Source organism: Thamnophis sirtalis, unplaced genomic scaffold (assembly GCF_051295495.1).
Source record: "Thamnophis sirtalis isolate CommonGarterSnake01/CBP01778 unplaced genomic scaffold, rThaSir2_p1.2 scaffold_3, whole genome shotgun sequence".
Taxonomy (NCBI): domain Eukaryota; kingdom Metazoa; phylum Chordata; class Lepidosauria; order Squamata; family Natricidae; genus Thamnophis; species Thamnophis sirtalis.
Window position 1 is genome coordinate 101,548,549 of NW_028261383.1, and position 144,179 is coordinate 101,692,727.

Sequence of the window (144,179 nt, forward strand, 5' to 3'; positions counted from 1 at the left end):
ACCTTTGGATGAAAAAGTTTCCAAAATTACATTTTGCTAAGTCAGAATCCGCATACATAATGAAGTAGCTTATCAATAAATCACACATATGTTGTATGGAATCATCCTTGTTCTAACTTTACAGCTGGAGATACTTTACTGTTATATTCTGTATCAAATACATTATTTCATGATGTAGCTTTCCTGTGCATACCTCATTTAATTTTAAAGAAATGACTATTTATTTAATACACTTGTACATTATTTGTAATTTTAAAATCTCTGAGTAGTCTAAAATTCAGGTTAATAAAAGGCTAACAAAATTATAAAACCTGTTCAAAAAACTGAAAAAAAATACAAAATAAATTACATAGCAAAGCATACAGTAATGGAGAGTAAAAGCAGCAATTAAAAGTTAAAAATATCACCACAATATTTGCACATTAAGAAGCTTGAGAAATTTTTAAAAAAATATTCTTTTGTCAAATTAAGCAAGGCAATGGCAGTTGACAACAGAAATGTTCTCTATCCACTCTGTGATCAAGGCTTTTCTATTTTAAATCTCAGGCATTCTAGCTGGAAAAGCGCATTTGGAATGAGCAAATCCCCAGGCAGCTGATTGCGAATCTAACATCAAGGATCAGGCCAGAAGCAACTCTGCAAGCCAACTGCTCCACACTGATTCTCTTTGTTTCTCTCTCTCTAATCCCTTGCCAGTTGGAAGCATGGAAAGTACAGCCAAAATATTGCCTTTCTGGGGAGAGAATTCCAAAGCTGAAGGGCTACCACTGAACAACCTTCCCGCTAGTTACCCACTCTACCCACTTAATAATGAGGGAGGGCAGCTAAAGCAGGTCATTTGACATGGCTTTAGAATATAGGTAAGGGATATACAGGAAGCAGCATTCTTCCAGATACTATAGTTCCAAGACAGGCAGGGCTTTATTGCTCAAATATATTAAATTAGGACTGGAAATGAACAACATATCAGGGAAGATCATTAAAAATATATTCATATCATTCACTTCTTATCAACACTCTTGTCCTCATACTTAGGAATTCTAACAACAGGAATTCTAAACCATCATCTTTGCATTAGAGTACAGTAAATTAAAATAAGAAGCTTTGTCCTACCTTGGATGGTCAAAGGTTGCTGAGAATTCTTTGCAACATCTACTTGGATAACAAATAATTAGATGTTATACCATTAATGTGGGCACAATTCAATGATCTTGGCTGATTGTGAGAACAAAAGCTAAACAAAATTAATTCTGATCAGAGCTGTTGGGTTGATTGGGAAATTAGGTAACCTCCTTGAAGTAGATGGCAAATAACTTATGTTATTATTATTATTAATTATTATTAAATGTATATACTGTCCAGCTCCTAGCGATTGTGGGCAGTTTGCTGCAAGAAGTACAATTACCAGGACAAATCAATAAAGAAACAAACAAATCAAATTATTTATTTTGAAATGCATCTCATTCATCCTTAAGGCATGCAATAATGAATGCCACTGTTATGAATTAAAAAAAAACACTTAAAGAGAACACTTAACTGCCACATGTCAAATCACACAAGAGTTATACTAGTTCTAACCAAGGAAGATTTGCATAAATATGCAGGAATAAATTGCCTATACTCTTGTTAATCAGGCAAAAAAATGTTGTCAGAATTAATTCTATTCAGAATTGCTACTCCATATAATTAAAAAAAAAGGTGAGAGAAAAATTAGTGATGAGTCTATGTTCCATCCATCTCACTGGAGTAAAATGCTTAAATTATTGGGCTTGAACCTGAAAAACCCAGATACATAACTGTTGTGACTCAGCAGCAGTCTTCTGTGAGTCTTTGCAGGATGCAAGATTAATTATGCAGCTGGGGCTCGTTAGGGGCATATTCTGGGGATAAAAGGATGGATGGTGCCATGCCCTAGTCAACGGAGGAGTCAACGTTCCTTGGTTCGTTCAACATTGATTGATCATCAGTCGTGGTTTATGTAAGATACACTTGGAAAAGTGCTTGGTTTTCTGTAACCCTGATTCGTAGAGACTTTGGAAGAAGTGCTTTGCTTTCATTTTGTTCAACTTGTGTTGCTGTAAGAAAGATTTGTTTTTCATTCTGTTATCTGGTCAGAGACTATATTTAGGTTGTTTTTGGGCTTGCAGCCAGTTTGAGCCGAGAACTGATAAAGAGAATTCCCTTTCAGTTGCTTGCCTGTCGTCTGTTTAACGAGCGGAGAAGGGGGGACAGAACAGATTGACTCCTGCCTGACAAGCCTCCATTTCATTAATTATGGAGCAATTATATGCTGCAAATACGCAACTCGTGCAACAAATGGCCGTTCTGACAGACCAAATGGCTCAAATGCAGAGGTTGGTTCACCCACAGCAGACACGGAGGAAGTGCCCAGTAGCTATGCCAGATAAATTTGACGGCAACCAGGACATGTTTGCAGCATTCTTGGGATAATGCCAGATGTTTATTAGCCTGAGAGCAGAGGACTTTCCCACTGACCGGACGAAGGTGGGATTTCTGATTAGTTTGCTCTCAGACACAGCTGCCCGGTGGGCCACACCCTTGCTCAGTCAGTCTAGCCCCTTGTTGGATGACTTCCAAGGTTTCTGTCAACATTTTCGGATGATGTTTGAGGATCCCATCAAGGGGGAAACAGCAACTAGGCGACTGAAGGCATTAAGGCAGGGTCGTGGATCTTTGCAGGAGTACGTAAGCGAATTCCGGCTGCTGAGTCAGGACTCAGCATGAAATGAACCAGCTCTAATGGACACATTCCAGGATGGATTGTCTGAGGCCTTGCAGGATGAACTGGAGAGGGTGGACAGGCCACCGACGTTTGACACATTGGTCCACCTGTGCCTCCGGATAGACGCCCGGCTGCAGAGGCGAAGGCCTCGCCGTGTATTCCAGGAGACCACCAACATGCCGGTTCAGCAAGGGACTGCAGTGGACTGGGAAGAGCCCGTGGAGTTGGGTGCTGTCAGACCTCAAGTGTCACGGACAGAGATGGACAGACGATGTGCTGAGGGATTGTGCTTCTACTGTGGGGATCTTGGACACCTGGCAGGGAGCTGCCCCAAGAAGAGCAGAAGGGTTGGGCGGACTGCAGCCATCCCTCAGCAACGCACTATCATGTCGGACAACCAGCACGTTGGTGCGGCCATGATACCCCATTCGCACAAGATAGTGTGCGTTCGGGGGGGGTGGAGTCCCAGGGCAGATGCCCTGCCGAGTAAAGTAGAGAACTCTGGCCTTGCAAACTTGCTACCACCTCGGACTGTTCTACCCGTTGCATCCTGCGCTGCCGTTTGTCATCCCGTGAGCATGCAGTCTCTGATACGGGATGCGCAGCGGGATGACAACTGGGTGGAGTGACAAAAGGCGGAAGTGGGGCCGGTGTCCCCATGGACTTTGGAAGGGGATCTTTTGAAGTGTCGGGGCCAGCTCTATGTTCCCGCAGGGCACATCCGTCGACGGGTGCTCGCACAGATTCATTGTGCATCTGCAGCAAGACATTGGGGGTTTGTTCGGATGTTGCGCCTGGCCTCCCGTCAATTTTGGTGGCCCCATCTGAAAAATGACGTCCGGAGGTGCGTGAAGTCATGTGGCCAGTGTCATTGGGCCAGGTCTACAAGGAGAACTCCGCTGAGATTCCAGCCTGTGTCGACTCCGATCCCCGCAACACTGGACTTTGTCTCTAGGTTCCCAGTGGGCTACCAGTGTCTTGGACAGTGTTCTGGGGAAGCCGTCACCAACCCTTCTGGGCTGCACCCCGATCATCGAAACCAGGGGAAGGGTTCTGCGGGAGGGGATTGTGTGGTGGCTCGGCAGGAGTCGGTAGAGCTGCTGTCAACCTCCGACGGAAGGAGGGTTGGTGGATTGGACTTGCAGAGGGTGGAGGACCCTGGACAGGGTGTTAAGGCTCGGCTGAAGCTGGTAGAGGTTCCATCAACCTCCGATGGTAGGGGGGCTGGTGGGTCGGCCTTGCAGAGAGTGGAGGACCCTGGACAGGGTGTTAAGGCTCGGCCGAAGCTGGTAGAGCTGCCATCAACCTCTGACAGTAGGGGGGCTGGTGGGTCGGCCTTGCGGAGGGTGGATGACCCTGGAAGGGGTATTGACACCGTGAAGGGCGGAAGGAAACATGGTGGCCACCGGATACTTAAGGAGTTCCGATTCAAGGGGGCTATGCCTCCAGAGATTTGGGATTCATGAAAAAGGCACCAAGGGAAATGGGTGCGGGTCATCTTGTGGACACGTCATTCCAACCGCATCCAGACCATCAGAACCCGGGGAAAGAGCCCTGCGGTGGGGGATAGTGTTGTGACTCAGCCGCAGTCTTCTGGATGGATGGTGCCACGCCCTAGTTGCAGGAGTCAACGTTCCTTGGTTCGTTCAACATTGATTGATCATCAGTCATGGTTTATGTAAGATACACTTGGAAAAGTGCTTGGTTTTCTGTAACCCTGATTCGTAGAGACTTTGGAAGAAGTGCTTTGCTTTCATTTTGTTCAACTTGTGTTGCCGTAAGAAATATTTGTTTTTCATTCTGTTATCTGGTCAGAGACTGTATTTAGGTTATTTTTGGGCTCGCAGCCAGCTTGAGCCGAGAACTGATAAAGAGAATTCCCTTTCAGTTGCTTGCCTGTCGTCTGTTTAACGAGCGGAAAAGGGGGGACAGAAAACGTAACTATTCTTAGCAACTGAAGTTCCAAGAGATGATTTTGGGCCAGTAATTATTTCCTAGCCCCACAATTCCCCACAAGGTATGGGGGAAAAATGGAGAGAGCTCTAAGTACGTAACTTTCAGCTTCAGAGAAAAGGCAGATTATCAGTTAAAAAAATAAAATAGGCATTTATTCTCCGAAGGGATAATTTCTAGGGAGAAGACTGCTCTGTTGGCTTCCTGAGCAACTAGAACCAGTGTTCTAGAAAGCATGGGAAACCTACTTTAAAAAAGAAATCCATAGGATTCTGTATCAAGTGCACTGTAGCATTGGGAATACATAATGGAATAATTCAGATTAATACACAACCCACCTAAATTTCTCTATAGGTTGGCTTCCACTTAAATAAATGAAAGTTAATTTGACCTGTTCACTTTTATGCGCACTAAATGGTTATCACATAAAAATATCAAGGCTTGTTTCTACTGTTTCAGAATGCAGGATACAGAATTGTGCTAAAAAAGCTTCATTCAAGTCAAATGCAAATGCTAATAACTTCATAGATTGCTTTCATGTTGTTTTTTACTTCTCAGCCTCATATACCCATTCCTCCACTTCAGTTTGGGATTCCCCAATCTTCCATGCTTAGCCTTTGAATCCAGTTAAGATAAGACAATTGCTTTCCCTTCCTGAGGTTACCTTATTTACAAATATGAATGTTAGAAAACCCTCAAAATGAAAAAAATGAAATTCAAGATTCAAACAGTTTGTACAATAGCAGATGGATGGCTATCTATTGAGTATGCTTTAATTTGGATTCCTGCAAAGATTCAAATCATTACCAGTACATAATCTCAGAAGCTTTAACTGTACTGTAATTAGATGGACTGGACCACAGCTTTTTGGTCTAAAGGAGGAAAAATGGGTCTTTGTTTTCGGTTTGTAAGATAAAAATTAATTTAAAAGTCCCGTTTTAACAAATGCATTTTGTAAAAATTATGCTCAATTATCCAGCAATTTGTCCTTGTGAAAATAGTTCACTTGTTACTTACCTTCAACTGAAAAATGAAAATTAGACACCAATCTGTTCCTAAAGTATCTATTTTCTTCTACCATTTTAGAAATTACTTCAAATACTTCAAGCCACACTGCAGACTAGGAAAAAAAGATATGTGAGAAACATGGACAGAACCATACTGCTTCATGTATCAAGAATTTTCTCCCTTTCATTTTCCCTACTCCAGTTCTAAATCATTTTCTGTTAGCTACCATCTCTGAATCCCTTTTGGCCAGCCTTAGCCAATTCAAAAAAATATGTATACTTGGCAAAGAAACCTAAAGTATGTCTATGCTTATCTCAAAAAGTTTGTTTCCCTCATAAGGAAATTTTTTAAATGCAATTTGGGTCTGTGTTAACAATATAACTCAAAAATCATTCCTCAGCATTTTAATTTAACTATGATTTTGATAATGAAGGCATTATCCTGCTTGTTCTTTGATCCCACATAAGCTTTTAAAATACTCTTTTAAAGTTATTAATTGTTCTTATTTCAAAATAAGTATTTGTGACATTTGACTATATGAAATTTGAGTTAATTTGTTTATAATAACATAAATAAAAAGTTTGTGCAAATTTATTAAACTTTCTGAGAACTTGAAAAACAGTTACAAAACAAAATTATATATGTTCCTATTATTAAAATTTTGTTAGAGAGAAGTTATTGTTTAATTATGTTAAACTTAGTCAGGACTTACTCCACAATTTATGTGTATAACCTGCCTCCAAATGTTTGAAATGTGTGCTTCAAATTATAAAAATGAGGCTGGGAGACACATGTAGATCTATAACCTCAGATTCCCCTAGATTGGAGGAAGGAACTTAACTCTGAAATCAGCACTTCCATCGTAAGCAGCATTTTAAATTTGTCACAACGAGATTGTCATTCCTTTAACATGTTATTTCCATACTGAAGCAGCATACAATGAACAAATATGATTCTGCACAGAAAACCCTTTTCAACCATTACTAAGCCCCAGTGTACTAGCCAAAGCATTTTTCAATGTATTGCTATTGCTATTATTCTGATGTTCTACCTTTTTCTTTTGTTCCCTGATCATTTCATTAGCATTTTCTTTGGATGTAGAGAATTCATACACATCTGCTCCACTCTCTTCAAAGCCACCTATTGAAGTAATTTAATTGTATTTATTTTGTGATTCAATTTAAGCTACTGTGATTGTGTGGGTGTAAAATATATGTTTTCTTCTTTCATTATAACTGAGGTGTATGTTTAGATGTTGATCTTAACAAACTATTTTGAAAAATCAATGCTTCATATCATTTGAAAGCAGAATTATAGGCTTTCCAGAAGATATAATGTTTTCATATATCGTTCATCTTTTCTTTCATATAGCAGCTGAAACTAAAATCAAAAATCAAAATGAGGTAAAATGGAGAGAGGGATTCACTATGTTGTCTGTTGCTAAGGCAGTGACTTTTTGACTTTCTAGAGCAAGTTAGTTTTTAAAAGTTCATTTGTATTTTTAGATATGATAAAATTGTTCTTTATGTCTGCATCCTAGATTATAACTAGTGATTGACATGAAAGCTTATATAATGTTAGGTTGTACATTTTTGTTATTTAGTTTATTAGAAGTTAATTTGGAAAGCAAAAACTTATTCAGTTTTTAAAGTATTAATATTTTTTACTTTCATGAAGCATTGTTTCATGAACATTGTATTCCATTCTGAATAAGTAATTTATGCATTATTTCCTCCTTCTATTGTCCAAAGCTCATAACCAATAGTAATTGACATCATTCTTAAAATAAATTTTGAATATGTAAAGTTATGCTGTGTGTTTGGCTAAATTTTAGAACCTCTAGGGTATTAATAATATTAATATTGTTTCTCTTGCTAGTTGCATTGTTATCTGTCATCTGTAGCCTGAGGCTACTAGATGTATAAGCTTTACCCATCAAAATAGAAATTCAACATATCTGGAAAATGTTAGGTGAGAATGTCTATTGTACATAAGACAGAAGTTCATCTAATATCATCTGACTTTCTTTATGGTTTATTCTTTTTAAGCTGGCACATATCCTTATAAAACTTCCTAGAAAAAGAACATTTGGAAAAAAATGGAAAAATGAAATAATTCCATAAATAATTTTGTTTAAATTATTATTTCATTTTATTTTTCCAAAGTATCTACTTTTCCATAGGCTTAAGGAAAATCAGCATTTCCTTATTTTTTTTACCAGATTATTTTTTAAAAAAATGGAGGGAAAAATAGCTATTGCATGTGGAGGGAAAGAATAATAGTTCTATTTTTAAAAACTGCTAGGAATTTTCTATTTTAAAAAGTGCTTTAATCATAATGTTATAACAGCATTCCTAATAAAGGTATTTTAGAAAATATTACAGATAGCCAAGGCCATTTAAAAAGTATTTTTACTTTAGAGCTGGTTGTTGTGCTACATGGGAATGCATTTTGCTGTTATGTTTATGTATATAAATTCAATTTAATCTTGTGGGTATATAGACATAAACACAGATATTTATCTATGAAATATATGAGTTTAGTAAAACTCACAGGAAGGTAAGTTGCTGGCAATTGCTTTATTGGAACATAAAGCTGTGAGGGAAAAGCAAGAGGGGAATTGTGCAGTTGTTGCAGCATGGACTGGATTATTATACAATCTGTTGCCAAAGTATCTCAGTCTGGACAGGATTTTCTTAAATCAGTTTAGAGTCAAATTGGCAGGAGCCATTTAAGGGTGTGAAGAGGATAGGCCCTTCGTGATAAAGTAGGCTATATTTTCTATGTCAGAATTTCTCAACCTTAACAACTTTAAGAAGTTACTAGGGAATTCTGGGAGTTGAAGTCCAGACATCTTAAAGTTGCCCAAATTGAGAAACACTTATTGCGGCCTCAGTAGCGACCACGAAGGAAGAGAAAAACCTTTTTCTTAATACAAAATTCATAGTGAGCTATCGCCACTTATGTAAAATTACCGAACTGAACACCCAGACATACTGTAGGTAGAGATATAAATAACCCCACAAAAAAAGTGCCAGGCTTTGAATTACCATGCCAGCAATGGACAATCCTGAATAAGATTTACACCTCACATGACAACTGCTGGGACCCTCTGTATAAATGGGGCATAGAATCATGTGATTGCGGGGTCCCATGTCAAATTGTAGACCACATCGTGACCGGCTGTAAGCTGAAGGCATATACCAGTCCAGTATCTGATTTATTTTTTAAATATAAACAGTGGTTAGATGACCTAGACTGTGGTATTTGAACATAGATTTTTTTTAACATTTATATTTTATTGTGTTTTAATAATCTAGGTGAGATGTTAATACATAGTGTTGTTGCTCCATGCATGATATGTTATACGCTAAATAAATAAATAAGTGGATTGGCTGGCCACCATGAGACTGACCTGTTTGGGGGGGGGGGGAATATGTATATTTTAAATTAATGGTTCTTATTCACAGAAAGAACACGGTATTTAAGCTTTAATCTGTCAGTCCTCCATTGCATTGGCTTCTGCTGCCTAAGAGCCATTTGCATCTGGAAAGCAGCAGTTTGGGGAAATGTGTTATATCAGATAAATGCTGGGTTGTGCTGATAACCCGTACATTTCTGACTACCAGAGATTGTAGAATTTGCTGTTCTTCTTTTGCTTCCTCGGCCTTTCTTCCTTGAAGGGGCTAGCTTAGAAGCTTCTCGGCCTGGGGGCTTGGCCATACTGATTTTCCAGCCTTCACTCTGTGGTTCTCGACGTCCAGTTTGGCTTCCTCGGACCTGCACTGTCCCAGGTCCCAAACCTGGGTGCCTCCTTTGTCTCTGAGGAACAACACCCACTGGACCTGTTTTGTCCAAAGTGGCAGAAGAAGCTTTATCAGAAAGGCAGGATTGGAGGCCTTCCTGGGCTGCTTTTTTAAGAGGACTTTTGCCACCAGAACGAATCTTTGTGCCACAGGGGTGTTTCCCAAAACGGGTGACATAAACAACTGGAAAATGCTGCCGGTCAAAGCGAGGCCCAGAACTAGGCTTCATACTGATAAGAGACTAGCAAGCTCTGAGGCACATCACTCACAAGGTGAACCAGGAGAGTCTGGACTGAACCAATAAACCAGGAGAGGGGTGGAGAGAGAGACTCAGGGTGAGCCCATGAAGGGAGCAGGGAGAGCAAAAGTTGTAATGCCTGCAGCATGAAGGGAGAGGAGAAATAATACGCTCATTCAATAACAGGAAGCCTGAATGACTCATACTGCAGTAGCAATGAGTAAGCAACTTACAGTATCTGAAAAAAATGAGAGGGAGAGCATTTTAACATCCACATTTTTTAGCTGACATTTAGAATATGGTCCAGGAGTCAGGGTTTCAAACAGAAGAAATCTGAACCCCTTCGCTCATCTAATAAATTCTATTGGAAATTAAAACATTTATGCCTTAATAATAGCCTTAGTAGCATGTCTATATTTAGCTCAGGGAATAAAGTGCATTACAGGGCCCAATAATTGTTATGGAATGAGAAACACAGGAATATTAGGCTGCTTATGATATTCAGGGAGAACCTCGGCTGCCAAAAAGCAATCACGGAAAAACAGATGCTTTACACTTTTATTCTGCTGCCAATTGATATGAACTTAGAAGGGGCAACAAATTCTCAATTGTTTTAAATGTTTCTTAAAGCTTCACAATGTTGTACACTAAGATGTCCAAGTTTATAAAAGGATGTTAATGAAAGAGCAGAATAAAAGGGCTGAACATGATTACTCCCTATGCAAGTAGGGCTTAAGAAAAGCATAGTGAAACTGCCAGCTCCCATTTAAGTTAGTCTTTCTCAACCTTGACATGCTAGCTAGGGAATTCTGGGAATTGAGGTCCACACAATTAAAGTTGCAAAATTGAGAAACACTGCTGAAGCATGAAGACCACATGTGTCACCATGTCAACTATTGAGTGGCATAAGATCACAGCTGCCAATATTCCCAACCAACAAGACTTTGAGGAGGAGACCGATTTATAATCCAGTAGACAGGTTTTTGCTCAAATAGAGTTTCTAGCTTTACAAATTATGCTGTGTGAAAACTAAAGTGAATCAGGTTTGGGCCAAAACAAGGAGAAACTCCCAGATAATATCTGTCCATATGGGGAACTGTCTGCCTTTTGGGGTTTTGGGATTCTTCTCTGCTATACTGATTTAAGCAGAGAATAGATAGTCATCTATCAAGCATGCAAAACAGTGTGGTAGACCTAAGCAAACCTTTTTTTCCCAACCATCTTCCTAACATATGTTTGCTGCTTTTTCCCCCCTTAATGTAAATTATTCAGTTCCATGATTTATTTTGGTAATAAAAGTCAATAGTGGATATTTATTACATATTGATTTATGCATTCTGTGTTAACCAATGTATTCATTTGTCTATGGGAATATTTAAAGCCTGCATGCGTTTTGTTTTGTTTTTCTAAAGTTCCCTAAAATAGAATGTACTATTTTTAGAGTTACAAAAATAAATAAAAAAGCATAACTAAAAGGATACAAACTGTTGTTCAAGAACAAACCATGAGATGGCACTCTTAACTGTGAAACCAGAGAGAATTGAAACAAGAGATCTCAATGCAGTCTTGCAATTTGAGAGAAATCATTGTAACAAACCCATCCCAAAGGGATTCCTGGATGGCAAATCTATTGCAGGTAAAATGGTTTGCTGGCATGAACTCAGCTTGTTAAAACATGGCAGGATGGTTTGCTATGAGTGATAGGGATTTGTTTTTTGCAACACAGAAGAAATTCATTCCATTAAAATGAGATCATGTAGCACAGAAGTATGCAACCTTTTTTTAGACTGAAGACCATACTTGGATTTTGAAGGGCATTCCAGGGGTCATATTCCAACAAACAGGAGAGTCCATGAGAAATTTAAAAAACTACATTTGATTTAATTTATATTGTAAATGTCAATTAAGAAGATTAAATATAAAGTAACTATTGTTCATTATTCAATAACATTGCCCTTCTGTCATTTTAACTCTACCCAAGGCATTTGCAGCCAGGAGCCTCATCTTATGGAGAGATGACCAAGGGAAGAAAAAAGAATATGATTTTAATAATGTGTAAATTAGCAGAAGACAACCTTTTCCCTCCAGGAAAAGGGAGTGGGGTGAAACAAGTAGGTAGGGCAGGCTTGCTATCTGTCTTCTAATATGTTGACAAACAGGTAATTCTGCTCAAGGAACCAGGTGCTCATATTTTCCCCTTATGAAATGCAAACTTGTCATTCTGGTAAGAAAACACTAGCAATTACATTGTTTAACTGATTGCTATTTGGAAAAAAAAGGTAGAATGTTATAAATTGTCTGAATCCAATCCGGGAATTTAAATATTTGAAATCACTTTATATTTGTCACTGGAAATTTTGCATCTGTTTCTGCATAGCAACACACAGAGAGAGGGTGGGGGAAAGGGTGACTAAAAGCTGGCCCAGACAAAACTATATGTTCGGGTACATACAGTATAGTTTATCACATTTCTCCCTTTAAGCACTAAAATAGAATAATGATGTTTTTATTATGATAGATAGATGATAGATAGATAGATAGATAGATAGATAGATAGATAGATAGATAGATAGATAGGTGGGTGGGTGGGTGGGTGGGTGGGTGGGTGGGTGGGTGGGTGGATGGATGGAAGGTAGGTAGGTAGGTAGGTAGTATATGTGTGTGTGTGTGTGTGTGTGTGTGTGTGTGTGTGTGTGTGTAGGGATGCGGTGACTCAGTGGCTAAGACACAGCTTGTCAATCAGAAAGGTCGGCAGTTTGGTGGTTTGAGTCCCTAGCACTATGTAACAAAGTGAGCTCACCATTACTTGTCCCAGCTTCTCTCAACCTAGCAGTTTGAAAGCATGTAAAAATGTAATTAGGAAAATAGGAACCACCTTTGGTGGAAAGGTAATAGCATTCCATGCACCTTCAGCATTTAATCATTCCAGTCACATAACCACGAGTCATCTTCGGACAGCACTGGCTCTTTGGTTTTGTAACAAAGATGAGCACCAGCCCCTAGAGTTGGGAATGGCTAGCACATATGTATGAGGGGAGCCTTTACCGTATATATGTATGCATGTATGTGTATGTATGTATATATGCTGGTCTTGTTGTATTCGGGTCTTTTCCTGTGTAAGATTGAGATTGCCTTGGCAACGTTTTGACGAGGTCCCACTCGCCATCTTCAGGCTGGTGTTTTCGGCTTCATGCTTGTGTGAGTAAAGCGTGGTCAGAGCAGCCTTCTCTCTATAAATCTTGGTGTGTGTGTGTGTGTAGAGTGCTGGCTTTGTTGCTGTAAGTGGGTTAATTGGCTGTGTAGTTGCATCCTGATTGGTAGATGGAGTTGGTGTTTGTAGATTGGTCAGCTGTTTCATATCATCCTGTGTGGCTGAGGTGCTGGCTGTGTGTCCGTTGTTCTTTTGTGTTGTAACGACCTGGGTGGTGGGTGGGGCTCGTTTGTTGACTAGGTCTGGTTTCCAGATGTCTGGTAAGTAGGAGGTATCATCACGTTTATTCATGTTGTGGGGGTCTTTTTCTATTTTGATGGCTTCCATAATTATTCTCTTGTTGAAGAGAATAATTTCTCACATACATACACATACACACACATATATCTATACATACATACATACATACATACATACATACATACATACATACATATACACACACACACACATATATATCACAGGTAATACACACACACACAAACATTTATATTAGTCAAACAAAAATTATTTCATGCCTTCCCCTAGTGATCCTTCAATTTACTTTCATAAGAATCCCATGAAGTACAGTATGTTTATCTCGTCAGAAAACAAACAAATCACTTTAGTGCCTGACTGTTTTTTCCCCTCCCTGTTTCACAAATATTCTCTGTCTCTTCCTCTCTCTCCTCTCTCTCTCTTCCTCTATTTTAATTTTAACTAAAAAAAAAAACCCTGGCATGTTAGGTGTAGATTAACTGGTCTCCAACATTATAGAGATGTGTTCATGTGAATGACACAAGTATGGCTTAGAAAAATAAAATATGTTGTTCGCTCTTTTGGAGTGAGATGTATAGAGTTCATCTGAGGGAAGTGCAAAGAATGACAGTCACATTTCTGAGGAATTAGTGCCTGTGACTAGCTTCTTCAATAATCATAGCCATGTTGTTGTTGTTTGAATGAGTAAACTGCTTCCCAAAGTAGCCACTTTCTGCCAATGCATACAACATTGTGTATCATGTATTTTTAATATTATGGGCATAAAGCTAACAGCAGTTTGTTTACTGGTTTGGTATAAGTAGAATATCTGGGACAAGGAAACTACTTACAAACAATCAGTGGATTGGGTAGGACGCAAAATTAGATCTGCAGTAGACATATGAGAAAGGTGAGGCTTGAATAACTCAGTGAAAACTTTGCTAGTATTGCAAAAATACAGCAGAAGGAGAGATAAAGAAAAAGAAAGCTGAAGTTAGTTTCTACAATGTTGTAACTGAAAAAGATACAGAAATGAAAATTATGAACATGGGTGGTAGTACAGGTAGTCCTTGACTTACAACAGTTTGGTTAATGACAGTACAAAGTTACAACACTATTGAAAAATGTGATTTATCATCATTTTTCATAGTTACGACCTTTGCAGCATTCCCATGATCATGTGATGAAAATTCAGGTGCTTGGCAGCTGACTTGTATTTATAACCTTTGGTATGTCCCAAGATCATGTGATTCCCTTTTGCGGTTGTTACTAATTTAACAACTGCAGTTATTCGCTTAACAACTGTGGCAAGAAAAGTCGTAAAGTGAGGCAAAACTCACTTAAATGTCTCACTTAACAGAAATTTTGGGCTCAATTGTGGTCATAAGACAAGGACTACCTGTATATGACTTGTATAAACAGATAGGATGAAGTTGGAGGCAAAGGGATTGCTACAAATTTAACATAAATAGAAAGGCTGAGCAAAACCTAATGATTTTGAAGATGTTATCCATTATAGATGTGGTCCTGTTTGCATATTTTGTAATTAAATCACAGTCCCTTACATCTTACAGGAAAATTAAGAATTATTTTAATTAATTTTAATTAATTAATGCAGCAGCCTTGGAATGAGCACATATGCCTCGTCTAGTTTACAGTAATAGAATACTAGCAATATAGAGAATTTAAGCAGCTTGTAGAGGCCAAACTGATTGTATCAATTACATTTCCTTCATAGGGGGTTTTAAAGCTTTGTGCTACTGGGGTAGAGTAATCACTGAACAACACAATCGCCTTCTGGCTTTCTCTTTGGTCACCTTTGCAAAAGGAGGTCTCTACTGGGTTCTAATGTTTTCAGAGGTTAAGTTCCACCAAGGTTTACCCACAGATTCTGATTTCTTTATATTGAATTGGTTCATTGCAAAAAAAAAAAAACAGCCTATGTGAAGGACTAGGCTGAGCTATGAGTTTCCTTTGTCTTGTAATGCTATTTTGGGGAGAAGAAGCTGCTTGTTCAGCAGGTGGGGACATCTTCATGCATCAGGAACAAGGACAGGACAAGCTGAGCTTGATTTTGATCAAATATTTCCACTCCACACTGCAGTAGAAATAATTTTATGATATCTATCTACAAGAGAACAGTGGCAAGCAATGTTTGGTGGGGAGACCTTTGCCCTGACTCTATCCCATATAATCAGGTACAATTGGTAAATGATAAAGTTGATAGGCTGTCCTTTTCATGGTGGCCCCTTCGCTACAATGTGAAGCCATAATTAAAATGTGTTGTTCTTACAACCAGATCCCAATCATGTGCCTCAAGATTATATTCACTTCATCTAATGTTGAATCATATCAAAGTTCAAGTTAATGGTTGAAAGATTCCAGTCTAATTCTTCTTCCATTCTTTTGAATGGAATGTAGAGAAGATAAACAAGCATCTCTTATCCAAAATAAGGATAAATCCAACTTTCCTTTTCTGAGAGGGAACATGAAGGTTTGAAAGCTGGCAAGGATAAAATCTGAATTATCTTTTTGCTCACTTAGAAATGTGTGTCTTACATGGCTATCGTTTCCTGTAATATAATAAAGATATTCTAGCCACATTTATTTATTTTTCTCAATGTGAATCTGACAACCTGGCAATATGTCCCTTAGTTCCTTACACGTGAGAACTATTCAATCACACATGCAATGATTAGGAAAATCTGAATCCATGACTTTATCCTCGATGCTGCAACTATCAATCAGCCTTGCTACATCAATAAGAAGAGACAACATAGATAGATCTCCTGACTGTACATCTAATTTAGGACAAAATCCTCCACCTATGCTGTTTGACCCAACATCATTGTGGAGGATCTCACCTGGTTTTCCACCAGGTTTCTCCCTTTAAGTTGTCGCCTAAGAAGCAACTACAATATTTATTGGTCCTTTTAACTACCATCAATCTGATACCTTCCATTTCAAATTCATACCACATTAAATATATATTTTTCCCCATTATTCATTTTAAAGCAACTGCCCAGCTCCTTGTATATCTCTGGTCTATCACCTACCGTATATACTCGAGTATAGGCCGACCCGAATATAAGCCGAGGCACCTAATTTTACCACAAAAAACTGGAAAAGTTATTGACTCGAGTATAAGCCTAGGGTGGGAAATGCAGCAGCTACTGATAAATTTCAAAAATAAAAATAGATACCAATAATGCCATTGCCCATTGAATAACATATACAGCCTGCCTGTGCCCATTAAATATACAGTAGCCATTGTAAAAATTTGCTCTGCATAACAAATTATTATCACACAATACCGGTGTATTCAATGAAATACTTCACTCACCTCATGATGCTGATGTCCCGCTGTGATGATGATGTCCTGCCTCCTATGACACACGGCACAGTGATTCCTATCATTGGATCACTGTACCAGAGGAGGTGGGACATCGCTATGTGGCTGCTTGCCATAACAAGGAGGAGGTGGGACATCGTTGCAGAGTGGCAGGAGGGGGAGGAAGAGGAATCGTAAGACAGCCCTGCATTACATTAGAACGTGAGGAGGGGGGATGGTGCGGTGCACGCTGCGCGGCAAACTGACACAGAGGGAGGGGAAACTCAGGGGCGCTGGGCCATTCACGAGCGTCACCCAGCGGCATGGCCCCGCCCCTTTTTCTCCTCCATTTCGGGCAAATTTTTCACTGACTCGAGTATAAGCCGAGGCGGCTTTTTTCAGCTCAAAAAGTGGGCTGAAAAACTAGGCTTATACTTGAGTATATACAGTACTTCCATCTCAGTAAATAGTGAGTAGGAATTTGAAGCAAAATACATTTCGAATTCTCAGCATTGGGTGATTGTATTTAATTCACTGATGGGCATTCCAAACTAACTGCTTCCTGAAACACTCAATGAATATGCCTGCCTTCACCCACTCTGTAGTTTCCATTTTCAGAATTTGTGTTATGTTCTTATGTGATGACATCGTATGAGTCAAATTCATTGGCTAACTTAGCTAACTGATTTGTCTATTTTTAGGTGAGTGACAGTGAGTGAATCAATTATATTTGAGCTTCAGACTCAATATTAATTTCATCATATACAGGGGAGGGGCACCATAATTTCTTACAAATTATATCCTTTGTACGCCCTCCCCCCATTGCTGTCCTAACCTCAACTTTGGTATGAGTGTTTTCCAATTACAGGGATTATTATCATTTCAAATTTTATTACATTCTAATCCAGAGGAACAAAGTTAGGGGCATTTTTTTTAATAAAAAGGGAAGTTGGATTTAATGGGAAGAGATGAAAACGTCATACATCAGTTCGATTAACGTGCCTCATTCCTTCTTTAAGTTTAACCTGGTTGAAAATTAAACCTCAGTGAATTCTTTGCAAAAAAATTAAAAGAAAGAAAGAAAACAAGAAAATACCCCATAAATTGAAATTAAGGAACAAAACTCTAAAACTGCCTTCTTGGCTTCACACTTTTTTTGTATTATTTCACATTCCCTTAGAAATCAATATTTAATCAATATTCAGAAAGGATACTATTTTCAGATTCAAAAACATGAAATTTAATCCCACTTTAACATATGTCTGGAGAAAAAAAATATAATAGTGGAATTGTATAGTAAGCCCAGCAGAGGGAGTATAATGCCAGTAATTCCATATACTCAGATGGGTTGGTTTCCTTTGAATATAAAAAAAAACCAGTAGATTAAAAAAAACACCTCTCCCCTTAAAAGCAATAACACCTTGATTATGCAGAGATCCATTATATCACATTGTGAAAATACATGATGAATTTCCTTAATCCATTTATATGCTGGGATTCCTTAATGTCATTTTATGCCTTTAAAGGCAGCTGAATACACAGCCTCATCCCAGGCCCTCTTTTTCATAAAGACAAACTGAATTGGCTTATTTTTCTCTGAAGAAAAGAAGGCAATGTTTTCTGGTTGGCTCTCTTTTTCTGCGGCCATTATTTGTCTCAGATTTCCTGTAGGCAGGCAATGGGCCTTTGGGACTGTTGTCAGAGATGGCTTTCAGGATGCTGAATAAAGAGCAGCTAAGGAATTGCTTCATAAGTATTTACTGGCCAGCAATTCCTTCTGAGCAATCTGGACTAAAACAATGAGAAGAGATACTATTTTGTGGAGATCTACTCCCATTTCACTTCCAAAAGGAGATGTCTGTGTGTGTTTGTGTATGTGTTTGCACTGACATGAATGAGAAGAAAAATCAAAGAAAATGGATGGTTTTCGTGTACTGTAACAACTGGTACAAAATGGCATTTTAAAGGGGAAGGCTCCATTTGGGGGGGGAGTACAAATAATCTAACCTAATAGAAAATGTTATAATAATAATACACATGAACTTAAAAAGTTTAGCTAGTGCAGTATCCCTTGCAAATAATATTCACTGCATTTTCAGACACTTCTCATCAAAGCAGTAACCAAGGAATGCAGATCTGGTAGCTCTGTAGATGTTATTGAACTACACTTCCCAGCATTCCTTGCCAATGACCATGCTGATCTCTTATACCTGCACCAATCAGAGCAAGCCTATTTCAATTCAATATAATGACTACATCCGCTACCTTGGGTCTGTACCACAGAAATCATACCTTGTCTTTGACAATTTCCAAATAGCTGATCTAATTCATATTTGCATTATTTGCATATTACAGCATTTGCATCATGTGTTATTATCTCTGAAAAGTTGAGTTACAGACATGGTTACTATAATTTTGGGGTAAAAATAAAGAAGAAACCTAAAAAAGGGACAAATCTGAAAGAGGTTCATAGATTTAAAAAAAGTGTTTAACTTTGCTTTACAAAATAAAATTTAAGAACAAAACCAAGATAAACTTTACAAAGTAAATATTTTAATAATATTATATATATATATGTGTGTGTGTGTGTGTGTGTGTGTGTGTGTGTGATAGAAAGGTAACTGAAACAGTATTGAATAGAGTGCTATGCTGATATAGCTCAGGTGCGATGGGACTTCACACCACACTGTGAAACAGCTGCTGCAGATAATGGCACCAACCCTATAACAAAATAGTGGTACAAAAATGGCACCATTGTGACATGCAAAGGTAATTTTTGGAGGGATATTCCACTTGCGCAGAAATGTATAAGTGATCAAGGATCTCACCATTTGAAATTCCCACTGCGAACTTGACTATATAAGCTTACCTGTAGTGCATTCACCTGAGAACATTAGTTAATGGGTCCTTGTATATTTAACAAAGACTCTGTAAACTCTTAATAAGGTTTTGGAAATTTTTATGTTTAAAATTAAATCTGGGTCAGGACTGAATAGTAGACTTGAACTTTCCCACCTTCCTAGAGGGAAGAGAATACTGAGCCCCACAACCATCATCCCATGTACTTTTGAACAAGAATAAATATTCTAAATCTTAAAATGAGTTCCTGTCCAGGACTTGAATCACTGTGTTGACAGAATATATTTACTAAAATTATAAAATAAGAACGAGCTGCAATGGATGTCTATGAAATTAATTTGAAAAGTGATCTAAATGTAATACAAATCGATTTGATGGATGATTTATTCTCTAAAGGAGATGAACAGATATTAAAATAGGAAATTGATTTGGATATTTTTGTCTTTTTCTCTATATACAAAAGAGTTCTGCTAAAAATTTGGAAGGACTTTTTTAGAAGGATAAAAGGGTAATTTTTTAATTGATACTAAAAGAAATCCATTTAAATTCTGATGAATTTTCGCTTTGGAACACAGATAATTAACAATCTATCTCTGAGACCATTTTTGAAGGGGTTAAATAATGATTTTAAAAACTCAGAGGATGTTTATTAAATTGGCTTCTTCAACCAGGGGTAAAAGAAGAAAATAATTATATTTGGTTGCCTAGGCTTTTGCTAACAAAAAATGGGTTGACGTAGCATTTGGACTTTGTTTTCTTTACCTAAGACAGGAGCTATGCGGGGGGAAAAGAGATGTTTTATTTAGAGATAGTAATAAACTAAACTTATTTTTAACCTTCTGGAATTGAAGGGGGAAATTACTTCTGTTTTCTTCCTTGTTTCCCCCCCCCCTTTTTCCACTACTCCCTTCCCTTTTTTTATTTTTCAATTTGCATTTTTTGTAGTTTGTATTGACTTTTATTCTTTTTATTTAAAATTCTAATAAAAATATGTCAAAAATGAATGTTTTAATTATTCTAAGCTGATTAATTTTAAAAAAATAAATCCTATATGTAGATCTATACTATTTCAGCATGTAAGTTCATAGTAACAAAAGAGGAGAGGATTTGTTAAAGTACTACAAAATAAAAGTATTTTGTTCAAACATATTACAGGTAGTCCTTGACTTACAACCACAACTGAGCCCAAAATTTATGTTGTTAAGTGAGATAGTTTTATGTGAATTTTGTCCCATTTTACTACCTTTCTTGCCACAGTTGTTAAGTAAATCAATGCAGTTCATGAACTAGTAACCCAGTTGTTAAGTGAATCTGGCTTCCCCATTGACTTTCCTTGTCAGAACTTTACAAAAGGTGATCACATGACCTTGAGACATAGTAATGGTCATAAATTTGAACTAGTTGCCAAGCATGTGAATTTTGATCAGATCAGATGATCATGGGGTTGCTGCAAAGGTCTTAACTGTGAAAAACAGTCATGTCACATTTTTCAGTGCCATGGTAACTTTGAACAGTCACTAAATGGACTGATGTAAGTTGAGGATTACCTGTATTCAGCTAGACTGGCACATTTCTCACAGAGCCAAGAAGCAATGAGATCAGATGAAATGACCTCTATATTGTCACATCAGCTTCCAGCCATCTGAATCTTTTAGGAAATTAAACAACGACCTGGAGATCTCTATTAAGTCTTAAAAGATGCATGCTAACGTTTGATGTAAACAGCCCCACAAATCAATGACACCTTTAAACTACTGGTATTTTCAAAGTCAAAGTGAACTTTGGCCATGATCGTTTTCCCCAGATGTTTTATTATTGGAATACACTACCTGTGCTTTCAAAACTAACTAAACTTATTTTATAGAGACATTAACAGAAAAAATATCAAGGCTTTTATATCTAATAAATGGTGTATACAAATTATGTGTTGCATACTTTAGATAGCATCTCTAGATTGGCTTTCTAAAAACCACTTTTGTTATAAATCTGTCAAGAAAGTTAAAAAAATTACCAGAACACCTGTAATCTTTCTATCTCCTGCATTTATTTAAAATCATCTTACAAAAGAAATGCAGGGGTGTATAGAAAAAGCTGCAACTACTTTCTATTCAGGCCTGTTATTATTCAATTGCATAATAATAAGTTGTAATATTTATTTGTATTTTATTAAGAAACTTTTTACAGCTACTCAACTAACTCACATTGACTGTGGGCGGCTTACAGAAGTTATTCTTTGAAAACACCTATGTGCTTAATGAAAGCATACCTAAAATCCAATGTGATAACAAATAAAATATCAGCTAAAAATCCAAGAATATTTAAAGTAGCAAAAAAACTAAAGGTCTGATGAGAAAAGGTAAACTTCAACATTAGAAGATAGCCTGACTTCCTACAGAGATTTTTTTTTTTGTCTTTGTTTCCAAGATTTCTTTTTTTATATGACCAGTTGTATCTCCAAAGGCCTTAGGATATACAGAAAGATCTCATCTGATACTTTAAGCCAGGGGTCTTCAAACCTCATGCCGTGGTAATGGTCCACAGCGCACCAGAAACCTGGTCGTGCTAATGAGCAAAGCCCCCATCCATGCATGTGCGGGATGCAGGCAGCATGTGAAACCACACCCCCTCCTGTCCACAGAAAAGCCTTTCTCCACAGAACCAGTCCCTGGCACTCAAAAGATTGGAGTCCGCTGCTTTAAGGCCAGCTTAAACTGGAAAAGCAGCTTTTCCCGAGGAGTGTTTTTTCTTATCTGCTATATAGCCCTCTGTTTGGTGTAGCAAAACTTACAAGCCTGAGAATAAAACCGGGAGAAATGTCAGTGTCTTATTCTTTTTCCCCACATTAAACACATGTCTGATATTCAGGTGCCACAAATTACTTTCTGACTAAAATGTGAGATCTGGGTAATTGAGTAGACTGAATATCATGAGATGGCAATCTATTCATTCTGTAGGAAGCTGTAGGAAGCTAGGTTGGCATTACAAGTTTTTGAGAGGTAAGCAAAATGTCAAGTGTCTCCCCGGACCGCTTTTCATCTTAATTATATTTACAAAATGGAAAGAGTGGGATATATCTTAAAAGAATAATAGGTTGGTGAAATATAAAAATTGACCCCTTCATTTACAGAATATAGACCATGTTACTTTTATAGTTTTATGCAGAACTCATAGAAATGTGTATACGTGAAGCAAATGCTTTTGTCATACTTAAGTTGTTATTTGGGAAAAGAGAGACATGAAAAAATGAAGAGAGGAAATTTCGGTGCCAATATAGATTTGCATTATTTAAACTGTATGTCTGCAGGTAAAATTCAACACATTGTTTGGGTGGAATATTCTTACTGACAGAACAGTGCTGAAATAGATCCCACTGAGTAGCTCAAGGTCCCAGCTGTGAGCATTCCATGAAAGCTTTTCAATTTCCCCCAGAGTGTTTTCCCAGAGTGCTACAGCGATGGAGATATCCATAAGAATCCCGGTGTGGGGCTGGCAGGCCTGGCAAAGCCTTTACTCCACTCTGCCAAACAGTTCAGTTTCCCAATGCTTTGCATTCTTTCCCCCAGATGCACTGCCACCTCAATAGTCTTATTCCTTTCCCAACATACCATTATTTGAGCATCTCATACTGGGCTTCTTTTGACCCAAACAATTAAGCAGCAGAAGAACATTAAGTGGAAGCAGGTGACTGAACACTTGGCTCCTTGTTGTTGACCCAGTTGACATACTCAGGGTTGTACGTTTAAAAATAAATGCTAGGATGCTGAGCTTGCTGAATATTCATGCCAAAGTCACGAGATTCCAGCCAGAGACATCAATGTATATCTGAATACCACATTTACAAAATATAAATAGCATTTGGCTCTCCTCCCCTCCTCTCCCCCCCCCACTTCAGTTGACATGTGAGCAGACAGCTGAAGGCTTATCCTCATTGCACTGATGTCTACTTTAGGACTTTCTCCTATTGTTGGGCCTGTGATATCAACCCTTGGACTGATTTTACAAGGGTTCCAACATGACTGAAGTTGCTAGGGCTTAGTATAAATTGATGTCTGTTCCCCGCAGGTTACAAGTCAGTCAAAGAGTCAGAGGCAAATAGCTAAACATTACAGACTAGAACAATGAAATGAACACATGACACTGAAAAACTGGTGTTTAATATGTTGGTCTTTAACTGGAACTCCTAAAGAAGTCATAACATTTAAACACATTGACCAGACCAAACATCTCTCAGGTTTGGTTTCATTATTCATTCTTCCCATACTATTTTTTTACAACCAAAACTACGATCTTTTGTATGTCAGTATTCCAGTTTAAATACAGAAGTCCAAAAGTCCATAAAATTACTTCCCTCATTATTTTTACAGGATCTTTAAAGATAGCTCTAATACACTGATCCTTCAAATAACAGCAGTATTAAACAGGTGAATCATACTGAACAATGATTATACTAAAGTATTGCATTTAAGGGATGAACAGGGATTAAAATCTGAGACTGCAATGCTTATGTACTTATTGTAATTATTTCTACTCCAACCTACCAATCATTCATAAATTATGAACTTGGGATCATGGACAGTGATGTAATATCACCAGAGAGGGAGTGGTGGTGGGGAGAGGTAAAATAGGTGCATTTTTCTCTTCAGGTGGGAAAAATCCTCCAGGGTATTTTCACTTTTTAATGGTCCTTTTAACCTTTGCAAGTTTTAAGTATCCATTTTGTCACTTAAACTAATGAGCCTTAAACAAAATGCCCCCCTCCCCAGTAACAGTTTTGGTTTGTACAATCTAGAAGCCATGGAGGGCATAAATGGAGTACCTAATGGATAGATTATTCCATTCAGAGGGGCACCAGTTATAACTTGGCCCTGAAGAGTTCAAAATAACAGACCAAGCAATTATTGAGTTAAAAGTTTTATTCATTCAACATCTCACATTACAAATATTTAAAAATTATATGCATACTGCTATAAATAGTCATTTGCAAACTATTTAATAACATTAATTTTCCACTAGCACTTCAACAAATGAACTCTCTTAAAAAAAGAAACTTGTGTTATAACTTAGAGTAGAACATACAAAAATATGAACTTAAATTGTGAAAATGACTTTAATAAAAAATGAATTACCCTTATTTAAAATGCTATAATAAATACTACAACCTCCCCATACACAGTAAAAACTATATGGAAATTCAGCCAAGTAGTACAAGTAACTGACATACTTAAATAACTTTTCCTTCTGATAATATGAGCATTACATTGGGGAAAACATATTAGGGATTAGTAAAAACTAGACACCCACTTGCTAAAAGTTTCACTTCCAAAAAATATAACAAAAGAATCTGATGAAAATTATAAAAACTAATTATACTTTAAATTTTAAAAATATAAAAAATAAAACAGTTGAATACAATATTGTCCCAATTCTTACAATGCTATCAATCACAGTAGCTTTAAAATAAGATAATAAAATAAAGCAAATGACCAAAACCTCTTTTATTCCTTTTTTTAAAAAATAATCTCAAATTTACATTAGTAGAAAGATTGATTTCTGATTCTTTTCTTTAGAAACACCAGCAAGAAAGAGGATTTACTAGAACAGTAGAAAATGACATTTTTAAATGTCTGCAATTAAAAACAAAGAATTACACTGCAAAGATCTTCCAGAAGTCTGAAATAAGTATTGCACATAACTTGAAGTTAACTTGCCACAATTCATCACATTCAAGTTTTAAATCACCTTTTAAAACAGAAGGCTTTAACTCTTCAAGAAACAAAAAGGGGTGAATTATCAAGTCTTTCCAACAGCATCCTTATAAAACACTAAAGTCATTCACTGCAAGTTTTAGATTTGCGTTCTGCAGAGGTCTGTGTATGGAGAAGTAGATACTATATACCAAAAAAGCACGGGGCAGTGGGGTTCTTTTACATATAAAATAAATCAGAAACACTTTATTTTACATTGCAAAAATAACCATGTAATTACTCTGTAACTACATTGTAAATACATGGCCAGTGCCATGCTTCTGAAAGAAAATGACATGCTTGTTTACACCCCTTTAAAATAAAGTGATACCCTAGGATTTTTAAACTAATTACATGTTAGTTATGCTTGGAGTGACATGGCAACTCCACTTTCCATGTAATCTGAAGGACATATTATATTAGCACTATTTCGAGTACAGAGTAATAGAGATAATCATTTATGCCCTGTAAATTGAAGTGTAACCAAATAATCTGTAAACACGCTTTTCACACAATCACCACAAGTGAATATTAGTAGAATAACATTTTTTTTAATATTAGTCATGCATACTAACATTACATGCCCACCATTGGGCAGGCTTGAGTTTATTTCCTTAAATATGATTTAAAAGCGCAGACACATCTCTGCAAACACCTAACATCAATTTGTTAAGATTAAAAATGGCTAAACATTCACCAAAAAACATCTGCATTTGTGTATTATTTTTAAAAATCTATTAAGAAGCAGTAGACAATTTGGGATGTTACTGTTAAACTTCTACTCTATGTTTATGCATTAAATTTCAAGAGTCTAAAGACAAATTCTCATTTGTCACTTTCATGCTTTTTTAAAAATTTCTTTTTTTTAAGTCTCAACTTTACATATAAGTATTTCTTAAATTATATGTACACCAAATACCTGGTGCTGGGCTAAAGATGTTTAAGCAACATGCTTTCTTTTCTCTGCAAATTCTAAAATAGCATTGCCAGTGCACAACATCCATAATTCAAAATGTATGCAGAGCACTGAAATGTATAAAAAGCAGAATATAAGAAAATAAAATTTATTAAAATTATTTATATTAAAAAATGAAGTATATGAAGATCTCTCAGTAATAAAAGTACAAAAAGCTACTCTTTGCAATATGAAAAATTGAGGTATTGCATAAAGAGATATCCCGTCAGTGAAAAGTGTGCCTAAAAATGCTCACTGTTGGAAAAACAAGATATACAAAAGTAGTGCATAACAAATATACATTATGTGCATGACAAAATAAGTTAGCTACAAAAACACTGTACCGAAATTCAGCAGGTCATGTACAAAGGGAAAAAATTATTATTCAAAGCTACTTCTCAAACAGTGTTATTTCTTGTAATGGTAACCCATCTCACCTGTTCACTGGATAGGATCGGCACAATAAGACACCCCAAGCCACCTACAAGCATTTTTTTAAAAAATTAAAAGGAATATTCCAACTATAATTATGTACTTCAGAGAAAAAGGTCCCTGACAGTCTACAAAAGAGCACTCTCCATTTGCATTTCCTGTTGTCAATATTTGCAGGGATTCATTAAAAGGAGCTCCCTTTCTCTACTTGACAAGTAGACAGCAAATGTCTCCATTTTGACCTTTGGAAAATAACAAGGGTATGTATCATGTACTGAAAACCAAACTGCCTCTGATAGGTAACTGGCAATGGAGGAAAGGGATGGGGAGGAAGTGAGCTTACAAAAGGGATGCCTTTTCTCTGTAGCTGTGCTTAAGCAAGTCTTTGGTTTAAGAGCCTATGTTGGTATCATGCCAGTTTCAGATTCCAACTGGCTTTTTCTACACACTGCTACAACCCCGTTACTGTGGTTAAGAGATGGATACATTCCCTCCTATCGATTTTCTCAAGATTTACAAAGCATCAAGTGTATTTCAATCTAATCAACACCACCCTGTGCCTTAGCTTTAACATATGCTGTGTTCCCCACTTACATGTTTATAACACTTCATGCATTACTCAGCAAGTTGGAGTCCTACGACGGTTTATGTTCTATGCTAAGTCCCAAACAAAATTTTTGTCAGGATTCCTTTACTCACATGCTCTCTGTTGAAAGACAAGCATATCCTTTGCAGACATGCAGGCCTATTCATTCAGCCAACAGTGCAAAACATCCCTGGAAACAAACTTTACTTTGCCCTCTGATAAATTGCTAGGTTACAGCTTTGTTAGGAAGTTAGAACTGGTTTCACATCCCAGAGTAAGCCCAAGAAGCAGACAAAATTTGATATGTACTGGAAGGGTGGATTAATAGAATGGGGATGGGTGGGAAGGGGAGGGGGGAATTAAAATGTACTCTTGAGGTATATCTTTAGGTTCTTGTATTTCATGTCAAAATGGAGAGCAAAGGCTGGCCTCTGATTTACATTAGTAAATTAGGATATAGAGTTCTATATAGCCATCAAAAATAAAATCTATACATTTGTTCTTCAGGAGAGGACATGCCAGTTCACTAGTTGTCATTACTTTAGCTTTGGTAGGATTTGTAGGGCTGTATTCTGATAATGAAGTTTCTTTCAAAACAACAACAACAACCACAATAATAAAGAATAAGTGCACTCCCCACCCACCCCCCAGTTATAAACTGACCCAGGATTTACATTCGGGAACTTTAAAAATGTGATTGCTTGGATGAAGAACACAGATCTAAGCTCTGCCTACTCAATTAGTAAAAATTTGAATGTGGTGGGAAGTTGGAGGCACGGTGAGACACAATACTGTGCTAAAGATTTAGCTTCAGAACCCTTACATCAAACAAAAAAGAAAAAGAAACGTAATGCTGCTTTAAACCTTGCTCATGCATTTTTGTTGCTTTAAACATGCTCTTTTCTGTTACTAATTTGACAGCTAACTGTTTCCATTGCTATAAAATCATGGCAAGAAAACAGGCTTCCCAGAGGCTTGGCTAGGGAAGGGGGCAAGGAGAAGGAAAGGGCGGGTCGGTTGGACAAAGTGTCAGATAAGATTCATAGTGTTCCTATCTCATGGTTACTTTAATAAAAGTAGTCTATTGATTTTGTTATTAGCAATAATTTAATTAAAAAACAAAACACTCTATTGTTTCATTTCTCTTAATATTGTTCTTTCTTCCTTCCTTCAAGAAAAGATAGCAGGAAAGCAGTGTCCTCTGGGGAACCAGGAAGGTAAGAGAACCTGGCTTCCATGCACTGTGTTATCCATAGGAAAAGGAGTTTCCCCATAAAGTTTAATGAAAAGATCCTACAAAATACCTATAGGATTATAGGCCATTCTTTTGTTACACTATTTTTAAGTTACAGACTACAACAGCAGGACATGCTATCTTGAGTAAGAGGGAATAGGAAGGGAGGGCAAAGGAATCAGGAGAACAGAAGAGTGCACTTATTTCGAGGGCCTGCATATGAACACACTGCAGTAATCACTTAGTTCCAGCGGAATGAAATATGTCTTGGGCGATCTCCTCCCTCTTTCACCAGGGGCTTGTGGAATTCCCTGCCAGCGCGTGAATGGATAGCAGCCCAGCAATATTCACAGTAATACTGCAGACAGGTCACATTAGCACAGAAAAATGGAGCAAACTTTCCACCACAACGGGCCCCCTGACATTCATCACACAGCTGATCATCCAAGACATATGGCTTAACTTCCACCTGTGATGAAAGAAGGAGAGAAAATGTACACATTTCTTAAGTTTGGCCTCGTTAGACAAAAGTGTAGTCCAGGTGTGGTGTGGTGTGGTGTGTGTGTGTGTGTTTTCTCTTCATGTATTTCTACCATCCAACTATAGATACTACAGATACCTCAGTGAACACTCTCCATCGCAGTAAAAAGAGCTTTGTTGGATCAGACTGGAAAAGGAACTAGCTCAGGATTTTTTCCCACCTAGGATTGGCTGAACAAGCAAAACAGAAAAGCAGTAATTTTCCTCTGTTGTATGGTCTCCATCAAAAGATGTAGTAAATACTGCACTAAGGTCCTGACAGTCTGGCTTCACCTTTCAGCTGGGTCCAACTCACTGGACAATCATATACCAGTGTGATTATTACTCAAGTGTGAAAAAAATAAGATTGTGGTCTAGAATATATATCATGTTCTGAGTTTGTATGGAGAACGCAAGTGGAAAAAAAACCCCCAGGTAATTACATTTCTTTTAGTAAGTTACATTTCATAGAGCTACTCTCTCTACCAATTTACCTAACCCTCTTTTAAAACCATCCCAGCTTGTGGCCATTACCACATCCTGTACAAGATGGCATCATATCTAACTACAGAAGACACTTCCCTATTATTTAAGATATCAAATTAACTTTGGGTTTCACAATCTATACTTTCTACTAAGGCAGGTGCTTAACTGATAAAACAGCTAAAGACCTTTCTCAAATTTGTTGAGTTTTACTCTGATCATGCCCATTATTTAAACACTGCACTAGGTGAATCTGATTAAATTAGTAATTGTACTAAATTGACATTATTTCAATTCTGATCATGTTGAATCACTCTGAAATACAATGAGAAATTCTCTGAAAATTAGAGATTTAGAATGTTTTGGTGAAATTAAGGGGTAAAGATTTACCCCTTTCCTTGATTTAAAATTCATTAATAGAAATTTTCTATATAAACAACTTCACAATTTGGAGGATCTACAAATGTCTTTCCTTGAAATTTTTTTTAAAGATAAAAGCTGAATAGTTATATAAGGACCTTACCACTGTTTTGTAACTTTGGCAATAACCAGATATGGGGATTCAATTTCCAGAATTCTCAAACCGTCATAGCTATTGCTGAGAATTCCAGGTATGAAAGTCCAACTACCTCAACATTGCCAAGGTAGGAAATACTGAATTATAGTGTGGTGGGGGGATTCCTTTCAATGTGCAACTCTGTTGAGTCACATTCCCTTTTCTATCTATCATCTATCTATCTATCTATCTATCTATCTATCTATCTATCTATCTATCTATCTATCTATCTATCTATCATCTATCTATCTATCTATCTATCTATCTATCTATCTATCATCTATCTATCTATCTATCTATCTATCTATCTATCTATCTATCTACCTACCTACCTACCTTCCTTCCTTCTACAGAACGAAACATGCAGGTAGGAAAAGGTAGGAAAATTGAACCAATTTCATTTGCTATTTAAAATAAATTTCAAAAGATATTTTGTATCAAATAGTTAAAATTTAACTGCCAATGCAAAAATAAACCAGTTAATTAATCTGACTCCATTTACACACCATGTGAATAAATGTTTTGGGTATAAATGTGATTTAACAAGTATGTATGTATGTATGTATGTATGTATGTATATATGTACATATGTATGTATACATGTCTATAGATGTAAAATATCTGTAACTGTAGTATGGATGTCCACAGATAAATTCTGAATTTTAACAAAATGTATTTAAGGAAGTCCTTGATCATATTATGTCAAAATTTAAAAAGCAGGAACAGGAGGGCTGCTCTTTATAAATTTCTCTACATGTATATGTGCCAAACAAAGCTGCCACAGCTTTAACAATAGCAAGATTTACCTACTGGTATAAATCAATTCACCTTACTAAAAACTATGGCAGAAATGTTTTAATCTCTTGCTTAGATGTTTAGATTCTGTTAGCATCAGTGATATATTACGTATGCAGAAGTAGAACATTAAGTGCCTTCCAGACGGGAGAACAAGCCACACAAATCAATATTCATTTTATTTTATTTTCCTATCTGAGAATGGCATCATTTTAAATTGCTGAGTTAGAACAATTTAGTTGCCAGGTTGACAGAAAAGAGAAAAACACTGTAGCAAAAATTGAAACAGTTCATAGCTTCTTACATCAGCTTTTCCTAACCTGACTGTAACTCTAGGAAAGCCTTTAGCTTGGAATTCTGGGAGTTAAAAATCTCAGCACATCTGAAGGGCACAAGGTTGGGGAATGCTGTCTTATACAGTGTCAAAACAAACATGTTTCTTTCCAGTGTATCTGTCAATGTGATAAAATGAGAAGTGAACTTCTGTTGCAAAGATATTCTTAGTGCTGCTGACTTGGGCTGTGAAAATATGCTGAACATTAACAGAGATGGATGTTTAAGTAATGGACTATTGTTACTGTACAGATTATACTGAATTAAAATAGAATGTGTGCAAGGAAACTTAGAAATCCAGCAGAAACATACTGGAGCTGCATGCCTTTAGCTTTGATAAAGCAGCTGCCCGTTCTACTACAAAGCATTCAGGCAGGGTGAAAGAAAGGCTAATAGTAAGCAAGTCATGCAGATGTAAAAGGATAACACTAAAAGCACAGGCTTATTTTCTGTGCCGCTGAAAATGGCTCTAAAGGGAACAACTGGTTTTAGAGTCAAAAGGCAGTAAAAAAAATCAATTATTTGATATTTTGGATGACTGCAAGGGGAGGGGGGGGAAGCACTGCATTTAACAATTGTTTTTGTTGTTCCTGTCATGAACTGGCACTTATATGGACATAAGCCAACAAAAGAATGCTGGGTAATAAATAGAATATGCTCTAGTACTTACCCGTTTATCTATCTCTCCATGTTGCAGCTGAACAAAGCGGGCACTGATAGCAGCTATATAACTCTGTTGATTGGAAAATGCAACACGCCCAGCTCCTTTTGGGTACTTCAGTTCAGGGTCAGTATCAATTCCAGCATAGCAAACTCCTCCATACAGCCGATCCATTATCATTGCAAGCTCCACTAAAATATAGTAACAACAAATATGCATATAAATTCCCTTTTTTTTCTAGCTCTGGGCAATGGAGTTTCTACTTTTCTATCTAAATTTCTGTTCTATCTGAAAATAATGAGAATGTCAGCAAAAGTTAATAAGCATATTTCCATATCAGAAATTCCCAACAGCAAGGTCACTTGGACAAAGTCAACAAGCCATTTTTCTATACCTGCTCGTAAGGGTCGTGGAACTCCGCCTACAAAAATGGTTTTCCGTGGATCCAGAGGTTGTGAGCCATCCATCACAAAATCACTGTCACTAAGGTTCCAAGGTCGGATCTGAACCTGCAAGTAGAAAACAAGACTTTATATACAGTTCTAAGAGTCAGAATGGATTTTTTTTCATAGCACATTATTATTTTGTTTCTGAGCATGTATATCAATTCAAAGCAATGAACATATCTAATACAGTACTCCTGCCTCTATTTTCCCTGCAAAATAAATCCTGTGAAGTCACCCAGCTGATTTTTATGTGTAAGTGAGGCCTAGAATTCACAGTAATAGAGTCACATCCCAGTAATATAGAGAACAGAGTGATTCCACATTCCATTATTTATCCATTTGCTTCAGCCAACCCATTAATGGAAGTGTCATCTGTGCATGCACATGCTTGGTGAAATGATAGGAAATCCTCAAAGAGGCTTTGCCAGCTTCCAAGAGAAGATAGCACCTCAACATTACAATCAAGACATTCAGAGGGGACTTCAGTTGCTTGACAAAGCTTCCCATTGAATGAATGAATCCTAGTACCATGAAGGTACTGAAAGGAATTGCTGAGAAGAGGAATTGATTTAAGGGACTGCTCACAAGTCCTGGTCATGTTTCTATTGCATCATTTTCCCTTCAGATTCAAAGAGCTGCAGAGCCCTAGTATTTAGTCTGCAAGCTGAAGATGCACGACACCTGCTTGACCATCAAAATGACCATGTAAGTGTTATAAAAAGCCTCTATAGCAACTATAATAGAATCTATATCTTTCGTTTATCATGACTGCATTACAGTCAAAAATCAACTCTCCCTCCTAACCAATTAACTTCTATAGATAGAATTAACACTCCCTCCCAAAAAGGATTCTCCCAAAATTCTTCCCTTTATGCTTCTTCCTTTCATTTGTCCAGGTTTTGGCTTGAAGTGAGGACCAAATATGCATGGAAGAACTTGAAAAATAATCCACACTGAGGGAGAGGGCAGTTTCTCATCTTGAGACCCAATAGTAAATTATAGCGCAGGGAGAAATTAGGACCCTGAACTTGCAGTTTGATAAGCAACAATTAGCCATTAGATGTGTAGTGCCTGAGACTCAATAGTCCAAGGAGAAAGGAAAAACACATCCTGTGCCTCCTGAGTGAAAAACCATGCACATACGTGCTTCTCTAGTATATGAATAACACTTATACGCATAATTTGTAATTCATTTTGTAATATGTATGTATGTATGTATGTGTGTGTGTATGTGTATATGTATATAGTTAGTATGTATGTATGTATGTATGTATGTATGTATGTATGTATGTATGTATGTATGTATGTATCAAAGCCACGTACTGGTTTATCTTTAATCGTGGGGCTGGAAACACACAGGTAGAGTTTTCCATCCTCTTCAATGCATGCATCAATCAAAGCCTGTACAGAACTTTCATCTTGGAACAACAAAAAGGCATATCCTAGACAGAGAAGAAACAAACATGGTTTATTCTCTATGTACTGTATATGAGGTATTGAAATTTTCTATTTTGTATGTACTTAGATGTGATAACTATGAAAAAAAGAAAATCATGGAGGCATACATTAAAGGGGGGGCATTTTTCAAAATAGCAGGAATAGCTATTGTCTAACCAAAATGTTATTATTAAAGAGATAAAAAATAAATTACAAAACTTCATCCATTTCTTCTTTAGAATGAAATTTAATCTGAATGTCACTGCTTTACAGAGAAAAACTAGAAGGGGATTAAAGAAACTAAAAAATTACAGGGGGGAATGGAAAGGAAAGCATGTTGAACAGTAGATAAAAAGTTAAAAGTTAAAAAAAGTTAAAAAAATAAACAAAAAGTGCCAACTGGAAGATCAGAAGTAAAATGGAGTCAAAACAGCAATGACAAAACACTTCAAATAAGAGAAAGGTGTACTAATGAACACTTCATATTATTTTATGTTTAGCAGTATTGAAATATGCTTTTGTGATTGTGGTATGTAATAGAAAATGTATTGAAGAGACATGCATGTTAAAATCTCAAATGATAAAATTCACTCCATGAATCATAGAATTGCAAAGTTCATACTATCACAACCAATTCTATGCTCCATGCAGGAATCCAGAATTAAAGCATCTGTGGCAGATGGCTATCCAGCCCCTATTTGAACAGATCCAATGATAAACCCACTGCTCTTCCTATTAAGAAAATGTCCTAGCACTAAGAAAATCTTTTCATGTCGAGGGATAATACCATCTTTCAACTAACATAGCTTTTATAGAAACTGTTACTTGTTCTGAATAATTTTAGAGAAGAACAGAATGCATGAAAATGTTACCTTTAGGAGGAAAATATGATTTGCTTTCAGCTTTATGAGGCCAATCTACAATCAATGGGCCAAAACGACGAAAGCTGGCTGTGATCTCATCTGCAAGTTGGTGAACCAAAGAGAGAGAAAAATCTTCACTTTTTTTTTAAGGGGAAATGTCTCAAATAAAACAATTTAAGCAATTTGATGATAATACTCGGGTAATACTAGGCAACCCAAATATGTAGAGACAGCAGGTATTTTCAAAAGGAAAACAAATATGTGAGTCCAAGTACCGTATATATTTAATAAAAAAGAAACAGTTTAAATATCAAAGCTGTGGCTTTAAGGTTACAAATAAAGATTTGCAGCCACCCACTTAAAGTAATTAAATGACTGAATTTGAGCAGTTTTTACTGCTTAGCTCCAGGCATTCTCCCACAGCTAACATGCAGAGCTTGCATCAAAAGCAAGTTGCTCAGCAGGGACCTGCAAAAGGTGGGGAGAAAGGAAAAAGAATGTAGCAGAGCCTAGCCACGCCTACTGCTTATGTCATAGGTTTAAACTGTATCTGTGCACATCATCTGAGCTTGACCTCAGACTATCTTCAGCAGCACTTGCAGAATGCAGTTATATAACCACTGCAGGGACGAGAATGCAGAGCTTCTTAGCAGAAAGCAAATGCTTCAAAGCCTTTCTTCAATTTCTAAATTCAGCTCAGGTGATCTGCACACTGGTTAATATTACCCACATGCACAATTCTTTTTATAAAGTGCACCATGGAATTCTTTCACTCAGTTTAATTTTAAAATAAGCTGGGGATCTAAAGCTATTTTGGGAACAGACTGAAATGCTATTTATACACAACACAGAACCTGAAAAATTATTTGATCTGCCCTCCCCATGTGCATTTTTTCTTTTACTTAAATTCTTCCCAAGACATTGATGTGTATGTTTCATATGCTTATGTCAGAGTTTATTTCTTCATAATCTGATGTTTTTATCATGATGAAAGTAACAGAAATATTTATCTTGGGGAAAAGTAAATGTCATAGATATTTTTTTAATGTATACATCTTAAATTTATACAGTTATTACCTAAAATTACAGGATTAAAAAATAGAGCTAGAAATCCCTAAAGTATTTATTTACATTTCTTTTTTTCTTTTGAAAAAAGCAGCAGTCTGTTATTCTAATTAGCCTAAAAAAATAAAATAAAATAAGGAGATTCCCTTTGTCTAGTAGATTTTTAAATCAAGGCAAATATTTCCATCAGTTACAGTTAATGTTCATATGCCCAGCATGTTTCTTATACTTAAATGGGATTTTTTTTTCAGCAGTAATTCATCCCTCTGGTGAAATATATGATGATAGCAAAGAAATAATGCATTATATATTGTTCCCTTAAACAGATGAAGCACTGCACTGTATTTTAAATCAGATACTGACTAAAATGGGTGCCTATTATAATCATCTTCAAAATAAAAGACCTTCATAAAGAGTTTTATGATGTCATAATATCTAACTAAATGAAGCAAATGTATAAAACATCTCATAAACTGTGCAACCCACGCCTCCTTATCATTGCAATTCATAACCTAAAAGCTTGGATATTTGACAGCTCATAGTTTTACACAATTTACATTGTCTGAAAAACTGCCCGAAGTGAACGCATGAGAATGCTACAATCTGGCATGATTATCCTCTTTTCCATAGGGCTGCACTTGGTCATGGGTATGTATTTTGGCAATACTAATATCCAAATATACCTTCATCGATATCAGGTGGCAGGCCACCCACAAACACCTTGCGAGAGTACCGTTCAACTCGCTCGCCATTCTGGTGAGAGAAGCAGTGTGGTGATCCTAAGCCACTATGGAGAGTCTGATCCCCACGTCCATCATCCAGAAACCCATCTTCCATCGGGAACAGGGAGGACTGACCTATAGTTGAAAAGACAAAATGTGTTTGTGTATGTGCATGCATAATATACATATATGTATGTCTCAAAACACACCAGCAGAATAATAGCTGCCTATTTTCTTATTCTTTCTCCTGTCACAAAGACCCATTGTTAATTATATAGATACACAATATTATCTGAATGACATTGTACAGAAAAGCTGCATCTTGGTAGCATTAAATGGTGCACTATGCCAAGCATGTCATAGACAAATGTCACTAGTTCTATTCCAAATACAGAGACTATTTCCCCCCCAAGTATATGCTTCAGAAATATTCTACACCAAGTTATTATTGATCATGCCCAATGACCTTGGGACATTGCAAGTACAAGATTTTAGTCACATTCATACAATCATATAGTTCAAGAAAAATATTCCACATCTATCTTATATTTAGATCCCACACCTCTTTGTCTTTATTGACAAAAACAATAATAAAAAGCCAAAGGAAAATGGAGGAGAAAGATGGGATTCTCCTATCATTTTACCTATATTCTCACTGAGGTGGCATACTAATAGTGTCACCGTACTTATATTTGTGGGAAGAATAAGTATGGCAAGTCTAATAAAACTAGACAGTTCAGAAGAACAATTAAAAGGTTATTAGTGCTGAGGAGAACCAGGTTCCATCCCTCTTGACCATGAAACTTGGTCAATGTCCTCATATTGGTCACTATTTATTTATTTCATGTATACTCTAAATTCTGTAGAAAATAGCTAGGAAAGAAATGTAATATATGTTTCAATGGTAAAAAATGCAGTATTATAAGTCCCTGGTCCACAAGTATCTGCAGGTAAATTATTTACCTAAGTCTATTAAATGTGACCAGAATACTGTGTGGATTTTTTTTTTTAAAGGAGAACTGGAGAAAGGCTTCACCACTGAAACTCTGGCAGGAAAAAAAAAAGCTGGTTTAAGATTCAGAATTCAAAAGTGGGGCACTAACTTCTCATTTTATAACCTGCCAAAACTATAAATAGGACTTGAAGGCTGAAGACGGTTCTTAAGAAAGATGGTTCTAGTTAGAATCGCATGTTACCATCACTCAAAATCATCTCAGGAGAGCTGGACCTTAATGACATTTTTTCTTGGCAGATTATATTAGACTAGTTAGTGCCTCATCCAGGAACATTACACCATTATTTTTGCTATTCATTTTTACTATTGTAGTTACTGTCTTAGTGTTAAGTATTGTTCCCACAACATACCTTAGAATAAAAGTGATTCCATTACAACTGGTCTTGTGTTTCTCTCTAGTTTTTTAGTTCATATAGGATTAACTTTTATATGAAATGAATACAGACATATATTACCACCCATCCCTTTATCTTTTACCTCCCCACAGGATGCCATGTTGTTTAGTATACAGTACATCATATCTGTTGAAATTATAGCAATATAAAAGCTGTAGAAGTCATTCCTTTTATATGTATTATAAAATGCTAAACATACACCACTGGTCAATAGTGAAATCCAGATGCACCAAATGGAATTGTGACGTCTCCATCTTCCAAATGCCAGTGTGCATGCACACCAAGAGCATTGAACAAGTGCAGTGCAGGGAAAGTGGCAGTTCCAGGGAACCAGTCCTGGAGCCACTGTCCTTAGTTGAAGGGCAAACAAGTAAAAATCTCCATCTCCCCTCCCCATCTCTTTATGTCTTTGATAAAGTAGCTCTGACATTGGCTTCAGGAAAAGGTTGAGGCATAGAAACCATAAACATGCACACGGTGACAACATTTTGATCACTAATGAAGTCATAACAGTTTACCAGTTTGCCATAACCTACCAAAACTGAAAAAAACAAACAAATAAGCTCCATTTAGAAAAAAAACACTGTGCCAATCAATTTTCATGATCTACATTCTTCTGAAAAACTGAATCCTCTCAAATTAATGATTTGAATTCAATAGTGCGCAGAGCCTCTTTTTAGCATTAATTCTCCAACCGTTGACCCTTTTTGGGGAGAGATTTCTTACAGTGATTTCCACATCAATACCTCAGTCCAGGCAGCACTGAGGAGTGCTGCCTCAGTGCATCTGGCTAAGATTGTTAGGTCAGCATGCCCGGTTCAAAGATGCGGTTGTAGCACCATGGTTCTCATCCCACAAATTTTTTAAAAGCACCTATGTGACTTAATTGCCAGGCTTCCTTTTCACAAGTGATATTAAATCTCCCCAAACTATACACTCTGGTCCTGCTAGTGCCTGCAAGGGAGTTTCATTGCTATTGAAGAACCCTCAAAAACAAAGTCATTGCTCAGATACAGAGAATTTCAGCTTGATCACAGAAGTGAGATAAGAGAAAGGCAGTGTGAAACTACCTCTATTGCAGTGCTCAACATCTTGAGGGACATGCAAATCGTTACCTACCGGTAAGTATTAAAAATGTTTGGAAGAATGCCAGTGCTAACAGCCACAATAAATTATGATGACAATTAATGTTGCCTGGGGAGAGACCTGGAAATTCAAGTCATTTAGGTGCTTCCAGAAGTAAGAAACCCTCTTTTCCTACCAGCACCCAGCTAAAGCTAGAATTTATGTGTATTTTAATTTTGGAAGTTCTTGCTAAAAATCCTATTTGATAACTGCTAACTCTGTATTTAATATATTATGTTAATTCTGCCTTGACCATCATGTTCTGGGATATGCTACTTTCAGTAAGTAAAGTTACCACAGCATGCACATTGAAGACGCCTGCCCCATCCACACAGCCCCTTTAAAAACTTCTGATCTTTCAGAAACAGCTAGTGCATTAGTGATGCTGTAAGACATTTTAAACATCAGAAAATTAAAGAGGAATGTTGTTACCTCGCCTTCTCCCATATGTCCTTGCTGCATGTCAAATGAGAAGAAAAACAGCCTTTCAAACATTGTTAAATAAAAATTAAATAGAGATAGAGAAAAAGGATATGCTATTTCACCTCCATATAACCTCAGTGGTTCTCAAGCATTAGTGCAGTGCAGACCACATAAAATATATTTTTTAATCTCAAACACATCAGAACAGCTAACAAAGAGATCTAATTTTAAAAATGCTACCTTTAGCTGCTTTACTCTTACTAGAGCATCCAGTGGATTGCAACTTGATTAGCATATCTGGTATTTCTAAGAGGCTGCAACCTTGGATTTTGATCAGTCTATCAGTTCCTTAACAATCATATTTTGTTTTCAGTGAGCCAATATCTCCAATTAAGATTTACAAGGGAAGCAAGTGACCATGTGATTACCATGAATCCAGAGTTAAGAATGTTAATGTCTGTGAAACATTAACATATTTATCCCACCCTTTAGTAAGCTGGTTTTAAAGAATGTTAGCCATTGGGCTAAATAACTGAAATGCTCTGCAGACTAGAAAACAAACATTACAATGGATTGCTTTCTATGGACAACACTGAGACTCCTTCTACAGTACTTGATTGTTCTTTAGCTTTGCCTGTGTAAAAATAGTATCAATGCTTGAGGTCAGAGGTGGGAAAGATTTTTTTTTTTAATTTAGCAACTGCATTGAACATTTGGGAGAAAGTAGCTGGGGCAATGATACAAAGTAGTCACAGAAATTTTATTTATGCATGTGGCCAAAGCCAAATAGAGCTAAAATGGGGGGAAAGGGCTTGTGGAACGTATTCAGGTTTTAACTGCTAACTATGTTCAGCTTACTTTTAATGCTCCCACTGTTCTTGGATTTCACAGCATGGCAGGAAAAAAGGGGTTTTTTTTATAACTAAAGCCTGAAATGCCTGGGGAGGGTGAGGTTAAAAGAATTAAGGGAGACGTACAACCTTAAATTTTATGTTTCTCACCCCTATTCTAGCTTCCAATGCTTACTGACAGCCAGATCCTAATGATATTGATCAGAAAATAAAAAAAACAAATCTTACAATCTGGTTATATCCGTCCAAGTATCAATTGATATATCATGCTAAAAGCAACAATGAGTTCTTTTCAATGTATGAAATCCTCAGAGCTTTTTTAAAAGTACTTTTCAGAATTCTCAAGGACCAAGATAGTCTATACATCATAATGTCCTTAACAGAGTTATTGAGCTGTAAAAATATAATCTCAATTCTCTATTTAAAAACCGCTTGCATTAACTCTCAGAGGAGGAGGAGGAAGAGAAGAAGAAAAAAAATCATTCTTCCTAAACATCTGCTGACTTTCTTTTTAACATACCCAGCTCAATCATATTTATTGTCCCCCGCCTTACTAAATTTGGCGTCAGTTCTCTCTTTCTTTCATCTCTTAAAGTCCTTAGACAAATTAGAATACCCTTCAGAAAGAGCCAAAGCCCAATGAAAGAAAAATAACAGCTTGTACAGAGAAGTGGAACTAAGGAAAACTGTTAACTGTTTGGCTGATAGAAGTTTAAATCTCAGCACAGACATTTTTGGACAGTGGGTCTTGACAATTATTTCTATTTCACATCAAGCATTCCATTGTTTACAGATGCAGAAAGGCCTACAGTGGTTCTTAACATAAAGACATACAATAGCTACAATAGGCCACCTTATGTGTGCTTAGAGAAGCTCAAGTGTCTTCATAGTGTTCTCTACCTAAAAAAGCCATAAAATCATGTTTGTGGTTTATAGCTGACAACAAAACTAAATGTACAATACAGTTTTCCTTGCTTGGTACACTAACAGGCTGGTCAACATAGCTGCAATTCCTACTGAGGCCCATAATGCCAGACTGTTCTGTCACTTGCATGCCGTAAAAACATTGCGACAGTAACCACACCCAAAAATCTGAGAGAGGGTTGCAGGAAGTTTTGCTACTACGGATTCCAAAACTTCCTGAATCAAAGTACAACTTCATTTGTACAACTTCATTAATCATTTGTATCTATTTTTTTTAATTTACTGATTAATCTACCCTGATATCTCTATCATCTATATGATGTTAGAAGCAATACTTCAAACACATGTCTGGGATTAGGGTAAACATGCTATTCCTATTAGAAATGTTCCATAAATTTCAAGCTTCCCCAACTAAAGTATAGATTTAAGTTTCAGTTATTTGGTGGGTTCAAACACTCTGATTCAGAGGAAGTTCGGGAAAGTTCACAGGATATTTTTGACAAAGTAAAATATCTGTTTTATTTAATGAAACATATACCTCTCTCAGTTTTTGGTTAATCAAGAAAAGTGCCACCATACAGATTACATTAAAAATACTTTCACCAAGCAAAAAGTAGATATATCTAGACTTTAAAATCTAATTTTAGAATTTGGGTATATAATATAATGCTGGAACAAAAAATGATCCTAGTAATAAATGTATTTTGGGGATTTCACTTTAAAATGTTCAGAGAAAAGCAACAAGCATAATAATCAGAACACTAGAAATGAAGTCCTATGTAGAGAAATTAAAAGAACTGGGAATGGTTAGCATTGAGGAAAAAAATACTGATGGAGATTATGACAGCACTCTTCAAATTCCTGTTCTCCATTGACTCCAGAATGCAAGACATAATCATGGATTCCAACTGAACGTCAGGAGAAACTTAAAGACATAAAAGCATGCATACATATAATATGTATGAGTGTATACATGCTGTTATGCCATCTTAACACTGAAAAATATTTTTATACAATCCAATTTTTCAAATAAGTCTTCCAATCCATTGTTCAAAATACTGCGTAAATATGTCCATAAATGCAAGCTAAGGTAGTTATTATTCCCAAAGAAAAATGTCTTATGCACACATAAACAAACAAGCACACACACAAGAAACTAGAATGATTTGATATAGAAATCTAATTTAGAATCAAAACAGGGAGGCCATTCAAATGGCACTGAACTACCAATGATAAGTTAAGGTATTGGCTGAGTTTAAAGATTAATATGATTTTTACAGGACATATTATCCAATTTATCTTGCAGTTTACCTACCTATTTAGGCCAACAATTATATATTGTAGAAAGAAAAGTTTGCAGGACTTATAGTTTGAGTAGCAATTAAAATAGATACAAAAGAATGTAATTGATAATTGAAGATAGATGAAGAAATGTTATGAGGCAGTCAATACAAGAGAAATCATAGTATAATCTTTATTGTCATTGTACAAAATAAATACAACAAAATTGGTTTATAATCGTAATAGTTTCTGTAGAGTGTTTACAACAGAAATCTATATGGAGGAGCAGAAGAGGGGTTTTTTACAGCAACTCATAAACTGTGAATGACAGAAATGGATTATGAAATATCTTCTGCCAAAAAGATAAACTTCTGCCAAAAAGGCTGAAATAAGATCACTATTCCCACTGCTGCATATTTTGCATCCTGAAATTTTAAGTTTAGACCCTAGCATACCCAATTAAAGAATCTCAGATAGCAGATATGCATACTTTTTTTTTTTCTGGCACTCAGGCAAGTGCTATCGTGGTAACATGTAGCAAACCAGATTATTCTGCATATACAGTATGTAGGGGATTGGAGACTAAAACATATGAAGAACAGTTACAGTAACTGAGTATGTCTAGTTTAATGAAAAGAAGTACTAGGGGAGACATGATAGCAGTATTCCAATATCTCAGGGGTTGCCACAAAGAAGAGGGAATCAAACTATTCTCCAAGGCACCTGAGTGTAGAACAAAAAGCAATGGGTGGAAACTAATCAAGGAGAGAAGCAACTTAGAACTGAGGAGAAATTTCCTGACAGTTAGAACAGTTAATCAGTGGAACAGCTTGCCTCCAGAAGTTGTGAATGCCCCAACACTGGAAGTCTTTAAGAAGATGTTGGATAGCCATTTGTCTGAAACGGTATAGGGTTTCCTGCCTAGGCAGGGGGTTGGACTAGAAGACTTCCAAGGTCCCTTCCAACTCTATTGTATTATTGTATGTACATGTCTTCTGTATTTTCTACAGATTTTTTGTATTAATGACATAGTTAATTTTCAGATTATCATATAGTTCTAAAACAAAAATCCTTGAACATGTAAAGATTGTAATTCCTTGCTTATGAAACTTGTGGAAGCAAACCTGTTGCAATGCATGTTAACTGGATAATTGTATCTAACCAGAAATCCATCAAACTAAGACTAAGGGAAATTCGCAAAGAGGAAATGATGAAGGCTACCCTTTTAAGGAAGTGTGCATTCATCAAATAAATGGCAATTAATTAAATTGGATATAGGCAGTGGTGGGTTTCTAACCAGTTTACTACCTGTTGCCTTGTGCTTGCGCGCTTGCTTGCACCGCTTCTGCACATACGCAGAAGCATCCGGGCAGGTAGGCGTGCTCCCGCCACTGTTACTACCGGTTCGCACAATCTGGGCTGAACCGGGAGCAACCCACTTCTGGATATAGGTATTCTAACACTGAAGTTTGTAAAGTATGGTGCTTGAGAGTTTGAATTATGAATCAAAATGCCTCTAATTTTTATTTCAATCTTACCAACATTCAATAGATAACCTAAAATAAATAAACCTGACTCTTAAAGCCAAATGAACAATGAACACATTAGGATATCATATTAAAGTTTGATTTGCAATGTATTATGTGTAAACCAGTAACTCTGACTCCCTTCTCTTCTAACAAGCCATAATCAAGTTCAAAACCCATTGGAAGAGGAGCCAGACAGCTCAGTCAGCAAGCAAGAGCACACTGTTTGTTCACCCAAAAGTGATATTAAATGCACTAATATGATTACAAAATATAATGTGACCATAAATGTATCTTATTTTTCTTCCATGGAAAGTCAAGAAACTATTCATTACATTGGAAAATCTGGAAGATTCGGAGGAGGGGAGAAAGGAAGAGGAGGTGCAGCAGCATTAAGTGCAGGCATTTATTGTTCAGTTTGCCTCTTAGATTTAATTAAGTCCAGGACTTATCTTCAGTCAGAGGATAATATCCATATATTTTATCAGATTATCTTTTTACTAAAACATGTATATTTAGCCAGGTGATTCAAAAACACAGTAGGCAGTAGCGCACAATAAGTTTAACTTTTTAAGGAGTATCAAACGAAAATACAACTTAAAATATATTTTTTTTAAAAAGTTCCATCAAATGCAGAGAGCACAAAAATGGCTAACAGGCACAATCTAGCAAACAGAAGGAAGTGTGTAATGCCATTTTTATCCTGCTTTTTCCAGTTACACTCTTAACACATCTGTGATCAGGAGCCGATCTTATGAAAAGGTCTTAAAATACAAGAAGCATCTTCTTCTTCATTACTGAAGAAGGAAGCAGTAAAAATATCCCAGATTCTGACAGTTTAGGTTTTTAATTATTAACGCCAGCACTTTTAATTAGTTCTCAAAGTTACTGAAAATCCCCGTATGTTTTAAAACTGGCATTCTCTATTCCTTCTTGCTGGTTTTGTCTTTTTCTCACAGCATGGTATATTGAACTGACATTTTCAATAACCATCTATTGAAGAAAGCTCTTATTATCAGGCTATTCAACATAAACATCTTATTATTAGAATCTATTGCAAATACTGGGGGGGAGGGGGACTGATTACTGTAAACTAAACCAGTATCTGGATTATTTTTTTTGTCTATTTGCAAAATATCTGTTATTAAAGTTAATGAATATTAACCCCAGCAATGAGTTGCATGTTGTTAGCACCATTATTCTTTTCTCATCAATCTGTTAATTGTAAGAGAAACAAAGCACTGTCTTAAGAAATAGGAAGGATTCCAATTTTGCCTCGGCTACAGCACACATTGGAAAATTTGAAAACATGTTGTGAATGCTCTTGCAGAATGACTGCTTTTGGTAGCTTTGCAAAATGGCTACCATAGAGAAGATTGCCAGTTATAACACCAGCATTGACCTGAATGTTCTGCCATCTTCACCTGCACCATTATCGACTCTTCTTATACTTTTCTTCCATTTTCTAAAACAGCCCTAAGATGGTGCCATCCATTATTTTTATTTTCCAATATAGGTAAATAAATAGAGCTCTATCTGCAGCTCAAAAATATTCTTGAAAACTAACTATGAGTCTGGAGGCTTTGAAGCATGCCAGCTTTCTATTTTTTTATTTATTTTTGTTTGAAAATCAAAGAACATTTTAAAAAGGTAAAAATTTGGGTGGGATAGAAAATCTTGCAAGTACTTTGGCACCACACTGAGGCCCCAAACAATGAAGTATTTGCTCCAACTTTAAATAACAGTTATAAAATCCCTACCTTACAAACACACAAACACACTCGAGTCCATTTTTTTTATTACCAGAAATAGAATACAAGAAGAAAATTACATACATACAATAATTATAAATAAGGAATTATTTTTCCAGTGTAAAAAAGAAGTTACCAAAAGAATTTGTTTAATATAATAGAGGTCATTTTTTTCTAGAGAAAACTGTTTCTCTTTTAATCATGTTCTGTCTTTCTACATATGTAAGGAGGACTTGTGAGCAGATATTTATAAGGCCCTCATAAAGCATATGGAGAAGCAATGAATGCAAATTAATAAGGAGGCTCCTAATTTAAAATGAGCCATTTTACTAAGCATACCACTTCTTTAAAAGTTGCACACAAATGCAACCTCCCTTATTAGTATCACAGCTTTTTAGGGCACCATTTTGATATTACTATGTTTGGATTAATAAAGGTTTCTCAGATTTAAACTTTTCTTTGGAAGCTGCTTTAGCCTGCAACAAAACCAGCCAATTACGGTAGTCAGTAATATTTTGACTACATCAAGCAAGGAATTTTCTTTATCAGATAAAGCTAAAGATAAAGGTAATAAATAAATGGTTGAATTAATTGGGCACCTTAGTTTTATGTATTTTGCTGCTTTTATCATTTGTCTTGCACAAGCCCTTAATTAGCTGCCATATTACAGCAGCCGATAATCTTTAGGGAAGACTTGTGAGGTGGAGGCACAAGATCACTTGCAAAACTTTTAACAGGGCTGTCAGAAAGTTGTTTTCCTTCACCTGCAGGGAATGTTATAGTTCAGATGGGTAACAGGGGTTTTTCAAATCTCTCATTGGTGCAGCTTGTTATTATGATTCAGTGTCACTCTTTTTAGTAAAACTGTTTCTCCCATAAAGTTGGTTTGCTTCCCAGTATTCTCTGTCACTTTTGCAATCCAATCTTCAACCAAGCTCTGTCAACACAGGGAGGGGAGGATAGGCAGAGGAATCAAAAACCTGGTAACGCCCTGTCAGTGCTGCAACAAAGCCAAGAAGAATGTGGTACTACAGCTGCCCCAATCCATGATCCTGAGAAGATCTATTCCTTCCCAGTACTTTCCAATAGACAAACTTCAACTACTTCATTTCACTGGGCCATGTACTCTGTGAACTGATTTATTGTGTAACATAAATCTCGTACCTGCCTTTTATTGGTCCTAGCATCTCCATTTTAAAATCTTTTCCCATTCACCATACCGATTTTCAATTGGTTTCTTTGTGATTTTGGTTTATTGAGCCATGATATGATCAGACAAGCAATTTTCATACTTGGGGAGAACAGTGTGAAATGCTCCCTAAAATAACTGCATATTTTATAATTTGCATTTAAGAGCTATGTTTTTTTAAAAAAAAATCTACCCGGCTCATCATTAGTCTTTATTATTAGTCTTTCTTATCAAAGCATTTGTTTCATCTTCACAAATTAAAATTCATATGTTGTAAACCAGTTATGGAAATAGGCTTTAATTTCCACTCAATGCTGTATGTATTACTAACAAATATATCTATTTGCTCCAATTGGACAAAATTATCCTTTATACCAGTGCTGGCAAGTTTCAGGAGTAAAATAAATATATGTATCTTCTCTAGCATGTGACTCATTTCATAAATAACATGCCTCTTCATTTAATTAGAGAAACCAAGAATTCTATGCTGATTTTGCAAATATTGCAGAATATTACAATTCTGTAACTTTTTAAAAAGAGTATCCTAACATTTACTTATTTTTTTCCTCAGATTTGCCTTTTTTTAAAAGTTGGAACACTAAGTTTTTTTAATTACAAAATTGGTTGGAAATGGTGTTGTATAATATGTATTTTAATCCATTGCTCTGTGACAGTACAATCAGAGAAAATGTATATACATGTCTACTTAAAAAGAATATTCATCATTCTCCTAGATAAGCATGCCTATGATTATAATGTAAGAATGCAAGGGCTTGGAACCAAAGCTATTATATGTAAATTACAAGCAGAACTCCAAACTGTGTTGCATCCCTTTTCCACTGTAGATACCCCCATGCTCCATCCCAGCCTGGTTGAAGAAGCAGAAGGTACTGCAGCATGAAGATGCCAGTGTGGGAAAACCAAGCTGTATGAGCAGAGTTACATTTGGATTGTTCTGCATCAAATAATATGACTTTTCTGAAAAGGAATTGATGGATGGGGTCTCAAAACCACTGACTGTTATCTTTGAGGACCTCTAGATTGGGCAGGGGAAAGTGCCAGAAGAGTTAACCTTGTTCTAATCTTTGTAAAAGGGGGGGAGGAGTTCACACAAGAAACAGAAAAATCAGCTTATTGGGAATATTTGGGAAAATCCTAGAAAAGACCATCAAGCATCAGTCTGCAACCCTTTAGAAACAAATAATATGTTACTAGAAGCCAGCATCAGTTTGTTAAAAATAGGTCATGCCAGAAATTATTTTTTGGAAGAAGAGAGGGTCAAAGTGATTAGATCAGTGGATCAAAGGAATATTGCAGACGTAGCATCCTTAAGAGTTCAGTAAGGCCTTTAACACACATAGATAAAGTAGACAGCAACTGGCTCAGCAGTAATATTTGAGAAAGGGGTTGGTACACTGATAGACAACAAATTAAGCAAGAACCAGTAGTATGTGCAGCTGACAAAAGAGCCAAAGCAATCTTGAACAGTAGATGAATAGTATGGAGACCACAAGAAAGAACAGCACCCATTCCATACTGCACTGGACAGATCACATCTAGAATATTTTATCCAATTCCCCTCAACCACAGTACAAAAGGGACACAGGTGAACCAGAAAGAAGGCAAAAAATAGCAATAATGACAATGAGGCTCTTGGAGACTAACTCCTATACAGAAAGGTTGAAAGAATTGGGTATAGAAAAGAAGCCTGAAGGAGAGACACATTGTAATAGCAGTCTTCCAACACGTGAAGAGCAGTCACAGGAAAAAGATATAGATTTATCCTCAGTAGCATATCAGTATCCAAGAGTAAAAGAAAAACTAATGGGTGGAAGTTTTTCCAGAAAGAAGCATGAAATAATGAAGAATTTCTTGGTCTGAAGATATCCAAGAACTTTTCCTACACTTTTTTGGGGAAGGGGGAGTTGCTGTGTTGTTGCTGCATTTGCACCCTGCGGCTCTGATTGCTGATCCCTTTGTCAGCAACCTGCAAGGGGTCCCCCGAAGGAGCATAGTGTTCTGCAAAACTGGTAATTGCTGTTCATTCACCTGTGCTTTATCTGCTGGCTTTGGAGAATCCGATGAAGGTTTGGATGAAATTTTTCTCTATTTCTGCTCAGAAGTCTGAGAGAAGAATTAGACACGTCTCTTTGGGCTAGACTTAGTTAAGAAACTGAAAGCAGTCAAGCCAAGGAGGTGTGTCCAAAGATTTCAAACTCAGTCTCTGGGCAGATAGACAGAAGTTATACCCACACTTGGATTCTCCAAGCAGTGCACAGGAGAATGACTGGTCCAAGATTATCCAGTTAGCCTCATGCATAAGGCAGGCCCAGAATTCAGAGTCACCTGTGAATTCTAGGCCTGCCTTATGCATGAGGCTAACTGTTTTCTAGCCTGGTGCCTTCACCACTACACCAACCCGATTATGTTTTTACAAAAATCCCTCTTAAAAATGGATAATATATTTTCTGTCTAATCAGGTCAGAAAGTATCAAGGATATTTAGCATAATCATAAGAACTAAACATTATATTTTTAAAAAGGAAATATTTGCAAAATTAATATCTAAATTTTACAGCCATATTCAAAGTCAATCTCTCCCCCCTTCTTTTGGCCTGATCAAACTTATGATTTCTCTCAATCTCTCTTTCTTAGAGTCTTTTTCTAAAACACACAGCACATACTGAAGTCAAATTTACTGCTTATATTACATGTTGCTGTAATTGTGCATTTTGTATCCTCCTCTCATTAGATTGTTACATGCATATCAACATAATGAACAGAGTCTAAAAACCTCAGTTTCTTTGATCAATACATGGGTTTGTATGCGGTTCTTAGGCAATCAGATTCTGCAATTCAGCTTTCAAATATTCTTACTGAATGTTATGAATGAATTACTGAATTTAACTGAGTACTACTTTTACTTATTATTGTAATCTTCATATAGATTCTTGATGTGTGTGTGTGCGTGTGCGTGTGCGTGTGCGCGTGTGCGTGTGTGTATTGTACACTGAGAGCATATACACCAAAGACAAATTCCTTGTGTGTCCAATCACACTTGGCCAATAAAGAATTCTATTTAGTTTGCTAAGGAAAATACGTAGATGAGGACTATTTAAATATATGAGTAATTTTAACAACTAATTTCATATAATATAAATAATTTATATTTCTTCTCTCCTACCAGCATATTGCTATATGTAAGCAAGCCCATAAGTCATTCTGGCACAAGAGAAACAGTCAATGTACAATATCAGGGATATTCTTAAATGAAAGATATTGCTACATTCATTTTTATTTCAAGTAGAACATTTCTTCAAACTTCTTTATGAAAAGACAATATAAACCCAAATTATCATCAATCATTGATGCTTACGTACACTATGTATGTCAAAATAGGCAGGATGGCAGACATGGCACCGCAGTACAAGTCTCGACACTTGTGTATGCACACACAACAATAACACAAGCACAAAAGGGATGCAGCTTGCTGTCTGGCTCATTTTTACCTTCCCTATAGATGATTATGTCATTCTAATTATTAAAATATTACTCTGTTATTACTCTGGAATTATCTGAGAGAAAGGAATAATAATTAACTATTACTGTTTCTACAGTATGGAATAAGGAATTAAGAAATAAGGTGAAAATATATCATAATTAGAGATACAGAAAGATCAACATCAATACATTATTACATTATCAATACATTAATACATTATTAACATTTGAATATACCTAGGAAAGGTTTGGACTGTAGACAAAGACTTCCATATTTGACTTAAGGAGGCCCTGGCAGAAGCCCCTCCTCAAAAGATTAATGATCCCCTGTCCTTTTTCTTGTGCAGGAAGAATGATGAAGGAAGAAGAAATCGTTCTTCTCCTTCTGTACATGGAAAAAAATAGTTCCTTTCTGTTTATACTGGATATGATGGATAACACTCACTCCCTCAGTGGCAATGCTAAGAACAGGGTGGAGTTCCGCAGATAGGACTTTTAGAGAGAGCAATTATGCCCACTGATGTCAGCCAGGAGTTGGGAGGTGGGACAGATTAACTTATCTACTGGTATACACTAAGATGTTAATTGGGTGAAGAGTTTAGATAATAATCCATAGGCAGTGATCCCATCAGCTAATACACTGCCTTAAATAGTTGGCCATGGATTGGAATTCTACATTACTATAGAATTTGAGTGTGAAACAGATATTCAGTCCATTGGTATTATAATACCAAGATAATAACATTGAGTTTTAGAGATCTGCTGTACTATTAAATCAGTGCTTGGACTTAAGGGTATTAAAATCTGACAATTCACTAGTAAAGTTTTACCTTTTATCCCCACATTCCAAATTGATTACTACTGTTCAATGATATCTTGATCAGATGTTAGAAAATGTTAAGGGTTTAATTCATGGTGAGAAAGTGATAATTCTAAATGACCCTTAAAAATTAATTTTGACTTGGATTTGTGCCTGAATTTAGGGAATTTTATTTAATTTTGAATTAGATCCTGTTTGATACCTAATCTGTGAAATTATCATTCCACTGAACTCAAATGACTTCTAGTAGAGACTGCGTTCATCAAAAATTTAGCTTATAAAAAAATGCTAGACCAACCAAGAGCTCTCAATATTACTGGTTGCTGTAGTGAGCACAACAATTATATTTGTTATTTTAACTTTTCAATAAATTAATTTTTTTAATTCTTTTTCATGAAACTGGAAGATTTAATTTTTTAATCACTGAATGCAACTCCTTTTCTAATGGTTAGGATTTTTTTTCTTCCTAGCATTTTCTCCCCCCCCCCCCTTTATTAATCAAGTGTTGATCCATTGATTGTAACAGAAATTGACTGATGAGATTGTTGGCTGAGTCTGATGTCATGGGCTGAGAAAGAGAGAGAGACCCAAAGTCACCAAGGAAGTTTTAATACTTAAAATGGAACTAGATCTAGCCCGATGCCTTAACAATAGACTATATTGGCTCTCTTACTGTTAGGAATGCACTTACATATTTCTACATAATAATACATAAATACAATAATTCATATAGATCTCGTTAAATTGTGTGTGTGTGTTTTGTGTGTGTGTTGTGTATATATACTAAAGATTGAATATATAGATACTAATATATGGCCCTTATAGATGGGCCTTAAGGGTATTTATAACTTTGGAATGTCAATAAACCCAGCATTTCTGGTTCCACCACAAAAGCGCGTAGGACAAAATCGCGCTCGACAAAAGCGCGCTGTGACGTCATCACAGCGCGACGAAAAAGATCGAAAAATGTAAAAATAAAGCGAAAACCTTACCCTAAGCCCCCCAAACCTAACCCTAAACCTAACCCTAAACCTAACTCTTAACCTAACCCTAAACCTAACCGTTAAAGTAACGAAAAACCTAACGCTAACCCTTATCCTAACCCTAACGCTAACGCTAACGCTCTAAAGCTAACCCTAACCCTTAACCTAACCCTAACCCTAACCCTAACCCTAACCCTTACCTTTATGTGAATCGGCTTGCTTTAATTTAATTTTTATTAATTTTTATTTGAATTTTTCGATCTTTTTCGTCGCGCTGTGATGACGTCAAAGGCGCGATTTTGTCGATCGCGCTTTTGCCGTCCGCGCTTTTGACGGGTCACGGCATTTCTAAATCTGACATTTAGCTTTAGAAGGAATAGCTGAGATTACATTAACATTTCAATTTTGGTTTTCCAGTTCTGAACATCCAAATATAGTATCAAAGAATATTATTTAAAAATATAGTACATTTGTCAACTGCTTATCGATTTAATTAAAAAAGAACAATGAACTTTCTCCCAAACTGTCTTCCAATTCATACATTCATTTAAAGAAGATAAGAAAACAAAAACATTCAAATTATCAAAAATAACTACTGAAAAACTTTTTATATCTCGTGATATAAAGACTAACCTAGACTAACATCAAGCAAAAGGGCCTTTGTTGCTTTCCTAAATTGATTGTTCAGCTTTACTACAATTCTTGAAGATAGAAATTCAAAGGATATAAATAGAAACAAGATAGACATATATTTCAGAATGACCAGCAATTGGATTTATTGTCATCAAGGTAAGCAAATCAGAAATAAATTATCCAAATATACTATTGGTATTTTTCGGAGTATAAGATGCTTCTTTTTCCCTCAAAAAAGAGGCTGAAAATCTGGGTGCGTCTTATACACTGAATACAGCAAACCTTGCCTTCCGAAACCCCGCCCCCTTCAAGAAAATGGCTGTGCAGGGCATGGATAGCCTCTTGGAAACTTTTAGAGAGCTCCTGGGGGCTGGGGAGGGCAGAAATGAGCAAAAAATGGCCCATTTCTTTTGCTCAATTTTACCCAGCCCCCAGGAACACTCTATAAGCTTCCTAAAGGCTATCCATGCCCTTTTTTTAACAAAAAACAAGCCACTTTTGGGCTTTAGGGGTTTTTTTGTGAAAAATGGGCCGTTTTGGGGAGTTTGCAGAGTGCAAAAACTTTTTTTTTATTTGCCTCTTCAAAACCTGGATGCATCTTATACTCCGGTGCATCTTATACTCCGAAATACAGTAAATAGGTCTAATTTAAACGTCCCAGACCAATATAGAACATGGATGTCCTTCAGATGTCACAGTTTCAAGAAGCATTTTCCTGCAAAATCATAAAGTCACTGGGGAAGGTACAATTTAAAAGCAAAATGTGAAATTACCATTAAAAAAATGGAATGGAACAGATGTAACTAAACACATCAACATTGACATTAGCTAGAAAAACTGATCCATCCTAACAATGAGAACTGGCATTTCCAAGAATACTTGACAAGTTGAAAGCTACTGCAGAAAAGAGTCACCTGTTCATTTTACATAACAAAAGTGAATATTTGTATTTTTATAATTAAACCAGATTACATCCCACCGTGCCAGGGGTTGGGGGGGAGGAGGAAGCTCCTCTGGTGGATGATTGAATGAATGATTACCTTTTCAACTGCTTACAAAAGGTACTGTAACTTTATTACAGACATTTCTGGAAAAAGTTCCTTGTGTTAGTAGTTAACATGTAGTAGTAACATGCACACTTGCATGTTAGCATTTATTATGTCCAATATTTTCTAAACAGTGTTTCCTGAAAATAGGTTATAACAATTTTAGCAAAAATTCTAACCCCATAAAATATATTCTCATTTTAAAAAAAATCTTGCAGAGCTTTACTTTACTATAATTCATCAACAGCAGAGATATAACGGTATTTAATAATGGACAAATTATATGGAAGATTTCTGGAGAGGAATTTTACTGCATTCAAATAATCTGCTACTAAACTCATTTAGCTGCACATTTTGCCTAGTTTTTCAGTGAAACCTGCTCTTCCAAAAGTTGCACTAGAATGACCAGGACTGTGAGGATTAAGTTGCTTTCACATGAGCTAAACAAATTATGCTAAACAAATGACAGAGCCGAGGTGGCGCAGTGGTTAAATGCAGCACTGCAGGCTACTTCAGCTGACTGCAGTTCTGCAGTTCGGCTGTTCAAATCTCACTGGCTCAGGGTTGATTCAGCCTTCCATCCTTCCGAGGTGGGTAAAATGAGGATCCGGATTGTTGTTGGGGGCAATATGCTGACTCTGTAAACCGCTTAGAGAGGGCTGAAAGCCCTATGAAGCAGTATGTAAGTATAACTGCTATTGCTATTGCTAGTACACTTCGCTTCATGCTTAATACCCTACTTGAGTATTGGACAGGAGTAATATGCCCTAATATAATGTATAGAGTAATCTGGAAAGGGAGAATAATAAATGTAATAATTGCTTATTTTTAAAACATTACCCTGACACAAATTTACCAAATCTAAACTGTAAAAATCTAGAAAGCTAGTAAGTGGCAGCAAAAATAATTGTAGCTATCTGTTCTAGGAGTTGGATTCATTGTCCTAATTGGCATCTTCCAACTTTACAATTTTATTTCCCTGGACTTAATACAAAACATATTAAATCATTCAATTTTTTTTTAAAAAACTAGCATTATATAGTGCCATATTGTATTACTTTTACTACTAGTTTAGAACACATCAACATCAGATGAAAAACTTGTGTTTAAGACAAACAATGCTTGCTCCTGGGGAGGAAAGCTATGGCAAATCTAGACAACATACTAAAAAGCAGAGACATCACCCTGCTGGAAAAGACTCCTGTGAGTCCCTTAGACTGCAAGGCGATCAAACCAATCAGTCCTAGAGGAGACCAACCCTGACTGCTCTTTAAAAAGCCAGATCCTGAAGATGAAACTCAAATACTTTGGCCGCCTAATGAGAAGGAAGGACTCACTGGAGAAGAACCTAATGTTGGGAACAATTGAGGGCAAAAGAAGAAGGGGATGACAGAGAATGAGGTGGATGGATGGAGTCACCAAAGCAGTTGGAGTGAGCTTAAATGGACTTCAGAGGATAGTAGAGGGCAGGAAGGCATGAAGGAATGTTGCCCATGGGGTAATTATGGGTCCAGCACGACTTCGCAACTAACAACAACAAACAAATTTGTGAATAATTGCACAATTGTGATGATATTTGTGAAAAAAATTGAAAAAACAAATTCCTTGTGTGTTCACTCACACGGACAATAAAAATATTTAGTCTATTCTAGGCTAAACTATTCATTTTGCAGTTATAATAATGAATTAACAAATAAAATCAAGATGTGCATTTTCCTATCACATTATTTCTTTAGTCTCTGAAGCTCTTGAAATATAATCCAAGATCCCTTTGCCAATCTAGTTTCAAGACTCTACATGCTAGCCATCTTTATATTTCACATTTTATTTAGACCATGTCTTGTTCACCACTGCATTGCTCTTCTACAGGTTAATTCAGAATGGGGTGACATTACTAAAACAAAGATTTTGACACAATAAGAACAATTGGTAGTCAACTGCAACTGGGATCTTCAACTTTTTAAAAATGTTCAAAGTTAGTAATTACCACTTTTACTGTGCCAAAATTGAATTTTAAGCTATTTCAAATGCTCAATGTATTGCTCAATGTTCTTGATGTATCTCATTTTCTAAGATGCAAAATATCTTTAGAATAGTAAATTCAAGGGCAGGGTAGGTATTCAAGATTTTTTTATTTCAAACAATTGGATATCTTTTATGAATATTCTAATTAAGCAGTTTGACAAATGATGCTGTCTCCGATAGTAGAAATCACAATACTATTATGCTTCTGATCAAAAGTTTAATGTGTTTTATATTTGTAACTGTTGAAAGAAAGTCAGGCATCATTCTTTATTTTCTTTTCCCCATGTTCCCCTTTATCCTTTGTCCTTCACTATTTTTCCCCTAATTTTATTTTTTAATATTTTATTTTTTTATAAATTTAATAAAGTACAAATAAAAAAGAATGGCATAAGGTGCTACATCTTGCTATACATAGCACTTGATATCATTCAGCTAATCTTCTAGTCAGCATTTTACAGTTTCAAACACAAAAGTTCGTAAGCCCAAAATACCCTGGGATTCTCACAAACTTCATTATCATGCCACCATCAAAGCAGATCTTCTCTATGCAGCAGAGAGCTTCTGAGGAAACCCAGCACTGCTATCTCAATATGTTGCCAGATGCTTCAAGGGAGATACCATGTCATTTAAGGTATATTGAAAGGCAGCAAATATATCTAGTGCTCTTTTCTCCTACTATAGTATTTTCTTCCCAACAACAATCTATAAGGTAGGAGAGACTGAGGGAGTGACTGGCCTAAAATCACCAAGCTGGCTTTCATGCCAAAGGCAGGCCTAGAATTTGCAGTCTTCTGTTTTCTAACTGCTATACTAAACTGGCTCTCATATACACATTACTTACCTTAATAGTTAAATATGTGATATGGCATGGATAATAATTGTACCAAGCTTACCCCAGCTGTCTAATCATCCACCTTTATTATCTTTGCTACCGTATAAATATTCTCTTCCACAAAAAAGACAAAGCAACCACCAGCTATACATTTCATTTAATCTAAAAGGAAATGTTAATATTCTGTTATTTGACAGCATTAATCTGGATATTTTGTCATTTTAGAGACAATTTGCATTATAACTTTAATTTTGGTTGTTTAGCCCTTTCAAGGTAGTCCAAACAAGAAGCCCAACCATCCACATCAGCATTATCTTTACTTTAAGATTACATTAATAGAATCTTAAGAGCCAAGTAAGAGCCAAGGTGGCGCAGTGGTTAAATGCAGCACTGCAGGCTACTGCTAGATCAGCAGGTCAGCGGTTCAAATCTCACCGGCTCAGGGTTGACTCAGCCTTCCATCCTTCCGAGGTGGGTAAAATGAGGACCCAGATTGTTGGGGGCAATATGCTGACTCTCTGTAAACCGCTTAGAGAGGCCTGAAAGGCCTATGAAGCGGTATATAAGTCTACTGCTATTGCTATTGCTAAATCTTGCAAGACTGTAAGCATTTCTCTCCTAATCTCTTTTTAATTCCACCAAAACTAGGTGGGTCCCTTATGAAATGCTTCCCATGCTTTCCCCCCAACTGAGGATTGAACTACCTCTTATCCGACCAATGTCTTGGAACTGATGCCTGGGCTGTGGTCTTCCTCTTGTCTCCCAAGGTCATTCCCATATACCTTTGTCTCCTGCTTGTCAATATCAAAGATTTCTAAAGCTGAAAGCTTAATCCCAAATGCATAGCTACAGTAAAGGATATTGGATTGTGCAAATCAAGTGGAAATATCAATTCACTACCACATGATATGGGTCTGGCTAATAGCTTAGGTAACTTTAAATAAACATGACACAGAATCTTATTGTATTTGTTGGCAAGTATGATTGGGGTGGTGGTGGTCATATTCCCAGACTGTACAGCACCTAACATCAGTCAGAAAGGGGAAACGTAACATGTATATTTCAGGGGTGGGTTCTGGAAAGCACTACTACTGGTTTGCTTGTGTGCACGCTTTGCGCGCGCTGCTTGATGAGCGCTGCATGTGCATGTGCAGTGCAATTAAAATTGTGCAGAACTGAAAAACAAGATGGCTGTGCCGCCTAGGGAACTAGTTTGGGGGTATGGCAGGTCTGGGTTGCTGCCGGTTTCCCAGACCCAGGCCACCAAACCACTACCCGTTCGGTCAAACCGGTCCAAACTGGTAGGAACCCACCACTGCTACATTGTCTTATCTGACGGTTTTCTGGAGGAATGTAAGTGGCCATTAAGGAAAACTTAGGATGGTATAGGCAAGATAAATTATTGGTAGAAATTAATGACCTATCTTTCATATTATCTTATGTTTCCCTTGATATTTCTTCTTAAATGTTTTATGCTATCATATCTTCCTCAAATTAATTCATTTTTCCCCTTATGTTCCATTCATGTAACTAATTTCAAAGACATTATACAAAGAACGTTGTATAACACAGAAACAAGAAAGCCAGGGTTGGTTTATCATGATGATAATGTTCAAATTGTCATGTCAAATAAGCTGAATTTGGAGGAGGTAAAGCAGATCTCTCCCTGTCAGGTTCAATCTTTGAAAGTCAAATATCTCAGAAAGGAAATGCAATCAAGTTTCTAGAGGAAGATTCTGCACTCTTGTAGATATAAATACCCGTACTGAAAATGACAGCTGCTCAAGACAAACATGAGACAGTAGTCAGAAAGATGATAAACAAAAATACAATTATAACAATTGGCAAGGGTTGGTGGACAACTATTTGAAAACAGCAGTATTTAACGAAGTAGACCACATAATATATAAAAAAAGAAAAAACCCAAGAAACTGGCTCATTTACAATACTCAGAATATTTAAAATCGTTCATGCAATCTATATAAATTATCCTGAATTGAAATCTGTCTAGGAAGATCAACAGATTTCTGGCATTCTGAGTTTATGATACTAAAAATACTAGGTCTTATATCATATGAATATTAAACTGAAGGCCTTATTATTTTTTAAAAGCTACCATAAAATACCATAAGAACTCATAGAGCCAGTCTAACATTTCTGATCAAAAATGAGATCAGAACAAGACCCTATGTTTCCTGTCAAGCCCTCAATTTTATTTTTTCCATCCTCCAAGTCTGGGTTATTACCATTCTGTTACCATGATTACAGACTAGGAGGGTTGCCATGATTACAGACTCGGAAGGTTTGAACCAATTCCCCAAATTTACTATCTTTAAAGCCAAGGCTAGAACAATATGCAAAAATTCAACACTATTCCATAATTCATGTAGTCCTTAGGGTAAGTATTAGAATATACTCATCTATTCCCATCAATTCTTCATGTACAGATGACAGATAGCAACTATGCTGATAACAAAATTCATCAATAAAGTCAACAGAAAGTAGCAGATATTTTAAAGGCATTTTTGGGTCTTATTATACCACTACCACCATTCACTTCCCGTCTTTCAGGAATCTAATAAATCCTGAAACAGTAAAGATTATTTGCCATTGAAAATTATTCCCCTTGAGGATTTCTTGTATCTTTCATCTAAAAGAGACAGAAAAATAGGGTTTCCTTAATTTTGAGAACCAAATATGGCCACGTGATTGTTTAATGACTGTTCAAAGTTACAACAGCACTGAAAAATATGACATATAACCATTTTTCACAATTACAACTGTTGCGGCATCCCTATGGTCACATGGTCAAAATTTGGACACTTCACAGCAGGCTCATATTTATGCCGATTGCAGTGTTCTGGGGTCTTGTAATCCCTTTTACAAGGGTCGGTAAAATGAGGACTCAGATTGTTGGGGACAATATGCTTACTCTCTAAACCGCTTAAAAAGGGCTGTAAAGTACTGTGAAGCTGTGCATAAGTCTAAATCAGTGGTGGGCTGCTTCCGGTTTGGGCGAACCGATAGTTGCGACCTGTGGGTGTGGGTGTGCGTGTAGGTGTGGGTGATGCTATGCTAGCCTTTAGCCTTGTTTTTGATGTCGCACACATGTGCAAAAGGCATGCCTGTGAGTGAAGCACATGCGCAGAAGGCACACGTTCACAACCAGCAAACCGATTGTTAAGGTAAGTACAGCCCACTTCTGGTCTAAATGCTATTGCTATTACTAACTTAACAACTGCAGTGTTTCATTTAACAACTATGGCAAGAAAGGTCCTAAAATGAAGTAAAACTCACTTAACTCATTGCCTCACTTAGCAATGGAAATTTGAGGCTCAATTATGGTCATAAGTCAAGAACTACCTGAATTTTAATGCAGATTTCAAGGCAGTAATGTTTATATATTATGACTGAAATTACTAACATTCTATTATTTAGAAAGCTTAAAAGTATAGGAAATGAAAAGGAAAAAACAATCTAGCAGTATTAACTGCCATTTAGGATGTCAGTGTTCCATGCATAATATTATTTATCTTCTCATCCAGACTGCAGTGTAAGATGAAAGAAAAACACTGCAATTCACATAAAAGTATTAATTATATGATAATGGTTTCAGCCTTAAGCTAATTGCTTAATATTAATATCTTCAATGTATTCTTGCTTAAGCATTGAATGTATTTCTGAAATTCCTCTAGAGGCCAGATTGCCTCTTGAAACAGCTTTTCTGTGAACAAAATGTCAGAGACCAGGTTCCCTCCTCATAGTCTTCATCATGTTCCAAAGATTCAATAGCTGACATAAATCATTCTAGGCTTTGCTGAATACACAAAGATAGGCTCTATTTCGTCAGGCATAGACAAGCATATATCAATCTGCCTGGATAGTTTCATGTGTTAAGAAGGATTAAAAAGGCTCAGAAGGAAGACTATCAGGGAGTATCAGTGCTAAAGATATCTCAAAAGAAAAAAAAATGTACTGATGCCAAGAAAGCTGCACATTTGTGTTCATGAAGTCATCAAGAGCCAACCTTAATTGAAGCATGCTTCTAACTTTTTTTTTTTTAACCTGTCTGTCTTTGTGCAAGAAAAGGAATCACAATCCATTTCTCTGTACATGGTCTCTGCCTCTCTGAAATGAGGCAGAATAAAGGATGGGTGAGAGATGGGAGCGCTCTGGACATCTAATTCCATTCATCCATTGTTTATGTCTATTTATTTAGTTCTTGTTTAGCTCTTAATGATGTTCCATCCTCTTTTATCCTAAAAGACAACAGCTATTATAAGAAAGCTAAAATAAATTAAGATGGTCATGCTTCTCTCTTGTCTCCACAATCCATCAATATTTATTATAGAATTTTTGATGGATAACATGTGTCAGCCACTAAGAATATTGTGAATATAATACATAACAAGGTGCTCACAGATGCTAACTCTGGTATCTTTATTTGCTATGCCAATTCTGTCTTATGACGTTTAGAATGTTTTGGAAGTTTAGATTAAGATCTTTCTAAAATTCACAAACAACAAAGCTCTCATTTAGTTCACTGATATTACTTTAAAGAGGGCATAACCCAGTGGTGGGTGGCAGGCGGTACACCCCGGTACGGGCGTATTGGATCCTGCCCAGAGCACTGGGTACCGTTCCGGTACGGTACTCCATAGGGCCCACCTGCTCGCCCAAGCTCCTTACATGGCTCGTACAGCACCTGCATGACGCTTTGCTGAGCAGCTGAAGCATTGTGGAGGTTTGCGGAAGCGTCATTTGACATTATAACACATGCCCGTGCATCGCACGAGTGCATGTAGGTGACACCGGGGCCATTCAAACCATACCAGTTGGAACGGAATCCGGAACCCACCACTGGCATAACCATCAATACATTATAATATGGGGGAAAGCAGTACTTATATTTCTGTTTGCCCAAATCTAATTAATAAATAAATACTGGGCTATTTCTCTATATCTATTTGGGATATATTTTTTTCAAAACCCTATATCTATAAATTGTAAGAACTTCTCAACGTTTGGAATGGCCAAATAGCAAATCATAGCTAACTTTAATAAACATTTCAAACTAAATACCTAATATACAGTACCTGTATAAGATCCTTTACAGCAATTACTTCTGCAGTATTTGAGTTATTAACTAAGATTCCTTGTTTATGGATAGAAAAATGCTGATTTTCTCCAGCTCTTACTTGAAACACCTAACCTAAAAAGCATAGCCAATTAGATCTACAAGCTAGCTCCCTTCAGACTAATGAAAACAATCTCTTTTATTTACCTTCCCCATCCCATATAAATATGCCTTAGGGAAGTCACTGTGGCTTCCCTTCTTCTCAGTATCAGAATGGAAAATATCAGCAGTAAAGCACCTCCCTGCCTTATTTGCTTCTTTTAATCCACAGTAACAACAGCTTGACTTGCCTTCATTTTCATTCTAGAGAGCAGTAAGTAAAAGCTCATATTTTCAGTTTCATCTTAACCCTCTTCCTTGATCTTAGGATCTTTTCCTTTCCAGGATTTCTGCCCATTCAGCAATATATGTGCATTGCTGCTTGTGTGAGCCAATGCATGAACATACTACTTGAATGAGGCTATAATATTTAAATATAGTTGTTTTATTATTACGGTGGAATTTTTTTTTACTTTGCTTACCACTAGTTAGAATAGCCGGTTTGTGAAAAAAAAAATAACATATTTTGTATTACTTTCTCTTTCCATTGATACCTTCCTAAAATACCAGCTTCAACTAGCCATATCTTCCTTTTTCTCGTTCTACTGCTATCCTTGGATAGAGTCTCTACTTTAATTTTATTTCAGTGTAAATGTATGGACTAAACTCTGGTTTTGTTGTAATTAAAACTTATTTGCCAAATTAATTATATCTGTGAACAATTCTTTTCTGCAATTAAGGATGATGAGAGCAGTACCTGCTAGTAGGAAAAGTAAATATAAAAAATCTACATTCGGTACAAATGAGTTTAGACTCCTCCATATTCAAAGTTCACAAGTAATCAATCAGATTAATGTAAATGAAAGGTCTTTCTCCCTGAATCAACAGAATACAGACAATTAATGGCAAAGGCATCACATCTAAATATGATACATTCCAGGAGGGCTTTCAAGAGACCTTTGTTTGTGAGATAAAGTTAAAATGGGCATAATTAAAATGTGTATTGTTCTTTTTTTTTTCTTCTGCATTATTGTGCTCGGTAAATTAAGTTGGAAAAATTATATGATTTGTGCTATGCCCTCTACAGTTCTTGACAGTAAATTAGCTATGGCACCTTACATTTTCTATCTTTGTCTCTGTGATCAACATTCTCAATGTGAACCTTTCTCATTGTTTAACTGTCCACTGACATAACATATTAGAGAAAAACAACTAATATATGCATACTTTCACAGTGACCAAAGTTTGAAACTTGCTATTTTCTCCCAAGTATTTATCAAAGACTGTAGAGATTCTCAGTCATCCAACTCATGGTTGTCCCAAAGGTGCTTTTTCAGGAGACATTGGACTTTCTGGACTATATATCAAAGAATATGATTAAATTTTAGAATGCAAAACCATAGACTCCTGAAGAAATATCATGGTTCATAACTGATTTCAGAAGTGAAAATCAGTTCTAACATCTGACATGGATATCAGTGTTATATTTTGATTACAACCAGACACTGAAGATATATTTAATTCTTTTAAAATATGACTCTCATTTAGGACTGTGGGAAGCATTCAAAAGAAGTGATTTGCAAAAGTCTTTTAGTATAAAATGAATAAAGCACTCTTCCCAAAGGATTACACATAAACCACACACATAAAGATCACCAGGAAGAGAATTCACAGCAGTTGTCTATACCTTCCAGGGGAAGCAACTGCTAGACTACTTCAAGGATGGAATCTTCACTTGCTTTAAGATGCTTTGGGAGTCTCTGTTTTCAAATGCTTCCCCATAATCCTACTTTGTCCCTGTTTATACAGCCTTGGACCTAGAATTATAATATTTTTTTCTGAACAGTTAAAGTACTGATTCATTTTACTTTTAACATTAAATATGTCATGAATTTTCAATCAAATGATAGACAAACCCTTCACTGTTGACGTATCAATGGATGTTTTATGTTAAATGTTATTCTAGTTGCCTTTAATGTTTGTGTGTATATGTGTCAATTCCTAGAAGAGATGGCTTAACAGCTATGCCTACATACGCTACGATTCCATCTACCAAGCCCCCCCCCCCATACACACACACAGATATTGGCCTGGAATTAATTCCATTTTATCCCACATACAAGCTGTAGATCCTCAATAGATAATGTATAGCTTCAGAAATACCATTCTCCAGAAAGATAGTATGGAACATATAGTTTTCAATTAAACATTACAAGGGCAAATAAAATAATTTTCCTAAAGATGTTGGATTCCACATCAAATGATACCCAGCTGAAATTAAACCACAACATGCCTAGTGTTCAAGCAATAGAAGTTGCCTAGTTACAAGACACCACTTAGTAAATTAGATCTATGCTGAATTGAACCAGCTTTTAGACAAGACAAAGGGATTTCAATTCATTCTAGAAATAGTAATACAGGAAAAAGTATCAAAGGTCATGGAAGAGAAGGCCAACCAATCCTGGAACAGTTTTTTTTTCCCGTGGAAAGGAAAGGCCAGTTAATCAGGTCTTGCCAGATTCTCTCACTATCTGTTTTACTTGAGTACTTGATTTCATATCTTAAAACATTATATTGGCTTGGAGATTAATACCAATCATTACTTTTCACCTCCAGAAGTGGGTAGTACCAATCTGCCAATCAGTGAAGCATTTAGGACTCTTTGAGTCAAGAGTAACTTTAAAAAGTTAATTCCATTAACAACAACTGTGAAAACAGAAAACATATACTTTTAAGGAAGATCATAAATCTGCCTTAGCACTCCTCAAAAATAACCTACTAATTAGAGCAAAAGTCCTGATAAACTAAGCAAATGCAGCCTCAGACACATAAAACCCAGAAACATGTAAGTAAAGATTACTTTAAGCATTAACTCCATACTAAGCAAGTGACTTTCATACCATTCTGTTCTGAAGGAACTTTACATTAAAACAGAAATATTGAGTTACTTAAATGGCCTCTTTTCTTCCTGATGCTGTAAATTTTTAGACATATTTTCATTCAGATACACCTTGGTGAGAAGAATGGGATGGGATGGGATGGGATGGGATGGGATGGGATGGGATGGGAGAGAAGAAAAGAGATTAGATTAGATGAGATGAGATTTTTTATTGACCAAGTGTGACTGGACACACGAGGAATTTGTCTCCAGTGCAGAAGCTCTCAGTGTACATGCAAAGCAACAGAGTAAAAATAATCTTAATAATGATACTAATAAGACAGAGTAGTGCAGGAGATGAGAAGGATAGTAATAATAGTACAGCCATAAAACATGGGTGAATAAGACATAAGACAGTACTGTGAGGATTAGGTATTCAACAGATTGATGGTACAAGGCGGGGAAACTATCCTTGTGTCTAGTTGGTTTGGCATGCAATGCCCTATTGTGGCATCCCAAGAAATAGTTAATGTCCAGGATAAGAGGGGTCTGTGATTATTTTCTCAGACATCCTTCTAACAGCATAGTATTAGTTATTCAAGTCTCAGGCCACTCAGAGATTTGGGTGCTGCCTGAAAGAGTTGGAGCACTTAACATGACCAGTAATGTAAAATTTCATATACGTATTATAGCACATGAGGACTACACTTCTCAAAATGCCAGCAGGCATGGAAAACAAATTATTTAAAGAAAGGATCATGTGGGTTTTATGTATTCCTATTCCATTTAGTGACAGATTCTGCATCATGTTGTATTTCAGATGACTCCCAGAGAGGAGTCATAGTGTACAGTAATTTTACATGAGCCAAAACATTCATCCAAGCCTTGACTGCTTAATTTTAGACTGTGACTAACTCTTCTTTTTTCATAGTTCACCTGCCAATCCTTAATTACTCCCCATATAATCAAACAAATTTTCTTGCTTTCTCATAATAATCCTGTACCAGATGAGAGCAATTGCCCAATACTGTGTAATTATTACTATTGGAGAAAAATATGCCAACTGGTAGAATTTTCTTCAGTTTTAAATCTCTTGTCTTCATTGGAAATCCCAAACTTCATAATTGCATTTATTTCAAGGAAGGCATTAGGGATAAACACATGCTTAGCTTTCTCTTGAGATAAATGGAAGAAGAAGAAAAACTGCAGTAAGGACAAACTATCAAATAAAAAGAAAAAGCAATTGTTTTAAAATTACAAACTCTTATCCCATTAGTCCCTTTGAGATTAGCAGTATTATGCAAAGTGCAGAAAAGAACTTAAAACATATGAGATAAGAAAGAGAAAACATAGATAAATCTGGTTAACAGAAACATTAACACTACATATAATGACTCCCTATCTTTCTGTTCTTGTAAAACATCCTTGCTCCCACACATCCATACCTCTCTTCAAACATCGATTTGTGCTCTTCAAAGTTCCTGCCTCTCTTTTCTTAGGATCATATCAACTCACTCATATAACTAAGGATAACGTATCATGTAACAGGACATTTAACTCCTACATATCAACTGTATATAATTCCCCCCTTCTTTTACACAATCCCTCCTATCCTTTTTTCACGACAGACAGAGTTCATGAAAAGATTGAACAACTGTTTGTCTGGGATAATATAAGGACTCCTACCTTGAGCAGGGGGTTTGGACTAGAAGACGTTTGAGGCCTTTCCAGTCGTACACTTCTATATTCTATGTTCTAACTGCATCAAAGCATGGCTTTCTCAGTCTTCTCTCTCTCAAACTATTCAACCATTCTTTAGCTATCTCTTTTGCAACTTGATCCTCAGTCATTTTAATCAAGCCACCTCAACAGACTACTTTTGTACTGGCAATTTCCTTTTGGATTTAGTCATTCATCATGAATTCATCCCTGGCCCTGTCACTTTGGGTTTACCACATATACTGCTAAACTACTGCATTTTCACTGCATTTAACTTACTTTTTATGTTCCTATTGCAGTTCCTCTGCACTCAACTTTCTTTTACATTTCTCCTGAAATACCCAATGCTCATTTTCTTTACTTCTTTTGAAAAATGTTTATTCCTCGCAAAACAAACCACATATTATTTACCATCCTTCTACTAGCCTCTTAATGTCTTAACATTTCTCCAATCATTTGCCCATCTTTGCAAACTATTGTACCAAGTTATACAAATTCAGCTACCATGTTTCCCTGAAAATATTACATGTCCTGAAGATAAGGCCATGCCAGATTTTTGGAGTGGACAAAAATATACGCCCTCCCCCAAAAATAAACCCAGTGGACAACCCCTCCCCTCCAGTTGGGCAGAGCGCCACTCACTGACCCAGCGGTATCCCAAAGGTGCCAAGCTGTGCAAGCAGGGGGGAAGGGGGGACTGGCGCTTGCATGGCTTGGCTCCTTCGGGATACCGCTGAGTTGGTGAGCAACACTCTGCCCTGCTGGAGAGGGGCTTGCTGGGCAGCTGCTCTCCCGAAGAGGAGGCTCCCAAAGAGCCTGGCTCCAAAATAATAAGCCCCCTCCCCCGATAATAAGGCTAAGGCCATATTTCGGGGGTCAAAAGAAAATAAGATCCTGTTTTATTTTCGGGGAAACACAGTACATGCACTAATCTTTGGCCACTTAGATAAAATTTGATATAATTCTCTCTATTTTCTCTCTCAAATACAAATACTTTTGTCTTTAATACTTTAATTTCCAGATTCCTTCCAGCCTCATATGATATACCTATTATCTATTATTTGTTGCAATTTATTTGGTTTCTTGGGCAGCATAACAGCATAAGACTACCCACAAAGTTAGCTCCCCAACTAACATACCTTTAACCCTGTCAGTATCTTTACACATTTATTCATAAATAAATTAAACAATCAAGGGGATATCACACATCCTTTTTCGACATCCTGCTTAATATTGTACCATTTATTAAGTATCCAATTTATTCATATGCATTTTCCTTCCACTACCATTCTTATCAGTGATCAACCTTCAACCCTACATTCTCACAAGACACCCCATTATTCAAACCTATTCATCATACTTGCTTTCTCTATACAAGAATGTATGTTTTTCTCACTATCATGCCTTTCTCAATAACTGTTGAAAAGCAAATATCTAGTGTGTATGGTTCCAACCAGCATAAGATGTAATATCTCTCAAATTGTGGTTTGTTAGTCACCTCTTGTATCCTTTCAATCAAAGTTCTCCCAAGCAACTTCTTAGGCACTCTTAAGAAAGTAATCCCCTGCAAGGTTTTCTTAAAATTTTCTTTTGTTACCTATCCTTTTCTAGATGGAAACAATAACTATTCTTTCAAGCATTTCATACAGATGAAACTTTTAAGCTATTCAGTAAGTAAACTACATTCACATTTGAATATTACCTGAAGCCTTAATAATTATCCTAATATTTATATTAGGATATATATTTTCATAATTTTGGGGCACTAATGTTTATAGTATTATATTCAATCCTACCCTTTGAGATAGCTCTATAATAGCTATACAATCTGTATCTCCCTTATTTTAAGCACATTCATGGCTTTTAGACTTTTTCACTTCATTGTTTCAGCAAGTATGCTTTTTCAGACTTTCTCTTAGTATAGTTCCAAGCACTTTTATTGCACTGAAATTTAATAGTGGCTTCTATATTCTCTTTCCTTATGTCCACTTCCTGTTTATTCATTTGAGAGATTAATCTGTTTTCTAAACATTTTGTATGCAGAACTCATGTTTCTCACCCTGTACTTATGCCACTTTTAGTCTTATTTCTTTCACTTCTTTCATTGTTTTTCAATATTAATACCAATTAATGGCCTGACTAACATTCAGAACCTCTCATAATCCTTTAGAGAGCATGAACAGATAGGCGAGAATGAGATGAGAGCGTACAGGAAAAGTGACTGGGCCATTTGGGGACCCAACAGAGAATAAGCATAATGACTGTATGGTGAGTATGGTTAGAAAAGGGTCTGTTTGAAACAAATGGTTTAAACATAAGTCTATTCATGTACATACATGAAAAAGGGATTTTTCAATGGTAGCTTTGATTTAATTGCTTATGATGAAAGACTGAGAGAATTGGTGAAGGACACATGGGTGGTAAATGCTTTAACTGTAATATAAATTGAACTTTCTACAACTCTGTACAACTAGATTATTCTAATTATTTAATCCCAAAAAATAGTAATCCAAGGTTACCTTTCAGAGAATCACTTTCAGCTCTCATTATGTCGATTAATGAATTCTCCAGTGAATGCATGTCAAAAGTTCTTGTACGATCCTGCAAATAAACACAAAGAACAGTTTAGAGCAGGAGGTAAGCTAAGCAAAAGAGCATTTTCAGTTATTTTTTCAATGTACTAATCACTTCTAAATATAAGAACTTGAAGCAGAAATTAACTACAAAATTATTAATGGCTTAGTAAATGTCTAAAAATGCCACATTTTGCAGAATTTGCTAAAACTGTACATATACCTGAACAATCCTTTAGAACTCTAGCTCCTCCCATGTCAAAAAATTATTCAAAGTACCACACACAATATCAACAAAGTAAAATATAATTTCAAAACATAATGGCTTTTATGTTTTAAGTAATTATTATTCATATATTACAAAAAAAACCTCATCAGCCTACAACTTAGTCTGCCAGCAATAAAGTCAAATCAAGTGAAATAAAAAGTGACCTTATATTGGAATATTAGACATTGCTTCTGTTGACATGAACCTGGCATATCCTTATTTGGTATCTATTCAAAAGGATCCCATTCCATTGAGAAATAGATACAAAAGCACATTATGATTGTTTTCTATGATTCTTTCCAGCAACACTTCCTTGGCTGAATCATACAGTTTTAGATGCCAAGTGACAATTTATATTAGAAGGTATAATTCTTATGTTTTAATAAGTATGGTTCTGTTGTCAACATGCAGAATTCATAAATAGCTATTCTGAGATTTTCTGCTTTATATTTCATTATACTGCTGTAATACAAATGAAAATGAAAATGCAGATTGAAAGTGCTGTATACTAAATGTAATCAGTTTGATCCTCTACAATTTAACTAAAAGCCATGGACTTCAAACTTAAGTGAAAATTATTTTATAAGGAATTATAGTTAACACAATTATTAATATAGGACTATGTAATTAAAATTCATTCCCAAATCCTAATAAACATCAATAGAGCAGTAAAATGTCAAGATAAAAATCATTAAAACATAAGAAACATGTTTAAATATTATAACAAATTATCTGTGGATAGTAAGTAAAAAAGTGTTCTTTCATATCCAAAGTTCCCAAAATTTATTATTTCTAAAATAAATACTAATCCTGTAAGATAGCACTAGAGGACATTTACTACGTACTTTATAATTAGGTATTGTACTATACAATATCCTATAAACAGTAACTATCAATAATTTCAGTAAGCAATAATTACTGCACAAAAAAGTATAAGAATGCTATTTCTTAATAATATTGGTATTCCAGATTGCCTGGTATTTCAGGTAACAAGATTAATCTGCATTTAGATTAGTTAGAATTATAGTATAATTTACATTTCAGTCTAGTCTACAACTGTATAAAGCTGAAATTGATGCAGAACCATAAAGTTCAATGGATGGTTTTGATCCAGTCAAACATCTAATTATAATTTATTTCTCACTTGAGAGTAGGAAAACTTCTGAAGGAAAAAATGGAACATAAATGGATTAATTAATGTTATGTTCTTAATTAATATTAAGCTCTGGTATTGACCCACTTTTTGATTTCTAGCTTTACTTTGTTTCACTATATTTATTAATGCATAGCACTACTAATAAAAACTAGCACGAAGTAGTGGTTAAGGCATCAGGCTAGAAAAATTAGGAATCCATGAGTTCTAATCCTGCCTTAAGGCCAAGGCCAGCTGGGTGATCTTGGGCCAGTCACTTTCTTTCTGCCTTAGGAAGGAGGGAAACCATTTCTGAAAAACCTTGCCAAGTAAACTGCAAATAGTTTCCAAAAATTGGACACAATTAAATAGAAGGAGTAAAAAGTCCCTCAAAAATATACATTGCTTAAAGCAGGGCTGTCAAACTTCTGGCCCACGGGCCGGGTGAGTTATGCACTGGCCATGCCCACACCCGGTTTAGCAAAGGGGGGGAAAGTCCTGATATGTCACTTTACACCACCATTATGATGTGAGCTTGACACTCTTGGCTTTACGAATATCTGAAACAGAAATCTATGGACTTTGAAAAATCAAGATAAAATTTGCTGTGAAACATTTGAATACTGTCAGCTTCAGAATTATAGAACTTCTTTTGAAGATTTCAAACCATGTAATATCTATGCATATTACAATTCTGTGAAACAATACCAACATGGACGCAAACAAAATGTTATTTTCGATTTACTCATATAGTTCAGTTTGATAACTCTTCTATACCTAAAACATCATGCATTTCAAGTTCAAAGCCAGCTCATCTTCCATTCTCATTTCCAAAAGAATGATGAGTAGTAGGTAAAATTTAAAAATACAACAATTCTCTTTTCAGTTTTCTTTAAAAACTGAAATGTTGAAATGAATTTACTATATTTACTAAATAATTATCCTCATTTCAGTATCCAGTTATTTGACTTAACATCTACAATGAGAAAACAAAAAGTAAAATATAAAGCAAAGCTTTTCTATCATTGAACTTTATTAGTATGTTTAAGGTTGAAATATCAATTTTAATACTCTAAAGAGAGTATATTAACAAGTTAATTTCATATAGAGATGAAATTCCAGTATTGGAAAAGAAATCCATAACTGGAAAATAAGTCAGGAACAGTTCATTTATTTTTCTTAGCAAAATTGATAGAATTGAATTGTGATGAGTATACTCCAGTTTAAAAAGTGTTATGTCAAGGTTAAAACCCTCCTTCAAAATTTATAAAATAGTTGCGTTAGAAATACAATGAGCCTAATGCTGGGAAAGATTGAGGGCAAAGAAGAAGGGGCCAATAGAGAATGAGGTGGATGGATGGAGTCATCAAAGCAGTAGACGTGAGCTTAAATGGACTCCAGAGGATGGTATAGAACAGGAAGGCCTGGAGGAATGTTGTCCATACGGTCATGATGGGTCGGACACGACTTCACAACTAACAATAACAACAAACCTAATGTAACATGTTTTTTTAATGTGTACTTATTTTTATTAAGAATTCAGCTGATTCTTGCTAAGATATCATGCACTGGTGAAGAACTCATATTAATCTAATATTTGTATTTGTATTTGTATTTTATTATCTGTATGCCGCCCTTCTTCAGGAGGACTCAGGGCAGCGAACAATTCAAGGGGGGAAAAAAGGGGGAACATAAAAAGACAAAATACAAATAATAAAAGTAGACAACAGTCGCACAACCATACATGTCGAGAGGGGAGGGAACTCATCACCCCCAGGCCTGCCGGCAAAGCCAGGTTTTATGGTAATATGGCATCAGAACTCCATGCTGCTATGCAGCAGTGCAAGGATGCCAATTCTCTTCAGCCTTACAGCACTTTCTAGTCACTTCTTTGTCCTTTTGTAGAACATAATAAAACCCCCAGATATCATATATGTTTAAAAAAAATAGTTAAATTTTGGATGTAGGAGATCATTAAAGAAAAACTTGAAATGTTTTTGAATTAGTCATTCAGTCAGCATAATTACTTAAAGGCTGGCATCAACTCAGTGCAGTATCAGATTTTTCACCTTGATATAGCTTATAACAATGTCTGTGAAAGCATCCAGTATTGAAAAAGAAATCCATAACTGGAAAATAAGTCTGTAAATGTACCAGGAATGACTCCACAGTAATTCAACACATCTAAAGACATAAAAAAGCATGTACCACACACAAACTTTTTGTTTACATGTTCTTAAAATATACATTTCCTTAGGCATCAAGAGACTTGCTAACAACCAATTATTGTGAAAAAATATAGGTAACAGTAATTTTGAACAGAAACTCCCTTAACTGTCATTCTTAGAAGCTGAGAAGGTAGAGGTGCATTAGTTCACACTACCAGATTGACAAGTAGTTGAGCCCATAAATAATTTTAACTAATTTTCACCGTTACTCCATTTTTTATTTAAAAATAGTACATATTGATGGATATATTCCCATTCCTTATCTTTTGTATATATCCCTATCTCTGCATGTCAACATCTTTTATTCTACCATCCTCACTAAAGGAAATATAGAGTCTATTTTCTGTTGTTAATATAGGAAAACTGAAAAAAGTGACACAATTCTGCAATAACCTCTATACCTTTTCCATAAACTGAATATTTTTAGCAGATTTTTTCACATTTACCCAATATCCTGAAATTAAAACTTGGAAAATTTTATTATACTAAATGGCCAAATAATAATTGTGAAATAAACTAAAATCTTTCTTCAAAGAAAAAATATAATAAGGTACAGATAATAAGGAATCCACTACCCTTATTTTCTAAAAGCTTACAAGCAAAGGATTAGTCCATATACAGGTAATCCTCAATTTACAATCATAACTTAGCCCGCAATTTGTTAAGTAAGTTTTGCCCCATTTTACAATTTTTCTTGTCACATTTGTTAAGTGAATCACTGCAGTTGTTAAATTAATAAAATGGTTGTTTCCCCATTGACTTTGCTTGTCAGAAGATCGCAAAAGGCAATCACATGACTCCTGGACACTGCAACTATCATAAATGTAAGTCAGTTGTCAAACATCTGAATGGAAATCACGTGACCATGGGGATGCTACAACAGTTGTACGTGTGAAAAATGGTCATAAGTCACTTTTTTCAGTGAAATTGTAACTTTGAATGGTCACTAAATGAACTGTTGTAAATCGAGGATTAGCTGGATTTCTTTAGCAGTTCATCAAACTGTAAATGTAGATGTTCATGTAATAAAGATGTACCAATGATCCTAACCCAACTGCCACTCAAGAGTCCCATACACAGAATAGTATCAGGCAGCAAGTATCACAGAAAAGACACAGTGATAGAAACAAATGAACAAATAAGAAAATACTCCTGAAATATAAGAATCGAACTTCTAATTTTATTGCCTTGTGGTCTAAGCAAAATACATTTTAAAAATGACCAACTAAATACCATTGGTACACACTGGAAATGAAGATAAAGGAATTAGATCAACGTCTAAATAAAGTAGGTTTACTTTTTAGATAATGTGGTCTTGTATTTATAACATATCATTTTCATAAAACTGGGTATCCTTGAATAGCATTTGGTTAGTACATTACAGCATGTAATAAAAACAGGTATATTTTTTTCTACTTTCATTCCCTGCCTTAACATTTAAAAAGGGAAATTGGGGTTTTTTTTCCAATAAGAGAAGAACAAAAACACTATTTCACTCAGAAGACTCCTAATTCTGTTCATTTTAGTTCACGTCTAAATTTCAAAAAATGTTATGTAGCTCTGGATGAGATTTTGGAAGAGACACGAAACTGCCTTGATGGCTCGGAGATTTAACTCAACATAAGTTAGCGGCAAATGTTAAGTTCATTCTGGCATGATATGGTACAAAAAGGCTACCTTACATTATTTCAGAATTTATGGTTTGGCTCTCACATCTTTTTATCGGAAAGCACAGAATGGTCTCACACAAAGTTTTAACTTCTCCAAAAGCTGAAAGAAGCTGTTTTAATCTGTTACATTACAAGATGCTAGTTGTCTGATGTGGGTATCCCAAAAGAGGGAAACAAATCCACTGCCTGTCAATGTATGAAGAATGTTTGCATATTTGTTCATGAGCTTCTCCGTAAAATTTGCAGCAGTAGGTTTTCTCTAAAAATACGTATGTACAAATCCCTTTTGACATGCAGTAAATTTGCCAACTAACTCACATACCCCCTCCCAAACTCCCATGAGGCACAACAAGCTGAACAGACACTTCCATGGCCACGCATTACCTACATGAGTAAATCAATCCAGTTTGATGACTATGCTTATATAAGAACTGTGACCAGCTCCATAACAAAGTACTTCACATTTACCACAGCATGGTATAACAGTTTTTAAGTTAAAGGTTTTTTTAAAGAACTTGTACACAAGATCCTGAACTGTGAACTCTACAAAGAACACACAAATAATTGTGCTAATAACAGCCTGACTAATCAAGGTTACAGTACTAATTTAGTACTTTATTCCCTTGAAGATAGAAGAGTGTCAACAAATAAGGAAATATGGTAACAGCTGTTTCTTAAAGAGATCAGGATCTTAAACTATTTTCTTCATTTGATCAGGGCACAAAAAGCATATAAGACTTTAATTAAACCTTACAACTGTGTGGTAAAAAGGGGGCCAAATGGTACTGATAAACATTTGCTTTATATAAAGCAAAAAACTTCAGTGAATATTCTTTATTACCATAATTTACTCTGTTAAAAAAAGAAGAAAATTGGCTTTTTTTGCTTAAAGTTATTTTAAAATAATTCAGACATATGGAGAGGAAATAAAACATAATATGGCTGCAATTTGTTTTACATTCTTGCTTTAACCATAATGTATCAATTTAAATAAAAAATTTACTGTTTCATTGTGACATTCAAAATGGAAAGCCATCAGTTTGAAATCATAGTTCCAATTATATCTACAATCCCTTCAATAAAAATGAAAATAATCTCTGCGTACATCGCATTTACTACAATCCTTCTGAATTTACTACAAATGAACACAGCAATATATGTTTTTGAAAGCCAATGTAAATACTGGCTAAAACACCGAATTGTTTTTTCAGAAGTAGCCAAATCTCTTTATTTAATAGTATCCTTCCCCCAAGTTCAACATATGGAGGAGGAAGATGGGACAATTTGTTTGATGGGAGACAGATGGGAGATAGGAAGGGAACTCTTTAATTACCTCCCAATCATGTCCTGTAAACTTTTAAAAGAAAAGAATAAAAGATAGCATGGAGTCCTGAAATTCATGCATTAGTCCCATCTTCTGCTATAGAAGTATATAATGAGTTAATCAAGGCTATTAATATCGGATTTTGCAGTTACAAAAACTTTAGTACGATGCAAGAGGAACAAGAATACAAAATTAGGACATCAACCATTAATGTAACCTCTTGCACCACAATACCACAATGAGTTCCCATCTTTGTGGTTTTATATTTAGTTCCTACCTAAGTAAAGCATGCATACAGTTTAAAGCATCAAGATATGAGTCAGTTTGTGTTGCTATCATCTGAACAGTAACTGATGAAAGTTCCAATGTTTGCCAAGGTGAGGCAATCTCATCTGGAACACAACAACAAACGTTATAAAATTTTTAAAAAGCATGCTTGGGTGTGCCAAATTTGTTTGGAACAAAGGCCTGGGCTTTTAAATAGGTGCTTTTAAAGTAAGAAATCTTTGAAGATGAAGGACTCAGGAACATAAGTAGTGATGATACAATTTATCTGGGCCTTTCTTTATTCAGCAGGCATATATCCACCCACCATATATTATTCACTCTATCATATGATATTTAGTATAAAGTCCCCTTTGAGTCAAGCTCAACTGCTGATGAATCCATGGGCAGATGCATGTAGTTTTCATTGTTATCACCACCTTCTTCTAGGATTTCGTTTTTTAATTTCCCAATTCAACCTATAGTCCTAGAAGGTTTCAGTGATCTCCCATTCAAGTACTAACCAGATCCAAGCCTATATTTCATCAATGGAACATAGATAGATCAATACACGCCTACCCCTCCTCCACTCCACATTCCCAGTCCTTCTAGATTTCAACTTTCATAATTCCTAACCAGCTAACTTTCCTGAAGGATAACAAATTGGGGGAAATTGCTAATACTTCCAAATTAATACAGATGGAAAAATATGTATTATGTATCTTGGAAAAATAAGATATTAATCTTAATGATCCATTCCCTTTTTTCATCTATTGCACTTAATTAGAACATAACATAATCAGTAGGCTAAACATGCTTCAGGTTCAAAGGGAATAATGTACCTAGAAGGGTAGTCACATAATCCTGGGAAAAATGCAGCTGTTTTAAGGAGCTATTGATAGATACTAAATGATTATCTCCATATGCCCCCAAAAACACATTTTGCCTTCAATACTGTACTGTAAACACTAAGTTTCTATCTAAATGTCTTAGTCTTCAGCAATATCAGTAGTAACAGCACTTGGCTAACCTTGGCTGGGTTTATAACTAAACAGGGTTTGGCCTGGTTAATACTTGGAGGAACACCAGGGGTGAAAACTAGACAAAAAAAATCCAGAAGAAATATTTGGCAAATTTCTATTGTTTTATTGCCAAGAAAACAAAATGGACATGTCCATAAAATCACCTGGACTTGGTTGATTTGAGATAATCTTCAATTACTACCAAGTGGCTCCCAGCCTTTTATCATTTTGAGATTTTGCCCTACCTCAACTAGTCAATAGAAAAGACTGATACACTACAGTTTCTTTTTTTAGGAGGGCAACCCTAGTATTAGAACTTGCACAAACATATGTAATTGGAGACCAAACTGTAAACTGAACACCATGTTTAAAATAAATGGTGTATCTTTATATGTATTTTCATTTTTTTTTTACCTTTACAAGGGGGAAAATGAAAATCTACTGAAAGCGATTCGAAGTCTACAGGTTGTCAACTTCATGTTTCCCCATGGAAAATGCTATGGTGGGAAAAGACAGCCTAAAAATACTTCTTTGGAGTGCATCAAAATTGCCCCAGATGCTTTCTCAGTCATACATTTATGATCATTCTAGTCCATATTTCTTTCTTTCTTATGCAATTCCCAGAACAACATGACTATAAATAAAAGGTTCCAATGTACATTCCAGATTGTGGTTATGTAAAAAAAAAAAAAGGGGGGGGGGGGTTGTTGGAGAAAAATGGGACAAGCATGTATTGCCTTATATGAAGAACAGCCACTGTGAACCTAACAATACAAAATGCCGGGCTGGAGCTACAGGTTCATACAATGGATGATTCAACTTTAGCAACATCTGTCAGATGTACAGGCATGCTTTCTTTAAAACACTGAATCTCATTTCAACCTTCTTGAGCAATAAGTAAAACAAATACCGTCAAAGACAGGCCGCAGATCAGATAAATATTTAAAAACAGCCTTACTCCTTTTAATCCAGAACATCGCATTATTATCACATAGCTAATTTGGATGAATTTTTTTTTAAAAAAACAGAACAAAGTCTGCTGTTCTTAGTATGCTTGTCTTCATAACAATCAACCATTCCTTATAATTTATTTTTCTACTTTCCTTACCAGTCTTATAATTTTGCATATGAAGTAGTAACTCCATTTTGCCTTTCTTTGAACACATATTTAGGACAAATAAAAACAGATTTAGCAGAAGATAAATGTAGCGTATCCAATTAAAATATAATTACTTGGTGTATCAGAATCATTACAATTTCTTCAAGCAATTTATTGGAGCCAAGAATATACCACTAACCTAATTAACATCTTGCTTGCTATCAAGAAGCAAGTTAGGTTCACAAAACCTTGTTTGTTTCAATGAAGCTCTAGATTTTTTAAAAAGCATTAGTATTTTATTTTATTTTTGCTGGAATCATTTTTTTAACAGCTAAATGTGGGAGAATACTCAGTATGCAGCAGTTGCATGTTTCAACTTAATAAATTCCTTCAGGGCAAGTGAAATAAGCATACAGCTATTTATTTTAGAAACTGGACTTCTGCCTAGCAGCAAGGATAAGTTTTCCTGTTTCAACCTTAACTGTCTTTAGTGCAGAACAGTGTCCCTGTTCTACAAGGAAGTACACTAGCAGGGAAGACATGTTTGCATACGTGAAAGCCTATTTGAAACCTAACTATTACCGATAGGCCTCTACATTCTGTTACGAGTGCAGTGGGGAAAAAAGCTGCGGATGTTCTTTTTAAAACAAGACCAGTATACGTTTTACAGTAATATTGATACATTTGCTTCCAAATTGCATCATAATGATGAAGTATACATTTTTATTGTGAAAAATATGTGGGCTGCTTCTTCACTGCATTCTCACCAGAAGTTTGTGTCCCTATTTAAAACGAAAAATAAAGATAGCAAAGATTTTTTTCCCCTGCAAAGAAAATTCTTTAAGTAAATTGTATTCTTATTTGTATCTCTTTCCCTCTCCGCCCAGATTTAATCAGTGCTTTCAAATGTTCAGAGCACTCTGCAAAAAGCATTAATGCATGGATACCATGTACTGTATTATATTTTGAGAATGTTAAGCAGGTTGTATTCTAAAATACAAAAAGATCAGAAACACATTAATGTTTCAACAATAAGCAATCTTTCCTCTGGCACTCCCAGATCGAAATGTTTGAACCTGTCACATTAGATATAGCACATGCGCTGCTTGCATCTTTAAAGCGGACTGGCTCTTTAAATCAAAGAGAATATGAACCACGTGCACAATTCCATACTTCTGTGGTTGTGCTCCTGGTTGGGAGCTGCACTGCAGTTTTTACTCGCTCTGTATGCAGTTAGTTTTCTCATGCTAAAGTATTAAAGGGAAAAGGTGACATAGGGACGCAAACAAAGCTCACATTATACTGTATCCTATTTCCTGTCAGGGAACGCAAACTGGACAATTCAAATTGCCATACCTATCTTTAAAGAGCTGCCACTTTGGCAAACAAGCAAGAAAAACCAGCAAGCATTGTGTAATTGCTGTTTACCCTTTATCTGTGCACTAGGGGGCAACTGCTACTGACTAGCGCTGCTACAGCTACCATCGCTTCCCTCGTTATTAATGTAGCATTAAATCTGTGGATATCACTGAACATCTTTGTTAGAGGAAAATATTTTGATTTTAAAACTTCAAGGAGCCAAGGGTGCAAATAAATACAATACAGATGCAGCCCATTCTATTTTCTTCCTAACAACCCTGTAAAAGATCCCTCATGCAGCACTGCAACAACATCCCAACTGGGAAAAACAAGGACAACAATCATTATTAAAGGCAAAAATGGGTTCTCGCCTCATGCCAATATCCATTTTCAATTGTGTGGTCTTCTATATTGTCATAACAAAACTAAGGCGCTGGATGAATAGATTTTCTTATTTCGCCTTCCATTAAATCAGGCCTAGGCACTTACAAGCTTCTGGTCTGAATTTTAGTAAAGACGCATATTAGCATGAAATGACAATGCTTTTTTAAAACAATCATCCCAGTTCGTGCATCGTACAACAAAGTAAGTATTTGCATGAAAACCAGGCAATGGTCTTTAAAAAGAAAGCCAGGTCAGCAAAGGCCTTTTTGCATCAGAGTTAATCTTGGAAGGATATTCATGTCTGTATTTCCCGTGACACCAAGATAAGGCCAGCTCCTCTACTAGGGGAGTCTGTGATTATTACATTTGCATAAACATTGCAGAATTTACTGAATTTTCATTTACTGAAGAAAAGGGAACGTCTCTTTATATAGAAGCTATTTGTGTCTGTGTGGAACAAATAACGTTGGTCCAAATTAATGGTATTGTATTTGTTACTTCTAGCAAGATACCACATAGCAGTAATACTAAACATAACTAAAAGCAGGTCTTATAATTAAATGTATCAGAGGCAGAATTGAATTGTAGGTATTCCAAGAGCTTAATCCATGTAAAGCTTTGTAAACATATTTTTGCATGCACTTTCATTCGAAATAAATAGTTATCTTGCACAATCATTTGGGGAGGGAAAAAGAGAACCATTTCATGTGAAAAAGGAGGAAGAAAAAAAAAAGCACTATCTGCTTCATGCTGCAAAAAGTAAATGCCAAAGATTACTGGAGAATTTTCTAGATTTGCAATACTCAGCTGTTCTTTGAAGTCCTGCACTTGCCTTCTCAGCACTGAGCATAAGCATTTCAAATTAAAACGTACTTCATTAAAATATGTTCCTTTTGCTAGATACAAAGAGTGAGGATTCGGTCCTGATATGGCCAATTTGTTCTTCAGGGGGAAAAAAACCTGCTCACAATATATTGCCACAATATATTATTTCTATATATATATCTATATATATATATATAGAAATAATAATCCGAAGAATACAAATCACGTAATAATATTCCAGTATTTCAGGACAAAACATCCCACTTGCATCATGCCTAAGTCCGAGGCCTTAATTTATGAAGAGAAAGACAATGCTGTATCCTACCACAGTGTAGTTTCTTTATATAATCACAATTTGCAAAATGAACTACTAAAACAATGAACCAAATCTTGCTGCAGTGAGGCTCAACCATTACCCCTATAGTCCAGCTGATTCATATTATTAGTGGATTTATGATTCCTCATATTGCTTCCTGATTTATTATTTCATGATTTCTATTTCAGGTGCACGAACTAAAAGGAAAATACAAGACGTGTCCTCTGGGTAATCTAACCCAATTATAAAATAGTTTTCTATATTTAAAAAAAGTATGGCTTTTGTCTATCTACCAGTTTTCCAATTATGACAAAACTAGGTCACAGGACTCATCAGATTATATATACCATGTTGAGAAATAACAAATATTTTACAATTTTAGTTTTTCATCAATATTGCTATCTTTTGCTATAATTTTGCTATCTCAGTAAAACATTACAGAATATTCAGACTTAACCACAGCTAATAATGAAACACAATATATTGTCACTGCATTGTTTAAATGGCGATTTCTAGTGGTAATTGTTTATAAGTGGAGAAATAGGTACTACTGAAATTCTCAGCCTATTTCCTTATAGCAAATGGCTACCCTCCAATAGAAAAAGCTGTCTCAAATAGTCCACATCTATTTTTAGTAATGACTTATAATCTACTACTAAAATATATTGCCCTTCCTAGCAGAGACCAGATCAACATTTTAAGATTATTTGAGCTGCATTTAAAAACCTACATATTCCAAATTAAATCAAAATGAAAATAATGCTTGTTGTACAAAGTTGTAGATGTATTTTCTAGTTTTATAAATCGGTAATAATTAATTGCACTGAATTCTATTATATTTTAAAAGGTGCACACTTTCAACAGTTCTTGTGCTTTAGGATTTTGTTCAGTTACAAGGATGACTCCAATTATTGTTCTTGTAGTTGTTTTATTGATCAGATAATACTGATTTGACAGCAAACTAACTAGATAATAGATTTCCTATTTTGTTTTAGGTATTTCTCTGGCAAACACTATACAAAGCATCCATGATTCAGACATGAATAACCATGGCATGAAATGTCACAGGATCAACTACACATTTAGGTGCATTTTTAAAATCAATTTTATAATTGTGCATTTTTAATATTTGAAACAATGCCAAAAAGATAAAACATTACAATTCACACAGTCTTTTCTAGATCTCTTTATAAAGCATTCTGTCTTAATATTAATAAAATGATCTCACCTGAAAGGGAAAGATATTGTCAGCTCTGTTCAAACTGTCTTCCATCCAAGATTTCGGAGCAAAAACGGAACTGGGTCGTGCATATTTCTGCAACTGGATATGATTATTTGGAAAATTCTTCTTCAGGGGTGAGATGGAATTCAGGGGTGTTATTCCTCCATTCAGTCCCCTGCGGTGATCTCGCCCTTGGGACCCACCCCACCCACCACATCCACCACCAGGACTCCATGAGGAAGATGGTGTAGGTGATGGGCTTTGGTAGCTGCTCCATGGAGAGGGTGGTTTGTTAAGATTATTAGCAAGATGAGGCAGTTGATTAAAAGCAGCATTTCTATGTGTAAATGGAGGTGGATGAGGGCTTGCAGGAGACCTCCTCTGTTGTTGATGCTGATTGTGATGATGTTGAAAATGGGGGTGATGAGGGTGGTGCTGAGAGAGGGGTCCAATCTGAGGGGAAAAACTACCCCCAAAACCAGGACTGACATGATGTGGAAAATTCTGAAACAGCAGAGCACCATTATTTGCTGAAGCAGGAGGTACCCCTCCCTGGTGGAAGAAACTCGCATCTTCATTTATTATTGTTGAAGACGAAGGAGCTATAGCTGCTGCTGACCAGTTACTGAAACCAGTCAGAGAAGATGCAGTAGATGTCAGGGGCTGGCTTGAAGTACCTAGCCCGGTAGCCTCTTGATAATCAAATCCTGTTAACACTGGTGATTCTATTCTTATTTTTTCCTTCCCATTGCCATTTTCAGAAGAATTATCCCCCTGGCTTTCTTCAGATTTAGCTTTCTCAGAATCAGGCAGCATGCCTGCTTCCTGACTTTGACTAGGGGAAAGCTGCTGTTTTTCTAGGGAGTCTTGTTTTTCCTGTTGTTGACTTTTCGATTTTTCTGACCCCAGAATCTCATCCTGAATATTATGGGCAGCTGGAGCAGGAAAGAGCCAAGCTGACCCAGCACTACTGCCATTGGCAGCTGTGTTATTTATAAAAGCAGCAGGATTGGGGGCTGCATTTTGATGGTGATGTGGAGGCTGCAGATGTGGATGAAATCTGACTGGAAAAGCTGACTTATTCCCGGTGTTGTTCTGCACTAACACGCCAAACCCGTAATCCCCCATTTATTTTATTTTAGAATCTGAATTCCTCCTGGAAAGAGAAAAAAAAATCTTTAAATGGTTTTCTTCTACTAAAGCAACAGAATAGAAAATATCTTTTTATGACAAACTTTCTTCCTACCCACTTGAGATATCTGATTTGGATTTTTTTTCCTGGATTCTTGTAAGTGAGATCACTTAAAATATTGACATGGGTCAATTTGTGTTCACTTCCTTCTAATAGCCAGAAGGAATGGAAAGTAAATCTTTGGTTAACAAAATAAGAGCTTTCCTTTTTTAAAAAGGAAATACACAAGAATGAAGTGGGGATGAAAGAAAGTTCCAGGGATATTTTTAAAAAAAGATATATATAGATATATATAGATATAATATATATTAACTTTCTCGTCTTACCAACTGCCTCAACCTGCTCACGTACACATTAATGAAAAAAAGATATCATGACATCTGGTACTCCTCACTCCTTCACAGCTCCAAAAATATATTTAAATCTGGAATCATTTAATAAATTCTATATAATCTAATATATATCTGTGTTCTACTCTAACAGTCCTTGCTGTGGAAAATGTAAAGATTTTAGCTCAGGATCTCTTTAGGGAAGCAAATTCTAGAAGAGAAACTTCCCTCCCCCACAACCTGTGCTGCTACTGCCTTTGCCTGTAGGACTATGAATAATATGACTTATGCGGATGCCCTTCTGACAAGGCCTTTCTATCTCGAGAGGGAGGGTGTGAGGATTTGTTCCTTTTTCTGATCTCTAAATATTGGCATTCAGTGAGTGCTGGGTGTATGTGTACAGACTGAGTTGAGCAGGCGAAGGGTGGATTCTTGCTGCTGCTGCTGCTGGCTGGCTGGGTGGGTTCCTGCTTTTTGAAGCTCGCCTTCTATTATGATCCGATATTTACGTGTCCTTCAGATGAATCCTGGCTGCCTGCAGAGGAAAATTTTCACCTCAGAAAATCAGCAGTCAAGTGTCTGGAGGGGGAATGGAGGAAAAATACCCGGACAGCATAAGTTAAAACATTTTTTTTTAAAGTCATCAGCAGAATAATTTATTGGGCAAAAAAACCGAGAGAAGGGCTTAGGCTCAAATCCATATACCGAGAATATCTAAGGCATGGGAGGGGAAGGCTTCCTTCTGGTGAGATTTCTTCCGCGGGGGAAGGAAGGAAATACAGGTCTGATGCCGCCCTTGCTCTCGCTCTCTCTCTCTCTCTCTCAGAGGTAGGAGCTGGCACCAAAATGGGGATTTCACCATTCACTACCCGCGCAGAGAGGGGAGGACTTTACCTCTGGAGGGGAGCAGTCTCCGCCGGGGAGGGGACGACGCTGGCGGGGAGCCGGACTCCTCTCTCCCCCATGGGAGCCGGTTTCTCAAGGGAGGAGGGTCACGAGGATCACTTAGTGGCGAAAGCGCAGGGAAGGGCCGAATCAAGGCTGGCTCTTATGATGGTGGAGGAGGTGGAGGAGGAGGAGGAGGAGGGTGAGGAAAAGAGGGAAGCGTTGGTGGCGGCGATAGCGGTTCCCAGGGGTCCTGCCTTTCTTCCCACTGCCGATCCTCGGGGGCTGCGACTGCTTCTCCGCCTCGGCTCCTCCCGGCGTCGTTCTTTGCCCCTCATGTAAAACAATCGTCGATCGGGAGGGTGGAGGGAGGCTCCTATTAAATCGCGGAGACGCTGGGCTATTTCTGTCAAATACGCCGGTGCGTCAGCCCGGCCCGGCCGCCTCAGCCACCGCCGCCGTCTCCACAGGACCGAGCCTCCGATCGAAATGACAACCAGCTGGAGAGGGGCAGCGCGACACTTCCGGTACGGAGAAGCTCCGCCCCTCCTCTCTCTCTCTCGCTCTCTCGCTCTCTCTCTCCCTTCTCTGCATGAGCCACGCCTCTTCTCCCTTCACTCGCTAGGACGCCTTTTTCTAGCCAGAAGAGGGACTGCGAGAGTCGGCCTCCCTTTTACATAAGGGCAAATGGGGCGGCGCTGCGTCCGCCATTCTTGCTTCGGGCAGTTTTCTTTCCCTCAAGAGAAGTTGAGCCGCCATGTTGGGTTAGGTAATGAAGCCACAGAGTCTGTTAAATGTATAGTTTGGTCTAATCTAAGCAACCATTTTTGAATGTGGCAGGCGTGAGCTTTTCATTGGCTATGGTTTCTGAAAGTCAGTTTATTTGATGGGGTCAGTTTATTTTAAGCATCCTAAGAAGTTTCTGGATGTATCAAATTTTGTAGTCTGGCTTGAAATTATTCTTGATAAAACAGGCATATATTTTAAATCCCAGTCGTAGATCTTAGACAACAACTTAGTTGAATCCTTGATAATAATAATAAAAAATGTTTAACTAGAATATGACTATGGAGATTCTCAGTCATCCAGATCATGAAAAAGCATTTTTGGGTTAACTGGAATATGACATTTTCCTTTGTGATATTGGAGACTCTCTAAAGAGAGTCACAGCTCCCCTTAGGAATGTAATATTCACAGTTTCTTGTTTTAACCATTCAGTCTGACTGTTGGTGACTATAGGCACAGCAGTGGCTTCTTACTTCCTTAAGGTCTGTCTTAAGAAGTCATACACCCATTATTTCTAGTTGGTTCGCTTTCATCAAACTTCCCCAATCTGAAGATAAGGTATACCTTGCTTCTCAATGATGGGAACTGAAATCTTAGCAGGTTGGGAAGGCTTCCCGCTAGGGAGGACAGTCTTTCAATTATTGAACCAAACTTAAACAAAAAAAGGATATTGCTTTGTCCATTTTGAAGGCACTGGGTTTGTCACACCAGGATAAGGCTGGCAATCATGGTATTTACATACCAAGGACTAGCCTATTTGTGTGACATCACATATATTTATTTCCTCACCAAAACACGTGTCTGTTAAGATGCCAAGATGAAGAATCACCACAGCTAATTTAACCATTCTATAAGTATCACTCTCCTTTTTTCAAGCCATTCTCTCTTGTTATTAATACCTGCAGTCATCATACATTCAGAATTAACAGCTACATCTGTGAAGTCATTAATTTGGCTTTTGTAATGTAGTGTTGCTGAATATATGGCTTGGATGTTACATCTGCCGATGTTCATCACTTATATTTCAGCACAGGTTTTGCAGCAGGTTTAGTTATCCGGTTACAGAAGTTCTAGACTTTATTATCATTACATATAATTGTGATCTGGCACATCTTGTTTGCTCCTGTTTGCACAGGAAGTATTAGACCTTTTTAAGGACAAACTGTATATAAATATCCAAGATATGCTGATACATTTAGCTGCACAGATGACTATATCCCAAGACAGAAATTAGAAGGGTTTTTTTTTTGTTTATAGGAATTTAACTATCAACAAGTGAAGTGACATATTTGATATGAACAAAAATAAGAAAGCTTTTGGGAACAAAAGAGCTTTCAGATAAATACCCTAGTGCTTCTAATCAAGAGACAGTATACAGGTTTTTTCACCTTTTTCTTATCACCCTTTTGTAGATTTTATGGGAAAACATAGGAAGATTACAAATAGAAGAAGACTATGACAGGATCACCCGCACAATTTTGTATTGTGATTATACAAAAAAATTCTCACTTAGAAAAATACCTGGCATATTATTTTCCTCTAGGTACATGTATGTTGCACATATGATAATGCACACTCTGTATGGAGAAGATCTTAAGTGTAATCTCTATCATATCAATGAATAAGAAATAATGAGAAGAGTTTCTGTACAGTCTTTTACTCAAAGTAGCCTTTGAGGCAGCATGAGCAATGTATGAGGCAGCTTCCTACACAGTTATTTAGAATTCAATATCAAAGGACACATTCCTTAGCCTTTTCCACACAGTTCAGTTGAAGTGCCATTTTCTCAATCTTGGCCAGTAGAAAAAAAATTATTGGCATAAAATCTGCTGCCCAATAGCTGATCCCTATCCTACCTCAATTACTTCTGTTCACTTATTGTCAGTCAACTAATTTCCCTGCAAGACAAAGATGATATAAAGCAGGTTCTGACCAGTTTTGGAGAACCGGTAGCAGAAATTTTGAGTAGTTTTGAGAACCGGTAAATACCACCTCTGACTGGTCCTGCCACCATCTATTCTCTGCCTCCTGAATCCCAGTTGATCAGGAGGGAATGGGGATTTTGCAGAAACTGTCCCCTGGAGTGGGAAGGGAATGGAGATTTTACAGTATCCTTCCTCTGCCATCCCCACCAAGCCACACCAACCAAGCCATGTCACACCCACCAAGCCACACCCGCAGAACCGGTAGTAAAAAAAAATGAATCCCACCACTGTTCCAAGATAATAGATGAAAAATTCCCAACAGATTGACAAACCTTGAAGCTTCCCTTGAGTGGTTGTGGAAGAAAATTGTGCATTAACTTCAGTATAGCCAAGAGTAAATGTCTTAACCCTGTCTCCCTTATGGTCTGGGTATGAAAAAAAGGTTATCTTATGTTGGGGCGGGGGGGGGGGGGAGATTGCCAGGGCATATTTCTGCTGTGGTTCAGTGAAAGGGAGAAAGACCTTGCATGGGACCAAATGAAAAAAGTTACAAATTTGAGGATGGGGAGCGTTTATTAGACTCCTGGATTACGCCCAGAGTTGAATGATGTTATTGACTTAAACTCCACCCAAAAGTCATTTTCCAAATGCTGCTCCTCAGAATCAAATCACTGAGAACTTTCCTCTGCATGAAAATCTCAGAATTCTCCCTTTCTCCTTTTGCAGATCAGTCTAACTTTGACACAGTGAAGTTTGCAGAGTGGCCTTTTCATCTAGGCCACAAGAAGCTAAATCAAGAACCTTATATCCTACATCAAGCCTATACAGGAAGGAGGTTCCCTCAATTCTGCCTTAACTTTTTAGTGAATTGTGAAGATTTAAATACCACATGCGTATAAAAGATCATACCGAGCATTTGGTTTAAAGAGAGTTCTGAAAAAGTCCTCTTTAAAAAAAAAAAATCAAATACAACATTGTCCTGACACCAAATGTCACAATTAGCCTTAAGGCTACACTGGAAGACAGAGCTGTACTGATAAACAAAATGAACATTTGCTCAGCTTCAGCAGTTTATGGCATTGGTACTTTAAAAAAAACCCAATAATTAGGTATTAAGAAACTGGTAATATATTCAGATGCATTAAAATGCTTTATATGTAGCTTTATACATAAAGTAGTCAGATCAACGCACAAAAATCAGCTGGAAACAAACCTTTATCCTGTTGTAGTAGATAATTAAGTTTTAAACAATATGTCGATTTTTTAAAAGACACAATAAAAATATTGAACACTCCTCTAATCCAGTAAAACTCAACCAACGAATGTACTTTCTTCCCATGAAACAGTTTTGCCTTACAATGCAGTGTATGTTTACTTGGGAGTTACTGTTATTTACTTCCAAGAAAACATATAATTATGTGGGCTGCACATAATTGCCATCAATTATAGTTATCTGTAGTTGTCTTGCCTAAGTAACCCCCTGTACATCACATAATAGTACATGAAAGATATTATATGAAAAGTGCACTGTGACCACTTCTTTTATACATTTGAAATCCACCTTCCACTAAGCAATCTTACCCTAATGATCCTAAAAAAAGTTACCACTTTTTCTTCCTGTTATAATTTATGCATAACTTACTGCTCTCTCATTTTCTTGGAGGCCTTAACTTATATCGTAAGTACAGTATGCTCACTCCAAAAGACTTCAAAGCAAATCATACTTAGGACTGGTTTTTAAGTATTTCCCTAGACATAACAGCTGGAAAACAAGATGGTGGTTAGAATTTCCAATCTTCATGTATGCTGGCCTCATCAAGCCATCTATTTTCAAAGTAACTGTCATGTTAGTCTTTCACAGCAAAATCAAAACAAGTGTTTTGTGGCATGAGATACCAGTATATCTGATCAATAAGCTTGGCTTTGGAAAGCCAAGCAGTAATACATTTGTTAGTCTTTAAGGTAACCCTAACTCTTTATTATTACAATTTTATTCCTAACAGTTTTCAGATGTCTTTCTCTGCCAATCATATCAGAATATTTCTATATCCATTTATTGAATTCAGGATGATGATTTCCCCATTAACGATCTGTATTTTAAGAAAAATAAACTCTCATTATTTTGATATCTGTCACTATTGGATGATTGTTTCATTTTTTCAGTGATGATGTGCCATCATGTCAATGCTGACTCTTAATTCCTATCCAGGATGATCTGTCTCCAACCTGATCCTTTAATTCTTCCAACATTGTGATAATTTGAGTCTATCCACCTTGCTGATAGTTCTTCTTCACTTCTTCTCTTTCCTTCCATCTTTCCCACATTAGTCACCATTCTTCATACAAGCCAAATCTTCATATAATGTGTCCAAAATATGATAATTTGAACCTCAACATTTGTGCACCAGTTACAATTCTGAATTGATTTATGTGATGGTCAGTCTGTTTTCATGGTTATCTGTGGTATTCTCAGAAATCTTCTCCAGAACCAAAGTTTAAAAGTGTTGATATTCTTTCTAACCTACTTTTTCAAGTCCATCTTTTGCTTCCATAGAAGGGGGGGAGGGGAAACCACCGCCTATTCAGCTCTGATATTTGTAGATGTGTACACATGCCAGCATGTAAAAATTTTCCAAGGCCTTCATTGCTTCTCTAGCAAGTGCTAGTCTGTGGCATATTTCTTAACTGCTGGTTCCTTTGGTGTTCATCACTGAGGCTAAAAAACAAACACTAGCCACCATTTCTGTATCTTCACTGTCAATTCTGAGGCTGGTTGTCCATAATAGTCTTTATATTTAATCTTAATTGTATTTTTAACTTGGTTCTATGACTTTTCTTAACAGATCTTGCAGATTATTTGCATTTTCAGTTATCAAAATAGTTTTATCATTATGACAGAGGTATTGTTTGTTCCTCCAGCCTTAAAGTCATGCTCAACTTCTTCTAGCTTCTCTTAGTATATATTCAGCATATAGGGTGAATAAATAAGGAGGGAGTGTACAGCCTTGTCTCACTCCTATGCCAACCTGGAGCCAGTCTGTTTCACTATGGTCTTTCTGGACTGTGGCTTTCTAACATATATGTAGATTTTGTCAATAAGGTATTATGGGATTGATTTTTTTTCTGAACACTGTGGTGTTATCTAAAGTATCTAAATTGCAGTAGGTGAAGAAGTAGATGTTTTGGGCAGAATTAGCTAAATTGAAGTATTGAAGTAAGAGCTTGGTGATTGGTACAACAGCTTTTCTCTGGAAACCTGATGCAAAGGCTACAATATGTGCCTAGTGTTGGCGGAATAGACTTTTATTTACATTTATGTTTGTACATATATAAAGTAAATAGTATTAATGTGCCATTTTATCATCCAAACTGTACTTTGCAAAGGAAAATAAACTTTGTAGTATTGCTTTTAGAACTGCTCACTGTTAGAATATATTGGCAGCATGCACAGCATTATGCAAAACTCCATATATTTAAACTGGAATATATTAGGTACATCTGTAGAAATGTGGGTGTGCTTGTTGCAGAGTTGGGTTTTTTTTTTTTTGGCAAAGTCCACATTGATAAAAGCAAATACAAGATTTTAATATGGCAACTTTTAAACCAACCATTTAAAATAAATGCATAATTGATGAGAGTTTCATCATATTCCCCAAAGAACTAATAAGGAGTTATGGTCCCTATTCCTCAAGATAAATACCCATAATGACTAATAGCTACTGTTCCTGTAGTTATTCCATGGTAACTAGCTTTCCTAGCACATCATCATGTGAGGTATCTCCCTTGTGTCCTGAACACACATTTCTCCACTCTCTGGGAGATTAATGGCATTCATTATTTCAACACCTTTGGATTTCTTGCTGTTTTTATTCTCCATCTGAATAACATTTTCAGTGATATAAATATGAAGACAACTTGTGAAAACCATGGTGAATGTTTGTATAGAAGGACCATGAATTCAGTTCCTGTATGCAAAACAAATTTTGGGATTCATAAATCTTCAACGCTATTGGGAACCTGGTGTTGTCATTTATGCATAATGATTTGGCTCAGGAGTCTTCTGCTTTGAAGAGTTTTAACTTTTTGTGATCCACAGTTTGGCTCTGCCTCCCCCTGTCCTGCACCAAAAGTTTGTCTGTCTCTGAGCTATGGCTTCACATTACAACAATGTAAAAGCTAACAAAGTCTCAAAGAATGAGAAAATTGTTTGCTTGCTCCATTATACATGTTTCATTCATACTCTATTTTCTTAAGAAACCTAGTATAGTGTTTTGTTAAAAGACACATAGAGACACATATGCACACACACACACTTCATGAGACAGAATATGTCACAAAAGTATAAACTGCCCAAAGCTATTCAACAAGCTTAGCTGCATTTAAACCTAAATTTCACCAAATTCCTTCAGCATCACACATCTGCTAACATTCCTTCTCAAGTTAAATAATTCATTTGACAACTTGACTAGCCTGACCAGTTTTATATTATGTTGTTTTGTAGTTTTTTTAAAGGAAAAAATGGGGTGGAGGTGGGGAGAGAGATTCTGATTTTAAAAAATAGGGCATATTCTGAATCTCAGGTATCATTACTCTGTTTCAAGTATGTATTGTTGCTTAAGAATAAGAAAACAAGCTGTAAGACAGATGAAAAGAAAGTCATCTGGCTAATCAAGAAATTATCACCAATACTGTAGCTGTGGGAATATTGATTGGTTAGCAAATAGTAGTTACAGTTTATATTACAGATATGAAAAAAAACCTGGTGTAATCAGGACTAAAAAGACTATAAGTTCTGTTTAGCTTTTGTATTCAAAGCAAGTTCCTAGGCTTGGAATCTTCAAAGTTGGAAACAAGGATAGGTAGCATATAGATGTTTACAACTGTTCCTTTCATAAACCCTGACTCTTAATTATTCTGGCTGGAACAGTTGAAATCATTTTTATCATATATTTTTTTCATAATTTGCTCTTAATTTTCTTTGAATTTGTTTTAACCAGTTTAGATTTTCTTTCTAAGTATATATTAATATAGATTTTTTTCTTGCTAAATTGTTTATTATATAACAGTTATATAGTCTATACATTAGTTATCAGTTATTATTAATATATAATACCTTTTAAACAATTTAACTGTAATATTTTTAAAAAATCTATGTTTTGAAAAGAATTAAATTCCAAAATATTTGGTACTTTTCAATGCCAAAACTGTTGATTAATTTCAGGGTTTTAATAAAAATTATTTAAAAATATTTTTTCCAGCACATAAGAAAAAAGGATGCTTTTCTGCTGCTTTTAGACTCCAGTATTAATGTTAAAGTTGCTAGATTTTGTGGCATTGTTCATAATATTAGAAGACAGGTAGCTAAATCCACATGATTAATTTAGGGGGAAATGGGTCATTTATAAAGTAAAAGTTGTTTAAATGCTACATTCATCATGTTTTATTATTCTGTAATAATTCTCAGATACATTTTTCTTTATAAGCTGGTGATATAAATAAACAACTATATGATTATTTAACTAAAAAGTACAAACTAGATGTAATAAGCCTTGTCTACCAATAGCTTCTGAGTTCATCTGTGTGTGTAGTCCTCTTTTTTGAAAGGCTCTTCATTCATTGTTTTAAGCATTAGAATTTCTTAATGTATAATACTATTAGGCAAGTTTTGTAATTATACTCCATTGAAGTTTAATGTAGGAATTATTGAAAATTAATGGGTAACGCTGCAAAGCACATATCATCCTATCAAGAAGTTACTGTGAGTATAGTTCTGTGTGCAAAGAGTCTGTAAAGAGAACTCAGTGAATTCTAGCACGTTATTGTACAAAGTGTCCATCAAAATAGAATAATGGGCACAATTACCAAAATCCATCTGGAATTTATGTTGGCTTCCTAAACTTTTCCAACAGCTCCACTTGAATGAACTTATTTATCATTATCCTGTAGTCACTGACCATTTTCCAAGGTGAATGAAGATAGTTTCCCAGAAGGTGACTTTCTTTTGTGTCTGTCACAACTAGTGGCATATAATGTGTTCACAGCATCATCCAGCCTGGGTCGAAGTATTATAGAAACCTCATAACTATTATTTTGGCACCAATGGTGGGATGACTCTAGAACACAGGGTTAAATTATAGTGGGAAAATGATTTACAACAGTCAGATTATTATTTGGCTCCAGGAAACCATGAAGCTTCAACCATGAAGCTTCAGCTTTGCCAGTCAGTACAGCAGCATTTAAAAAAAACAACAACCCATGATTGCTGGTAATGGAGTAGGAAGGAAGAGAAAGAAATACCATGCTTGAGATACTGTCTTGTTAACATTGTTTGTTTGTTTGTTTTTTACCGTCTGATTTATCTAGTTTTTTTATTGTTATTTAAAAAGTGGTTTTGGATAGTTACGTTTTGCTTTGTGTTTTGATGTGATTGAATACTAATGGGGAGGCAGCTGCTTTTTAAGTGCAGTTTATTTCAATGGGACAGGCTGGCTAAGAATGCTGGGAGTTAAAATCTAACACTTCTATTATTAGGACTAGGTTACAGAAGGCTGATGTGGACAAATTTAAGAGTTACAATTTAACAAATACATACCTAAAACTGAGATATCCCTGTGTCACATGCTTTCTTCCGTAATCTTTTTTGCTCTGTAGCACATACTTAAAGAGTCCCTAAAAATTAATGACATGGACAAGAATGGGAGAGAGACAGCTATGGGACACAAGTCATCCAATGCAGCATTAACTAGGGTCATAGGGCCAGCCAAGCTCATTCCTGGTATCTCCAACATATGGGCAAGGATTTCCATACAGAATGTAGAAAACAAAACTGACAGAAAGAAATGTTCAATATATATTATCTGTCCTTCTCTGCAGATTCTGTACCAGCGTTATATCCAGGCAACCAAGAAGAAGCTGATATAGAACAGACCAAATTTAGAGAATGTCTTTGCTTCAAATACTGCACAAGAGGTGTTTTACAGAGCAATCCTATGCATATTTATTCATGAACAAATCCCACTGCTTAATGGGGTGTACACCCAGGCAAATATATAAAAAGGTAAGGCAGATTAGATCCTAGGAACATGATGTCAGCTCCTTTACATACAGACACCTTGTCTGAATCAAAATGCAATTGCAATTTGTTTTCCTCAATTTTCTTCCTCTATTCAGTTACTGCAGCGCCAATTACTTGTTCTATAAACCATCTACACTGTTCATAGAAACATTTATTTGTGTTAGGATCACTTAATAAAAATGCCTTTACTATTTTTATGAAATTGCATTAAAATATTATATAGTTACACACTCTCCTGTTAAATAAGCTTTTAATAAAATTCATTGCCTTGGAGCATGCTGTCTTCCCCTTCTTATTTTTCTCCTTTTTTTAAAGCTGCCAGTACCTAAAGAAGTATTTCAGATGAATGTACTGTAATTATGTAATATTAATGAATGGTATCACATGCAGTTCTATTTGCAAGTCCTTTAATGGATGTAAGAAATTCATTGTACACAAAGTGCTTCTTGAGAATGACCTGACTTTGCAAAATTGCCCCAGGTTTAACAGCTCGTGTAATATAAAAACAGATGCATAAATAATTGAGAAACAGAAATAGGCAATGTTTTAAGGATGATAATATTCATGCAGATACTTATTTTAAAAAATCTGCTAGTTAATTCTACAGAAGCTTCCCATTTTACCAGTAAGTGTGCTGCACCATCCATATAGCCTTCACTGTGCATATTCGTTCTGGATACAACACAATCTTGTATGTTTCCTCAGAAATAAGACTCGGTATTCAAACTTAATGTATAATAGTTAGTCTTTTTAATGCCATGTCCTGCCAAACGGCATTAAAATATTTCAGGTGTGCCTTGGAAAAAGACATACAACTGTATTGTTGCATATGATATGCGCATAATATAATGTGAATAACCATTCTTCACTTCACTTTGCAAGAACAAAATTTAAATTTGGGGATTCACAACATTACAGGGCTTACTTCAGGCAATAAAGCCTAGACTGAAAAGAGTTGTTGCATTTTTAATGCTCCATTTTTCCCCCCTTTCATTACAATGGGGGAAAAAAAGTTGTACAGTTTAGGCATCTGCTCGTAATAGAAAGAGCACATGGCTCATAGTTTTCCTCCATGTTAAGCAACCAGGTTTATCTCATTACTGATGACAGCACATATTGGTAGGTCATGGAGTAAGGGGACAGCCCTGCATGGAGCAGCTGGGGCCCAGAGCCAGCAATCTCATTAAAGTAAGCCGCTGCTGTTACTGCTGCTATTATCAGCCAATAATAGATCTTTGCAGCTTGGTTATATTCAGTGAAAGCAGGTCATTACAAATGGTGTGCTTTTTGCATATTATCTAAATTGAAAAAGTATAATTTCTTCTTTCATGTGCTATATTGATAACTTCCAGTTCAGGAATGAAACATGTTGACTAGTTAATTAAAAGGGGTTAGTTCAGTTTTATGCTTCCAACATTAGTTTTTGCTTAGTGCAAACAAATATAGTTTTGATAATAGGTTATTTCCTTTTCAGTGGAACACACAATCATCAAAATGATCCTGAGGAATAAGTTGAAATGCCACAGGATTCTCCCTTACCCAGCATTTGTTTTTTTACTATTTAACCTTAACTTAATTTTTAGAACTTAAAAAGCAAATCTACCATTGTATTTAAGTTCTCTATCCTTCATTCAATAGTATAATAATATGCAAAGGAAATTCATTGCAGTGTGCAAAGGTTCAAAATATGGTAATATGGCAAACAGAATCTCATAAAACATCTTTATACTAAACTGAAGAGAATGTATCCATGAGATTCTTTAGGTGGCAAACAATGTTTTCCTATACAGTAATTGCATCTTCCTTAATGAGCAGATAAACAGCCAGATTTACAGCCTTATCCAGATTTGCTATGCTAGTTTCTACACATTTAAACTAAGGCGTTCCTATTTTTGTATTAACTGTTGCAAAAGTTGTTGTGCAAGCAATTTTTTTCAGATTGCCAGCACCAGCACTAGTGAAGATTCAGAATTCTTGGGACTTTCCTAGTAAGATTAATTCTTGAATAGTGTTTTTTAATCTATAAAACATCAGATTGTATAGCTACCAGATACCCTGCCCTTGGTGGTGCTTGCTTAGATGCAAGCTGGCTTTCTAGTCACTGTGAGGCATTCTGAGATGCTAGATGCTGTGAGAATTAACCAGAATAGATACTCATAATAAAAAAATATCTTAATTACTTTGTAGAATATTAATAGTTGTATATGAAGTAAACCCAATATAATTATCCAGTGCATAAGGAAATAGGAACCATTGAAATTCTTCAAGTAAACTCTCCAAGTGAAAAAATATAAGGCTAGTCATATGGCTATATTTACAGCATTTGATTGTCTTCTGGTTCTAGTTAGTGGCTGAAAACCTGATGATTTGTCTGATCCTAATAGAAGTGGCCACTCCTTCATTCGTCACTCTGAAATATTTTCAAAGCTTCCAATGAGAAAAAAATCTGGTTTAAAACATTTATTTAACTCTCAGTAGTCATTAAGATTTAAATATATGCTTAAAGTCCAGTTTGTGTTTCCAATGTGCCATTAAAATTATGCTTTCCTAAAGCCTCGCCCTGTGTATGTTTACTCTAACCTAATTCTCACCTAAGTGTAGTGGAACTGACAATTATTTTCATCTCTTAAGTACCTGCAATCTTAAACACACAATAAGTCCCATTGCACATAATAGTTTTTTTATTTCCAAGGAAAAATGCTTAGCAATCTGCCATTAATTAGTTATATGGCAGTTTTCACTGCCAGTTTGTCCCCAGAGCAAAGCTATGTACTGTTGCCATAAAACATGCCTTTATGTAATGATTATTGGTAATTTCAGTTCTTTTATATATTGCTAGATGTGAGTACACAACATAAAGAAAATTGGAAGACCAGAGAAGTTTTTGTGATAAGGAAAAATAAATCATAATATACAAGTATAGATGAGTTCTACCTAGTTTCCACTCATAACTTTCTGGGTCATCACTGAGTTTCCTTAGTCACAGTGTCCCAATATAGTCACAGTCTCCCAATACCACTTTATAATGGTAAGGCCACACTTGGAATACTGCATTCAGTTTTGGTTGCCACAATGTAAAAAAGATGTGGAGCCTCTAGAAAGAGTGCAGAGAAGAGCAACAAAGATCATTAGGGGACTGGAGGCTAAAAGATATGAAGAACGGTTGCAGGAACTAGATGTTGGATAGCCATTTGTCTGAAATAGTATAGGGTTTCCTGCCTGCTATTGTATTGTAATATTTATTCCTAATAAGTTTTTTTTAAGTTGTCCAACGTGCTCTACATGGGGCTGCCCTTGAAGAGTATTCGGCGACTTCAGCTTGTCCAGAATGCAGCCGCGCGAGCGATCGTGGGTGCGCCTCGGTTCACCCACGTAACACCTATCCTCCGCGAGCTGCACTGGCTGCCTGTTGATCTCCGGGTACGCTTCAAGGTGCTAGTTGTCACCTACAAAGCCCTTCATGGTATTGGATCTGGGTACTTGAGAGACCGCCTACTGCCAATTACCTCCACTAGACCAATTAGATCCCACAGACTAGGCCTCCTCCGAATTCCATCAGCCGGCCAGTGTCGACTGGCGACTACCCGGAGGAGGGCCTTCTCTGTGGCTGCTCCGACCCTCTGGAACGAACTCCCCGTGGAGATTCGTACCCTCACCACCCTCCAGGCCTTCCGCATAGCCCTTAAAACCTGGCTGTTCCGACAGGCCTGGGGCTAAAGACTCGCCGCCCCACCCGAATGATATGATTGTTGTGTTTTTTAACAATGTATGGTTCTTCTATGTTTTTTTGTAATTTTCTTTGTTTTTTCCCTCCCTCTGAGTTGTGAGCCGCCCTGAGTCCCTTTCAGGGAAAAGGGTGGCATACAAATAAAATTAAAATCAAAAATTAATTGCAGTCCTTGAAATGATTTGGGCCTTTTCCCCCATTAGCCTCAGCCAGCAAAGAATACAGGAATTATTGACTATCTCTTTTTAAACTGTTGAACGTGTGCAATCAGACATGCCTTCTGGCATCAATATTAGAACATATCTTTTATTATTATAGAACTAGAGACTTATGAATAGAATTAGCTTAGGAGATAGTTTAGGGTTACTGAAATAAAACAGTGTGGCCCTACTTTAATCCTTTAGTTTGGAATAAAAAACACCCAATACACCCATGTCCTCATCATCACCATCATCATCAAATTATCAAAGCTTCAATCACCCTCATTAAAAAGCCTGGGAAAAGAGCCAGGTCTTCAGGGCCCTTCAAAACAATGGTAGGATGGGAGCTATTTGAAACTCAGGAGACTCATTCCGGAGAGCCAGCACTGCTACAGAGAAGGCGTGCTTCTGAAACCCCAGTTAATGGTATTGCTTTATTGAAGGAACTGGCTCATATCAGCCAGGCAGATATTTTTGCTATAGAAAGTGTGCAACATGTATATAATAATATTTATACATTGTAGTTATGAGTAGTTGCAGACATTTCCAAAAAATATTTTACACCTCACATGGAGAAAAAATATTTTTTTAGTTATTTAAGTACTAAATGTAACACAATTTCAATTCTTTTTGCTTCTGGTCTTTGAAAGATGAACAAGAACAAAAAGAATGTGAAAATCATAATGAAAGGCTGATTTCTCAGAAGTTAAAATTTTGTTGAAATGTTGTTGTTCACCATCACTACGTTGTACTTGCAGCTGCAATAATGGTGAGTTGCAACATACAGTATATTTAAAAGCCTTAGAGTCAGACCATGATGATTTGCTGCTCTTTTATCTCATTTTTCTTTCATATTGTTCATTTAAAAATTAGAGGTCAGTGCATTGATCTGTAAGTTCAAAATTGTTTGTGGTGATTGGCAGCAGTTCTGTAATTCTCAAATAGCAGGGTTTTTTAAAAAAAATCAATCCTACCTAGAGATATTAGGGATTAAGCTTGAAACATTTTGTGACCTTTTCTCCTAAAGTACAGTACTTTGTCTCTCTCTCTCTCTCTCTCTCCCTCTCTCTCTCTCTCTCTCTCTCTCTCTCTCCCCCCCTCCCTCCCTCCCTGTGTATGTATGTGTAAGAGATGGAATGAGAAAATATATATGTAGTGATACAATGTGTCTTTAAATAAAGAAATAGAGGTATATTACAACAAAATTCTGCTTCCATGTCTTGATTATCCTGTCCAAATTCAGTAAGTAAGATATCAAAGGTCTTAAGCAAAATTTAAAGTATTGAGTTTGAAACACTCAATATATACTGTGTTAGGAAATCAGTATGTTATTGTCAAACATTCAATAACCATACGAAATAACTTTGTTTAAAGCGCATGCAGTACACAGGTCAAATGTGGGAAGAAATCACCAGACCAGATGTACTTGAAAAGCAACATTATTTGTTACCACAGCTTTGTTGCCAGAAGCTAGAAACTAGTTTAGATCCTGTTTTATTACTGAAGTCAAGTGTAGTTGTTTTATAATTTCCATTATGCTCCTCCTACGTCTCTTATTCCAGCTTTCCAATCAACCATGCACAATATTATTATGCACTTCTTGCCTTGTAAGGAATAAAATATGTGTGGCATGTGCCTATGTGGCATATATAGAACTTGCTGTCATGTTCATTCGCTGCATTTCATTTGTCAGAAGGCCAAATAAATACTATGTCATAGCCGTCCAACAAGTTTGTATTGTAACTCAGCTCATGAAAGAACAGCACACAGACATTGTCATCCTCATCTGCATAAAATACAGAACATGTACATAGACATATGTTGAGCATTTGACTCAAATAAGGTTTGCCTATCTGCTATATCACAATTAAGCTTTACTTGCCTGTGGAATTATTAAGAAAATGTGTATGTGTCCATCTACAATGTGAAAATAAAACAGCTAGGTGTTAACTTCTCTTTGAATATATTGTTTAGCTCTTCTACTTACCATAATGTTCTGACTCTGCCTATGTTTTGCAAATTGCGTGTCTTCAAAATCTCTGATGGAGCAGATTTCAGATGGGCTATAATTGCCCATTTGTCAGGTTGCCAGGCCCAACAAGGCTCTGCGTTTGCTCAAATGACTATGAAGATATTATGTACTCTCCGTTTGTTATGAAGCACAATAAAGAAAAAATGCCAGGAATGTTGCTGGGCAAACATTGTGATGTCAACAGAGAAGGTTATAAAATCAGATATAAAAACTTTCTTCCAGTGTTTCCCCTCTAAATGACTTAAAGGTCAGGGTTTAGGTTGCTCTATTATAGACTGGGTGATTTGTCAGGTTGCTATAGTTCTGGAGAGGTGGGGGGGATGAAAAGAATAGCAATTAGGAAAGCATCTCAAACTTTGTACCTTTTAGTGCGCAAATGTGCATGTGTGCATGCAAGCGCATGCATACACACCCCTATCTTTTGAAGTTATAATCCTTCCCAATCTTCATATGCTTCAAATATCTTGACACTAAACTGTCTGTAAATTCCCATTCAATCTTTATGGCCAAATAATTTGGAAATTCTGGTCTCAACTCATTCAGAGGTAACAGATTGAAGATAGATTCTGTGCATGCTTCCCATATGGATTGTGATCTTATTCCTGATTGCCATATAACACATGTAAGTCAACATTGTTGCCTAAGAAGTCAAGCTGTGTGTGTGAGGGGGGGCGGAGTTTAGAAGAAAGAAGAGGAATAATATAGAAGTTAGCAGTGTGTCAAAAAGTATGCTTTTATTGTTGGGACTATACAAATACTTCCCATTTTTTTAAAATATAAATACTTAAATACAGTTGCTGTTGCCTTCAAAATCATGGAAACCATATGGTTTGGGAAGGACAATAGAGGTTTTAGTCAGTAATGTTGCCAAAACTTAGCATTCGCTCATGAGTTAAATTTATAGCATCTTCATGTATCCCAATCATATGAGTCCAGATGTCCATCCAATGAACTGTAATATTTTTGCAACTCAATGTAAGCTTGATTATACATTCATTTATACTTTCTGCATTTGTGCAGCTCATCTGCTGTAATTGTGCATGACCTACTGCTGAAATACGTAAGAAGAAAGTGCATTTGCATATGTGGAATGCTATTCATTTTAACCCTTTAGCTATTCTTTAGGAAAAGAACCAATAATTTTAAAATGCAATCATAGGGGATGACTTATGGGAACTGTCTTTGCCTTGACATCATCAGCAACACATTGAGTCTTGCAATAAACAGGTAAGTTTTGGTTGTGCAGTACTGTTTCTGCTCATTCTGTCCCATTGCCGCTATCCATTTTACTGGTTTTATATCTTGATCTACTATATTAAACAAAATGTGTAGAATTACAGTCACTCAAATATTGTGTATGGTATGCTGATGCAGTAGCATCTAACCTGTGCTATGTTACCAGGATACCTTTGATGTGCATTCACTGAAATTGTAAATTACATACAGGTAGTTCTCATTTAGCAACCGTTGAAAAAGTAACTTTGCAACCAATGACTGTATTTATGACCCTCACAGTTCTGTAAAACAAAGGAAAGGTGAGGAAAATTCATAAGCACAGTCATGGTTTCACTCAGCAATGACTTCACTTAACAACTAAGTTGCCCATCCTCATTGGGGTCACGCAAGGTCATTTTGAATCTGGTTTCTGCATTGACTTTGCTTGTCAGAAGGTCGCAAAAGGTGATCCTGGGTTCTTGCAACGCATCATAAGCGTGAGTCAGTTGTCAAGCATCTGAGTGTAAATTATATGACCATGGGGATGCTGCAATGGTCATAAATTGAAAAATGGTCATAACTCACTTTTTTCAGTGATATAACTTTTGACTGGTCACTGAATGAACTGTTGTAATCAAGGATTATGTGATTAGTATCTCATATGATACAGTTTTACTAAAATGCTATCCCCATGGAAGATATTTTTTTCTTTTATTATTAAAAATGTAGCATAGCAATCATTCAGTTGTTTAAGAAAGTCCAACACATCTGAGCAGCACCAGACTAAGGATTAGAACTTTGTCCTAATTTATTTCTTAACTGGTAAGGAACTTAACATTAAATGTTCAGATGAAACTTTTCTATGGCAAACAATTTCATGTATTGCCACATTTCAGTGAATGCACATTAAATGAATCCTGATAACATGGCATGTATTAGATGCTATTGCATCAGTATTTTCACGTATTATGGTGACTCTTTTTTGACTGGTTCTTACTATACATTTAACCTTATTTTTGCTGAGTTCTTGAGACTAGTTTGTTTGCCTTTGTTTTTTTGGTAAAACAAAGATAAAATCAAGCATGTTAGGGTTTTAAAAAAGACTGTTTTATTTTTAAAAAAACATTATTCAAAGGCGTGCATTTACAGTACACACACAACCCAGCGTTGTCCCCAACCATGCAAAACAAAAAACCCTATCAAATTTGCCTTTCCCCCAGGTTTATATTCTCCCAGTTACCAGCATATGTAAACAGTAATGCACATCTGTAATGAATACCATATGCAATTATCTGCAACACCACCTCCCTAAATGCCAGAAGTGGCTCTTTTAACAGTGCTCTAAATTTGCCATTTTCTGTTGCATTCATTAAGCTGTCCTTTTGTGCATATCAAGTAAGGCTTTCGATGCAAACTGATATTTTACGTGCTTTGTTGGCCTACAGGTAATTATCAGTGGGATTATTTTAATTCATTTGCTGCATGTGCTGCAGGATTTTTATTGTACCAAACAAAAAAAATAAATAAAGCTCCCACAATGAGATTTCTGCTAAGTAATACATTTATAGAGTTTGTAGCTAAAGGGAAAAGAGCTGGCAGGATGTTCTTGGTTCAGGATTGCAATTTAATCCAAGAATGCTTTCATATATAAAGTTAACACTGTGTCTACTCAGAAGACAATTTCAATGAGATGGACTACAAAGTAAGCAGAAGGATTGGAAACATTTGCACCTTCAGTTTTCACAACTCATGCTAACCCCATCCAGTATAGACAGTGACACAAAATATGGTATTTGTAGTACAGAAAGATGTGGAGGGCCCTTATTCCCACCCCAGCACTCAAGATATATGATTTGAGCTTCATTTACCCAAAGCTGCCTTGATCATGAGGTTATATGGAGTAATAATATCATAATAAGAAAGAATTTAATGTTTGTCTCAAATCCAACACATTTAATAAATTCTATCAGCAGACATCCTCTGCCGTAGTGAAATGTAATGGTGACTAATTAAATATTAAATGAGTCTGTGTGGTTAGATTTTGATGATCCTTGCAACTTACAAGCTGGCAAAAATTTGCTGAGTAATACCATAAGAAAGGCAAAAGGACACAAACTACTGAACATGGATTTTTTGTTTGTGTAAAATCATAGATCTTTCTCCAGAGGTGAGCGTAAAATCTGAAAGGATTTAAGCAACACTAAAAACAGTATAGCTGGATACACATATCTCAGTCATTATGTGATTTGCTTGGTCTTGGGTTTAACTCTCATTACTCTGTTATTTGGTCAGTATAACTTGTAAAACAAACAATGGCTTAAGCAGAGGAATACATAAACTTTTTGGAACAGTAAGCACAATTTTGAGAACATATACGGGCATTCTCACAAAATGGTTGCTGTGGTAGGTGTGATCACTCACAAAATACTCAGTTGTTGTTGCTTTGTTAGTTGCTGAGTATTTTTACAGTACCAAAAGGCAAGAATACTCAGTTACTGAGTATTTGTTGAGCAAACAAAACACTGGGTTGTAGCTGTGTACTATTTGATTTTCTTCTGAGTTCCAAATGTGATCCAAAAATATTGCTGGAAATATAGATATGCTTGAAGTTAGTTATATGCTTCACAGCATATCAGATTGTTTTGTTGTTGTTGTTTTAATTAAAAGAATTGAATATTAGGTTGAAAAGCTTAGTGGGCACCAAGGAATATGTTAGAGGCACATCATTGCTCAGACATTACTTTGAGGACTAGCAAAGATCCGGGTGCAGTTTGAAAAATGTGGTAAATGTAGTAAGATTCTGTTGTAGAATCTTACTACAATTTTCAGGTATCCCTAACAAGACTGAACAACAGTGCTCCTGACTTTTCCAATCATGAGAAAAGCCATCCCTTTTTGAAATGTTTTCTGACCTTCCTTATTAGACCACATTTTAAATCGGGGGTGGGGGTGAGGGGGGTGAGGAGTGGTCAAGTCTAAGATCAGCTATTTTTATCGAAATGAAATGCAGCTCCATGACAGAAAATTCCATAGATCAATTTCATACTGGCTGCATGGCTGGGCAAGATTCTGCCAGTGTTCAGTGCAGGATCTCCACACTGCTGGCTTTTAAGTTCAACTATCGGTGGGGAAAATGCTTTATACCAAGAGTCAGCAGAATCCGAATCACAGCCTTAAGTACATGGGCCTGCAGCACAGAGTAATAGCTGCATAAAGATCCAGGCTTTCCTGGAACACCATCCTATCGGTGCTATGATCATGCCTTTACTTGGGCTTCAGTATCTCTTTTCCTGGAAAAGCATTTCAATTATTAATCAGGGTTTTACTGCTGTCACCAGTGGACAATGGGTAGCTTTGACTTCCTTTTGTTTACTCCTCTTATTCAGCAAATTTCTCTCTTTCCCTTTTTCCCCCTTACAACACAGCAGATTCATCAGTGCAGAGGTATCAGCTGATAACACAACACATATACCACAAAGAGAAACAAAGGCAACAGGGATGTGTTCTCCAAAATACTGAAGGTAATGGCTGTTCTATAAAGTGTTCCATTTTCATCCTAGCAGGTACAGCCTTCCCTGTAATGATGGCAAACCTTGGGCAGGTTTTAAGGTTTTTCCTGAACAAGTCTTTGCAATTCAATTGGCTAGTTGGTGAACAATATGCTCTTCTTCTTGCAAATTTCTCTGCGTCCCAAACCAGTTAAATGAAGGGTGGCTCCTATAGGTGGTTGACAGTGGTTGACCTCCTGAGCTAAACTGCAGGTGACACAGGCCCCTAGCTAGAGTCAAACAAGGAGAGGAATGTGTGTATTAGTACTTGTTTACTGTTCAAATTGCAAAATGAAAGAGTTTCTCGCTGGGCCATTGAACTAGTCTATAGCTCTGTCAATAGAGGGTTGACGTTGCCATAGGGAGTCATAAGGGCACATGGTATTCACAGTGATCTTTGCATTGTGCCCTGAAAATAGCAACCCCACCATGCTTTCACTTGTCTTTTTGATAATTAGCAGCAAGCAAGTACAAATCATGCTGGCCCTTAGTGTTTTCAGACATTTGGAAAAAGCAGTATATTTGCCTTGTCCTTAACATGCAACTGTTCAGAAAGTAAAGCAGCATATGGTATGACAAGCCAGGCCTCTTTCACATTAAGGGCATCTCAGTAACACTTTTCCCCAGCCCATGACTTCACTCTAGAATTGTTGGTGCATTGTGTATTTGCTTAGTGGCAGTTGCGCATCCATTCCCAAACTAGCTTAATCTCTCACCATATCCATTCTCCCAAACTTACATGTACCTTTTGTTCAATCCTTCAGTTATCTTAAAGAAGCACATACTCTGATTCTTGGCATTTATCTTCACAACGAAATTGAAAGCATCCTAAATCTTCAAAGAATAACCAGGCTCTATCCAATATACTTCCAATATACTTTAGAGTTGAAGGAGATCTCTGTAATCTTACTCTAATGCTGTTTTCAAGCCCCCTTTTCAACTGAATTTCATCTTCTAGCCACTTTATATATCTCTCCTCCCAAATCCTGAAATATTTCCTATTTCCCGCAAGTTACTGGATCCAGGTCAGAGGCTCTGTTGCTAAGATTACAACCCTTTGCATGATTATTAGGAGTTCAACCCATTTTAACACAATAGCATTGGTCTCCAGGTTAACACACATAAGGCCAAGCTAGTTCAGATTTTAGTCTGTTGTCTTTTGTATACTCTTTTTCCAGGGCTGCATGTTTCACTTTTGCCCTAAAAACTCCTCAGCTGCTATTACCTCACTTTAATTGCCTAAGCAAAACCAAAAATAAAGAGAATCAAAGAAAAAGAAGCATAAAAGGATACATTGGTCAGGTAAAACTAGTTTTGCATATATTTTCATCTCTTGTTATACAACTGCATTAATAACATTTAAGTCAGTTTTATCAACAATAGGAGGGACTAGAATGTGCTGTATAAATTTCTAGATTAGTCTTCCAATAGGAACTTTTTCTCTTGTGTCTATGTTCATGTTTGTAGTAACCTATAAACTACTCAGGTGCCCCAACAAATATCTTGAACTGTGTGTCTTTTCCACATTTTGGGATAGCTGATAATTTTCTTTTTCTCCTCCTCCTTGTCATATCTTTGTTAACCAGTTGCTCTCTTTCTGGCATTTAAGCTACTTCTCAGTTATCAGACTGTGTCATGCTCAGCTCAGCTGTTCTGGAGGAAGGTCTTTTAATTGATGTTGCCATACTAATGTGTCTGTGTCCTTATATCTTCAGCAATATCTTCCACAAATGATCTCCTGGTAATCAGTGTGTCATCTTCATCACTTGTGTTCCATATCTTGTCCTGATTGTCTTTTTACATTCCACCCATAACTCATAGTTTGCCTATTCTCACCATTTGCTAGTGGTCATGAGCCACTTAGTTCATGGCCACTAGCAGGTCTGATTTGAATGTCAAAGCAATTTACCACCCAGGAGGTGGTAAATAATCAGAGAGGGAAGGGCACTATCCACAGAACATTTCCAGTGGCCAAAGTGTGAAGATCTGGGAATGAAAAGTACAATTGAATTGGGGTCTCTGCTATTTAAGCTCAACACCCTATGCATGCTATATCAACCTTCTCAGATTCTGTAATTTCTCCACAAAGGTTCCTATTTCTACCCTCCTATTTTTCTTGTCTCTCACTTCTATTGCTGCTAGATCCTCTCTGCTTGGTCTCCGGGTGTTAGAATTGAAATCAGCCATCACTGTACAATTATCATATTGGATACAATAACAGCATATTCATAAGTTTGAAAGTTGCAAATCAAAGAAAATGGAGAGGAGGTTGACTTTTAAAGGCAGACAAGTATGAGAACTGTTAAACTCTTCACCTACACCTAGCCCTCATGTTGGAGGTCAGTAACTTTCTTTAGAAAATCAAGTGAAGAAAATAGAATGTGTAGGCAAAAAGGTTTGGCTTTCCCTTTCTGCCATTTCTTTTAATAACAAAAATGGAGTGCCATCCTCTTTCTGATGTGATAACTATAAGTCTGAGCAAATGATATGAAATTGCTTAGCAGATTATATGTACCATTCTGATAGAAATTTACAAGATATGGAAATTTCTACCAGAATTGTATATACAATCCCCTAAGATCTCAAAGCAGAGAAATATAGATCATATAGTACATCATTATTATGTTCTGACCTAGGCTTCCCCAGCAGCACAAAGGCAGGGTCTCATCCCGATAAACCCCTTTTATTTAATTTACAGTGAATTCCTCTTCAGCAAAGTCCCTGCCCATAGTCTTTCAAGATAGTTCACAACTACCGACCTTTATCAGGCTTGAAGAGTGACCAGACTGATATCTTTCAGATGCCACAATACATGGCAAGAATGCAGGAATGAACTAATTGTCTCCTGCAAACTCCCTGCCCCTTTCGCTCCTCTTTTATTCCCTATGGAAGGGCCATTCACCATCCACCTGTGGCCTTACTACAAAGTTGAGCCTTGTTCCTTAGCTGTTCCCTTCATCTGGCAACTCTGCGCATGTGCACACTGGGAACAGGCTCCAACTGTTTGTCTGCCTCACTGATGTCTGACTCCGAAGGCAGCTGATAACTGTCAGATGGCCCTGGCCCCATCTCTGCCTTCGACGCAGAACACTTGTCAGAGCCTTCCCCAGACTCCAGGACTGGCTCATGTTCCTCCCCAACCTTCCCACTGTCTGAATCTGCTGCCAGCCCTGCTGGCAGGCCACAACACTTTATTATATTTTATACTAACTTTTTAAATAAATTGCCCATATATGCAATTTTGTATGGTATTCACATCCAGTGATGGGATTCAGCCAGTTCACACCTATTCGGGAGAACCAGTTCTTAACTTTCCAAGAGGTTCAGAGAACCGGTTGTTGGAAGAAATCTTCTTTTGGTTTTTTTCCGCTTTATAGGGCTAATCCTGTAAGGAAGGCAGGAAGGAAACATTCTGGTGTTGTTTCTAGCTTAATCTTTATTGCCCTGCTTACAGAAACTGCCTCTCCGGTTAACCCTTATTACATTGTAACAGCTAAGGCAAAGCGCCCATCAACCTGAGTAATGTTGAGTTAGCCACGCCCACATGGTCACATGACCACTAAGCCCCGCTTACCCACCTGGTCATTAGGACAGAGAACCGGTTGTTAAATTATTTGAATCCCACCACTGACATACACCCCATCCATATGACCAAAGGTAAATTTCTCTTATTTTTACACTGGGCTATTTTCATTGACCACCACATGACCAATTTCACCCTTATAGGAACTCCTCAGACAAGGGTAGCCAGTTGTTATCCCATGGGATTAAAATCCTCTACTGAAAATTTAATGTCTGAATCTTCCCATTGTAGATGACTATATATATATAAACAATGTGTTAGATTTAGGAGCTCTCCAGACCCTATGATCCAATGATTTATGGAAGAGATATCTATAACCTATCAGAATGGTATATGTAGTGTAAAGGTTTTATGCAATAGGTACATATATTTTTTAAAAAACATTAGGGGGACTTCATGGAAAAAACTATACACGAGGGCCTTGTGTAATATAGTGTCTGATTTCTCTTCTCTGAGAGCTCAAAAAAGGATGTATTGCACTGTTCCTAACATAACCTTATGGATGTCCCCATGAAGCCACACGGAGTTATGTAACCATTCAGTTTATTGCTCTCTGACCATGTAATAAAAAAAAATGGACTTCAAGAAAGATTCACTTTCACAGTCATGCTCCAAATATTATTTTAACGTCTATATCCACAATCACTGTTAAGTGCTACAAGTGCTATTTATCCAAACAGTGAGCCTGTGGATGGACGTATCCTTCTTGGTAATAATGGTGTGGGGGACTATTATACCTAGGCCAATCATAGGCCTGAATATGTAGCTGAACATGCTTAGCATTCTCCAATGTTAGCCATGAGGCTTCTGGAAGGCTTGGTTACATTTCAGGGTTACCTTTCTACTAAAACGGTAAGCATATTCCTGACCTGAATTTTTAAGACTGCGGTTTCAAGCTCCATTATAGAAAGTTATTCTTGCAGGAGAAATTTAAACGACAGGAAAAAGTGTTCTAAGTCAGATCTCACCAACGTCCACATACAGGTAGAATTTTGATTGAAAAGTTATTATATCTTTGAGTCTCCCATTGTAATCTGAAATAGTAGAGTCCAGGTTTACTCCAAGGTGCTCATCTATCAACATTTATAAACATATTAGCATGGTAATTTGCCCTCTCTGGCCTAAAGTGCTGTATACATAGTGGTTATGTATATGATTCCAAGCATCTTATTATGAGACAAGGTTCCCATTACAACAGTGAATCCATCTACGAAAAGAGCACAACTATAACAATGCACTTATTGTTCTATATTGATTGACACAGAATGAAGAATCTTTAATTCATCAGGGAGCTCTTTTGAAGTGCTGGGTCAGAATGACTAATTAAAGGCTTCAAATACCTAATATTCAATATTTTATCTCTCTTGAACCTGCCAATTATTCAATGGACACTTTTTGTTCCTTGAGTAGGCAATTTATCCTCCTGCTTCCCTGAGAGCAAATGGCCCATTTTGTTACTACTATTACTACCATGAAAAGTAGAACAGAAAAAAGATTAATGTGGATAGGGACACTATACTTTTCCAGTCTTATAAAATGAGTTTACTCTGAATTTTATTCTCTGAAATTTAGCATGCTGACTGAAAGTTATGGGAACCCGCATCATTTTCTGAAGGCATATAGTTTGGAAAGGCTGCTGAATTGCAATACAGGCTAAGGCAATTATTTTCATAGATACTCATCAGAATTATAAAAAAAAATGCATGGAAACAAGCAAATTATTTTTTTAAACCATTTACATTCACAATAAAAATCAGCCAAAGTGAGAAGATGGTTGTAGCAGAATTCTTCTGGCTTAGGGCAACTAAATTACAGAGTGCTACTTTAGACATAATTATGTGAAGTCACAACAACGCTGCCTCCATTTCAAGAAAATACTGATTACCCTCAAAAGGACCAGAATAGCCATCTGAATAAATGGAGGTCTTTTCAGTATAAGCAAATCATGGATTTTTGTTTTTATTTTGCAGGTCTTTATAGACATCGATGTATTATTTCCTACATGTGAGACTGCATCAATATAGTGGCATGTTTTCCTCAACTTTGTTATCTCAGTCAGGGCCAAGGGTAGTCACATGATCAGTAAACAGAAATAGGCATTTATTCCATAATTGGATGCAGGTGGGGATACAATCAGTATAATTACTGCCCACTCTGAAAGTTTTATTCCTTTTGCTCAAGCAACCACTGAGAATTTTAAATGTGTCATTGTTCTTAGCTAGTATTACTGGATTTACATATCTATGTCAGGTTTGCCCTTTTTTGTGTATGGATCTAGTGGAATTATGTGTGGCTGAGTCAACGTCAACTCTTAGACTTTCTCCAGGATGAGCTAACGCTCACCTGGCTCTTCAGATTTTTCAAGGGTGCATCCGTCCCACTCAAGTCATCCCCGTCTTCTCTTTTCTTCCACTTTTCTCAGCAATATGGACTTCTCTCAGGAGATCTGAATCTTCACATAAAGTGTCCAAAATCATTATTTTATTATTAAGCTGAATTTATATGCTGCCCAACTCCCAGTATCTCTGGGCACTTAATAAATTGATAAAAATACTTTTTTTAAAGAAAATCATGTAAAATAAAAGGTGGCAGAGATAACAAACCCAAATGGAGAAAGAGAGAGAAAGAATAAAAAGAATGCTGCAATCACACCCACCAAGGCCTGAGCAAAGAGCCATGACTTCACAACCCTTTAAAATGCCAGTGGGGTGGGAGTAATTAATTTTTTGGGGGAAACCACATTCCAGATAATAGGCAAATATTATAATTATGTATGGTTATTTGTTCCTTGTGTAGCAGTTTTGGATTGAACTGTTCTATAATCAACTTGTTTGCTTTCTTGGCTATCCAAAGCATTCCTAAGGATCTTCTTACCCATTGAAATTCAAAAGCATCAATATTATTTTCATCCTGCTTCTTCAAAGTCAAACTTTCACTTCTATAAAGTGTCCCAAAGACACTGCAGTGTTTTGATATTTCCAGGTATAGACACATCATAGCAATTGATTATCTTTTCTCAGGCCTTCATTGTCATCTAGCAAGTGTTAATGTGCTACTTCTTTTACTGCTGAATTGAAAAGACCAAAACTATCACCATCTTCAGTGAATCCCTGGTCAGAAATACTGTGGATTATAACCCCAACATAAGGTAAAGGTTCCCCTCGCACATATGTGCTAGTCGTTCCTGACTCTAGGTGGCGGTGCTCATCTCCATTTCAAAGCCAAAGAGCCAGCACTGTCTGAAGATGTCTCCGTGGCCGGCATGACTAAATGCCGATGGCGCACGAAATGCTGTTACCTTCCCAACAAAGGTGGTTCCTATTTTTCAACTTGCATTTTTACGTGCTTTTGAACTGCTAGGTTGGCAGAAGCTGGGACAAGTAACAGGAGCTCACTCCGTTATGCGGTGCTAGGGATTCGAACCGCTGAACTGCCGACCTTTCTGATCGACAAGCTCAGCGTCTTAGCCACTGAATCACCCCAACATATCCTCCCCAAAATTAGGAGAGGCAGACTTCTGTCTCAGCAATGTTACAACTATCTGAGACCTCAGCGAAGGGTAACAAACCGCAGCTCACAGCACAGCTGTAAATGGGGCAGGTTTGGAACAGGCTTACATTTATAATGCAGGGTTGTCCTTTAACTCGAGGAACTTCATACAGAAAGAGGGACACAAAGACTGCTTTGTATACAGTGAGCTTGACCAGCAGCGAGCATAAAATCCCCCTGCACTTGTTAATATTTTTTGTGGCACAATATTCTTTGCACAGGGTTTTGTTACATTGAATGAATCTTTCCACTGCCTCCCCCTACACCCAGTAGCTGCTGATTTATTATTATAAAGACATAATTGAAGGAAAGCTAGAGTTGCCTCACCACACAGAGCATATGCATCATTTAGGCAAAGCAGACATTTAAGCTGAGTCATCGTAGCATGGCTGAGAGCAGATGCTAAGCAATAAAACTCCAGGTAAGCTGCTTCATTAATGACAGGACGCTCCCCTTCTCCCACCTATCATTTCCACGATGAATCCAAAGTACCTTGTTTGCTGCTGAGGCGATGTGGAAAAGGGAAGCCGACAATAATTCTGTCCTCTTTCCATTTTGCTTTCAAAGTATTCAAGAAAAGTTCTCAATCTATTTAAATACAGTAACAGATAGTCTACATTTTTTAACATCTGAAAGGAGACCTACAACTGTGGATAATCCAACACACACATCTGCATTCTTCATCACTTTGTGTGTCAGCCTGTTCACTGGCTGGCAGCTCATATATCAGGAAGTTTGTCCTGATATCTTGTAAGTTATTGCTCATTGGTTCTGACACAGCAGTAGAGAATAAATTCATTCCCTATTCCATGTGACTGTCCATGTATTTGGGAACTGGGCACAGATCTGTCCAGGGCAGAGAAGAATGTAACAGTTATTTTCCATAATTCAGACACAATACTCCTTTTATTACAGCCCAATATAACATTTACCTTTTGAGTATCTTTATCACATTGCCTTGTGCTCATTTTCATGTGGACTTTGCCAGGGTTTCTTGCATCCTATATGCCTACCTTACATTTTTTCCTATCCAGATCTCCTTCCTATACATTTCAGCCCATGCACACACATTTGAAATTTCTTTTTCTCCTATAAAACATAAGCCCCTATTCCCAGCTTTGTGTCATTTGCAAACTTGATAAATATTCCTTCAATACCTTAGATTCTTAGTTTGAAACTAAACCATAGGGTTTGGCCCTGAGTATTTCTGCAACAGAGTAAGCCACTCCAGTGGAGCGCGTCCACAGATATGAAACAAGATGACATTGCTGTCAATGAAGCAGTACGCATAGTGACAAGATGCCTTAAACCCACACCAATTAAGAAAATATATCCCCTTCTTGGTATTGTTCCACCTAGGATTAGGACAGAAGTAGCAGCAGATGCCAAGAGAACCAAAGAAAAGAATGATTCCTGGCATCTGCTGAATTGATACATGCCCCAAACTTGTTGACTTAGATTTAGGAAGAATTTTATGGCAAGAACAAATATTTTTGAAGGTATGCAGGTCCAAAACCGAATTAGAAGATGAAGGAGAAAATTTACGGAACAAGATCCCAGAAGAGAACATGGCTGGGGGATCAGATCTCTCCTGTGTTACATGGATGACATTGAATAGGTTGAGGGTGGGACTGCCTAAGGGTAAGACCAATATGCTCAAGTGGGGGTTGCTGGCAGATAATACATAATGCAAATGTGGAGAGATGCAGAATCCACCCCATTTATTGGTCAGTTGAACATGAAAGAAAGAAAATCTAAGTCCTTCTCAATAATATTGAATAACAAAGAACTCTGGACACAGTTCTGGAGATGTCCATTGATACATCCTTCTAAGCCTCGGAAGAACCAGTAACTCCATCCCAGCATCCAAAGATCATATTGACTCCAATTTGACCCTGTTTAAATGAGCCCTTAAAACTGGCTCTTCTCCGGGCCTTAGATTAGAATGGTTGGGAAATGCTTTGGTGGTGTTGCTGTTATTTTTCTAAATGTTTGTTTTTAAGGACAGGTTTTGGAAGGGAAGGGAACCGCTCTCCTTCTGTCACAGAGATTGAGATGTTATACAACCTTTAGGACTGCCTTTTACTCCTCTGTAGGGCTATGGTAGAGTTAGGTGAAGTTGGAACTAAAAATGGATCCAGCCATGATACATGCACTAACAGAACTTTCCATACAGAGACATATTCATATTCTACCATCCATATAGTTCTTTCCTTAATCTTCTGGGAATTTACCTAGTCTCCTTTAAAAAACCTTCCAAATTAGTAGCCATCACCATGTCTGATGGTACTGATTCCTACAATATAATTTCTTTCATCAGAATCCTGGCTCAGTGAAAGAAAACTCTTCCCTTTTGTAGACATTTGCACTGAACATGCACATATCTGCAAAAAAACTGATGACATTAGAACTTCAATATCAGTGGCTGAGGATGGTGGATATTTAAAGAGGATTTATAAAGAGAAAACAGATTCCTGGGGATCAGTTCCTAGATTTTTCATTTTTGGGGGGGTGGGGGTGGGCTTTTTATTTTATTTTATGGTTCATGATTTTATAATTATTGATTGTGTTGCTGTGAGCTATCCAGAGTTGTATTTAAGATGGGTGGCCATACAAATCTTTTAAATAAATCATTAAATAACAATAATAATCAAGCACACAAAAGTCTGTCTCAGTCTTTTTGCCACTATTTTGTTTTGCTCACTTCTGAATTCCATGTTTAATTCCCACCCATAAAGTTAATATCTCATCAGCTGACAACAGTGTGGTAAATTGGGGAAACTTTTTTTTTAAGTCCACATAATTCTTCAGTCAAGCAAAGATATGGGTAGATGGATTTGCATATAAAAGGATAATTGTATAGAAGAAGATCATATCTTATATAATTGTATATGGTTTACAACAGGAAGAAGCCAATGCCTGCAAATGTAGAATATTTTCCCCTAATTTGGTCTCAGAATACATAGTACTCATAGTACAGTTCCCAATTTTGGAAATCAAAACATTCAGTATTTAACTCTAAGTATATATTATAAAAATATCTTGTTGATAAATAATTTTAATAAGGAAGTAATTAAAACATTGGTATATATATATGAAGTAACTATTTAGAATACGTTGTTGAAAAATGAAGGAATAACATCTTTGTTTGAACGTATGATGTACAAGGACAATAATGAACATAAGCATACTTGATAGATGATCAGTGGGATTAAACATAATTGAAAACAGTGATAAACAAATATAAACGGGGTAAATCTTTTTTATATTGTAAAAATATTCAGAATGGGATAAGTGATTATATAAAGGTATATTGTTATTAAACAGACAATCAAGAATGTAAGGGAATTAGGTTTATTGAAAAGGAAAAAAATATATTAATTGTAATTGAATATACGTTGTACAATGAAAGTGAGGTATTTAGTTATATTAGATGGAAAATCTGTGATTGTAAATGTAATTGAGAATATGGATGCAAAAATACTTGTAACCAAACGACATGCTGTATGTAATGGATGAGAATTTTTTTCTATGTTGGTTTTTTTATGTTTAAAAATAAAATTATTAAACTTGGTGTAATAGCCAAGTCACATCAAAACATGTGATATTATATTTGTCTGAAATAAGACTTACTGTAGCTTTCCCCCCCATCAATAATTTAATTTTAAAATAAGAGGATTAAAGTATCCATTTTTCAAATGAAATGTAAAGGTCATTGAGAGGGGGGCATATAAATTTTAACAACAGCAGCTTATTAAAACCCTTATAGTGATTTAAGGGGAGCAACAAATTCTGCAAGGAACTGATTTCATCCCTTTCCTCTAATACCTCCAAACAAACATGCATCTTCAAACTTAAGTGCACATGCACAGACATTCACATTTGTTAAAAAATATCTGGCTCCAGCCACTCTGGGAAGCTTGCATTGTGGGCACTTTCCCTGCAGTCCCTCTTAAAGGAGCCATGTTGGCTCAGTGATTAAAATGAAAAAAAAAAACATTCAGTATTTGAATGTGACTTGTGATGGGCTGGGCCCAAAGATGGAGAACTGAAGGGAGAAATGTCTATGGAGATTCTCAGTCAATTAGGTCATGGTTGTTCCAAAGGTGCTTTTTCAAGAGGCAACTGGACTTTCTGGTTTTTCTTTGAAGACATTTCGCTCCTCATCCAAAAAGCTTCTTCAGCTCTGACTGGATGGTGGGGAATGGAAGGATTTATACTCCTTCAGACAGCTGGTCATTTACATTCTTTTAGCGGGTTGTTAAGGGCAGGGAGGAATTAAAACATTGAGAGTGGGTTGTGAATAAGAGCTACCTAATCAACTAAAATACCTAATAAATACTTATTAAAATCTGGGAGATATTAAATAGCCTGCCCTATTGTTTCCTTGGTGTATCTTTTAATTAAAAAAACCCCACCCACATACATTTGTGGAAGTTTTTTTCTTTTTTTTTCTGGTTGGCAACTATAGTCACAAGTAGGAAAAAGTGACATCTGTCTGGTCAGCTGCCTCGTTGTGTTTTGCACTAGGAAGCTATATTTGTATTCTCTTCTTATTTCCAGTAATCATCACGATCCAGTTGTCTTCTCTTGTGTTAAAGTTCAGATATATTCCAGTTTGTGAATGATTTTAATCAGGGAGAGATTATGTCTTGATGCAAAAGTAATCATTATTGTCCAAAGAATTTCTTCAGCAGAGTAATAATGTTATGATTGTTTGCTGCCAATTATATTTGTAGGCTGAAGTAAATCAATGGATTTTATTCAAAATGCACTGCAATATATTAGAACACATTGCAGTATGTTCCAAAATATATACGCTCAGAGTCGTTTGTCTATTATTATTTTTTTGATGAACATGGCTGCCTATCTCATATAATGATTCTAGGAGGTTTACCACAAGCCACAAAACATGGCTAAAAATGAAGATACTTTTCTCCTCAGGCATCAGACCAAGCATTCTTGAAACTCAACCTCCATCTTAGCCAAATGCTTTGGCAAAGAGCCAACTCTTCATAGCCCCCCAAAGGGCTAAAAGGATAGGGATCTTCTGATCTCAGATAGGAGGCTGTTCCAAAATGTTGGGGTGAGTTCTGAAGACTTATTAGATGACAACATTTAAGATGTTGGAACATTAAATGACAACATTTAACATTGGAATGCACCACCCTGAAAGTAAGTTTGTATAGTGATTAACATACTTTAATACTTTGCTATTCACAATGCAGTGCTGTTTTGCTTTGAGGTTCCTTCCCTCCAGAAGAGGATATTAAGACAGCTACAAACACACACACACACACACAAAAGCTAGGCAGGGTCAGCCCTAGCTACTCTTTGGACAGAAACCACCAGGAGATCTCAAAGCTGTAAGCTAAACCAGTGTTTTTCAACCACTGTGCCGCGGCACACTAGTGTGCCGTGACATAGTATAAGGTGTGCCGTGGGAGAATTACTTTATATATAGTCAATATAGGCACAGAGTTAAATTTTTTAAACATTTTCTAATGGTGGTGTGCCTTGTGATTTTTTTCATGAAAAAAGTGTGCCTTTGCACAAAAAAGGTTGAAAAACACTGAGCTAAACAACCTGTAAAGATTGGAACAACCTGTAAGAATGTAAATCATTTCTGTCTTACTACTGGGAAATGATGACAAAGAGTATATGCAATCATCAAGAATTCACCTGGGGTCAAAGGTGGCTTTACCATTTATCTTTTCGTCATTTGCTTCATTCTATTGTTTATTATATTTTGATAATCTGACATACCCCAATCTCAGCTGAACCATGAAGAGATTTCAGTGGCACCATACGTGGCATAAGATACTTCTGCATCTCAATGGACGTCTAATAAAAACTTGGCAATAAATCTTCCTCATGATCTTTCCCATACTAATATCTTCCAGGCATATTGTGAAAAACATCATGAAGGTACCATATTGGAGGAGTCTATTCTGCTACCATCAGAGAGATCTATAGGATCTAATGTTTTTTTTAATCAAATCAATGAAATTAACATCTTGCCATGTTATGTGAGTTTTGACACTTTCATGTGTGTGTGTAATAACACAATACATGTATAAAAGGGGAGAGCTAGCAGCAAGAGGTCATTTGCCCCCTACCCCCTTGTCCCCCTCCCATAAATACCTTAGGACAAACAAGCACACACTTTTATTGCCAACATCATAAAATAGTTTCTTGCCTTGATCAAAATTTAATCCAATAATAAAGACACAACAAGAATGTACACATTTCTTTCAATAGAGACATCTCTGACCTACCACTTAAAGAAGCAGATCAACCTAATTAGAACTTCTCATTAGGATAAAGTGAACTTTGTTTTGGAGGACAAAAGAAAGAAAGAGACGGAAGCCTGACCTGAATTACAAAATGCTCCTGGTTAGTTCTATTATTGTATACTCTAGAACACAAAGAGGTTTCCAAAACTAAATACTGCCATTTACTATTAGGTTTTTTTTTAAAGCCTCACTGCATTCTTGTTCAGTTCTATCATCACTCCCAAAATTTCACAAAGGGAGGCATCCACAATATCAGCTCAACAAGCATCTTATGGAAGAACTGGAAGCTTAACCAATAATCTGACACCATCTCAGCTATTTTTTATAAACAGGGTGCTACTTTTATTGCTCAGGAAGGTGCTATTAAATAAGCACTCTATTTAAAAGAATATAAATATGATTAGGGTTAAATCTGCAAGATTTTCATAACACTAAATAGTCTAATACACCATACATTATGTTTCAATCTCCCATAACAGGTATGTAGAACATGTGCTGTTTATTACATATGTGAATCAACAGTCATTTAATTCGGCGAATGGCAAGCTTTACATTTTAGCAACAGCGAAAGGAGAAATCATTTGCCATTCTATAAAATGCCCAGATCTTTCTTATCTACATCTGTTTAGAGTTATGAATTTGTATTCCGGCAATGTCATTGCTGAAGTTATAATATGCTATCCCACATATTTTAATGCAGTGAAACATGCAGGGTTCCAAGTGTACCTGGTAACATAAGGAAGCCTGGAGACTCTTGAAAATTCTACACTTCTATTATTTATGTTTAGCGACTTGGTGTGCACATATGCAACTAAAAATGTCAAGTGCTTCAAAGTTGTAAGAGTTTCCCACCTGTTTATGGGCACTAGAAATCAAAGCATCAAAGTGCCACAGAAACTTCTCCTTTTCCTTCCTCAGGTGTTCATTTACATTCCAGATTAGCCAAAAAAAAAAAAGAAAAACCAAAAAATCCTCAGATAAATTTTTCTCATCCAATACATTATTCTTGCTACTGAGACAATGTTTGGAGGCTGCAAAATGAGACTATAATAGAAAAAAAGGAAATAAAAAGGCAAAAGCTGTAACAAAACCATATGAAATGCATATTTAAGCCTCCAAATAACAAAAAAACCAATAGATCAAGATAAAAAGAATTAATTGGTAAAAGCATTTCAGTATGTGAACAAAAATAAATTCAGCTTTACTCACATGGAATCATATTGATTAATCTTTGTTGACAGCGGGCTAATTTAAAAGCTCAAAGTAAAAATTTAAAAGGTTTTAAATTTGAATTTTTAAAAAATATAAATTGTTGCTATAATATAAAGAAAATGGGGAAAAACGCACGTATATGGGATCAGAATTAAGCATTTATTCACCCAATAGAAGATGAACATGACAGATTTGCTTCTCCTGAACCCCTTCATATAAACTATGATTAGACTTCTTAAACTTTCCAGTGAACATGGACATTGGCTGAAAAGGGCTTGTTTATGAAATCATCAGAAGATGCACTGATGGCCACAATCCTAGAAGGTGACCTTTAAAGGACTTATTGTTTAGACATTCAGTCTTTTGCATGATTTAGTGGATATTATATTTCCAATACTTCTTTAAGTCCTTATAAGCTCCTGCGTGTTTATCTGTGATAATATTTAGCTAGCTATCATTTGTCAGCCTCTGTTTGCATTGCCTTCAGTTTTTCCTACCTCAGAAACTTCTTCAATAACTCTTGCCTTTGCATTATGTGTCTGAAAGGACCAAAACAGAAGTAATGGACGCCAGGACAACAGAGTGTTAGTTGTGATAACTAAATGGTATCTGCAGCTTAAAACAGCTTTATACACCAGTTGGTGAGTGTCAGACAGGCGAAGGCTCTTACTTCCATGCTCAGTTGATGGGATTCCCAGAATAGAAGGTTAGCTGTTGCTGGGAAAATGCAGGAATGCTAAATTAGATTGCCTCATGATCTAATCTCTGGGCTTCTTTTGGAGGATAAGCCTACCAATAACTAAAGCGATGACAGCTATATATACCCCTCAGAATCAGAAGCAGCATTTATCTCAATATCAGCTCCAAGAAAATCCAAGCAGAAACTGTTCTTTCATTCAAAACTTGCCTGTTAATTTCCCAGAAGCACCTGTTTGGTCATTATAACAACATTATAACAACATAATGTTCTACTACGGGGGTGTCAAACTCACATCATCATGGTGGCATCACATGACATATCGTGACATTTTTTCTCCTTCACTAAATGGCGTGGGTATGACCAGCTCGTGACGCATCTGACCTGCTTGCCGTGAGTTTGACAGCCCTGCTCTACTAGATGAATCTTTGATCTGATTCTGATCTAGAAAAAGGCCTACCATATAAGCCTTTTACGTACACACATGTACGTTTTGTGAAATTAATTATTGTCCACTCTGATTGTTGAATGCCTGCTATCTTTTTTACTTTCCTGATATTAAGAAGAGCCGAGGTGGTGCAGTGGTTAGGGTGCAGTACTGCAGGCCACTTTAGCTGACTGTGATCTGCAGTTCAGCGGTTCAAATCTCACCGGCTCAAGGTCGACTCAGCCTTCCATCCTTCCGAGGTGGGTGAAATGAGGACCCGGACTGTGGGGGCCAGTTGATGACTCTGTAAACTGCTTAGAGAGGGCTGAAAGCCCTATGAAGCGGTATATAAGTCTAATAAATAAATAATAAATAAATAAATAAGAAAATGTAAAATCCCATGGATTTAAGAAATGACCAGACCTAGTTTATCTTGTTTTAATCTTAATGTGTTATATATTTCCCACATACTTAATGACAAATATGCATCATATCTACAAAGTTACACATCTTAAAAATAGATTTTCTAAAAAAAAAAAAAAAGAGCCCTAACGACTTTTTCTACATGGGGCCATGGAACCAACAAAAAAAAAAGAAAAGCATAACTCTGGCTTGTCACAGAGGGTACTGGAATCAAAATACTTGCAGAAGAAATGTATCGTGGGATTATATTTAGGAATACTGCATCAAATCATTATCCCTGTTTTAATCTTGAAATAACCATTTTCAGGCATACGTGGGTCTTTCACACCTGTGGACAGGGACAAGGAAGGATAAATGATGGAATGTTCATTAAAATGCCAACTCTATCCCTTATGTATTTGAATGAGTTGAGATAAAACTTGAATCAGCTTGCATTCCGATATCATAATTCATTTTTCAGCCTTTTATCATCATTGTGTAAGGATGGAAGTCCAGGAAAAAAATGTATCTTGCTGAGGTCTTTAAAGGCATCCTAGCAAAATGAAAAGTCTTGCTGATCTTTTTAGGATGTGTAGGAATACATTCTCAATCATATTGGCTGATTCTCAAGCTATTGTATAGATTTGACAACCTTTTTAGTCTCAGCCTATCCACAAAATATATCTCCATCAACATGGTAGCGTCCATGTTGATGGAGATATAATGAGACTGGAAAAAATGGATTGATTACATAAAAAGTAAATATGGGACTAAGAAACTCCAGATAGCTTATGCTTAGTATCAGTAACAATTTAAATTGTTTAAAATTTGGGTAACAGTAAGAAGCTGAGCTCAATGTAGAGATATTTGAGACTGTGATTGTCCAAAAGTTATACCACGTATGGTCTTTGGGAAGTCGGGGGGAGGGAAGGGAGGTGGGGATTTAGGGGGAGGGGGGAAATACAATATGTGTTAAATTCCATGATTGCATTTGTATACTGTGGCTTTTTAATGTTAGTGCGAAAACAGAACAAACCGAATATACTGGAAGGTAATAGAAATATACCGAAGGAAAGAGTTGAGTGAAAGAAGAAGGAGGGTGGAGAGGGTGAGAGAGAGGAGGAGGAGAAGGGAGGGAGGGAATGGATTAGAGGGAGTGATAGGGTTAGGGTTAGAAAGAAGGGGAGGGGAAGTAGGCGTAGAGGGGTGTGTGAGAAGGAAGAATGAAAGTTGGAGGGGGTTGAAAGAGGGCGTATGGTGGGCCAAGGTGGTATATTGGGTTTGTATTGTAGGGGGCATTTTCTATATAAGTGAGGGCCGTGTTTATTATTCAATGTTATATGCCCTGATTAAGCACAGTAAATATGTGATTGTATAGAATGAAAAACATAATTATATATATATATATATATATATATATATATATATATATATATATATATATATATATATATATATATATATATATAAAAACAAAAAAACATGGTAGCGTCCAAAGTAGTCTGTCGACTACTCTAAATATTTTAGGAAATTCAAACTACTGTTTCAATTTATTCACCATTCCTATACATCTGTGCCTAACATTAAACATGATTATTACTGCACTTATTTATGAATTTATGAGTTTTATTGATGAGTACCAATGAAATAACAACACTCTCCAAACAATGATTTCCTGGTTTCCCCTCTTTCCCCTCCTTTGTGATGGTTATCCAAATGGCATTTCCTGTGCTGTTGTATACTAAACAAATCAGAATTACTTTTGGGTCAAGAGAGGCTAATCCCTCCTGTATGTCCTTTAGTTTTGAAATGCACCCCCTCCCTGCACTACGATGGGAAATGGCACATGATCTGCATGCAGTTCTTCCTGTCACTTGGCTCTGTGTCAGGAAGCCAGAAGAGAATGTCTTCATTTGGTAAATTCCCAAACAAAGTCTCAGTCTACATCAGGCCATGACTTTGCCAAATAAGCCAAGAAAATTATTACAAGCTAACTTTTAGAAGTTCCACTGGAAACTGAGCCATAGTTCAGATTCAAATGACATTGTAATCCAAACTAGAGTATGTCTCACTCTGGATTTACCGAACTACACTCAAGGCTTCCAGCAGAACATTTTCTTAGTGCTACCTGAGAGTGTCAAGAATTGAAATAGTTTTTAAAATGTGCTATCATGCTTGGTAGACCTGTTTAATACATGTTATGATTGGTGGACATGTAAAACTGCTAAAATATTTGAATTCAATTGTATATTTTGACACAAAGGATTTTAAAGATTGATATTCAATTGAAGTCAGAACATTTTTTCCTTGTTTTGTACTTTTTGCCTTCTCTTCGATTTCTTTCTTTTTCTTCCTTACTTTTATATTAGTTTGGATTAGTTTTAATCTTTTTTTAAAAGTTTTAATAAAAATTAGATATTAAAAAACATGCTTTGCTATTTGAGGAACAGAATCCCCTGGTCCAAATTTTATATACATATGGTGAAACCATTTGATAATGCCTTGGTAAGGCCACACTTGGAATACTGCATGCAGTTTTGGTCACCACGATGTAAAAAAGAAATGTGGAGACTCTAGAAAGAGTGCAGAGAAGAGCAACAAATATGATTAGGGGACTGAAGGCTAAAACAGATAAAGAACGGTTGCTGAAACTGGGTATGTCTAGTTTGATGCAAAAGAGAACTAGGGTGACATGATAGCAGTGTTCCAATATCTCAGCAGCTGCCACAAAGAAGTCAAGCTATTCTCAAAAGCACCTGAGGGCAAGACAAGAAGCAATGGGTGGAAACTAATCAAGGAGAGAAGCAACCTAAAACTAAGCAGAAATTTCCTGCTTAATCAACTTGCCTACAGAAGTTGTGAATGCTCCAACCCTGGACATTTTTATGAAGAGATTGGATAACCATTTGTCTGAAATGGTATAGGATTTCCTGCTTAAGCAGGAGATTGGACTAGAATATCTCCAAGGTCCCTTCCAACTTTTATTCTATTTTATTCTTTTTTTAAAAAGCAAAACTGAACTATCCACTGTTCTCAAAACAAAGCCTTTTTCTAGGATCAAATCTTAATTGAGGGGGGAAATGCTAGCTCTGTGGAGAGTAGAGAAAAAGAAATCATAATAAAGTTAGGTGAAGCATCCACATGTTTTTACATTGAAAAAGGATTCTTAGGTTTCGGTCCCATTGCAATTGACAAATTATAATGGGTTCACATATTCCACTAAGCTGAAACATGGTTTATTTGATTACTGCATGGCTTGAGTCAATGTGTGAATCCAACCACAGCATAAACAACAAACCATCATTAAAACAAGCCATCATGTGTGCATTATGTGACACTAGCAATCATTAGATCTTCATATACAGATAGTCCTCGACTTACAACAATTCATTTAGTGACCATTCAAAGTTAAAATGGCACTGAAAAAAGTAACCTGTTTTTTACACTTACGACTGTTGCAGCATCTGCATGATCCCATCATCAAAGTTCAGATGCTTGACAACTGACTCCTATTTATGACGGTTGCAGGGTCATGTGATCCCCTTTTGCAACCTTCTGATAAAGAAAATCAGGGGAGAAACCAGATTCACTTAGTTAAATTCATGTTAAATTCAATTAACAACTGTTTCACTTAGTCACAGAAATTTTGGGCTAATTATGCTCATAAGTCAGTCGATCAGAATAGAGCTGGAAGGGACCTTTGAGGTCTTCTAGTTCAACCCCCTGATCAAGCAGGAGACACTAAAACCCTTTCAGACAAACGACTGTCCAATCTCTTTTTAAAAACCTCCAGTGACGAATCACCCACAACTTCTGAAGTTTCTCCTTAATTCCAGATTGCTTCGCTCCTTGATTAGTTTCCATCCATTGTTTCTTATCCTGACCTCTGGTGCTTTGGAAAGTAAGCTGACCACCTCCTCTTTGTGGCAACCTCTCAAACACTGGAATACTGCTATGATGTCCCCACTAGTCCTTCTTTTCTCTAAACTAGCCAAGGACTACCTGTACAAATACTCTCATTCTATTGTTTCTCAAAAATATGTTTCAGAGACTTTTGCAGCAGAGAAGCTCTGTCTAAAATGGTATAGGGTTTCCTGCAGTGGTGGGTTCCTACTGGTTCGAACTGGTTCAGCCAAACCGGTAGTAATTTGGTGGCCTGTGTTGCTGGAACGGGCAGCGACCCAGGCCTGCCTTGCCTCCAAACCGGTTCCCTGTTTTGACTTGTTTTTCAGTTCTGTGCATGTGCAGGACAATTTTACTTACACTGTGAATCAGCAGTAGTGCCTGATGGAACCCACCCCTGGTTTCCTGCCTGAGAAAGGGGTTGGACTAAAAGACCTCCAAGGTCTCTTCCAACTCAGTTATTCTATTGCTCACAATTTTTAATGAGTTTCCAGTTCAGTTTGAAATCTGTAATTTTCTGGGACCTCCCATTCAATCACTAAAACTAAAACACATATACTGTATACTCCAAATTGCTCTGCACTTTTAATCCTGCTTAACTTTTTGAGATCAACTAACATTCACATTTGATTCATGCCTTTATTTATTTGAAAGGTATATTCTGCCCTTCCTTTCAAAACAGGGTTATTCCAATTTGATGGAACACGGAAAACTCGCCCTCAGAAGTTCACCCAATAGGGCTGAGATTTATTTATGTATTCTGGACCATTGTATAATACTGATTATAAATATCCATATTTGGTGTATATGTGAGAGATAAAGAAATGAAAATATTCCCAAGAACAACCTGGTCAATGACATTTCCAACCTGATACAGTTTGTGATCCTTTCTGCTGTTACGGTTAAATGTGATTGCAACTGAAGTACATTGATTAACCCAAAATAACTTTCCCTCATTTTGCTGGCTGCTGAAAAATACTCGGGGAACTTGCTTTTGTTCTTAGTTAGTCATTCAGGAGCCCTGGCTCCAGTTTTGATGTAACTATTGAAACTGAGTGAACCAGAAAAGCTCCAGGAACTATGCAAGGACACGTAGTACAGTTTAATTAGTTAAAGGGAAGAGTTCAATTTTTCTCGCAAAGTATTACTCAGATACTTTATTCATTATTTTGCTTTTACATTCCATGCCTCTGTGGGTGTATGCACATGTTTGTGGGTAGATAATTTTATTTTTTCATCCATAGTTTATTAAAGTGGGCCAAGGCTCAAGACATCTCAGGACATGATTAGAATACACTTATTGTTCTTCCAAAATTTAAAAGTGTTAGATTTGGCTTATAAGTAAAAGTTTTTATTTGATCATGGTTTGTATGTTGAAAAAGCAGAATGGTCACTGGTAGATGTAAGGCAGAAGGACTTAATACAAATATAATCACTTCTGGATTTTTTTCAGTAATGGTCTCATTTCCAGAGTGACAAACCCAATGAAAAGAACTGTATTCAGAAATATAAACACTGGGATTCAACTAAATTTTGTTTTTTTGTAGTTGTAGTTCTTGGAATCACATTTACTATTGATGAAGTTCTTCCAGATGTAGGGATAGCACCAACCTGAGAATGCTGCTATAAATTTAGGGTAGGAGACTGATAGCTCAGAAAATATGGAACGAATAAACTGGGGCTAAGTATGGTTTAGCATTATATGTTAACCCTAACTGTTCACATATAAACATACATATTACCTGAGATTAAAGTCCTAGTTGACAGCAGCAGATCCTTTCCTTTAGTATGAAAGTATCCTAATCACCACAATGTAAAAAAGATATGGAGGCTCTAGAAAGGGTGCAGAGAAGAGCAGCAAAGATGACTAGGGACTGGAGGCTGAAGAACGGTTACAGGAACTGGGTATATCTAGTTTAATGAAAAGAAGGACTAGGGGAGACATGATAGCAGTGTTCTGATACCTCAGGGGCTGCCAGAAAGAAGAGGGAGTCAAACTATTTTCCAAAGCACCTGAGGGTAGGACAAGAAGCAATGTGCGGAAACTAATCAAGGAGAGAAGCAAATTAGAACTAAGGAGAAATTTCCTGACAATTAATCAATGGAACAAATTGCCTCCAGAAGTTGTGAATGCTCCAACACTGGAAGTCTTTAAGAAGATGTTGGATATCCATTTGTCTGAAATGGTGTAGGGTTTCCTGCCTAAGCAGGGGGTTGGACTAGAAGACTTTCAAGGTCCCTTCCAACTCAGTTATTCTATTATTTACATAAGCATAGGAAGCTACCTTATTCCAAATCAAGTCTTTACAGGATTCCAGACAATGTTTTTTTCAACCTTCTGCATTTAAATTATAGATTCTGCAACTTAGTTTAGATTATGTCTCCTAAGGCCAGGCATATAGGATGGAAACATTGACAACTTCCAATTCCATAATACAGAAGTGGGAAAAACATTATAAAATCCCCTAATATTGCTATGTTAAATTTTGCCTCATCACTGAGCCAGCAAGATGCAGTGAAGAGAAAGGCAGTTGATGGTTAGTGTTCATGATAGTGAAGTTTGCCTCTATTACGAAGATGGGGTCTCCTATAAAAATTGATCATGTGCCATCGTCATGTTTGATTCCTAGCAATTACATAGATAGATTTGGTGTATGCCAATCAGTGGTGGGTTCCGGATCCCGTTCCAACCAGTACGGTTGAACGAGCCCGGCAGCGTTCACGTGGAGGTGTGCAGTGCACGCACACATACACGCAGCACGCACATGCATCTCAGCACCTCCACGAGCCTCCGCGACATTCCAGCTGATCAGCAGAGCATCATGCAGGGGCTATACACGCCATGCACGTGTGTGGAAGTGCCAAAAACTTAAAAGACAGGTAAGGAGCTCGGGCGGGCAGGTGGGCCCTCCAGAGCACCATACCGAAACAGTATCTGGTGCTCCGGGTAGGCTCCTGTACACCCGTACCAGGGTGTACCACCTGCAACTCACCACTGATGCTAATGTATCTTCAATCTGTTCTTTGAAGTCTCCCAATGGTGCATACACTCACTGCCATTGTAACTGAGTCCATCCACCTTAATGCTGATTGTTCTTTTCTTCCCTTTCTTTCCATCGTTCCCAACATTTTCTAGAGAGCTAGATCTTTGAATAATGTTTCTGCAGTAGAATCATTTGAGCCTGGTCATTTATGCTTCAAGTGAGAGACTTGGTTGATTTGATCAATTAACAGATTAACAGAGTTGGAAGAGACCTTGTAGGTCATCTAGTCCAACCCCCTACCCAAGCAGGAGACCCTATATCATTTCTGACTAATGGCAGTCCAGTCTCTTCTTGAAAACTTCTAGTGATGAAGCTTCCGCAACTTCTGAATGCACTGTTCCATTGGTTGATTGATCTCACTGTCAGAAAATTTCTCCTCATTTCCAGGTTGAATCTCTCCTTGTTCCGTTTCCATCCTTTATTCCTTGTCTGGCCTTCAGGTGCTTTGGAAAATAGCTTGATCCCCCTCCTCCCTATGGCAGCCCCTCAAATATTGGAACACTGCTATCATGTCTCCCCTGATCCTTCTCTTCACTAGACTAGCCATGCCCAGTTCCTGCAACCGTTCATCGTATGTTTTAGCCTCCAGGCCCCTAATCATCTTTGTTGCTCTTCTCTGCACTCTTTCTAAAGTCTCAACATCCTTTTTGTGACCACAACTGGATATAGTATTCTAGGTGTGGTCTTACTAAGGCTTTATAGAGTGGTATTAGTACCTCACTTGATCTTGATTCTATCCTTCTGGTAATGTGATTTAGGATTGCACTGGCTTTTTTGGCTGCCGCTGCACACTGCTGGCTCATATTTAACTGGTTGTCCACTAAGACTCCAAGATCTCTCTCACAGATACTGCTATTAAGTCTGGTTTCACTCAGTCTGTATGTGACTTTTGGTTTTTCTTGCCTAAGACTTTACTTTTGTCTACATTGAATTTCATTTTGTTAGATAGGATATGATCCTTTTCTTTGTTTTCCTGGCTATTTCTAAGTTCTTTCCTAACACTAAAGTTCAAAAGCATCAATACTCTTCCTGTCCTTCTTTAAAGCCCAACTTCATGGGGGGAAAAAACAATTGAAAAGCCATGTACTTTTAGCTGAAAAAGCCTGGGTAGCCAGGTATGTAACTCCGATTTGCCCATCTTCATCCTCACTTGGAAGAGGCAGAAAGAGTACACAGGAATCTAACTGCCCTGAAGCAGGACCCACCATTTCCTGTGTTGCTCTGATGCTCAATTTAGCACCTAGCATTCACACGTCATAATTTTATCCATCAACAAAACAGATAATGAGCAAGTACAAATAAGCACCATGACTCATTGAAATGGATCAAGATAATCACAAGTTCATTGTCTTAAAAAAAATCGTGTGAATCAGCTTCAGAAATAAGTTTTCCCCACATGGAAAGAAACTGCAGGAAAAACTGACAGTTGGGGATTGATTTTTAGGAACCAAACAGCCCGTTCTTTGTCAGAGCAAGTACTGATAAATTTGGCAGCAGTTCATTAAATCCAGTGCTTTTTTCTTCTTTCTAAGATTTAGGAGTGAAATGTTAGAACAAAAAGGGTTCATTTTCCAGATAACAAAATGAACAGAATAATACAACAGTAATACAGAAAATACACGTGAGGGTTTTTAAATTGCATCATATTTTTTTTCAGTAATCTTTGGGAGATACTGTTCTTTCTACTGAGGAGGTCATCCAGTTTTAATCAATGAAAGTCTCTGGAATCAACTGCACATCCTTACTGGACTTCTGCTTACATGACAATGGGTGATGGCCTTTTAATTGTCTGGATCTGGCAGCTAATACCTTTTTTTGTTTGGGAGGTTCTTAATTTGGCATATCAAACGTATTTTTCTCACAGTACAACTGAAATGCATGATGCCATTAAATCTGATCACAACCAAAATCATTCTGGGAATCAAATTCTTGGGAAGGAAGGAAGGAAGGAAGGAAGGAAGGAAGGAAGGAAGGAAGGAAGGAAGGAAGGAAGGAAGGAAGGAAAACATCCCATGTTTCAGTGTTTAAAGTAAGCTGCAGGTGACGTTCAAGAGAGACAGCAAAGACAAAACATGCAGCATGATTGATATAACCAGGGGTGAGCTGCTGCAGGTTTGCATAGGTTTGGCCGATTCTCTAGCTAAGGATCTGCCCAGTTCGGCGAACCCGCAAATCCTTCCTGGCTGGCCCCACCCACCTCACCCCACCCCGTCTCTCCCACCCACACCCGCCCCTCCCAGAAGTTTGCATGAGGCCTGTTTGGGATGCCAGGTAAGTACAGGGCCTCCGCAGAAGCTCAGGGAGGACAAAAATGGGCCTCCCGGACGCTCTGGAGGGCCTCCAGAGGCTGGGGAAGGCCATTTTCACCCTCCCAGAGGCTTGAGGAAAGCTTCCGAAGCCTGGGGAAGGTAAACACACACACACACACACACACACCCATGGTGCAGGTGGCCTACTAGGCCACACCCATGATGGCCACGCCCACCCAGCAACAGATAATCTCTTGCTAAAATTTTTGAAACCCACCCCTGGATATAACAAAAGTTAAATAAGTGAAAATATTACATTTCATTGGTTAGTTTGTGGTACTATTAAAGGAACTGTGAAAATAAAAATAAAAAATCTTTCTTAAATAAATACAGAGGTATGCCTCCTGCTGTGAAAGGTTATGGAGCACATTTGTGCACAAACTAACGCACACTGCTGATGGTTATGTTTACAACTAATCTGGCTTTGGGTGCCTTCTGGTAGGTATCATGCCTTCATAGGCTCTGGCAGAATTATATGCAAATAGTGCAAGCAGTGTTGCGAATCAACAGCAAGAAGTTTCTGTTGATATTTTCCTTAATGCCCAGAGGCATATTACACCTAGGAGACAATGGAAAATTTGAACAGCAGTTCCAAAAGCTAGCCCTTTTTCCAAGACAGATTAGGACAGATACCATCAGTTGCACTAAGGATGCTACACAGAGAAGCCTTTTCTGATTGTGGCCATGATGAATTACAAATATTATAAATACCATATATGGAACTAACTGGCATACCTGGAGCTTGCATGATAATTAATATTTGCTTTTAGGGACCTAAGCTACGTAGATCTCTCCCTGCCCCTCCCCCAAGGAAAGCAAAAGAACAATTCTATCACAGTACAGATTTAAGCCATGAAGTCCATCTTCCTTCTCAAGGAAGGAATTTGAGTTAAAGCATCCTCGGCGTCTGACTGTTCTGCCTCTGACTGAATATATCCTGTGAAAAATATCTCACCATCTTTCTTTGTAATTACTACATTGCTGCTAAACTGCTCTTATTGTTAGGAAGGGTTTTTCAGCAATCAATGAACTTAGGCAAACACTGGCTACCTGTAACTTAGGATCATTATTGAATGTCCTGCACTCCAGGATGATTTTTAAAAAAGTCTTAATGTTCTGCAATTTAAAATTTCTTCAAGTATTTCAAAACGGTTATTACATCTTCTCCCAGCCTTCTCTCTCTCTCTCTCTCTCTCTCTCTCTCTCTCTCTCTCTCTCTCTCTCTCTCTCTCTCTCTCTCTCTCTCTCTCTCATTTTCCAATCTTCTAATCATTCTTATCAACTTCTCTACACTTGTTCTGTCCCCCTCCCCCATTTCTTGAAGAGTTGGCTGTAATACGCAAACTAGAATTTGACTAATATGGAATAGAGTGAAATGATTTCTATTTTCATGACCTGGAAGCTATATTTAATATAAAGCTTAAATATAAAACTTAAAGCACTACATTTCCCCATTGAAACAGGTACTGTTGAAACAACTAGAAAAGGGGAAGGAAAAATTGGCACAAGTTAAAAACAGGGAAGAAGAGCAGAACAAAGGTGACCGTAAACAACCCAAGATATCAGGCTATTTTAGGCTTACAGCCATCATATACAGGGGTGTGGGCCAGAATAGCACTAAAGAAACATGACTGTGAAGGCAACAAGCCACAAAAGAAGAAAAATGTTTTTAATGCAGGAAAAACAAAATATATGGGATAGAATGCATGTCCTATTTTAAAAAAAAACAGAACCAATCAGATTTACCACCTTCTAATGAAACAGCTACTTTCAACTTAGAGTGGGGAAAGAAATCCCAGCAAATCTAAACAGCAGGGTGACAAATACAGAACCTCTGAATCAAGACAGCTTAATACTGTGTTGGATACTTGCCCAAGAGTTGTTGAACTCCAGAATGCCAAAGGTTGCATTTTAGCTAGCTGGATCATGGGTCTGGCAGACAAATTCCTTTTTGCCCCATGGTGCCTATCAACAAAATAGGACAGTAAGGCAAAGGCCTAGGAATGTGCTTGTTTTTAATCCTGCCATTTATTACAAGTGGCTGGTTAATTGTTCTCACTGAGGAAATGTATCTTCGTGTCTAGGTTTCTTCTCTCCTTGATTTGTTTCAACCCGTTGTTTCTTATCTTGCCTTCTTCTGGTGCTTTGGAAAATAGGTTGACCCTCTCTTCTTCACTGAGCCGAGGTGGCGCAGTGGTTAGGGTGCAGTACTGCAGGCCACTTCAGCTGACTGTTATCTGCAGTTCAGCGGTTCTAATCTCACCGGCTCAAGGTTGACTCAGCCTTCCATCCTTCCAAGGTGGGTGAAATGAGGACCCAGACTGTGGGGGCGATATGCTGACTCTGTAAACCGCTTAGAGGGGGCTGAAAGCCCTATGAAGCGGTATATAAGTCTAATTGCTAATTGCTATTTGTGGCAGCCTCTCAAATATTGGAAAACTGCTATCATGTAACCCCCACTCCTTCTTTTCTCTTGACTAGCCCTACCCAATTCCTGCAACTGTTTTTCATATGTTTTAGTCTCCAGGCCCTTAATTATCTTGGTTGCTCTTCTCTGCCCTCTTTCCAGAGTCTCAACATCTTTTTATAACCTAGTGACCAAAACTGGATTATTAAAAAGATGCTGAGACTTTGGAAAGAGCCTCGGTATGCTTGGCCTTGATATTCTGACCAAGAGATCTCACTTTAAATTTCACTGTTATCGGTGGTCTGCATCTTCCTTAAATCTCAGGTTCTCTACCAGAGGCCTGGGAGTTTGAGGATTCTGTGCAATATCTTAGCTTCTTCCTAACATTGCACTCTTCTGGACAGAGAGTTCCGACATTGTTCCTTGAATCGGTTGGAGCTATTCTGTTAACTTAGGAGTCACAGCCCCAAAGGCTCCAGCCACCATTGGAACTACCTTGGCCTTTATTTTCCACATCCTCTGTAGTTCCGCCTTCAGGCCTAATGTTTCTGTAGCTTCTGATACTCGCTCTTCTTGATGTTGCTGTCACTTGGCACTGCTACATCTGTCACCACACTATCACCACTATCACAATAACTAATCGATTGGCCAGTATCTGCTTTTCTTTCTAGATCTGAAAGGCCTACAGGATGTTAACCCTGTAGTTCTCCATTACAAGGGATGGAGCCATCTGACTTTGGTATAAACCCATACACTGTCCAAATGTTCTCATATAACATGCCAGCTACATTGGTCATTCCATTCAATGCCCACATCTTATCCCTTCCACTATTTGTTGGACTGTTTCTGAGGCCTAAAACTGTAAAGCAATTGCCCTAATTTCACATTAGAACCAGCTATCCTATTAGGCAGAATACAACCATCAACCCAAGCAGCAGATTCTGGGGGACATCAGTGACAGGTTCTTGGCTGACGTTTGTAATCTGATCCCCTTTTCCCCCCTTGCAGAACCATTCCATTAATCATGTCACTTGTTCTGCATCTCTAACCTATTTTCAGGTACAGTGTACATGATAGTATCCCATCCCCTGTTGTGAAGTAAGTGTCAATTTTCAGCCCTCTCATCTTCTGCATGGGGACAATTGACATATATCATCTTGCCTTTTGCTTCTAGAAGAATAAGATCTTGGGGTGGTACTGGCTCACCCATTCATGCTGGGAACCTCCTGCTGCTACATTTTGGAATGAACATTATCCTTAATGATCATTTGTTTGTGATGTGGAAAATAATGTGAAAACAAAGGGAAAATCAGAAGAGTACCACTTTAAACTCCAACAAGTTTCCCAGGTTTCTATTCAAAACCTGTGAGCATAGTGTCACAGCCCATCTTCTGCTCGCTTTGTTTTTGTCCATGAAATGGTTCTTCTTTCCAATTTTAACTGATTTAAAACAAGTTGCTGCATGGAATTTTAAAATGATATCCTGCTGTCAGGCCTGCATAATCGAAATTACATAATCCAAGACCACTTCTAAAGCACGTTTGAGTTTTTACTATCTTGAAAAGAACTCATGCTTGTAGATTAATTAGAGTAGTGGGGGGGGGGAAGCAGTGCTGACTGGGGAGAGGCAAACTGGCATAGCTACAACTGGCTTATTATTGAAGGTTTAAGCTATTCTGAAAAGAGGCATTGTCATTGCAAGTTGTGCCAGTGCTAGGAACTCGGAGTCGGGCCCTGTAAAATCCTGTTTGTACAGCTTCCGCCAAAAATGCTTTATTAGCAAGTTGCAAAGTCTCTGAGGCTGGAATTTCTGCTGCAAAATGGCATCCAGGCCAAGTTCACAAATCATTAGCCCCACAATCTTGTTTATCCTGCTAGGGATTGGAGTTTGGCCTGTTACAAAATCAGAGCAACAAGGTTGAATAGTTCTGAGCAAAATAATAAATAAATAAGCTACCCTTTGAAGAGTAGAAAGATGCTCGCTTTGTGCTGACAGGATCAAGGCTATGTAACATGCTTTTGCAAAAGAGAAAAGACCAGCAGAAAATCTAGGGCAAGCAGCCAACTGCAAGCCATTCCTCTTCAGCTCTTTTCCTGCATAGGAGTTCTGATGCTAATTTTTGAAGCCGATCAATCAGACACACACCCTGCACTCAGTTCTGTATTAATCAGTCCCTAAATGTAGCACACGGAGAAGGACTGCTTCCTAAGCAGTTACCAGGCTTATTAACCATACAGTATCTTTTTTTCTGTTTGATTGACTCCATCTGTACCTTGTCCTTTTCTCAAGGAACTCACTGTTGTGTTCTTACTATAACCCTGCAAAACAATTTAAGCTATTTGTTCAAGGGTGGGATTGGCATATGTGAATCAGAACTTGGCCCTTTTTATCCATCTCACTTGGATAAGTCAGTTAATACGCCACCCAGAATCACTTGCTTGTGAGATGGGTGGCTGTATAAATCAGATAAATAAATAAATGCCAAGGAAGACAACAGCTGCTGGATGTCAAAGCTGCTGTGGTTTCACACCTATTTCTTTCTACAATGGGATAGAACTTCAGTTGTCAGGGATATTTAAAAAAAATCCTTAGATAGTTTAACACTCTGGAGCATGGTCACTCTAAAGTGATACCGATAATTTAGTATTTTCCTTAAGAGTCTGGGATCATAATGTATAGAAAGCCAATATGGTATAGTGGTTAAGTTACTAGCACCGGGGCAGCTTATGTTCAAATTCACCTTTGGTCTTGGAAGCACCCTAGGTGACTTTCAATATTTACGGTTTTTCTATCATTCTAAATGGAGTCAATCCCTATTTCAGAAATTTCATTGATCACGTAAGAACTCAGAAAATCAGGAAATAAAGTCCCCAAGTACAATAGACCCCATGCTAGTAATATCGCAATCAGATTGATTTTCAGTTGTTTTTATTTATACTTATAGCACACACGTTGAATAGGGATAGAGGAAATTCATGTATACTGATTATCAGGTATTATATCAATGTTTCTATTCAATGAATGCTAACTTTGCAAAGATAATCAGTTTGGTGTAATGGTCAATGCCCCAGACACTGACTTCTTGTCCCGCCTAAGGCAGAAAAGCTAGATGGGTGACCTTGGCCCAGTCCCTTTCAGACCTGAAAGCAGGAAAGGGCAACGCCCTTCTGAAAATTTTGCCAAATAAACTAGTCCAGGCAGTCAGCAGGGATCAACATTGCTTCAAAGGCACCAAAACAAAACCTCAAACAACTTTGAAAATTCAGAACATCACTGAAAGAACACTAAAGTTCATAACTGATTAAAAAGAACCAATTAAGCATTTTTAAAAGAAATTTTGAAACTCTACAGTTCTCCTGCTTCAGGTTTCAATCACACATATTCAAACATGGTTGCTGTGGTTGCTATGGAGATCAGTAATTTTACTTCAAGGCTGAAGAGATAACAGCAAACAAAGGATGTAAATGAAACTGAAGCTTGCTTTTAATAGGAGCACCCAGAAGAATAGTACAGGTCCAATCCAGTGTTCCGAAAGCCAGGTCAAGATTGCCACCCAGTTCAGAGGTTCAATGTTTCTTATACAAACAGGATTCATAGGAATATCACGCAAGAGCTGAAGATGTTGCTTCCAACAAAGAGAAGATGGGTTAGAGCTGTTTCTTAATATCAAGCTACAATCTGCTATCATTAATCAAGAAATTTACTCCCTTGTCTCGCAAGTAGCGTCATGGAACATCTCTGGTCTCCTCTCTGCTGAGTGAAGGGGCTAGGAGGCCTTAGGTCAGCCTCATCTGATTGCTCCAGCTGTTGAGGTGGTACCTGTGTTTGATCAGTCTCCTGTGATTCCTGGCTTGGTGTCTCCTGAGGCTGATCATCCACAAGTTCAGCAAAAGCAATTTCTTCAAATTCAGAATTAGGGTCATGACAACAGTGGAATTTGATTGTAATTCATGCTATGTGCTGATATGCTGTGGTACATCTCCTCACTATGCTGTGGTACATCTCCTCAGAGTTACGGATTTTTAGTTTGTATGAACCTGCTTCCATTATTTTTAGAAGGATAAATAGTAGTATGATACCAATAGCATCCTCAATGCTGGGAATATGACAGTACTAATACAAAAGAGTATTAATCAATCAAATTTATATAGCTTTCCATGTCACCAAAGCAGTTCTGGGCAGCACACAACAAAAGAGTATTATGTATACATGTGACATAAGACAAATTTGCTATATATAGTGATCTTCAGACACAAACTTTTCTTGTAGTTTGCCATATCTTTATCATGTTTTTGTTTTCCAGAATTCCTATTCTTCTCACATCCTTGTAAGATTCTACAATGGCTTCCTTCATGTAAGAAATAAGCGTTCTTGTAGAATATTAGTGTAAATTGCAATAAAGGAAGAAAAATGGATTTATTTGATCAGAAATTGGGGTTTTTTCATGGCTTGAATGTTAGAATTGCATACCATTCCTCTGGCACATGCCCTACTTTTGGGGAAGAAGTTTTGTTACTTTTTAAAAAAACATCCAAGTCCTGTACTTAGCGTTGGCTACCATCCATTTAATGATGGTGATCGGTAGCAGTAAGCAAGTGATATATTTAGTTCATCAGCTGCTTATTGCATATGAAAACTTGCCTTCTTAGGAGCAGTCCAATGTACTTTTTTATGACCAACGGGCAACCTTATAGGTGGTCGCCTACTGTTTTCCACTGTTAAAACACAGCCTTAAAAAGAAGACATGCTTGCATGTCTCATAATACAAAAATATTTCAAGCTTCGGAATCAGATTAAAATGCCGCTGTTAATCCTAAAGAATCAGGTCCCTTTTCTTGAATGGAGCTCATGTCCTACTTTGAGTCCTCTGTGGAGAAAGTGTTAGTTATTGGAGTAATTTTTAGTCGCTATATTTTCTCAGAGTACTTTGCAGAAACTACACACAACCCTCTTATACATTTAAACCATTTCTAGTAAACAGGTGTTTGAGATTATAGAGCTTTGGACAGCACAATGTACTGTAAAAATCCTGGAAGAGAGCTTTAAATTCCTATGAAGAATTATCATTTCCCTCATTTTCTAGGGTAATATCATTGACTTCAATATTACAGTTCTTAAATCCATGCTTTGGATGCAAATGTATCCATCCTCCCATGGGCTGATAACAAAAAACATTCCAATAGTCTAGTTAATTCTTAGTACCCAGCACTATAATCCAATATAATTTATGACCACCATGTTGAGGAATAGTACTCTAGAAGACCAGTTACTACCTTTATATTTTTACCTTTACCTTACTACCTTTATATTTTTGAGTTAAGCAATTTTCCCTCCTTTATCAGTATTGTGGTGAGGGGGCAGTGTTATGCAAATATTGTCATGCTAACTTCTCTTCAAGACCGATTACCTTTTATTAAAATACCCCTGAAGCCTCCTTTTATCAATAGTGTGATACCAAGCTACAAGGCATGAATTAATCCCACTCCACAAAGAGCTCCATTTGTTGATTATGGAACACCAACAAGACAGGTGCAAGTCAGTTGACAGTCCTAGTTCCACACTTACTTACTTTCTTTGTAGTATCTAAGATTGCTATGGTCTTTTCAGCTTCCCTCAGTTTATTATTATTGTTTTATACTGTGGCGAAATGTACTTATTTTAACTGCAGGAAGATAGATGCCTGCCCATCTTCTCAGTCTTTTAAGTTCTCTGCAAATGTGACAAAGTATAACAATGGTCCATTCTGAATGAGTAGCTCAACAAATATGTATTTATAGATCATAAGCCCATCATGTGTCTTGCAGCAATATCCACAAAAATATAACATTTATTAGAATTACCTTCAGTTTGTCACAGCTAGTTTTTCATATATGTCTGTGTGTATGTGTGTGTGTGTGTGTGTGTGTGTGTTGCATTTGTGTTGATAAATATTTGGGCATACCAGGGGTTGTGACACAATACATACATACATACATACATACATACATACATACACACACACACACATACATACACACACGCACACATACATGAATGAGTTCAATTTTTGTCTAAAGAAGAAATCATAATAATCTTTCAGAAAAAAATTATGAGGCCATAGAAAATTGGTTTTTATTTGCTAATTGACCAAACAAATGACTATTTGCACAATTGGTAGTTAATATAGCTCTGTACTCTTTGGGTAATATAAAATGTTATTGTGAAATGTTTTTTTTTTAAAGAAAAACTTTTTAAAATCATATTGCTTCAATTCTTTTGCCTGCAGAGTCTTATCTTTCAGTGTATGTTGAGACATCAAACTGATGTAGTACCAAGATGGATAATCTTTTCCCTCATAATGTTATGGAGCCATTTTTCTCCCTATTGTCAGACAAATTCTGAAAAAGTTTGTTTGAATAATTTAACAAATTTCACTTAGTTTATATTGGATTTTTAAAAGCCATTTATTTTCTGCCTGTTTCCACAAGCAGGGTCCAAACAGCCCCAGATAATTTGCAAGATGGGGATCACTTGGGAGGAGACTGGATCTTCTCTTAATTCTTTTTCATAGTAGGGTTAGTTCCAGTCACAGGAATCATTGACAGTAATAATAAGTACCGGTAGATTTAATTTATCCTCCCTTGACCCTATTCCACATTTTGAATGGCTCCCTCCCATGCTGTGGTTTTGTACTGGCTTTCTCCAACTCAACATCCTTTGATAAGTATGCTGTGACTGCAAGACACAGAGGAAAGGCTCCAGTTTAGAGAACATTGGTTTACAAAATAGGATCACAACTGTTTCCCTGAGTGTGCTGCTCTTGCTTTTCCTTTATACCTAAGAAATAGAACATCAAAGATACTGTATATGGCTGAGGGTGTAAGAAATTAGGCACTGTTGAATGATTATAGGCATAAGACCAGGCTGACAGTATTGTTGATTTCCTGAGAAAGCACTTCATTTGTAAAGGACAAACACAGACGAATCTTGTTCTCTGGATAATTATTGACAGAATAACAGAGTTGAAAGGGACCTTGGAGCTCTTCTAGTCCAGCCCCCTGCTCAAGCAGGAAACCCTATACCATTTCAGACAAATGGTTGTCCAACCTCTTCTTAAAAACTTCCAGTGTTGGAGCACTCAAACTTCAGGAGGCAAGTCGCTCCACTGATTCATTGTTTTAACTTGTCAGAAAATTTCTGCTTAGTTCTAGGTTGGTTCTCTCCTTGATTAGTTTCCATTCATTGTTTCTTGTCCTGCCTTTAGGTGCCTTGGATAATAAGTTGACCCCCCTCTTTTTTATATATTGATATTTTTTCCAGACCTGCAATAGAGCATTCCTTAAAATATGACTTTTAAAGTTTTTATCTACCTTTTTGTTATATAACAAATAAGCATGCCATCCATATACTAAATCATACCCTTCAATATTAAGTATTCTGTCATCTGTTAAATTAATCCAATCACTAATTACCGATAAAACTACTGCTTCATAATATAATTTTAAATTGGGTAGTTTCAAGCCTCCTCTCTCACGCACATCTTGCATTATTTTTAGTTTTATTCTCGGCTTCTTTCCTGCCCATACAAATTTATTAATGCCCTTCTGCCATTCTAGCAAACTCACATCTTTTTTAAGTATTGGTATCATTTGAAAAAGAAATAAAAATTTAGGTAGAATATTCATTTTCACTGCTGCTATTCTTCCCAACGACGATAATTGTAATTTCTCCCAATTTTTCATCTTTGTCTATATGCTATACCTTAGTGGTTCATAATTATTCTCATATAGCTTCCCATTTGAGGTTGAGATATAAACCCCTCTTCTTGATAGCAACCCAGTGGTGGGTTGCAGGCAGTACGCCCCGGTACGGACATACCAGAGCCTGCCCAGAGTACCAAGTACTGTTCCAGTATGGTATCATGTCACCCCTAATCCTTCTTTTCATTAAACTAGACATACCCAATTCCTGCAATTCTTGCCTAAATGTACAACCTTAATTTTTTCACCATTTCATTTTTTTAGATGGGGCCCAATGTTCAAGTTTGTTAAGATACTTCTGTATCTTAAGACTGTCTTCTGGAGTATTAGCTATTCCTGCCAGCTTGGTGTCGTCTGCAAATTTGATGATTTCCCCATCTATTCTATCATCTAAATCATTGATGGATAGTGAAGAGTACTGAGCCTAGGACAGAGCCTTGGGGTACCCTACTGCATACTTCCCTCGATGCTTGCAGACTTATTAATGGGTTACCTCTTTGACTTTAATATTGCACCTACCGGTATTTTTAATGTTATATTTTAGACACATAACTTAGTGTTATACTTTAGGGATGCATGACTTTATTTCTGAATGTGGGCAGTTTTAGAGAAAAAGTTCCTTTGAGTTAGTGAATAACCAAGCCTTATGTTTTCATTTTATTTATAGATATATAAGCAATAAATGCTGAATATATGTTGAGGGAGATTGGATTGGAAGAAGATGAGTGTAATTTTAAAACTGGAAGGAAGAAACATCAATAATCTATGTTACACTGAAAATATTATTTTGTTAGCAGAAAATGCAAATGATTTACGAAGTCCAGTAATGAAAGTCAAGGAGCACAGTGAAAAAATGGGGCTTAGATAAAACATGAAGAAGATTAAAATGATAACAATAGATGAAGCCAGCAGTCTCAAAACTGCCAAAGTTATTGAAGTGGTTGATTGCTTCTGCCTTTTTAAAGCAACTATCAACAGTAAAGGCAATGAAATATACCACAAAGCAGAAGTTGATAGAGTAGCCTTGAAAATATTCATATGATATTATGCTTCTGTACCTGCTAAAATCAGAATTTTGCAGTTTTATGAGTTTTTTTGCAGCACTCTATGGAAGGAAAAGCTGGGCTTCAAAGAAGCAGGATAGAAAGAATATTGGTGCTTTTGATACCCCAATGTTGGTGGAGAAGACTCCTCAAAATTCAATGGATAGTAAACAAAATAAACAAGTGGATAGAACAAAGCAATCTAGAGGTCTCACTTTTGGCACAAAGGACCAGGCTCAAATTATCATACTACAAAAACTTTATGAAAAGGTGTTCTCAGCTCCCTTGAGAAGTTCATAATAGTGGAAAAGATGGAAAGAAAGAAAAAGAAGAGAGATTGGTTATAATGAATGCACCTCTGGAACAGTGGTGGGTTTCAAAAAAATTTGGAACCTCTTCTGTAGGTGTGGCCTGCTTTCCGGGTCCACTGGTGGAACCTCTTCTAACCGGTTCAGTAGATTTGACGAACCGGTTCTACCGAATAGGTGCGAACTGGTAGGAACCCACCTCTGCTCTGGAAGATCTGAAAAGCCAGCTGGAGAGCAACTCATCCTGGAGAAGACCTGCCTTTGTGTTTGCCAAAAGCGAACACTCAATTAATGACACTTACTCAGTTAATATGAGAACATCATGGTCAAAGGAAAAAGGCATTCCTACAGTAGTGAAGCAAACAGCAAGTCTGCATCTGTTTCAGTTGACAGATGTGCGAGCATTAATGTCTTTGTGGATTCTTCTTTTTTTATAAAGCTTTTTTATTTTTAATTTTCAAAACAAACACAACACATAAAAATCTTCCTTTTTTACCTACTGTAGAAAGTGTATCAGTTGGTTACAAAAGACTTTCGTGCATCTCTTCCACAGTCATCAAGCATAGTTCACATTAACTCAAGTATTTTAACTCAGATATTTATACATGTTACCATCATCATACCTCCATTTTCATTTGACTATAGTTGTTTAAACGTCCTTCATCATAAAATATACCAAGATTTAATACATAACCACATACTGGCATTTCATTTACTATTTCTAAAATCCTCCAATAACACTGAATCCTTATATCCTATTCTAGCTGTGGATTATTCTCATGCTTACCAGCCTCCCAGATCCTAATCCTCCTCCTGTGATCTCTTCTAACAATTATATTGATCACCACTAGGCAGCATGTTCTCAGTTTCATCCTTACCGGCAGTGGTGGGATTCAAATAATTTAACAACCGGTTCTCTGCCCTAATGACCATCTGGGTAGACAGGGCTCAGTGGTCATGTGAGCGTGTGGGCGTGGCCAACTGAATGCCACTCACATCAATGGGCACTTTGCCTTAGCTGTGACAATGGAATCAGAGTTAACCAGAGGAGCAGGTTCTGTAAGCAGGGCAATAAAGATTAGACTAGAAACAACATCAGAATGCTTCCTTCCTGCCTTCCTTACAGGATTAGCCCTGGAAAGTGGAAAAAAACAAAAGGAGATTTCTTCCAACAACCAGTTCTCCCAACTGCTTAGAAAGTTAACAACCGGTTCTCCCGAATAGGTGCGAACTGGCTGAATCCCACCACTACTTACTGGGAATAGTCAGAAACCTAATATGAACTAAATGCAGTGTACATAATCATCCAAGTACAAAGGTACAAAGGTCCCTGAATTCAGTTCTTAGCAGGGGTTTTGAACCTCATCGAATAATATCATATTACTCGTGTCTGATGATTCTCAATAAGGATGAAATTGGTAACATGATGTCTCCTGGTGGTCATTGAAACTGTGAATGCCAGATATATACTATATAAAAATAGAGTTGGACTCATAGGGCCATGACATAATGTAACATCTCTATCTCTCTCTTTAAAGAAAGCTGGACTAGATATAACATTCTGATAGCTTTACTCAATTACTGCAGAATTTTAGTATAATATTATTTCCAAAAAGCCCACACACACACACACTAAAGGTCTCATCCAACAACCCTAAAAAACAAAAACAAAAACATTGAATAGTTAGGTGTTTTGTTTGGAAACATGCCTACCTACCCAAGAAAAGCAAAATGTATTTGGTTCGCTCGAGGATAATAGAAAGCCTTGGAGGACTTGGCAGTTTACATCCTTAAAAATGGGATATGTGAAACCCATCTAGCAGGCATTTTGTGACCGTGACCATGGCATGATCTCAAATTCCCAAGCCTGTCCTTCAGCTTACGAGTATTGCCTTCTCCTACTATATGTCAATGTTTTCTTGAATTGGGTTCCCAAATATTGTTAGACTATGATTCTTATCACACTTAAAAATAATTCAAGATATTGATCAATATCTGGAGTCTTTCTACTTTCTGGCAAATACTTGTGGAGAATAAGATGAGAATGTGACTTTGACAGAAATATGCAAAAAAACCAATACCTAAGCAGAGGACCGAAATGTTCTTTAAGTCCTGGAAAGCAAAATAATATCCAGAAGTGGCTAAGGCAAACAACTCCCTGGTTCATTGAAGTATAAGAAAGAGGTTATGTTAGGGATTGTGTTCTGTTGTTATATAAAGAGACATCTCTTTTATCAAAATGTTAATTATTAACCTAACTGGTTTGTGTGGGTGTATACATATACACTAAAATCAGTTTAATTAATAATTAACATTTTGACAAAAGAGATGTTCCTTTACTAATCAATCT

The 144,179-nt window shown here is 36.8% G+C and overlaps 1 protein-coding gene and 1 long non-coding RNA gene across 4 annotated transcripts; one reads left to right on the top strand and one right to left on the bottom strand.

Moving 5' to 3' along the window:
* Positions 1-24,281: 24,281 nt before the first annotated feature.
* CPEB4 (cytoplasmic polyadenylation element binding protein 4) lies at positions 24,282-84,867 on the bottom strand. Of its 3 annotated transcripts, none has more exons than XM_014053782.2 (10): positions 84,411-84,867; positions 82,002-84,051; positions 68,829-68,910; positions 39,185-39,208; positions 36,179-36,352; positions 34,440-34,529; positions 33,454-33,572; positions 32,079-32,193; positions 31,694-31,875; positions 24,282-28,806 (listed from the first exon to the last, which is right to left on the bottom strand). In XM_014053782.2, exons 2-10 carry the CDS (start codon positions 83,121-83,123, stop codon positions 28,579-28,581), a joined length of 2,136 nt encoding a protein of 711 aa, XP_013909257.1. In that variant the 5' UTR covers positions 83,124-84,051; positions 84,411-84,867; the 3' UTR covers positions 24,282-28,578. The 3 variants fall into 3 exon arrangements, with proteins under 3 accessions (XP_013909257.1, XP_013909258.1, XP_013909260.1); XM_014053783.2 differs by having other exon boundaries at positions 82,002-84,095; XM_014053785.2 differs by lacking the exon at positions 39,185-39,208 and having other exon boundaries at positions 84,411-84,865.
* LOC148048080 (uncharacterized) lies at positions 84,810-94,338 on the top strand. Its single transcript, XR_015695968.1, has 3 exons — positions 84,810-84,928; positions 87,839-87,947; positions 93,986-94,338. It is a non-coding gene; the product is annotated as an uncharacterized LOC148048080 (long non-coding RNA).
* The last annotated feature ends 49,841 nt before the right edge of the window (positions 94,339-144,179 follow it).

What these genes read in the sequence shown, in the direction of transcription:
- CPEB4 (XM_014053782.2), bottom strand. Translation starts at nt 83,123, where the DNA reads ATGGGGGATTACGGGTTTGGCGTGTTAGTGCAGAACAACACCGGGAAT. An exon ending in CCACGATTAAAGATAAACCA is followed by an intron (nt 32,194 to 33,453) that starts GTACGTGGCTTT and finishes TTCTACTTGCAG; the next exon opens with GTTCAGATCCGACCTTGGAA. An exon ending in ATGGAGAGATAGATAAACGG is followed by an intron (nt 28,807 to 31,693) that starts GTAAGTACTAGA and finishes CTTTCATCACAG; the next exon opens with GTGGAAGTTAAGCCATATGT.